This window comes from Melozone crissalis, unplaced genomic scaffold, assembly GCF_028551555.1.
Source record: "Melozone crissalis strain CALT ecotype California unplaced genomic scaffold, PUWL_Pcris_2 ptg000002l_1, whole genome shotgun sequence".
In the NCBI taxonomy this organism is placed as follows: Eukaryota; Metazoa; Chordata; class Aves; order Passeriformes; family Passerellidae; genus Melozone; species Melozone crissalis.
Genome location: NW_026535780.1, coordinates 20570822 through 20703709, shown reverse-complemented (window position 1 = coordinate 20703709; position 132888 = coordinate 20570822). Strand labels below are relative to the sequence as shown.

Here is a 132888-nt window from a genome sequence, read left to right as displayed (position 1 = left end):
AACTGGGATGTGGGGGACAGTCACTGGGATCCCTCATCTCTAGCAACAAGAGCAGAAAGTGATCTGACAATTCTCTACACTCACATGGCCAAGGATATAATCTTCCTCTCTCTCATTTTCTGAATAATCCTGGCTTAATTCCAATATCAAAGTCAAGGAAAAATCCATGTGTGCTAACGATAGTGTTTCCTGTCGAGTTCCATGCCACAGTGAACAGGCACATGCAGTTATTGTTACCTGAACTACTAAAAGTATTCAACCAAAAATCTTTGTTTAAGGAGAACACTAACAAAATTAGTTTAATGGCAGTCATTTAAGTCCTGGACAAAGAATAATACATTAATGTGTGTGCTAATAAATACTGGGCCACTTTAAAACATTTTCCCTATTTTTCATGCTTTAAACATCTCAGTCTTTAATTATGAAGTAGATGAAAAGCTATCCCAAAGGACATTGCAGTGAAAGGGTTTCATCTTCGTTTGCTGCTGCATTTTTAATTTTTGGTATGTTTCTCTGTAGATGAATTGCTGGTAAACCTTTGTTTATTTATTGTTATTGTTGTTCTCTTTATTTATTGTTATTTTTGTTCTCTTTCAGTTCCCAGTTTCAGGCACAAATGGGGTTGTACAAGGTGGCATGCTAAAAGCAGTGGGAGACAAAGGTCTCAGTGATTTACAGAGAGTGAGAACCACTGCAAGCTTCCTTGGCTTTGTGCTGCAGGACTGGGCTGGAGTGACTGTCCTGCAGAGAGGAAGGAAACAGCAATTCTTCCTTATCCACTGGCACCTTTGCCAACCATGGGCAAATGCCACTGCACTCAATGAGAATGGCTGCTCATCTGATATTCCCAAGCCTCCTGGGCTTTTACCTGGGATTCAGGTACACTCCCATGAAACAGATGGATCTATCAATACACTTTACATACACCATCAAGTAAAAGCCAGATGTTACTGACTTCCAAATACTTCAGCTTCCAACTGCATGCACACTTGTGAGTGAAACAGTGTCTTATGCAACCTTTTGATACCTATCTTTTGTTAGGTGTCCTAGTTCAGAGAAAATTTGGGAGAGAATCCCCAAAGGGGCTCCTCTAGAAAAGCAGATTCAATCGGCCCCTCTCCACAACCGGTCCGGGAGAAAAAATTCTTCTCTCCCCCCTTCACTCTCTGGAACAAATCTTAAAGGTGCAAAACTTATTATTCAGCATAAACAGAACAAGACAATTGGGAATAAAAGCATCATATCGTCAACCCAGGACATTAGGTTAGTCTCATCTCTTTTCAGACAGCTGATTAAAATAGGACTTCTACAGAAAGTAGTTCAGAATAAGGAATAGCTTCAGCTAATCAACTTCATCCCTCTCCTTGCTGTAGGTTACTGACTGTTTCTGATCAGGAACCTCTCTATAGCTGTGCCACATTCTTTGAACATACAAACACATGAATACAGAACTTGAGGCCAAGTTTTCAAGTCTTTAGTGCATCTTAACTGTCCAACATCAACTTTGGGATCAAAATAAGACCTTTAGACCTTAAGAAGCCTTTGCTATTAATCTAACAAGTTCCTTCAAAAATCCTGTTCTCTGGGGGACAATGTACTCTCCTCGGAATTTTGTCTCTAGTTTTTCAGCACCCATTGTAAAACTTCCCTATTGCCATGAGAAGAGATTACTTACTTGGCCACCCTTGCACAGGAGTGTAAGCCTACACAAACGTAGTTTGGTCCCATGTTGTTGTCTGGTGTGACACACAGTATCAAATGCAAATACTGTGAATATTTGAATGGAATTCGCAAAGTGTGTGCTTTTAAGATAAGTGAAAGCCAAGTCCTTCTACTGCTGCTTTGGATGCAAATGTATTTGTAATGAACTCCTGCTTTTGTCTGTATCCCTTATCTTGCACCTGTTATCATCCTTGTTGTAAAAAGCTTAGGGGAAAGCTTGCCAAATGATATGCCCCATCTGTGCTACCTGGATAAACACTGTTAGCAAGAAATATGCAAAATGAAAAGCCACAAGTTCTTGACAGACAGGTACCAGCACTTTCTCTCTGGCTAGCAAGGACAGGGTCTTTGTGTTATTTCAACAAGTTGCCAGCCTTTTCTTTGAAATTCTTGTGAAGTTGTTGGGAGGGAGATGAGAGAAAGAAAGAAAGAAAGAGAGGAAGCTGAAGGTGTGCAAACTTGTTTGGGGCATGCAGATGAAGTCAACTGCAAATATAACAATGATTTCACCAAGTGAATGTTTCTTCACCAGAAGATAAATTGACCTAAATGTTGCGTCTGCTGTGTTGAAAGCAGGTCTATTTGTTGTGTACACTACTTTTGTTTATATCTCTTTTCCTGGACCCCTGCAAGCCAGACTAGCACTCAGAAGGAGGGAAGGTGAGTAATGAGAAACTGCATCACTAGGACTAATCCCTGACAAACCTGGAAAGAAGTGACAGCAGATACAGGATGGTGAGAGAGGCCTCAGGCATTTGGGCAAGGCAACAACAGTAAAGAGAACAACTTGTTCCAGACCTTATCGTGTTCTACTGAGGTCTCCCCACTTCCCCATGTTTTCTTTTTTCTGAAAATATAAATACAGGAGGGACCATTATTGAGTAATTAAAGCACAAAGTTGGCAGCTGGGCTTCTGAAGTCCTGTCACTGAGCTCCTGTGGCTACACATGCACTGTCTGCAATGGTCACCTCGAGAGAGGTGGCCATTCATGGTCCTAGGCCAGCTCATTTTAACTGACTTGCATCTTTAGTGTTCACATCTCAGGGCCTCTTTGGTGCACAGGGCACATCACTACTGCATATTAATGGGGTACAGGGTGGTATGAGAGCTGTCCCATTTGGGAAAGATTCTCCAGGCCTGTGTCCAGCTTTGCTAACTGAGGCAGAAGAGATGAGACCAGCAGCACTTGCTGTGGCTGGGTACAGACAGCTCCCTCTTCTACTGTTCTTCTGCCTTGTGCTCCCTGTGCAGGCATGCTGGGGCTTGTTACTTTTGTGTGTTAGAATGAGGTAAAGGGTAGAACTTGGCATCAAGAGTGACCTGCAAGGGAATTTACCCAATGCCATTTCACCAAAAGAGACAGAATTAGGACCCACATTCCTTTGGTTGCTTTTCATGTGGGGTCTGTGTCTGCAAGAGCTAGGAAGGATCCCTCACCTGATCTGCACGAGCCTTGTTAGTCAGCAAGGATAATTCATAAACTGGTTACCCTGGCAGAGTCCAAGATGACAGCATGTTTTGGCATTTGGATACATTCCACCAGACACAAGCCAGGAACTTCTGATGTCTTCTGCTGTTTAAAAAACTGGTGGCCTGAGGGGATCCCTTTTTATTATGGTCAGTTCAGCCTAACCCCTGACCTGTCCAAGAACTTTAACCAGGCTCCAAACTCTTTCAGGGTTGGGTGTGCTGCCAGGCAGCTGGGCAAAACATTACAGGTCTGCTGGCAGTGCTACAGCAACCAATGCACCCTTGCTGCCTCCAAGGCCCTTGTAACAGCTTGTAAAAGGGCTCAGAGAAAACTTTCTGTGCAGAAAAGACACTCCTAGGATGTTGCAGACCAGGCAGTGTGCCAGTTTCCAGGGATAAGACAATGCTTTGGGAAGCTCACCTGTAACCGATGACTGGCAGCAACATGTTCAAAACTTGTAGAGCTGCAAGGACACAGATTCATTGCATCTTGACTTTTGCTCTCTGTCCCAGTGGCAGTCTCCTTCCCCACTCCTGATATGAAACTAACCTCTCCTCCTCTCTCCTGTGTACATCCCAGACCCTCATGGCAGGTGTTGGCAGTCCAGTGGAACAGGCTGCAGAGTCAGCTGCCTAGCAGGAGACTGCCCCAAATCCTGCAAGCTTCTTTTTGAAAAAAAATTCTTTTTGAAACCCATTGTGCAAGGGTGCAGGGTTGCTAACCCAACTAAAACACCCTTAAATGATCTGACAATTTTATACCATGTAGGCCATAAGGAGCAATTGTAGGGACAGTACTGCAGAATACAGTGTAAAGACACATGCCTAGGCTCCTGAGACTGTGCAGCATTTGTTCTATCTGTATTCATTTTTAAATGGTTGCTGAGGGAATATGAGGTTTCCTGGGTCTGGTTCCTGAGGTGAGTAAGGGATGCTGATGTGCCAGAGGTCCTGTGGCAGCCAGCTGTACCAAGATAATGCCACATGCAGAACCAGGAACTTGGGTGTTCAAAGTATTTTTTCTGACAAAAACTTGGGCACTTCCAGCTCCTCAGATCAACAACTTGGGCCTGACTGTCCAGTCAAACTGCTTTCTGCCTAGTCTTTGTCTCAGGTATAAATTCTGGAACATCCCCTTCTGAAACTCAGCGCGGTTCCTCAGAAGTCATACAGAGTGCTTCCACCCTGTCACATTGTTCTGCTCCATCTCACAGTGGGATCCTACTCTTTCAACCATCCACATGAGCATTCTTACAGATGGTGTTCTTACTCCCAAAGAGAATCCCTCTCAGCTCTGCTTGGACAAAGTAATTTGTCAGATCCAGGGACTTAGGAGAGGGGACACACTTGGGCAGAAGCCAGGAGGATCTTCTGCAGAGGGCTTCAGGGCACAAGTATACATAGGAATCTTGATACTGAAATTTGCAGTGGTAAGTAGAAACAATCACTCCCAAAAATGTTCCTTATCAGCCAGCCATAGTAACTAGCAGGGTACAGCATTTGCTGGAAAGAATGAGGTGCCTAGCTACTGCCCTGCTTTTCACTTCCCCACATTTTTCTGGTGATGTGGAATCTCAAAGCATTTCTAAAACACCTTTTAGAAATCAACTCTTTTCAAATCCACAAACACTCCAGTTCTGAGCATTATAAATGGCCATGCTAATTAAATGCAGCTAAAATAGTGAAAAGAGTTGCAGGGCAGACAAGATCAATGACAAAACACCCTGAGAGAGCACAGAAGGGGGGAAAGTACTGTAGAAAGGTGATTTATGGTGATTCTCTGGTTGCTGAAGCAGAACAATTATTGAGAATCTTAAGGAGAAAGGAGCTTTAGGTTGGAAGATTGACGACTGAAAACCATGGGGAAGTAATCCTTTCAGCACCAGCATGGCAGAGCTTCGGTTCTGGGAGGCAGGTCAATGTAGGTCAGCGCTGGCTCTGGAAATGCTGAGCTGGGGAACCTCTCTGGTTGCTTTCTTACACCATGTTGTCTCCTCCTCACCCCCTCTTTGACAAAGGGAAGCCACTGCATTTTGGTGTTGTCATTTCACATTCAGCTCCACAATCTAATTCTTAGCCAAAGGCTGCAGCCCTAGGCAGCCTGATGCAAGGGTAAAATAAATTGCTCCAACATGGTGATTCATACTTCAGCCTAAAGTCAGGAAGTTCTTAAATATAGGTAGCATTGGGCTTTGTCCCCTGTAAGGGGTCCTTTTGTCATCTTTTACCTCAGATAAGCCACTATCACCTTTTAACGCAAAGACATTTCAAGGTCCATCTTATACAAATATGCATTTGTGAGTTACTTTGTGGCCTCCAATAACTTAGTGGGGGAAAAAAAGTGAGAATAAACTTTTATTCAAAGTGACATTGTTATACTTTCCTATAGAAAGTTGTTCCTGCCCAGGGCAGGGGGTTGGAACTAGATAATATTTAAGGTCCGTCCCAACCCAAGCTGATCTATGATTCTGTGACTGTATAATCTGAAAACATTGTATGCAAAGCCTGTATCTCCATATTCTACACAATAATAATATTCCAGCCTGACCAGTAAACCCATTGCTACAGATGATGAGAACTGGAAAGAGTCAGCATGTTGATTTTTGAACCTCTTAAATTTCTTTTGGATTAATATAATTGCATATTTGAACAATTGTACTGTTATGTTTGGACAGTTATTTTATGACTATCACAGGGTGTAATTAGACATAGTTGTCTCACTTTAAAGATATCATTGTCTTTGTTTCAGGAGGTTTAGATGGCAATTATTGCAATTGGATGGTGTTCCAATAGCCAGTCTCAAGGAAACTCCTATGGTGAGTCAACCATCAGAAAAACACATCAAGTGTGGTGTTATAATGTCACATAACAGTAAGTCAGTGTCTTTTGCTCATGTTTTAATGACAACCATTTCAAGTAGTCCAGGTTTTCAAAAAGTGTTTCTTATTTACACATAATGATCTGGGTTGCAAAGACACTCTTGGAAGATAAAGCTAATAAAATAAGCAGCTAGTTATTACAAACTCCTTAGCTTAATTTTATTGTGTGGAAAATAGCAGTTTTCTTGCATGAGGAAGACTCTGCTGTGGCTTGTAAAGTTCCCAGGTGCCCCTGCAGCTTCCACATTGCTCCAGTCAAAGGGGTCAATCAGACAGTTGCTGCACTTTCACTGTTGCTGACCTGTGCACCTCTCTGTATTTCACAGGTTGGCTTTATTCAAAAAGTTATATATAGCTGCAAAGCATTTGTCATTAATCTGGCACCATTTGGATGTCAAGTATTAATCATTAATCTCATAAACTTTTACATGCTGGGTATGCATTCTCACTTCGTTTTCTGGATAGCAAAATAATGTTTGCAAACAAAATGCAAGCTCACTTTTTTCCTCTGTTTCAGAGAAGCATTTCAGAAATCTCCTGTTGTGCTTCTTTCCATCAGAGAGTAAAGCAAACCTGCCCAGCTCAGTGAGCTACTGCACTGCCCCTTGCTCACTGTGACTAACGCAGTTACACCAGAAGGAGGTTTAAAATAATTTTGTTAGCATTTGGAGCATGAGGGTTGTCTTCAGCCAGACCTCAGACTGTGCTTTCCACAACATTTGGATCACTGAAATACCCTTATATAAGCCTAATTGGCACAATTAGAAGAATGACTCTTTGCAGATGTGTGTTGCTGTAGCAACCTGGGGGGAGGGCAGCCAAAGTGCCCTCCATATTTAGCAAAATAATATTAATCATAATAGATAGGTGCACTTTATCCTTTTTGTAAGGCACTTGCTCAGGAGGTAAGTGCCTTAACATGTCCCAACAAGGATCACTGTAATGGAGTGTAAATAATTTGATGCCAAGCTAAAATTCTCTCAGTAGTAACCAAAATGACATCGAAACAGAAACATAGTCAAATGTTGATCAAATCTTTCAGAATACAGGCAGAAGGCTTAGCTGTTCAATGCTTTGATTCCATTGCTGTTGGAGCACTGGGGGAAGAAAAGCACCAAAGGCATCCATGGTGGCAGGAAGGGGCCTGTGTTGCTGAGCTCATCTCAAGTCTTCCTGCTGAAGACCCCAGAGATTCAGTTGGAGCACTCTTGAAATCCACCTGCCACCTCCTTTGTGTGAGAGTCACTCCATGTTGCTGGCAGTGGATGTGGATGTGTATAAAAGTGTCAGTGGTGCTGGCAGCACCGTGAAACCATGGCAGATCTCCTGCTTCTCATGTGGAAAGAGTGGGAACAGCTGCTTTGCAGAGTGGATCCAAATGGTTTGTTCCTGACTCTGCCTTGCCTGTCCCAGTAAAATTGCACATCTCATCCAAGCATCACAGTCTCTTTGAAGTGTCAAAGGGACCATGTGAATTACCCAAGACGCACGACTTAGGGCTTGTTTTCATAAACTCTTTTGATTTGAAGCCAATGATAAGTCTGGTATGATTGTTTGCTCATAGTTATTAATTTAACACAGTTTTAAATTTTGTCTTTATGTCTTTGCACCTTGAACAGTCACATTTTGTTGCTACAGAGTACAAGAAAAACCTGAACTCAGCTCTGACTGGGACTGAATAATGGGATTTCCATTTCTAAGATGAAGAAGCAAGTGACTAGCATGAATAAACAAGCAAATCTGAAAAAAAACCAAACATCTTGTGGATGAACATGGAAAATAGAGATTAAAAGGTATCTCAAGAAGTTATCTATACCATCCCACTCTTTACAGATGGATATATTTTATCTCTGTCATTACTGACTAAGTTTTATCTGATCTCTTTTAAAAAGATTTACAATCCCCAGGCAATCTTGCCTAATGCATCACTACCCTTATTTTTAGAAAGTTTTTCCTAATGTCTAACCAAAGCCTATTTCTGCTGCAATGGAATGTCTTATTAATCTGTAATATCTTTACTTTTGAAGACTGCTCTCACATTGCTGTTAGGTTTCTCTTCAATAGAACAAGCACCCCTGTTTATCCAGTCTTCCCATGTAATTTGTGTTTTTCTAGAACTCTGATCATGCACATTGGTCTACTCTGTAGCTTGATGAATGCTTTATCTCTCCCAAGCATGGTTGCCCAAGCCAGGCTTGCCGAGTTCCCACTGATCTTTGCCAGTACTGGGGAAAGTGGAGGAATCACTTCATGTGCTTTATGGCCTCTATTTATATTTGTACCTCTCACTATGTAGTTTGCTTTTTTTTGATAGAGTATGCAACATCCAGAATATTTCATCAAGGCTGTTCCCTATTCATTTGCTCTGTGTTTTTGGCAGAGGATTATTCTTGACCAGACAGAAAATATTGGATTTCCTAGTCTTAAATAACCTCTTATTTTTTTCAGCTATGTAATTAACTGGTGTGAAATTGCTTGGTTGAATGCTAAGCTTATATTTCTTCCATCTTACTTTCAATTTTTTTTAAATTTTATCATGCTGGTTTATGCCTGGGATCTATAAATCTCCAGCTTTGCTCTAGTTATAGTCCCAGAGCCCAGGTACATTATGTTCCTGTGCAGCCTCCCCTTACCCTGTTCCAGGTACGGTATTATGATTATAGCTGTTTGACCTGTTGCACCATTGGAAGTTCAGCTTGTCCTGATAATAGTGCAGTTATGTTTACTGTCCTTGCAGCTCTGGCCATTACATCTCATTACACCATTTTAATAACTCAAACACTGACATCTGAGTGATATTACGTTCCAAAATTCAGATCCAGAGAAAAAGGGTTCTTTCAACTTCAGTCTTTTATTTATCTGTTCTCTTGAACTGCCTGTTTTCTCACAACACATTCCACACTCTGTCACAACCACTCCTTGTGTTTTTCCAAAAACCCTGGAAGACACTGTAAGGCCCTGCTTCAGCCAGAAATTTTTTCATTAAAAAATATTTCTTACACTTCAGCACTTTCACTACAGCAGGATGAAAGGTGTATCTTTAAAATATGTTTGGTATCATGCCTTGAAGCACTGGCATAGGTGAGACAAATGGTTTGTATCATATCAGCTGTTGGGGCTGAGCCCTGGGAAATACCAGGTGCTAGGAGGGCATCATTCTCAAGTTGTCACTTGCTGTCATACTGTCACTCATGTTTTGGTGTATTTGTTTAAGAATTTAATACTAATTTACTTTCTCTATGTTTTGGACCTCCCACCTGCTGAATTGTCAGCTGGAAGAATATCCCAGGAGCAGCTCTACTTCACCTTACCCAAGAACCTTTCCAGCAACTTACAGCCATTGGAAAAGTTCTTAGGCAGCCAAGAGGAGAAAGGGTTAAATGCAAACAGCTCTCTTGCATCATCCCAGTGGAGTGCCTGGCTGCCCGACCACATCCTACACATGAGGAACTCAGGCAGAGTTACATAGTCTGCCCAAAGCCATGCAACAGGTTTGCAACTAAATCTGGAGCTCCAGCTCTCTCACTGCAGTGGTTGCACAACATGACCTTGCTAGCAAGTTTTAATAAAACCTTTGCTGTCACCTGGGGAGTTATATTGTTATGTAGGGAAGCTAAACCTATCTGTGAACATTACCTCTTCCAAGCTGGAAGGGCACGTGGAAGGGACAATCTGTCCCTTGCCTGAAGGCTTCATTAGCACAAATCTTGAAGAGACTAAGACCTCATAAATTCATTATTGTCCATTATTATATTGAAATGCTATCTGAAAAAATAGTTGTAATACCAGATCCTAGCTGCAGAGATTCAGTAGGCACGGAAGATGCTCACACCTGGCTCCTGTGAAATGCTTAACCCCACAGACAAGACCTCCCACGTTATTTATTCATTCAGCCACCCTCAGCTGGCACAGAGTGCTGGTCTTCTTGTGTGTGAGCTACAGAAACATGCATATATGCTGTAATGCACTGCATAAATAGATTGTGAAATACACAAAGACACATATATATTTGTATATATCCCATGTTAAAATGGAGTTGGAATGTGCAAGCTAAGGACACTGTGAAGTATGGACTGCTTTGTTACAAATGTAGTGCCTGAGACCTGGGTGCAGGAAAGTTCATGTCTTTTTTATGCACCATGATCACCTCAGCCTCCATTGCAATAGACATTATTTTTTCTGCTCTCAGAAGCCTTTGGCCTTTTTTTTTTTTTTAATTGGGACTGGTCTGAGCTATGGTGAGGAGCATTGGGCTCAGTATTTGTAAGAAGCATCTATGAAAAGAGTTACAATGCAGCAATGCAGAATTATGGTGTGTGGCTTTGTACCCTGAAAAGACTCAGAAACCTTTCAAAAATAATGGTAATTTACACTTAGATGTAATCTTATAGTTGAACTCCAAGCACATCTAGGCATATGATATGATTCATATTACTTGGTGCTAAACTGATGTTGCTAATTCTTTTGTAACTTGTCACAACAAAACAAAGATAGTGAGCTCTATTTTAGGAAGCACATGAATCAGTGGAAGAGCCAAAAGGAAACAAATGGATCACTGGTGAGACTAAAAATGCCTCAGAGATGTGAGCAGTGTGTCTGCTGACTCTGAGGTTGTGCAGAAAAAATTCAAGGAAGGGTTTTTAGCATGGCTAGCCACACAAAAAAACCCACATTTTGAGCTGACAATTTAAGGAGGAAGTGATCTTTCACACTGTCCATCTTCCTATGTGATTTAAACAAAAGATATAATACCGACAGACACTGCTTATTCTCTCACTGAATATTATCTGACAGTCTTTAAAAGGTAAATCCAGCTGAGTAAATTAAATTATATGACCAAGGCAAGTTCCTCCAAAACAACCTGTATTAACTGATAAAGCAGACTTGCCTATACATTGACTGTGTGCTGATCATCCTAACATCACCATTGAAATGAAGAACAAAAAAAAAAAAAAAGAAGGGTTAATAACCATGGTAATGACCCATCAACATCTGAAGCGTGCAAGAATTTAATAAATGTAACAAATGCATGATCAATGCCACAGTCAAAAATTCACAGGTCATTTCCCTTTTGGATGTTAAGAACACTTTGCCTGGCTGTGTTAGGTGGGAGGTTTGCTTCTGGAAAGGCTCTCTAATCACATGGCAAAGAAGAGAACAGCAGAAGAGTACTCCTGGCTGTACCCAGAGGTACAATAGAGTCTTTTATTACTGAGTGCTGAAGGAGAGGACAGGTTCAGGCAAGAACAGTGGAAATGCACTGGACTTCTAGTACAAGAGACAAATATGAGAGAGGACAGACAATCCCAATAGAAAATATTTGATGAATGCCTCTGGGCTCAGGAGAGAAATCATTCCCACAATGACAAGAAGAGGCATCTGGCTCTGGCTCTCTGCTGGCTGCCATTGTGGTACAGCACTCCCTACTGTGATGCCCAACACGCTTTAGCCCAAGCTAACAATTCAAATGCTGCCACTGAGGGTGCTCTAGAAAAAAACAGAGTTATTCAGACCACTGAAATCTGTACTGACTTCTGAGAGGATTTTTATTTTGACAAGAAGAAAAGTGCAGCTAAAGCTTACCATTATTTTTTCAATCTGGCTATGATTTATAATGGCTTCCTGCCAATGGCAATTTGAAGGCAGAGTTGTACCTGGTTTTGCTCTCAAACAATACAAAAAGCAGGATTTGTGTTTTGACAGTTTTGAAGGAAAATGAGTTTTTCCTAAAATGCACTCTGCTGAAAAGGGCAACAGATTGCCTTAAAACAGATTGTGTTAAGATAATAGTTATTCTGAAAATGGAATCCCTCAACTTTTTCAGTCTGTCTTAGAGGATCATATCCAGTAATTTCTGCCTCCTTGGATCTTGCTCAGCCAAATCATGAGTGTTCTAGTCATGTCTAAATTGGATTCTTGAATTTGCTGAATTCATGCTGTAGAAATACAGTAACAGGTCTCTAACACCTGTTTTGCATAAAAGTCTGGAAAGGACTGCTTTCACTCAAATTGTAATTTGCTGTTTGGGAAAATAGCATTAGAAACTTGTGACTTATAGCAGAAACAATCAATCTATCATCTTGAAGCCAATGTTGCAGAAATCTTTGCACTAAATAAAGTCAGGGGAAGAAGACCAGTAAAGTCAGTGCCTGTTTTAGTTGAGACTGATGTTTAAATCCACTTCAAAAATGGGACTGACATTTGTACAAGCATACAAATGTCAGACTGTGCTTTTTTAGGCTTGGATCTGTTTAGATTGTTCATGCTCTAAACAGCAGGTTTGAAGTGTTTGTACCTAAATTTGGACAGAAGAGTTTGGGCTCTTTTGAACAGTAGCTAGTATCTTCTCCATAGGAAAAACAAATAAAGAATCCAAACCAACACAACAGTATTTCATTGTGGTTAATCATAAACTTGAGATATTTTTTTAATTAGAAACCTTGGCAGTTTCTGCATAATGCATTCAGTTGGACAGATCAGGATCTATCTGACAGCTGTGATGTTGCAGTATCACACAGAATCTCTTCCCATACAGCACAGGACTTTCTGCCACAGCCAGATGGAAGCTGTAGGGCAAAAGGTTTCAGACTTCATCTTAAGCAGGGTTAAGTTCAGGACATCAGTTTATAGCTTACCATTAAACAGAAACTTCCATTTTGGTAGCTGTGCTAGACTGACCTCAAAACAATGGCACACATCAGCAAAGGTGACTGGTGTGGAGGTTCCTGTACTGATATGCCAGGTTTTTTCTGTGTGGGAACAATGGGTGTGTTTATGTAAATCAGAGTGATATCAAGCTGGTTTTTACACATTGTTTGGAAAGAATTCTTATTTATCTTTTTCTGGAGGATATATCTTGTCCAAAGTTTAGAGGGAGATTATTTTTTTAGTATGTGCAAGCTCTGTTTGGTGTGGTTCTCCCTCCTGCTACTCAGTATTTCTAATGCAAAGCCAGATCTGCATTCCCACATACCCCTGAAACAGGCAGGGCTGTGGAGCAGGGCCTCTCCCAGAGGCACAACACATGGCAGTGCTTTGTTGTAGGCTCAATGCACTCATTGTAACTCACAGGTCCTGTGGTGGGAAGGTCACTCTTTACTCCATGGCTAGACACACATTGTGCCTGCTAAATGCTGCTGTAGTATTTCATCGCAGTGGCAACCCAGACAATGGGTCATGCCTTGCATTAATGGGTAGGATCTTGAAAAATCAATATAATTCAAATAACAGGGGACTGCTGCCCAGCCATTTACTGTTCCCAGGTCTCACAGAGCAGCAATGGCTGTGCCATTAAGCTGCCACTGAGCACACAGAAAGTACAGTGTGCTTGCTGCTAACTCATACCAATAAATCCAGAATCATGCACGGGTACGTGTTACTGCAAATATGAACGGTTCCCTTCCTCCAGACATCTCTTCAGAATATTTTTTCTAATACAAATATAAACATCAAATTCCTCAAAGGAAGGCCAGTTTCTGAGTAAATTTTTGTGTCCAAGCAACTGTATCTCTTTTGCTGAGGGCCTGCTCTAACAACCATTAGAATCAATAGAAAGGCTAATTTATTTTAAAGGCTTTGGATAAAGCACCTAAGGCCACAACCTGCCCTACTGCAGCCACCTGAAAATTTATTGTTGACCTCAGTGAGTGCAGGATTAAATACCTGGGCTCTTGCTCAGCAGATATTTGAGTCCACACACACAATTCATTTCATTATAAACCATTCATATGCTTAAGTACTTGTCAGATATGGAACAAAAGTGTGATGGTTGCCAGGCTGAGAAAGAGAGTAGCTTTCAGAACTGCCTTTCTCCTGCCAACAGCAATGATATTTGAGAGAAAGAATAAGCAAGTTCATTGTTTCCACCATTTTGTTATAAGAGAGAATTAAGAAATAAGTGAAATGAAAATGGAAGAATTCGAGAGCAACACTACAGGAAGAAGAGAGCTTATATTCCTTCAATTACTTCGCAGGGGACTTTCAAAAATATAAACAGTGACTTTTTATCGTCATTAGGAGTCTGTGTCTCAAATAAAACCCAAGCTTTCCTAGGGCTTGCCTACACTGGAAAAATACATTATGTTAATTGATTAACATTTAATGTTTAATATAACAGTCAGTACAAACAAAGACAAAGGCTTTGACATTCTTTGTTGTTGTTGACCCAAGGTAACCCAGCTGCCAAACATGACAGTTCTTGTCTACACTAAGAGGTTTGTATCACCTTAATTAACGTGTTCTAACACAATGTAATTTTGCAATACAGACTAGTCCTTTGGGGCATTTATTCTGTACATTTAATTTTCTGTCTCGCCTATCTTGAATTTGCAGATATGTGCTGCTTCTCCCCTCCCCCTTCCTGCAGCAACTATCACTGAAAACTGAAGAGACTTTGTAAGCATTCTCATTTCTTGCTCAACTTATAAACTGAAACTCAATCAAATATACTATTTGTTTATGTCCCTTGTCCCTTGATTAGTGCTGATGTTATAAAAAGAAAGTTGATCTTTTAGTTCAGAAATGGCTAGTTCTGCATGGAAAAGTATCATCAAATGCTAGCTAATTGAAGCTTTTGCAAAAATATTGCAGATTGTACAGCTAGGCAGCCTCTTGGTGAACTCACACCACCTATTCCCAGCCACAGGAAGGCCCTTTGCAGCATTTTTCCAAAGTCTACTTTACTTTGTTTTACATAGAGAAGCTTTGTCCTTACCAGAAAATGAAGGGGAAAAAAAAAGAGAAAGCAAAAAAGTAGACAAAAAAGATATCATTAAACATTGAGGTTAAAAGATCAAGTTTATCTGGACTCTAGCAACCAACACACTTGTGCACACATAGTATTTTATTACAAAATGCTATTATTTTGTAATAAACCAAGTTCCACAGCACAACTGAAACTGTGAAATATCCTAAATTGGTAGGACATGTTGCATGTAAAATGCTGTTTGCCAACATATCACTGATTCATTTCAGCATCTTCTGAAGGACACAGATCTCTGCCCATCCAGCACTCACTGCAGTCTGAAGTGACTACTAACTTTCTGATATACCCAGTTATATTAAGTGGCTGAAGGTGTGCAGCACAACCATACCAGCTCTCCTGGACTGTAATTTCACTGTCTGGAAATTCCTTTCTGAGAAAAGAGCAGCTAAAACGAAAAGTGCTGCATTTACATTCATTGCCTCTTCTATCTTCTTCCTAAAAAGATGGAGTAAGTGATCTAGTGCATGAGTTCTCTAGGGCTTCACAGCCCAGCTAAGGTGCTTCAGCCTAATAAATGTTGAGAGATGTAACTCTTCTCCTATACTCTGCTCCCCTAAGACCCCACTTGGAGTCCTGGATCTAATCCTCAGGAAGGACATGGACCTCACTACAAGAGAGATATGAAGTTCCTGGAGGTCTAGCAGAAAGCTACAAAGGTGGTCAAGGGGCTGGAGCATCCTTCTTACTAAGAAAGGCTGAGAATTGGCCTGTTCAGCCCCAAAAGGAGGCACCTGAGAGGGGACCTCACCAATGTCCATCAGTCTTTGAAGGGAGGGTGACAAGAGGATGGACCAGGCTCTTCATGGTGGTGCCCAGCAATTGTACAAGAGGCAACGGGCAGAAACTGATGCACAGAAGTTCCACCTGAACATGAGGAAAAACTTCTTAACTCTGTGGGTGACTGAGCATGGGAACAGGTTGCCCAGAGAGGTGGTGGAGTCTCCCTATCTGGAGATATCAGGAACTCTCTGCACACAATCCTGTGCCATGTGCTCTGGGATGGCCCTGCCTGAGCAGGGAGATGGGACCGGATGACCCTCGGTGCTCACTTCCAACCTCTCCTGTTCTGTAATTCTGTGACCTGTTGGAGCAAGTTCAGAGGAGTGACACCAAGATGAGTGGAGGGCTGGATCACCTCTCCTGTGAAGAAGAGGCAATCCCTGACAGAGTTGGGATTGTTTCGCCGTGAGAAGGCTCCAGGGAGACCATGAAGTTTTCCACGGTGAGGGTGGTGAGGCACTAGAACAGGTTTCCCAGAGGAGCTGTGGCTGCCCCATCCCTGGGAGCGCTCAAGGCCAGGTTGCAGGGGCCTGTGGGCAGGCCGGTGTGGCGGAGCTGTCCCGGTCCAGGGTCCGGTAACGCCGCCACGGCCCCGCTCCGGCCCGCCCGATCCGCCGCAGTCCTCGGGGGCGGGGCGGAGCCGCTGGGCCCCGCCCCCTGCGCTCCCCGCCCTCCCGTCACGTGCGTTAGCGACAGGCGGCGGCGGCGCCCATTGGCGGAGGGGCGGGGGGGCGTGGCCGGCGGCCGGTCCGTCAGCTGCGCCGGGCCCTGACAACAAAGGGCTCCGCGGAGGCGGCGGGGCTGGGGCAGTGTGGTGTCGGTGAGTTCGGTGCGCGGTGGGCTGCGGGCACCGGGCGCGCTGCCGGTGGCCCGGGTGCGATGGGCTCCCACCGTCTGAGCGGTGGAGAGCAGCAGCGGCGGAGCCCCCGTTTTCCCGTGCGCCCATCCCGGCTTCTCTCCGCTGGGACGGCGCCGGGGCTGGGGGCTTTTGGTGGTTTCCCGGCTGTGGAGCAGTCGGCGGTCTCGGCCGCCCGCCTCCCGGGCAGCCTCGGCGCGGGGCCGGGGAGGTGCGCAGCCGCCGCGGCTGTGCCGGCTCAGCCCGCGCCGCCGGCCCGGCCGTGTGGAGCCTCCTGGCGGCGGCCGCGGGGCTGCGAGCGGGGGGCGCGGGGCATCGGCGGCTGGCTCCGGCTCGGGGCTGCTGTGGGACCGACTGGGGGGTCGGTTGTGTGCTTCTTTGGTTGTGTTTTCTTTTTGCTTAGCGCATACCTCATCTCCTTTGCTAGGTTAGAAACAAACAAAAACCCATAAAAAAGGAAAAAATACTTTTTTAATTGCAGCGATACTGTATTGTTGACATTCATTCGGTGTGTTATCTGTAACAGCCTCTTAATCATTACTGTCGCTGAGTCAGTTGTTCCCAGGCTTGTGTTTTCCTGCCGCTGACAGCTCCTGACTAAGAACCCGAAAGCCTCTCTCGTCTCTGTCCTGTTTTCCTCCCCGGACGATGGCCCTTGATAGCAGCCTGACTTCTCTTGTGCTGCCTGGCTTGCACAATAGCACACGAGCTATTTTAAAGGCGCTTGTCCAAAAGGATGTCAAAGCATCAACCACTTTCTAAATGTGCCGTGGTTTTAAGCCCAGCTGGAGATGAAACCAGGACAAAATGATTCAGATGTTTCTTTGGATCCTCCTTGGGGTGGGGGAAGGGAAAAATGGGACAAACTGCTTTTGATCTACAGAAAGTCATTTGTGGGTCAAAAGCTGAGGTTTGTTTAGCTCACATTCTCAGAAACAGGGATCTCTCTCTTACTTGCTAGAGGGTAATTATTTTACGTTGCTGTGATGCCTTGGGAGCCTTACTAGAGGAGTGTGAGCTCTCATCTTGCTCCACTCTGCACAGAACAAAAAGGAAGCCTCTGCCTGAAGGTACCTCCAGGCTTGATCTAGGAAAGAGACAACGCACGTGTGTGGGAGTACAGGGAAAGCCAGTGCTGATCACCAGTCACACAATGGCTTACTAGTTAGCCTAAAGAAAAAACAAACTCATTTTTTCATAGGCCTGGTGCCAGGAGAGAGTTAGGGAAGGATGTGGAAGGTGACTGGAAAACTACAGACTTAAACTTCCACTTAGAATTCATTTCCTTATCCATAGTAAGCTCTGCCTATAACTGAAGCACTCAAACCTTCTCAAGAAGGTGCTTGGGAACACTGTAGGCATTTGGCATTTCCTTAGGTAACCCATCCAGGGCTTAGAGACCTTAATGGTTAAATGTGTTTCCTGCTAGTAACCACTGAAAGTTGAACTTTACTGCAGTTACAGCCACTTCTGCTTGCTCTGGGTATAGAAGAAGACAATAAATGTTTGCCTCTTTCTTCACATAATTGACTACTGTTGTAATTTTTTCTTTCCCTCTGTTAAGCTTTACCACTTTTAAAGTTTTGTTGATTTTCTTTAGCCTTGTGGTAATTTTTGTAGCTCTCTTTAGGAGAGACCTAATGTTTCATTTTCAAGTGTGGTCCTTAAAAATAGACCTGTATCACTATTGCAGCTGAGCCTGTTGTTTCTAGCCTTGTGTTTTCCTGCAGTCAGTCATTTCTCTTGAGCATAACTTCTTGAGTTTCACTGTACCTTTTCATATTGCTCCTGAAGACTACTTTAAATTCTGCTCCTCTCCTCCTGTGCTGTCTGAACAAGGAGGAAGCTGCATAAATGTGTACAGGAGCAGTGCTGCATGGAGCAAGTGCTTGTCCTTCCCTTGAACAAGTGGGTGATGGGGTCTGGTTTCCTGGGGTAAGATGACACAGGAGACCAAACAGCTCTTTGGTGTGGCCTTAGAGTTCTAGAGTAAAGCAAGGTATACTGATCTATATATAAATAATATTCTTCATGAGTTGTATCTTTTAGTATCTAGGTTTGTCCATTGTCATGTGTCTTGCTCCCTTTCTGAATGCAGGCAGTCATACTGTCTTACATGGATATATTCTTTCCTATTTAATAATCAAATAGGTATTTAATCAGTAATAATTCTGACCTGCTGTGATGATTCAAATTTTGCTATGGGCAAAAATAACTTGTTGTTAAGTTGGTGAATATTTTTCCTCATGGTTTTTGCTTTTTTACTTGCTTTAATGGCTTCTATTTATTGGCTCATACATAAATATCAAAGGCAGTTCTGGGGTGTTTAAACATTCAATTTCTTGGTACTAATGGGATTTTTCATCTTCACTGCCAAATGCAGAGGTCAGGCTTACAGTGACCAATTACATGTAGATTTAGGGGAGTGAATTGAGAAATAAGCACTGGGTTTAGTTAAACACATCCAATACTTTTCCATGTTCCTTAGATTTAGGATACCTGACTAGTTGGGTGGTTGCTGTGAACACGATCTCGCTGGTAACTCTGTGGTGTACTTTGAACCTGAAGACAGGATGTGCCTTGCTACTGTGTTAACTTGCAGTCAGGGTGGAACAGAGAAGCAGCACTGCTTTGGGCTTCCCGGGTAGCCCTCACCGGGGCTCCTCTGTGTCAGCAGGGGAGGTGAGTTGTCTGGAGCAGAAAACCTGCCCTTGCCCTTGGTGTCTCTCTGACATGGAGGGAGCTGGGGGAGTGTAGACACAAGAGTCCTATACACCTCCTCCCTTAGGAGAAGGGGGGACTGACACCTACACAGACCTTTTTTGGGGGAAGAGGTCTGAGACAAAGGCACTCAGCTCCCAGGAGAGACCTAGGATTGCGGTTTCTGTTTGTATCTAGCTGGGAGGGGGTGGCAGATGCCACTGAAGCTGCCTCTCTTCAGGGAAAAATGTCCACTGGTACCTCAGACTGCACTAACAAGGGGCTTCTAATTTGTTTCTCTAGGGATGTTACCTGTGGCTTTGTCATTAAGATGCTTGTCATCATTTTTTCCAGGTTTCACGTAAACTGTTTACAAGTCATGCTTTCGCATGTCCTGTACCTAAGCTGATAAAGCATCTATGCACTTTAATCTCAAGTCTGTGCCACTCTGCTAGTAGTGTGAGCTGTGCCTTGAACCTTGGATATAAAGACCTACCAGCCAAAGTCTTGTTCCTGCCTTAGTAATGTTCCAGAGGTTAAATAACATGCTCATGGGAGAGATTGATAGCTTGTCCAGCCAAGAGCCAGAGTTCAGTGAGAAGGAAGATGACGAGTGGATTCTGGTTGACTTTATAGGTAAGATGTCTGTCAGACATGAGTTCTGCCTTTGTCTTGCTCTGGCTCTTGCTTGTCTTACTTCCATGTGAACAAACCAGCATATTGGGGAAACTTTATATCAGCAAAACCAGTGTGGGATTAGAGTGTAGGGCGTCTTCCAAACAAATATTACGTGCTGTGTAAATTGGTGAGAAGAATGATGTCAGGTTTATAAGCCTGACACAGGCTTCAGCAGAACCGCTTGTACAAATAAAACCTATTTGACTTATTTCGCAATTATATAGCTTTACTGATAATGTTGTTTCACATGTCTAACGTGGCTTGTCTGGGAGCTCCCTTTTCCCCTCCCCTGCTTTTAAAAAGTAAAAATTTGTGTATGTGCTAACAGGGCTCTTTTTTAAATTTTTCTCTTTTTTTTATTATTATTTCATATCCCGTTTCTGGCTGTGTGCAACTGTGTTGTTTTTGACCTTCTGCTATCACCATCATCCATGGTTCCTCTCCACTGATGACTGCTCCCCTGCAGCAGACACTTGCACTAATTGCTCCGTGGAGGAAGCAGACCTCATTGAAGCATCGGCCACGGACAGCTCGCCCGTCTTCTCTTGTTTATCATCTCCTCTGGAACACTTGCCGGAGGCCAGCGAGTCCTGCTTCATCCAGTTTGAGTCATGTCCTATGGAGGAGAGCTGGTTTATTACCCCTCCCCCATGTTTTACTGCAGGTGGATTAACCACTATCAAAGTGGAGACCAGTCCCATGGAGAACCTCCTGATAGAGCATCCCAGCATGTCTGTGTATGCTGTCCACAACACCTGTCACAGCCTTAATGAGGCTGCATGTGGGGATGAGGAGTTTCACAGCCCAGGTAGCCCCAGGTATGTCTGAATTCTCTTGTCAATGAGCTCTGGTGCTGAAAATATCTGGTTTCTCCTTGATCAGCTTAGACACTTAATACTGAATTTTCCAGCTTATTTCAGGGGAGGTGAATGAAGCATGAGTACCACACAAGGTGTGTAGAGTGGTCAGGTGCCTGCCTGCTGAGAAAAGTGTTGTACAAGATGGCAGTGTTGGCAAACAGCTGGGTATGCATTTTGGCACTGCAGTGAATATTCATGGAGCCTTGTTACTCCCTTGCAGAGTATGTTCCAGTCCTGTGTAGACTGGTGGCAGTTGACTGTATAGCCAGTAATGTAGATATGAAAGCACTTTGCCCCCTTCACAGCTATGTGTGTTTTTCATAACTGCTAGTCAGTATTCTTTCAGTCACCTTGTGAAACACAGAACTTTAATGATCCTGACAGGGAAGTAGCTTTGGGTTTAGGTGAGAGGCTTCTATGTTTTGTTTTTTTTATTCCTCAACCTAGTGATAAGGACAGGATTAAATTTGCCCGCAAGTGGCTTGTGGAGCAAAAGTAAACTGAAAGATTCCACAAAGCTTAGTCCCCTCAATGTGAAAAATCTGTGCTGCAACCTTCTACTTTTAGCAAAGTAAGTGCTTTTGGGTCCTGAAAATCTATCCATGGGGTTTATTGTAGAGGCATGTTTGCCATGCCCTGCCATTCTTTGTTGTTGGTGTATGCAGCTGTACCAGTACAGTGAACATGGCTGTATGCAAATAGAGGATTCCTTTGCCATTATGACCCCGTGTGTTCATTGGGTTTGAAATAATTGGGTGTTTTGTGAATCCCAGTTAGTAACAAAGACTGACTTTTTATACTATCTAGCTCTTAAGTTTAGAAACAGTAGTACTAAAGAAAAAAAAATCACAGTATACTGAGCTTTGATATACAGGAAGAAATTAGTGTAGTGCTTGAGTTGCTGTAGGTAGATGCCTATTGACTTGTCCAGTCAGCCCCTTGCCATATTTAAGTTTTTACCTCAAAGAAACAGGTGACTTTGAAATGACATACTGCTGTATAATGTTGAAATATAGTGCTGATACTATTGATCTTGGTGTGGGATTTGTATAATTATTTGGGGAGGACAGTTTATGATGTTAAGCATCAGGGTCTAGTTTAAGTTAAATTGGAGGAAACTATGAGCAGACAGCACCTTTAAAATGAAAGTCTGAAGGAATCTGCAAGAGTGCTGTAGGCTGCAGGACATGCCCTAGCACTTTATCAAAAATACAATTTTCAGTGAATAGTAACACTCAAAAGTTGGATACTGACTTTTCAGTCACTTGACCTGGGGATCCTGATGTAAATTCAGCCAGAGAGGGATCCTGTCTTGTGTTACACAGCACAGTTAAGCTGCTTCAGTGCCTGGGGAAGCTAGAGGTGTGCTCTTCAGCTAGTGTGTAATTAAGTTTCTTCACACTGAACTCTGTGCTGTTGCTTTATCAGAGGATCCAGGCTCTTGTACAGGATATTTTGTGTGATAACTGGGGTGAGACTTAGGTCTAAAGCTGAGGTAGACTGCAGAATTTGGGAACATTGGTTACACTAATACTAGAGTAAGTTTCAAAAGCTGTTATGAAGTCTCTAGTGGTTTAATGGTTGGCCATTTAATATTGTAGGGCCAAGAAAAGCTGCTTAAGGCACACTGGCACAGTAAGTACTACTGTTTTGGAACAGTGCTTTTTGTTTGATCAGGCTGCTAGCAACACTGCTTCCTCTAGAGCCTTGTCTGCCAAAGCAATACTGGTTTTAGGACTAACCTTTGTGCCAAATGATTACTTGATCAAGCCTAACTACATCTGCTTTAACAAGCCAAAATGCTAAGTGCAGAAAAATTACTGAAATGATTGGGTTGGGTGTCTGAAGCCTTTAATGTTTGTTGTGAGCTGTGGTTGTGTAGCACGATGAGCAGGACACTCCTGCTTTCTGGCAAAGTAGACACTGGAAGCACAGCAGCAAGTGCATGTAGTGATGGTCTGGCTTAAGACACAGCCCCTCTAAAACTGCATTTTGACAATGTGATGGAGTCTCATCAACCCTGTTCTCTCAGTGCATGGAGCTCACTAGTACCAGCCTACCAAATGCACCTAAGGTACTGAAAGGCTGCATTTTGGAAGAACATGTGGATGTTTAGCTCATTCAAACCACCTCTGCTATCCCAGTGTCACTTTGATGACAAATAAAGTGTTGGTTTGCAAAGCATTGCTGGAAGAGTATTTGATAAGAGGGGGGGAAAAAAGCTAAAGTATTTTCAGCCAGCAAGTTTAAACCAGTTTTTCTCCTTTTGTGGAGGAAATCTCTTTTTTCATTTTAAATTCCTTTCAAAGCAAAAGGATGTTGTATAAACTTCCCTATTTGTCAGATTAGTCATATTTTTATATAACAAAACCACAGCAGTTTGTATTAACAGTTGCTGCCCTTTGCTAGTTAAGGGTATACTTAGGAAATACAGGTTGCAATAACTGTGGTGTGGCTTTCTGCTTCTGTAATAGCTTTCCCTAGAAAGGCTTCACTTGCAGTTCCACCTCCAGCACTGTTGGATGCACTAAGGGATTGCTCCACAAGGAAAATAGTAGTCCCATATTTGCAGGTACCCTCATGTAAATTAAACTGGTGTAATCTGCAAAGAATGTCTTTACAAGGCACTGTGAATTGATCTGTGCTTGTTACTCACTTTTTGTTTGGTATTTCAAGTGCTAGGTATAGGATAATAACCTGTGAAAAATAGGGGAAGATCAGCATGTCACATATGACTGTTCTGCAGTCTCTACTCTTCAGTCATTCATATCAAACTACCCAAGGATCCAAAAGCAAGATTGGGATATTTGAAATAAGAAAAAAGTAGAAGGGAGGGAGTATTCCCTTGATGACAAGGAGTATTTCCCTCCAGTGTGCAGTGGGAGGAGGCAGAAGAGTTTACTTCATGTCAGGCACCTGCAGCCTCCCAGAGTAAGGCTACAAAGGGTACCGTGGGCATGGCAGACCTGACTTGTGTCTACAGAGACATCATACAATAATTGCTAGTTAAGCTCTTCCAGAAGAGACTTTATATGACAAAGTCATGCTAATGTTGAAAGACAGATTTCCCAAGAGACCTCTTGCTCATGCCTGGGCAAGTTCCTGGTCTTGCAGCCATCTTTCCTGGGCACCACTGACCAGTTGGCAGCTGGTTGTTGGGCCCTGAGTGGGGAGAGAGAAGGCAAGAAACTCTGCTGCCACTGGTCTCACACCAGTTCTAGCACTCAGATTAGGGTTTTGCTTTATTTTTAAAAGGGCTAGGCTATTTTTAACTTTACTTTGGAAGTTTCAGGAAATGCCAGTGATTGTTCTGTCAAGTAGGGAAGTCCTTCTTCAGTCGCTGCTTGCATAGGCTGCTGGTTTGTTTTTCACTAGTGCATGATGAAGCAAGGGTTTGCCAAAACTGCTGACTCACTGCTCATGACATTTAGGGGGCTGGTTGAGGAAAAATCTGTCTGAGTTATTTTTCATGTGTGTCACAACTGTTCTACCTTTCCATTCCTCTGCATGAACATTGTTTGTTTGGATTTACTTGTGTGGCTGGCAATTGAAATGCACTTTTGTTAGTGTGCTTCTGTTTTCAGGCTGAACCACCAGTGTTCAAGATGATTTTAAACCAAACTTTGCCTAGTGGAAAACTCTCAAGTCTTCTAAAGCTGGAGCAGTGTGACACACATTGCCTTACATGTCTGATCTCTATTGCATCTTGGGCTTAGGGAGGTGGTGTGGGGAAGAAAGAGCACAGTAGAGCAAGAGCCAAAAGTCCTAAGGCTGTTGTGGGGCCCCCACACAGAAAGTGATTTAGCAGCACTACATGTTACTTACCGGTGTGGTAAGTGGCTTGACCTTACCTCAGCCCAATTCTCTGTACAGTAGAATGAGGGTTCCCTTTTGCAGTGCTGGATGCTGATATCCCTGTTCTCCCCTTTGTTTTGCTTGTCCTTCCAATGCGCCTCAGTGGTGACTGATACCTGCTTGTTACATTTCTAGACAGGAGGCCCGAAATGAAACAGGACAGCGTGTTCACTGCTATGTCACGGCTCTTGCTACTAGTTCAACTTTTCTGGAAAAAAGCAAGAGCTTTCGTCCTACCCACTGGATAAAAGAACATAATGAAAGACACTGTCTCAACAGGAACAGTCTCCGTCGCCAAAACCTCGCCAGGGATTGCCACTCTCGGCAAATCAAGCACAACGGACTGTTTGTTCACCAGCCTTGCCAGCGTCAGTTCAATTACTGATGGCTCTTGTGGTTTTAATCTATGGCCTAATTGTTTCTTAGGTTGCTTTTGTTTTCATGTGTAGGTAAGTGTGGTCAATCTGAAGCTGATTGTCAATCCCTCGAACACAATCATAACTAGTGTTGCATTATTTTCAAAAGACACATAAATCTCCGAACATCTTGCATCAAGTTCTAAATGTTGATGTTAAATATCAATGTCTTGGAAGCCTATCAGTATGATAGTTTGTGTGCTGTTTTATAAACTTTGATGTATAGATGGGTTCTTAGTTGGTATTTTAAAGAAATTTAACTGAGATGGAAATCAGTTACATTTTGCATTAATCAAAACGAAGTTAGAAAATTTGAGGTTAGCCATGTGCTTTAATGACCAGTACTTGACAGCTTGTGTATCTGTCTGTATTCAGCATATATGATTACTTTCTGACAAGGAAATTCTACAGCTGCCAGTGGATATTACATAGCTGTGCTGAGCTGTTTCAAGAAGGACATCTCATCTAAATTCCTAGAACTTACTTGTGTTAGTGGGGGCTGTGTAGGTGTGCTGGGTACTTGGTATGGATATTGAAAGAGGGTTAAATGTCCCACCAACATTGTTGCAGTACAATATGGCACCAGTGTTACAGATGTAGTACCTCACAGTGGAGTGGGAAGAAAAGTGAACCCTTGGGTAACATGCAGATGCACAACACAGAACTGAACTGGGCTTTACCAGATAAAGTTTGAGTTTCTCTAACTATTTCTGTCTTTGAAGCATGTATCTCCCCTACCCTATCTCATTTAATCTCTAGTCTAGTTAAAGGAGAAAGATGGTGGATTGACCATTCTTTTAACCTATCAGTAGCTGACTGCTCTTCAAAGAAGTCAGACTGATAGACAGCTATTTCTGAGCTACAAATGGCTATTAGATTGTCTCATATTCACAGATTGAGAGTAGCTCAGAAGTCACTAGAAGGAAGCTTTTATTCAAAGTTCTCCTAATTTTCTCTCTTTTTCTCTATGAAAATGAAATCCAAGTTAATGGGGACTGGAAATGAAGGGCAGTGTGAGGTAGGGGGAATTGGATGCTGAGCTAAATACAGTGATAACAGTATATAAAAATTGACCAATCAGCTGTGGTTGTTCTCCTAGCCCACTGGAGGCAGAAGGACTTAATAGCAATTCCATGGGCCAACAGGAAAGAAAAGCCATTCAAAACTATCAAGTAGTTTTCTTAAGAGCACTGAGCAAGATGTTTTGGGAGTTGGCAGGCAGTGCCAACTACAACTACAGGTAAAGTTCACCTGTTAACAAAAACTGTGTTACACAGCAGCCAGTGGTATGCTGGACCCTGCTAGATCAGTCTGGGAAGTGGATTGAATGGGAATGGACGTAAGGAAGCAGAAATCTTCAGTGAGAGAAGGGGGGGGGCAACCAAAAGTAAGTTTTATCTTCCTTTCTGCCAGTGCTTAATGTGATTTGCTGTTTTCCCTTGTGTTTAGTGCCTAGGGCATTACAGTGTTAACATTACACTCAGCTGTGTCTTCCAGTAGTCCTTACACAGAAATTGGTACAAGGAGTCATGTGAGGAGTCCTTGAAATAAGACAAGGTCGATAATGTGAATTGTTCCAGACTTAAGAAGTATTTAAATTCAGCCAGATGCTTCAATTTCACTGAAGCAAAGCCCCAGCAATTCAAATTGACCTTGATGTAGTGGTACTGTTGCGTGTTCTGCAGCTGAAATTGTTGTGGAACCTACTTAGCATACAGGGAACAGCATTCATAGCCTATGTTTCGCTGCAGATGTCCTGCTTCACTGCAATTAGGATTGTCACAAAGGGATGTTGAAAATAATTAAATGTACAAAAGCAAGAGGTGCTTTCCTGGATACGCTAGTTTTTGGGGTTTTGTTGTTTGGTGATTTTTTTTTTTTGACAAGTTGAATTCACATGGACACTGAAAGAAAACAAAATTGATCAACACCATGATTTTCCAAAAGAGATATTTTGTTACTGCTGTTTTAGCAGTATGTGCCCATGTCCATACAACAATTCTCATGTGGTCCAAATACTTTGGTTTATCTGCAAATAGCTGTAGTTTCACCAGTCTCTTATCTGTTCACAAGTACTCTTACTTGCCTCAGATTATCTACCTACCTTTATCACTCCAACTTTTTGTCTAGCTTAAACTTCCTTATCCTTGCTGCCAACTTTCTAGCTCAGGAAAATTCTTTGCTTTCCTGTATTAGTTTTCTTTATATAAAAGTAACTTCTTTCCTTCAGCTTTAATTTTCTTAAAGTGCAATGAAGGAAGATGTAGTCTCCACCTCCCTGTGTTGGAAGGAGTGAGTAATCCCTTAACTCCTAATGGGGAGGTGGAGCTGAGAGTATAAGGCTCCCAGGCATTAAAATGAGAGCCTTGGTCTGTTCTTCTCAGTAGGCAAGTAAATGCAACTTTAGACTGCTCCTAGAATTGGGAGATACTGATCTTTTTATACTGCATTACTAGATGACTTTCTGGTGATGAAAACCTATATCTTTCAGGATATAAACTATTTTGTTGCACAAAGCTGTGCTTCTCAATTTGTAATATTGGAACCATATTATTGTGTGAGATAGTACTACATCAATGGCTTTTTGTTAATTTGTTTTACGTATTTATGTTGGTCTAGCCCTGTTTTGTGCCTGGAGCTATTGGGCAATTAGATTTGTTTTGGTTTACTGTTTTAATAGTGAGCTGTGTGGCTTTTTATATGGTTTTTTGAATTGTATTAAAGTGTGTGTTTTTTCTTGTAAAAGTGGAGGCCTTGCACTGTCTCATACTGATTGATATTCATGAATCTTGCGAAATTGTATTTTCATATGTATTGGTCAATGGACAGATTTGCATTTTAAACTGTGCCTTCTACACAGCAAACTTGAAGATTCAAAAGGGACATTTCAGTTGGGATTAATACTGTACATCAGTCTATGCATATATGGCAGCTTCTCTCCAGAGCCACTTCTCTATTTGTAGCAGTCCTTTTGATATGGAAGAATCTGTGGCTCTTATTTTTAATAGATTAACACAAGCTGAAAACAGACAAAATACAGCACTTTGCCAAAAAAGGTAGCATTGCTTAACCAGTGTGTATTTACTAAAGTGATCTTCTGTATTTTGTTTTCATGGTGCCTTCTGCGCACTGTGGGGAAACGTGATCTTAACTCTCAATAAAAAATGGCCTATTAAAAGTTGTCAGTCTGTTCCTTAATGTTATAGGTTAATGAAAATCCAAATGTCTGAGCATCTTGTGCAGGTGGCAGGTCCAATGTGTGTCTCACTGCTAGCTCTAGTACAGCAGTTGCTCTGGGCCTTGGCTTGCATTGCTGATCCAGTGACATCCAAGCAGTGTTGCACATCTCTGCTGACTGCTGCCTTTCCTGACCAACATGCAGGAACTCTGTAGGTGAGCAGGACAGAGATAAAACCTACATGAAATGTGCATTGTGGGGGGGATTTTTTTCTGTAACTTAGCTGAACCTTTCTTGTTTCAGCTCATACCCCACTGCCTATCATTGCCCTGCCATGCACCACCATGAAAAAATCTGTGTGGAAAGCTGCTGGTATAGGTATCCTATGAGGGGGCAGAGACCCTGTGCAGATGCCTAGGGATGGGGTTAGGGAAGGCAAAGTAAAGCCACTTGCAGCTGAACTTGGCAAGGGATGTGGAGGGGTCCAGAATCCATGTGACAAAGGACATGGAGAAGGCTGAGGTACTCCATGTCTTTGCCTTGGTGTCTGCTGGAAGACCACCCTTTGGGACTGCAGGCCCCTGGCACATGTGGGAAATGTGAAAGCAATGAAGATCAACCCTTGGATGAGAAGTCTCAAGGTAAGAAAGGCTTGAAGAAATGCACCATACAGATGCACCTGTAAGTGGTGAAGGAGCTGGCTCAGAAACTCAGAGCTTGCTGGGCTGCAGCAGGCAGGGTGTTGACAGCAGGGAGGAGGAGGTGATGTTACACCTCCACCCTGGGCCAGGGAGACACATCTGAATGGCATGTCCAGTGCTGAGCTCCCACTAGGAGAGGGCATGGATGTGCTAGAGGGTATCCAGCAAGAGGCCAGGGCATAATAGGATTGAGGACAGAAATAACCAGGAGAGGATGAGAGCTGGATTTGTTTAGGCTGGGGAAGAAAAGTCAGAGGGGATCTTGTCAAGGTATATAAATAACTGAAGGGGGCAATAAAGGCAACAGAGCCAGATTCTTTTCTGGTGGTGCCTAGTGAAAGGACAAAAGGCAGTGTGTGCAAGCTGAAACGCGGGAAATCCTTGGATGTAAGAAATGGGCTCAGTGATCTCCATGTTGTTATGGCTTTTTCTGAAACTATATGAATAAGTGGGGATTTTTGCCACCAGTCATTGGGGATCCTTGATCTCTGCGGCTTTCCAATTTATGGAGATTGGCCTTGAAATGACATCAGCCAGCTCTCTCAGCACATTGGATACAGGCTTCCATGGATTTGTATGAACTGAGTTGTTAGAAGTAGTTCCTGATTTAATTCTCACCCACCAAACAATCAGGGTGACAAAGTGATCTATTTAACTGACAGCAGTGAAAAGGTATTTGTGCAACAAGGCATCCATATTCCCAGAGCAAGAAGTGAGTAAAATCTCTCCCTTTGAAATGTAGATTTTGTCCTGTACATCTATCAAAGCAGCAAGTCTATGCTGAGAGCTGTACAGTATTCTTCAGGAGAAGGTTTGATCAATTATGCTTGTATTATTGTATCTATGCAGATAACATAACATAGTTAAGCTGATAGTATTCCTTTTGGGGGTGCTTATTTCAGACCCGATGCAACTTTTAAAATTTAGCTTGGACAGTCTCCAAAACACCATGAACTAGTGTCTTTTGTAACTTCTCTGTGCTGAAGCAAAAATGTTTGCATGAAGGGTTGCATTAGTGTAACTATTGGCTTAAGTTCTCACTTTACACTCTAGATTTCTGTCTATATAAATCCTTGTATGTCTCTGATACAGTGCCTTCATTGGTGTTAAATGTCAGAGAGAACCATAATTACTACTCTGGTACCTCATCAAGTAATTTGGTATCTGCTTTCTTTGTTCCATTGACTTCTGGTGCATGTTTATAGCCACAAAATATCGTGACTGTTATTGAGTGATACTTGCAAGGAAGGTTTGGAACATGTAGGAATGACTCATCAAAAGAACATGCTGATGCTGCTGTGGCACTGTTGTTCCCATGGTGTGGTCATGATAAATCAGTCTTAGTGTAAATGAGACTGAACTGAGACTTAACAGGATACCTTTTACAGCCAGGTTTTTGTTGATGAAAATACTGTTCTGGAGTTACTGCTGTATAACTGATACTTCAGAAGAGTCTTGACTTGTTCAAAAGTTCTGTGGGCAGACTGATAGCTGAACACTCAAATAGCTTAATAAGGCAAGTTAACTATTGCAATTTCATGAGTAACCTAGGGAAAAGGAATAATAACAACAACAATAACAAAAAAAACCCCCAACAAATAGATAAGAGTAACAAAACTAGGGTAGTGTCCAGGAGCAGGCTTCAGATCTCAGCTTGCAGACATGGGCTGTGCCATAGGTCTATACTTTTTCCTCTATAGATTTCAAATTGTGTCCAAGCAAGGGGACTTAGGCAATATAATAAAAAAATACCATTATGCACAAGAATAAATCTATCAGAGTGCTAAAAGTATTGTAGATTCCCTGAAATGAGGCTGTACAGAGAATCAGCAGCAGAGAGAGGTGGAAAAGGGAAGGGAGGCCTCAGGCTTTTGGGATATGTGGTTATCATCCAAGAGCTGTCAATTTTTGCAAGGTAAACAAAGGAGATGAGATCTTGATCAAGAAAGGGAGGACTGACATGGGCAGAAGCATCCCCTTGTCTACTCCTAGCAGTGAATTTCAGTTCTAGCTCTTCTATCTATGGGACTGAGGAATGATTGATGGGCCAGAGCCAGTGGTCTGAGATACAGTAAGGCCAAGTGCTGGATCCTTCATTGGATCACAATAACCCTGTGCAGTGCTGCAGGCTTGGGGAAGAGTGGCTGAAAAGTGGCCTGTGAGAAAAGGACCTGGGGATGCAGGTTGACATGTTTGGATGGTTACAGGCTCTTTGGGAGGGTTAGACATGCCAGAAGAGGTAGGGGTTGGCACTGTATGTAATGGAAGGGTTGGAATGTGTGGAGCTCACAGCTGGCAATGGCACAGTTGAGGGACTCTGGATAAGAATCAAGGGGCAAACAAACAATGTGGATGTCATTGTGGGAGTCTACTATAGAGCTGTCAGGCAGGACAATGACATCAACAAATTATTCTTTGAAGAGCTAAGGGACACTTCCAAATCAACTGCTCTTGTCCTTATGGGGAAATTCAACCTGACAGAAATTAACTGGGAGCGTCACACAGCTGGTACAACCTGGGCCTAAAAGATGTGGACAACAATTTTATGGAACAGGTACTGGGGGAGCTGATTCAGAAAGGTGCCCTCCTGGATCTGCTGTTTGTCATCAGAGTGGATCTTGTGAGCAATGTGGTGACTGATGCCATCTTGGCCACAGCAACTACAAAGTGATTGAATTTAAAGTCTTTGTTGACAGGAGGAAAAGTGCAGCAAAACCTCAACTCTGGACATAAGGAGAGCAGACTTTAGGCTGCTCAAGGACCTAGTTAGAAAAGTCCCCTGGGAAATGTTTCAGTAGTGCTGGGGTCTGTCAGTGCTGGTCACTTTTTAAACATCAGCTCCTAAGGGCACAGGAGCAGCAATTCCCCAGTGTCAGAAGTCAAGCAGAAGGCTGGCTTGGTGAACAGGGATCCTCTTTTGGGTCTAAGGCAAAAAAGGAAGGTGTGTGCCCTGCGGAAGCAAGGTCAGGTGACCTGGAGGAATAAGAGATGCAGCTTGCCACTGTAGGGAGAAAATTCATGCAGCTAAACATCAGCTGGATTGGAAGCTGACCAGAAAAGTGGGAGACAGTAAGAAGTTTTTTCAAATACATTAATGGCAAAAGGCAGCATAGAAATAACATCACCTGTTACAGGATGTGGATGGGCACCTCACAAACAGGGACATGGACAAGGCAGAGGTGCTTAATGCATTCTTTGCCTCTGTCTTCAACACAGATGATGGACCAAGGGGGTCTCAGTGCTCTGAGCTGGAGGACCATGGCTGGGAGAATGAGCAAATCCCAGCTGACCCTGAACTTGTGCAGGATCTACTCCTCCAGCTGGATCCCTAAAAATCTATAGGGCCTGATGGGATTCATCCAAGAATCCTCAAAGAACTAGCTGATGTCATCACAAAATCTCTCTTGATGATTTTTGAACTGGGAATCTAGAGAGGTCCCAGCTGACTGAAGGCTGATGAACATTGGTCTGATTTCAAGAAGGGCAAGAAGGAGAACCCTGGAAAATACAGACCTGTCTGTTCCACTTTAGTGCTGGTAAAATAATGGAAAAGATTATTCTGGGAGGTATTAAAAAACACCTTGAGGTCAACACAGTCATTGGTCACAGCCAGCACAGCTTCATGAGGAGAAAGTTTTGCTTATCAAACCTGACTTCAAACCTGACTTCCTTCTGTAACAGAGTAACCCACCTTGCTGATCTAGGAAAGCCTTTTTGGACTTCAGCAAAGCTTCTGATACTCTTTCTCTCAGGATCCTTCTGGACAAAATGTCCAGCACACAGCTGGATAAACACATCATGTGATGGGTGAGCAGCTGGCTCAGGGGTCAGGCACAAAGGGTGACAGTGAGTGGGGTGACACCAGGCTGGGGACCTGTAACTTGTGGGGTTCTGCAGGGCCCCATCCTCAGCCCAGTTCTCTTCAACACCTTTATTAACAACCCGGACACAGTGCTTAAAGAAATCCCAAGTAAGTTTATCGAGGACAGCAAACTGGGAGGAGCTGTTGACTCTCTTGAGGTCAGGGAGGCCCTGAAGAGAGAAGTCAACAAGAGAGATGGGCAATCACCACAGTATGTAGTTTAACAAGGACAAGTGCCAGATTCTGCATGTGGGGTGGAGCAACCCAGTGTAAGGACAGCCTGGGGAACGAGAAGCTGGAGAGCAGCACCACAGAAAGGGACCTGGGGGTCCTGCTCAGTGGAAAGGTGAATGTGAGTCAGCAGTTGGCAGCCAGGAGGGCCAACCCTGTCCTGGGGGCATCAGGCACAGCAGCACCAGCCAGGCAAGGGAGGGGATTGTCCTGCTCTGCTCTGAGCTGGGGCAGCCTCACCTCCAGTGCTGGGGGCAGTTTTGGGCACCACAACTCAAAGAAGACATTAAACTATTAGAGAGTGTCCAAAGGAGGGCCACGAGGATGGTGGAGGGTCTGTAGGAGAAGCCTTATTAGGAGTAGCTGAGGTAGGTTTGTTCAGCCTGGAGGAGACTGAGGGGAGACCTCAACATCCTCATGAGGGGAGGCAGAGGGGTGGGACTGACCTCTTCACCCTCATGACCAGTGGAGGACCCAAGGGAACAGTATGAAGCTGAGCCAGGAGCTTTAGGCTGGATATCAGAAAAATTCTGGTTCTTCACCCAGAGGATAGAGAACATTGAAATAGACTCCTCAGGGAAGTGGTCACAGCACCAAGCCTGACACAGATCAAGAATTGTTTAGACAATGCTCTCAGGCACTCGGTGTGATTCTTGGGGTGCCCTGGGCAGGGCCAGTAGTGGGACTTGATGATGTGGATGATTTCTACTCAGCATAATCTACGATTCTATGACAGCAGCTGAACATCAACCACCACTACAGGTGCTCCTTCTCGCTGCAGAGACATTATCCCTACTGGGGTATGAGTGTGGGCTCTGCTCAGGAGATTAGGTGTAAGAATTGTGTAAGACCTTTAAAGGTGTTTCATCTTTGGTGTGTCACAGCAGGAGTTTTAATCTTTATGTACAGGAAAGGCTATGGGTCTCTGACATGAATATGAGTTCTCATGGATACAAATAAAGTGCCTTCTGCGTAAAAGGGCTTTCAGAACAAGAGAATGGTTTTTTCCAAGCTCCCTTCTGATAAGAAAGGTGCATGATCTCAAAAAGAAAGAGGCTACTAATAAGAGCCAGAAGGACATAGTTCATTGGTTTGCTTTCTAACTGCTGTGAAGTGACAGCATCTACTTTCTGAATGTGTGTTTTAAAGGCTGGTGACTCTGATTCCCCACCTCCTTTAAAAGTGTGCCTTCAAAAATTTAATTAAAAGAGGAAATCCTTGTATCATGCTATACTGTTCAAGGCTTGACACTGTAAATTGTAAGGGAGCTAGTAACTTATTCTTGATCTCTACTTGAGTTTTCTTCCTCTATTATTAAAATAATTCTTAGTTAATAACTCTTAGTTAAAACTCTTGGTTTGGATGTCTTAAGCTGATTTGATTGTCATACAAGCTGCTTATCAATAGATGGTCTTTGCCTATGCTCTCTGTTGCTGGTATTTGCCTTAGAAAGTGATATTCATTTGCTTATGACTAAAGGTTTACTCTGCTATGTTTTAGCTAACAGGTTCTTAATAACAGTAATATGAGCTCTCTCCCCACCAAATCAGAAAAAAAAGCAAACCACAAAATGAGTTCATCTTGTAGGGCCCTAAAAATACTCCTTAATGCATATTAAACTGCATCATGCCTTGTTTAAAAATAAAAAGGTTGTGAATATCTCTCACTGGAGATATTCAAGAGCTGTCTGAATGCAACACTGTGCCATGTGCTCTGGGATGGCCCTGCTTGAGCAGGGAGGTTGGGCCACATGACCCACTGTGCTCCCTTCCAACATTGTTAATTCTGTGATTCTGTGAAAAGGTCTCTGAATGAAATGAGCAGGAAAGCAGAACATTGTATGTTCTAATAGAAAACAAGAGGTTTTTAAACCTCAGAGTTTCAAGCTGTCTCAGCCTCTTCAACATAAAAAAATACCTTTATGGAAGGGTGTAACTTCCTGCTAAAGTATTTCTCTTTAGGAGGTATGAAGCTTTAATGGTGCTTTGTTTAGGCTATGTAGCTGAAACCATAAATAACCTTAAAACTCCTCTTAAAAACAGTGAAGTTCATCCACAGAAGAGCAGGCCTTTCCCTTAACTGCCTTACAGAACAGCTTTGACAAAATGGCTGTGACTGAGAAGGACAAAGCCTGACAGCACAAGCAGATGACCATAGCAATACACTTACTGCAAGGTAGGAGGAATATGGGACATGATATTCCATGTTATTTTTGTGTCCAGATCACGGTGGAGCTGTGTACAAATGTTCTAATGAAATCCTGCTTCTTTCCTTGGGAATACCTAAATGGATTCAGAAAGTCCCTGGCAGAAGAGCAGTATTGAGCACACAGTAATTGGATTGATCCTCATAGTTTAAGATCTGTGCATTTTAGATCATTTGTAGATTCCAGGGTCCTTCAAATAAATCCATAGAAGGATAACCAAGAAACACAACCTCAGGTGTTTTAACTTGTAAGGAAGGCCTTAACACCTTCTCTGGAATATACCTACAAGTGGTAATTGGAAAAAAAGGAAAAAAAAAAAAGAAACCCACTAGATATCTAAAAGGACTTGCCGGATCCCAACACAAACACTGCTTGGCAGTAGTATATTTCTAGAAGCTTAAAAAATCTTCTTTTACATTCATCCTCCCTAAGGAGGCATCCTCACAGCGGTGAAACAGGATGTATTATGTGTCAATCCACTTGGAAATGCCCCATTGTGGACTAACCCACTTCAGCTTTATTGCCACATCAAAAGGTCAGTGTGTTAGCTCACATTAAAATCATAATTTCATTGTCTGCTGCAGGATTCAATTGCACATTAGCTTCTGGGGTTTTGGTTTGGTTTGGTTTGGTTGGTTGTTTTGTGGGATTTTTTCACTGATGAAAATTTATGGGAAATGTTGCTGGCAGGATGAGGAATGCTCATGGGACCTGGTGCATATTCCACTACTGAATCAAAACCACAACAATGTGGCAGGCGACCTGCAGCAGCTCACATCAAAAGGTCTAGAAAAATGAGCAGCATAATCAGTACAGTCTTTCTGCTGAGACCTCTTCGTGGCCAACCTGACCCATTCAATTTTTAGCTACTATTCCCTTTACAGTATTCTCCTTTCACAGTTTGCCATGGAATTCATTCCTGATGTACCAAACCCACTTTGCTGTGTGGAGCCTGTTTGCCAACAAACCCTAATCAAGCATCTCTGAGGGTAGAGGACTTTTAGGGGAAAATTGTAATTTGTCTCTCTTCTCTTGCTAGCTGAAGTTTCAGTTGTTTCAAACAAACTAGCTATGGTAGTATTTCAACTTCAACAGTCAGCTAAAGGCAGGAGGTCAAGTTTGCCCGAATTCAGGGGACCACCTTTCCTCTGTAGTCAGTGGAGTAGGAGATGAACTTCCAGACAGCAGGATGCATCTTGCTGGCAGATTTCAGTGGAAGTCAACTAAAAGAGATACCTGCATGCCGACTGCGGGCATCTTGAACATGGGTTAGATTTCTTACAATGAGCTGATGCAATACATTCAGTTGACAAAAGACTGCTTAAATGACAGTGTTTTGGGCTCTTTTTGCATTCATTTTGAGCCACAACTAGCAGATTTTCTTCATGACAAGGTCTAGAACAGACATTTTGCAGAGCTAGGGTGGCTAGCTGGCTGCAACGCCCATCTTGCACATGTCAGTGCTTTACTTCAAGTTTGCAGGTATTGTTGGCCCCACTTCATCAGGTACTGTAAGGACACACAGCTGAGAGATGGTCCTCGGTGCCCAAAACTTGGGACCTGTTAAACTGCTGTCAGTGACCCTACTGTGACACCTCTGCCTTGGTGGGCTGCACTGCTTTTTCTCTTGCCCCCTTTAAAATGGCAAAGCTACCAGAGGAGAAGCACCTGGTTATTGTGTTTAATTATTATAATACATACTTGGAGGCAAAACCTACTCTTACTCTTCAATAATGTTACACTTGGGAAAAGAAAAATAAGAACAAAAAAAGAAGATGATGTGGATTTACTTGAAGGCAGACATGGCTTCTCTTTATGCTGTTTTGCAGGACATGTGTTGAGCACTAAGAGAAAGTGCCAGTTGTTCCTTATTAGCAAAATGGCCGCGGGTGCCCTGCATTGGGTGTTTTAAAGAAAAGTGTCTGCTTACAGCATTGCTAGGTATGTGGTGTTGTGGGGTTTCATTGCTTTTGGGATAGTGTGGTTTTTTGGGGGGGTTGTTTTGGAATGTGTATTAAGAAAACTCCAAGCAACCACTGAGCGATGTTAACAGGTGGTGTGCTGGTGCTGAGAGCAAGCTACAGCATCATCTGCTGGAGAAGGGGATTGCAGGGTGGGTGCTCCTGCAGTGGGCCCTGCTGCCTCTGGACACGGTGGGACTCTGAGGGGGGCCTGGCAGGAAGGTGTGGAAAGCTGCTCTGCAGGGAATAGAGCTTGTCCATGTGATGTCATGGAGGCTGTGCTTGGGGGAGGCCTGTCCAGCTGGCACAGAATCACGGAAATAATTAGGTTGGAAAAGACCTCTGGGATCATCGAGTCCAGCCTCTGAACAAACACCAGCATGTCAACTAGACTGCGGCACTAAGTGCCACATCCAGTCTTTCCTTAAACACCTCCAGGGATGGTGACTCCACCACCTCCCTGGACAGTCCATTCTAATGTCTAATCACCTTTTCTGTGAAGAAATTCTCTGTAATGTCCAACCCCAACCTCCCCTAGTGCAGCCTAAGACTCTATTCTCTTGACCTGTCCCTTGTTACCCAGGAGAAGAGGATGTTCCCTGCTTGGTTATAACCTCCTTTCAGGGGGCTGTAGGGAGCGATGAGGGCATTCCTGAGCCTCCTCTCTACCCCGCCATACATCGTGCAGCGGGGTGTATGACAGCCTGCGGCTGCCGGCGGCCACCCCCGTGCACGGTGCGGGGTGTCGGGGCGGTACCGGCCCAGCAGGGCGGTGCGGCGGGGTCCCGGCGGGGCTGTGGGGATCCCGGCAGGCCGGTGCGGCGGCGCTGACAGCCGCGGCGGCGGCGGGCGGGGCGGGGCCGTGTTTACATCCCGGGCCGCGCACGCTGCCGCCGCTCCGCGCGCTCCCATTGGCGGCTCCGCCGGCGGCCCCGCCCCGGGGCGGGCACGCTGAGCCCCGCTGGGCGCGCGGGGCCGCCGGCGGAGCCGCCGCTGTCTCGGCGGGGCCCGGGGCCCGATGGAGCGGACCAGAGCGGGGTGATGGTGCCGGGGGTGCCCCCCGCCAGCGGGGCAGGGCGGCGGAGAGGTGCCGGGGCAGAGGCCGAGGGCAGCGGGCGGCGGCAGCGATGGCAACGCTGCTCCCGGCGCTGCCTGTCGCTCTGCCGGCGAAGCCGGAGCAGCCGGGCCGTTCCGGGGTGTTCCGGGGGGGCGCGGGGGTCGGCGCGGCCCCACCGCACAGGGGCGGCGCTGGGGCGAGCGGGGCGCGGGCGGCGGACGGGCGGGGAAGCCGCCTGCCGCCCTCGCACATGCGCAGCGCGGGCCCGGCCGCGCTATATAGCGGGTTGGCGCCGGCGCCAGCTGAGCAGCGCGGCCCGGGCGGCAGCGGCGGAGGTGAGTGGGGTCCCGCCGGGGAGCATGGGGGCTGGCTGGGGGGTCATGATAATAATGATAGTAATAATAATGATGATGTTGTTAATAATGATGATGTTAATGATGGCATCAGTGATGATGGTAGCGATGATAATGGGAGCGGTGGCCGTGTTGAGGATGGTGGTGGTGATGATAGTAGTGGTGGTGGCGGGACCGGCAGACACGGTGCCGGTGGTGGGGGGGTGTGAAGGGGGCACTGGCAGCGGTGACCGGGAACGGTGAGGCGGGAGAGGTGGCCGGGAGCCGTGACCGGGAGCGGTGAGGCGGGCTGCCTGCCCGCCCGCCCGGGCAGCATTTTGGAGGGAGAGTTGTTGAGGAGAGCCTGGGGGGAGATGTCCCCGGGGGCTGCCCCATCCGCAGGGAGGGGAGAGTAGCGATGGCCCGGACGGGCATCCCCGGAGGGAGCGGTGCGGTGGGCCGGGGTGCCGGCGGGATCCCGCCATCGGCTGCCCCCCGCCCCAGCGCGGAGAGCCCCGCGGGAGGCGGGCTGCCCGGTTTTGGAGGGAGCCCGGCGCGCTGGGGGCGGGGATGCCGGCCGAGCAGCTTGGCGGGCTGACCCCGACCGCCCGCCTGCGCCGCACCCCAGCGGGACCCGGCTCCCCGCCCTGGCCCTTGGAGCGGGGTGCCTGTGGGGACATCCCCTCACAGCCCCGGTCCCTGCACGGGGGGTGTCCCGCCGAGGGGTGTCCCGGCGGGGGGTGGGTGTCCCCGCGTGTGAGGCGCCGTCCCGGCAGCCCCTTCCTTCCCCCTCAGGTTTTGGAGGGAGCCGCGCTCTCAGCCAGGCGGGAGCGCGGAGGGGGGGGCGGGGGAGCGGTCCTGCCCCTCCCGCGTCCCCTCAGCACCCTCGGGAGCGGGTGGGTGTCGGATCGGCCCTTCGGGAGGGGAAGGCGGGAGCCGGCGGTGTCCCCAGCCCAGCCTGACCCCGGCACAGGCCGCCGCCGCCTCTCCGCTCGCTGGAAATTGGCGCGGAACCGGCGCGGCGGGAGCGCGGGCGGCGGCGCCCGGCCCATCGCGGCCCCGCCATCCCGGCAGGTGTGGGGGGCATCGCCCCTGAGGGAGCGGCAGCGTCCAAACAGTGTCTGTGTGGGTGCCCGGAATGGAGGGTGCGGGGGACTAGAGGGGTCACAGCCCCAGGGACCCCCCACATCCTCTTGTGTGGGAAATGTCCTTTTACAATTTCCCTGCCCCCACCCCCAGGCAGCCTGAGCTAAACTGCTGGCATACCTGGGCACCCTGCAGCAGGACATGGAGCTGTGTGTGCTTACATACCACAGTCATGCTCTGCTTGGGCATTCCTCAGGCCAGGGGAATACTTGTGCCCTTCTGTTTGAGCTGTGTGAACCATGCTGCTCTTTGTGATGAGTTCATGACACAAAGTAGGGAACTTGGTTCTAATTTTGTGAGGACGCACTAACTGAGCTTGTCTTATTACTTTGATCCAGGTAGAGATCTCATAGCCCAGAGAAGATGTCAAGGCGCAGGTAAGCTGTTAGCATTGTACTAAGAGTATCTGTACTAATCTAACAACTGCTGCTCTCCTAACATCTCATGTCTTTTTACTCTTTGCAGTAGCCGTTTGCAGGCCAAACAGCAGCAGCCACTGTCCTGTCCAGAAGAGGCTCCACAAGAACTGCAAGCACTAGATTATCTCCAGACCAGAAAAAGGAGAACAGCAGAGGTGAGCGATTTGAGCAACTTGGAAAGTTGGATGATACTGAAAGCTCTCCAGTGCATTTGGATGGGACAGTCTTTATTTTGCCATGTTACAAAGCGCAAGGCAGGGGTAGCAAGAGATTTTCTGAGCTGTAGGAGGGTGTGCTGGTCACTGTCAGTGTATTGATGTGTCTCTCTTTTCAGCAGGAGATTAAGAAAAGAGAAGATGGAAAAGTTGCAAAAAAACATCAATACGAAATTAAGGTAATTCAATTGTGAATACCATTTCAAACTAGGTAAGGGAGTCTGGTTTGTGTTGGTAGGTGTGAAATCACGCATTCCACACCAGAAAGTATTGAATAGGGAAAGTTTGTATTTTTAGATATTAGAAACTATGGGAGCTTAGCACCTTTTTGTCTGCTTTACACGACTTGATTGCAGATAAAAGATCCTTCAATGTAAAAACCACTGCAGAGTAAGATTAGGTGAAAAAAAGAGAATGACCCCTGATATTTCAGAACAATTCCATATACAGAGCAGGTTAGGCCTAGAGGCAAGTCTAAACAAGATTACTGCCCTTGTTTTAACTTTAAGTGTGGTTTCATGGCCATTTAGTTGAGATTCATAACCATGCAGGCCATCTTTAGTTTCATTTAACAGTTCTTTTGATTATTTAAATCAATTTTGGAATGTGTTTTCACTAACACAGTAAGCTCTTAAAACTGACAGGCCTTATGGCTTTCTGTTGTAAAGCAGACTAGTAAAATATTATAACTTTCTATTGCAAATAATATTGTTTGTAAAGTGAATGAGACTAACAGCTATGGTGAAGCAAAACTCTTATGATTGTGAAGTTGTCTTTGTAAATCTTGAGTAGGGAAAAATGCTGCATAAGTATTTCAGCTGTACCTGGGGTGAAACTTAAGTGTTAAGTGTTTCAACTTTGCTGAAAGGGGGAAATCCTGTGTCCCTGTCTCTTCTTCCTTGGAGGGCTGTGCAGTCCATCTCCAGCCTTGCTCCATTCCTTGAACAAAGCAGTAGGCAGGTTCATCTTGCTAATTTGGCGTTAGAAAATCAGTTAAAGTTCTGCCAGGTTAGTGAATTAAGTCAACCCAGCAGAGGGTCTGGCAAGCATTGGAGTGGAACTTGGGCAGTGAGGCTCGCAGGAGAGAAGGAGGAGTAGGACCTCCCTTTTCTGTTGGTTGTGTTCGTTCAGGTCAGTTCTGCTGGGGTGTGTAACTTCACTCTTGGGGTACTTCAGTCTGGCTATAAATAGGTTTGGATATACTGAGGAATCCTGTGTAGCTTACCTTGCAAGTCAGCTGTATGGGAAAAGCTTCTGTGTTCAGGGACAAGTGTTGCCATTCTTTGTGACTGGGATTCCCTCTCAACTCCGCAGGGAATAATTTAGCTTGTGTGACACCATTTTGAAGGCTGTCAGCCATTACAGCTTTGCATGTGCTCCAGGGATTTGATACCCCCTTACTCATTGGTTACTTACAACCAAATAAGCATTAGTGAAACAAGTTACAGTTAACCAAAGTAATCTAGAATTGCTTCTCTAAGGCTTTCTGCAGGAATACCTTTGCAGTCTTCTCATTTGGAGTCACTGCATCCCATATTTGGCATTGGCAAGCTGAGAGAGAGTTCACAGCTGCTGCTTGCTCAGTGGGTATCTAGCTCTGGAGCTGAGATGGGTGGCTCCTCTCTGGAGCACTAAACTGGAAGATAACAAGTTGCTGAATTTCCACTGAGAGACAGTAAAACCTCCACCCCCTCCTTTCTTTTCCTCTGAATAGATAAGTAGATTGGACTAGTAACCTAATGTCCTGTGTTTCAGTAGCAATTAATATCTTTGCCTTTTGTACTTTAACTGAGCTTTTCAAGCAATGGATAGGCTACTTGTGGGTTCATAAACTAAAGATGGTCATCTTCCTCAAAGCTGAGTTCCCACATGCATCCAATTTATTTATATATGTTCCATCTTAGCTATGGAAGGTTTTGTTGGCATTTAATTTTCTTCTTTCTTGGTTTCAGTACTTGAATCAATGCTGAGATCTAGAAAGACTAATGTACATTACATATATTGTTGCTGTTACTGTAATCTACTTATTGCCTTTCTTGCTCTCATAGTAAACACAGCATTTAAAAGACACCTTGTTTATTTTGCAGAGTTGTTGGCCCCCCACAATAACAGGAGGCATCTCACCTTGCATAATTATTGAAACACCTCACAAAGAATCAGTAACCACTGACTTCTCAAGATTCAAAAAATACAGATTCAGGAACCTCTTCATAAATCCATCTCCTTTGCCAGAACTCAAGTAAGTTTAACAGAGGCAGTAATTGTTAATGTGTGAACTACTCTAATAAAATCTTGTTATATGTGCTTATATAATACATACCTCTACTTGTCTCCTCATCTCACAAAAGATTTTATGTACAAGCAAAAGAGAGAAATTCTTGAGTTTGGTTGTTTGAATATTTTTTTCCTGATCTTATAAACACACCAGACAGTTTTCACATTTCAGAGCTGTCCTTTTATAACTTTACAGTGGACACTCTAAGGGTTAAGGCACTCTAAAGGTTAAGGGTTAAACTAAACTTCTTTCAGTGCTATTGGAACTGTGGCTAAAAAATATTTAACCAAATTTGCTTAAAGAACTTTAAGTGTTCAAATAAACTTGTGGCAATACCACCGTGCAGGTAGCCTGCTAGTGCAATGCAATGTGCTTGGTGCAGTCACAGTTCAGACAGAGAGATAGCTTTGATCAGGCTGTGCTAGAGAAGTACCCAGCTGCTGTTTGTATCAGCCTGGGCTTTGATGAAAGAGGTGGTAAATTTACTGCAATGTGCTGAGGAAAACTTCTGCCAAGGTCAATGAGAAGAGAAGCAGAACAGGTAGCATTACTTTAGGAGAACCTTTCTATAGCTATACCTTGGTGGTTTTTTGTGCTGGCCCAAACTGGATCAGAACTTCAAGATGCTGCCAGGTGATGCTTTACCTCAAAGACCTGTTCAGATACAGAGTTCCATGCAAGGTGCTTAATCCTGTTGTTGACAGGCATCTGGTGAAGCTGAACTCCATCCTTTCTGATTAGCTGAATTAGAGGATAATTTACTTCTCCTGCCTTCTCCATCCTTCCCTAACTGCTGTAAGAAGATCATAATTCATTTCTCAATGCCTGCCTGCTTAAATGGGAAGAGTTGTGTATTAAACAAGCAAATATCTCCCCAGCTTCTAACTTATGAGGGCAACACAATGAAACTGACCTGGGTTAAAATTTGTAGGCAATACCAGTGATCAGCTCTGTCTCTCACCTTCTGCTTGAGGAAAGGTAAATAACTCCAAAAATTTCAGTAGGAAATCGTGATTTCATTGGTTAGCATGCTTTTCCTCTTAGTACCTGCAGGATGAGAAGAGCATCTAAGAAAAAGCCCATATGGATTGATAGTAACAATTACAAATAAAGCCATATTGATGATATAGGCATCATCTTCCCAAACAGACTGGAGCACTAATAATTTATAAGTTAACAATAAAGAAGAACATATTTTTTTCTCTTAATAGCTTGCTTCTGAGCTGTGAAGTAAGCTAGGAAATAAAGGGATGGATGAGTGAGTTTTAAACACTATCTCTAATTTTTCTCAAGCTAAGCTTATGTATGCTTTATGTTTCCTGAGGAGGAGTATATTGTTCTTTTTTAGGGGGAGGGTTTGGTTTTATCTTGCTCTCTGAACAGCCACTGAAGTAGGCACAATAGGGAACTCTAGTTGCACATGCAGCTTTGAGAGGCACATGTTCAGTTTTACTGCCTGTTCTGTAGAACTGGGCTTGTTGGTGATCTTGTCAAGCTGCTGTTGTGGTGATGTAAAATGTTCCAAATGTTCCTGCAGTTTTCCAATTGCCATAAGGATCTTATAGTATGGGATTTTTCTTTTTGAATGTCTGTAAATAATAAATAATGTGTTTGTTTGGTTTTTTTTTTTTTTTTTTTAATTGTGCATATACTTACTAATGCTTTGTGTAACTTTATTCCATAGCTGGGGCAATTCCAAAGATGTCTGGCTCAACATCCTGACGAAGGAAAACCGATATGCTCACTGCAAACACTTCACATCACTACATTCTAGTTTGCAGCCTCACATGAGATCCATACTGCTAGACTGGCTCTTAGAGGTGTGTATCTTTAGTTACTTTATCATGTGTTATGCCCGTGAAGTAGGCAGGTAAAAGCACAGCTTTTACATAAAGATCTCAGAAACATGTGCAGTTGTAAAAAATGGCAGAACTGTTTTGCAGCAGAACAAGTGACTGCTTTTGATGCTCTTGGTGGGCTACACCTGGGCCTTCCCAGGCAGGAGGTACTGAACTTCCTCTCCCCCCAGGACAGTAAGCAGCAGTATTTTAACTTTTGCTCATGGCACCCTGCATCCTGCAAGAGAGAGAAATCTGGTTTTGAGACATTTGTATTGAAATTATGGATCTCTAACTTATGGGGTAGACTGTATCTAAGCCATGAGAAAACTGCATCTGTTGAGGATTTATGACCTGACCATATCAAGAGCTCTTGAGTGTCAGCCCATGATGCTATTTTCTGATTTCATAGCAAATTTTCAATTTTATCATAGGAAGAGAGCAGAATATGTCAATGGCTGACAGTTAAAGGTTCTTGATACAGACAGGTTCTTATGTGAAAAGGTTACAAATATATTAGCAAGGAATTTCAAGAAAAATGAAAGCTTTTTTTAATACACTCTGAAGAAAACTATTCCAGTTGTATGCTTCACTAGTTCCTCTAATGTGGAATTTACATGACACCATTAAATTAATTTGTTGCTTTTTTTAAAATCTTGAACTAGGAAATCATCCAACTTCCAAACAATCATCAGGGGCATTGCTTTTGTCCAGCTCAGTGGTTCTATATGCCACAGCAGATTTAAATCCCAGCAACTTTGAGACCTCTTCAGTAGTTCCTAACAGTCTTCTGTGACATTATAACAGATGCTGCTTAACATGGCCAAGTGTTATTATGTTGGGAAATTACACTTCTATAGAAATTCTGCCATTTATTTATGGGCAGGCCTGGTCTATGCAGTTTTAGCTCTGAATCTTCTTTAGAGCAGTTGTTAATAGTATCAGAGTAATGCATCATTTATCAGGTTTAAAAGAGTGGGGCTGTGCTATTTCTGCCAATCAGTTGCATTTTTGGTGGTCAGGAAGGGCTTTTATTTGCAAATGAGCTTCCAACCTTATCTTGAGAAATAGCTTGTAGTAGCAAGATTATATTCTGATGTTGTATCCAAGTAAAATAATGAAGTGGCTGGGATCTATTTCTTGGATGTTCTTTTCTGCTCTTGTTCTTCACTGCAAGTAGATTGTAAGTAATTAATGGATATCTAATTGCTTTCTAGTTGTGAAAGGGGGATGGAGTTGCAGGAGAGCTGGATATGTGTTAGCCCCTCCCAGTTCAATTAGAGATTAGATGAAAAGTAGGGCTCTCCCTAAGATCTCCAGGTCTGGGCACTCTCCTTTCTTTTTTTGTTGAACTGGCATTTGAAACACTTTGATACAATACGAGTATTAAAAGTTCTCCCTGCCAGGGAAACCAGCAATGGGATGGAGCAGATGGCGGCTCCTGCAGTTTTGTTCCTGCTTAGTGAGGCTGCTGGTGTGCCTGAGGGGCTGCAGGCAGTGCTCCTGGCCTGCCAGCACAGCCCACTCCAGCAGGAACTTCCAGGCTCCTTTGCTGTAGAGCCCAAGGTTTTGATTTTTTAGTGGCTCTGCCCTGGGACAGACCTACTGGGAATTCAGCGGGGATTTGACTTCAGCTTGAGGCTTGGGAGTATTCTTAATCAAGATAATTAATGTGTGTGTGTGTAGGTGCTGCTGTTTTGTTGGGGTTTTTTCCTCCACGGGCTTTCTTCTTCCAGTGGAAAAATGGTTGCTATTTAATTTGGAAAAAATATTTCTTGGAAGTGTTTTAGTACCTCATAGGCAATTCACATTTAGGTGGGAGCATGGGAAATACCTTTTCCAATCCCATGCTAACCACTGCATCACACCATACCTTGGTATGTGAAGCTTTGTGTGTGCAAAAGATGAACCTGCATTTTGCTGTTAAAGCTTGAATACTCCTGTGTGTGTACACAGAGTTTTTTAACAGAACTTTTGGGTTTTTTCCCCTGTTGTAGGTGTGTGAGGTGTATGCACTCCACCGGGAAACCTTCTACCTAGCTCAAGACTTCTTTGATAGATTCATGTTGACACAAAAGAACATTAACAAGAGCATGCTTCAGCTCATAGGAATTACCTCATTATTTATTGCTTCCAAACTTGAGGTAAGAAGCTCTGTTACAGGGAGGAGGATATTGAATTTGGAGTAACTAAAAAGACAGTTATAACAATTATTTTATGTCTGAATCTTTTGAACTTGATGGTGTATGTACAACACTGAAGGTCAGAAGGGGAGATTTTTTCTCTTCCTTCAGTTGTGCATTTGTCAATCTCTCAGAAAGTAGTTTTTGTCCTCCCGTTCTCCAGCAGTAGGGAAGAGACCACATAAGCTTAAAAGGCATGCAAATGTGCTAGAAGTAGTTTTGTTTTGTCTTTTTTTCCAAACAAACTGCAGTTGGCAGACAGTCTCAGGAGTGGGTGTGGGACTTGAACAAAACCAAGCCTAAGTCTCAAACTGCCTGTCCATCAGGCTGATGCCCTTACAACATCCTCCATTTAGTGGAGTGTGAGTCCTGAGTGCAGCGATGGTGATACTTCACATTGTGTGCTACATCCATGGGCCAAGAGCTTTTGGGTGATGCATAGTGGGCTAGACTGACAGGAGAACTTGGGTTTGTTATCTTGGCACCCCCAGATCTCACTGTGGTTCCCAAAGCAAGGTTGTACATATGAGCAGTCATTCCTGTCCTAAAGAATCTCATGGGGCCATCATGGTCACAGAGCCAGCTGGTAGGGCAGCACTTTTGCTGGCAAGTTCTCTTCTACTTACCAAACTATGCTTGGCCCCAGCTGGCATGACTGGCTTAGCAAATTTCCTTGACCATCTCTGCACCCTGGATTTTGACAGTTGCAGTAGCTGGTTATGGGATTTTCTCTCTTCTTTTTTTTAGCTTTTCTCTTTGTTTTTTTAAGTTTTTTTAATTTATGCAATTACATCAGCACTGACAATGCAGGTAATTTGTACCAGTCAGCCATCTGTAGGAGAATTGGGATGATGTATGTTTTTACAGCATTGGAATGGCTGAGTAGAAAGATCTAAAAATGAAAGGGTGTTCTGATTTGCTTGGTCAGCATTTATTTCCCCAGAAGCTCAAAGGGTTGCAATAATCCATTGCATTGTACAACAGATACTAGAACCCAAGTAGGTTGTGTGTCATCTCCTTATCCTGTAAGCTTCATGTCAGTTCATATAATGAAAAAAACACTGTTATAGCGTAAGAAAAGTTAAAATGTCAATGTGGACAGAAAAGTATTTCCCAGTATCTTCTCAACCTTTCTTAGAACTGTAAGATACACTCATCTTCATTTTCCCTCCCTTTAAAGGAAATCTACGCTCCTAAAATACAGGAATTTGCTTATGTCACTGATGGTGCTTGCAGTGAGGAAGATATTGTAAGAATGGAACTTATTATGTTAAAGGTAATAATTTGCTGTGTTTGTAAATGCTGGGTGAAAGACTCTCCAGCTGAGCTTTCTGTTTTAATGTCACTTACTTGCTTAGGAAAAGGAACCTGTCCCTGTTTGTGCACAGTAGCGGAGCCTTTGTTGTGTGTGTGTGGACCTCTGACACCCTAGCTGGGATGCAATCTCTGACTGGTAGAAAAGGGCAGGTTTCTCATGCTTGTGTGAATTTAAAAGCTCTCAACAGTGCAGGCAGCCACAGGCAGGCTGGAAAGCTGTCACTGTCATGTACTGCACTTGCCAACATCCCCTGCTGTCCAGGGGCTTCTGGGGAGACAGGCAAAAGCTTCGCTCTGCTTGGTGCTCCTCGTGTTGGAAAGGATCTATCTTTACCAGCACAGGACTCTATATATTTACTCTTCCTTAATAGATAAGAGCTGCAGGTTCACACAGCTAGCCCAACAGCTTGAGGAAATAATATTAATTTCCCAGCTTCTGAATGAAGAAGACATGTAAAATCCAACTGCACAGGTGAAAGGATACAGATTTGTGCTGATCCTAATACAGCCTTTTCAAAAAGCAGTAAGAATGCAACTCAAAAAGAATACTTATACTTAAAACTGTAAATATTTTTTGGTGTCTTTTAAGGATATGTGCAATAATCTCAGGAGAGGTATAGGAAGAAATGGAGCACAAAACTGTCCTTGAGTGGGTTATGGCACTTAACTGTTTGTTAAATATTTGCAGGCTTTAAAATGGGAACTCTGTCCAGTGACAATTGTCTCTTGGCTGAACCTCTATCTTCAAGTGGATGCTCTGAAGGATGTTCCAAAAGTACTGCTACCTCAGTATTCTCAGGAAAAATTCATTCAAATAGCCCAGGTAAGTAGTAAAACATTGGAAAATGGTTCTTGGGGCAGTGACAAGTGCTACTGAACATTACACCCTGAAAGCCACTTTGTCCTAAGTGTTCCCTTGTTTCTCCCTCACCTGTTACTTTGTTAAGGAGCGTGCAGGTTTGACTCCACCAAAGTAATTCAGTTTTGAGGACAACTACCCCTGTGTTTCTCATCTCCCTGCTTTCACATACTTTAAGACTTTTCTGTGTGCTGGAAAAATAAAAAAATCCATTTTATTTCTTTAATCACTCCAGCATTCTGTAAACTGTAGTGACAGCTCTGAGAGGAAGGTGGATCATTTCGGGCTCAAGGCTGTTTTTTAATTGCCCTTAACAGTGTGTCTGTGTAATTGCCAAGACAGTAGCCTGGGGAGTGTTTTGACTATTTTGGAAGAGCTGTGGTTCTGTTGGTATGGGCATGTGTTGTGCCCAGCCTCAGAGAGGTAGCTCAGTGGTGTAAATGCTGCACTAGGTAGTATTTAAATTTAAGACACCTTCCTGGAGCTCAGCCCTGTTGTGGCTGTAGGAGGACTGCTGTGTGCACAGCCCTCTCTGAGAAAGGATCATGCCAGAGTATCAGCTTGTTAACATTTGTTACTCTTCATGTCCTCAGCTTTTAGACCTGTGTATTCTGGATGTGAATTCTTTGGACTTCCAGTACAGAACACTAGCTGCTGCAGCACTCTGCCACTATACCTCAATTGAAATAGTTAAGAAAGCTTCAGGTAAGATGCCTCTGCAGAGCTTGGCCTTGTGGGGCAGGGAATTCCAGGAGATGTCACAGACCCAAATTTGCTTAAGATGGTTTACCAAGCTGCAAAGACCAAAACCTACATGGACTCTAATATTTGTTCTGTGTGCTTCTTTTCCTTCTAATTTCACTTCCTACCACTATTTCAGATGTTACAAAGACTCAGAAGAAGGAAACCCCAGCAGTGCAGCTTTTGCTAAGGAATTGAAACATTTATTGTTCATGCTTTTGGGCTAGTATTTGCTCAATGGCTTCCAAGTGTTTGGGGAATCATTAGCTTAATATTTAGCCACTTTTTCTTCTGAAATGTAGTTTTCAAGTAGTCATGCATGTCTGTCAGCAACACCCAGTGTGTTTTTATAGCATGACCCACAATCTTGTGTTCAAGCCACAAGTCACTTCAGCCTCCCCTGGAAAGCAACCCTTGTGACCTCCATTCACCCTCCAGCCACCACCCTTTTAAGTAAAAGCATAAGGAAATGTTGGCTGTTTCTGGGAGGATGTTTCTGAATTTTTATCTGCAGTATTATTTATTGTGTTTTTTAACTCATGGTCATATGGGAACACTGTGCTACTCCCTCATGATTTCTAAATATATTCTGGTGTTCTACCTTTCAGGCTTAGATTGGGACAGCATTTCAGAGTGTGTACAATGGATGGTTCCTTTTGTCAATGTGGCAAAAAAGGTCCCTGTGAAGCTGAAGAACTTCAAGAAGGTTGCAGCGGAAGATCGACACAATATCCAGACCCACACAAATTATCTGGACATGCTGGTAAGTGGTTTGTGGATGTGCAGTTTGGGCAACTGAGAGTTCATTACACATCCCTTGTCCCGGCTCACCTCAGTGAGGGAGTGCCCACCAGCAGTGCTGCTGTAAACAACACGTGCTTTACCCTAACACTCCCAGCACACATGTGCATTACCAGTACAGGGGAGCTGTTTGTGACTTTGTTATGCGATGTCACTTCGCTTTTCTCAGTACCCTGACTCTAGAGCACTTGAACGGTGTGAGTGGTGTGAGGAAGCACTGCTGCCTCTTCCTGCCACAAAAAAGGAGACCTTGTCACAGGTATTAATTGCTGTTTTCTTTCCCCAATATGCAGGAAGAAGTGAACAGTGCAGTAGTGTCTACTGCCCCAGGGCAGTTATCACCTGTGTCAACAGGAGGAATAATAACCCCTCCCAAAAGCACAGAGAAGAAATGAAATACAGTCAATTATCACAAATGGATTCAGAAACAGGACTTGGTGCTTCAGAACAAGACCACACTAAAGGTGACTCATGCTCTTTACTGCTATTAAAGACTTGGGCAGTAAAAGACACAGCAGATGGAAACTGAGACCAGCATCCTCCTACAAAAAGACTTGACAAAAAGAGCTCAGCTGAGCATTGCACCCTGCTACCACAAGAGCCTGGACCACTTTGGTCCATTCTGACAAGACTTAATGGTGGGAACTGAATTCTTAACTTATGACTTTCAAGAACATCCTTAAATAGGGCTGGGTGGCAAGATTTGTCCACTCAAGCTTATATATATAAATTAAAGCAAATTACTTGCTTTAATTTGGGTTAGATGAGCAGGAGACTATTGACAGCTTGTATGTATTACCTCTTCTTGACCCTTTTTCTTTACCTGGGAAGGTCAGAGTTCCTTGTGTCAGTCAGTCAGTCCCCTCAGGTGCAGTATTACAGGGACCCTTGGGTAAGCAGTTCACATCTCTGAAACCACTCTGTGTGTGCAGGACACTGCAGGCAGCCTTGTACCAAACCCCAGCTCCACAGGAGCGTGATGTATTTAACGCCCTTTAGGCCCGCCATGAACTTCAGTTTTAGTGCATCACTGACCTCAGGTAAGAGTACCAGCAGAGAAGCTGCTGCTGCAGTAACCCTAACTGGAAGAAGTACAGTCCCCAGCCAGCCACTTGCACCACGAAAGAAAAGCATGAGAACTGGAGAAGGTGTGGAACAAAGGGAGCCACAGGTACTCTGCAACCACTCGCATCATAGGAACAGTATTTTAAACTGGAGCTGTATGGCAGCAGTGTTTATGAACAGCATTAACTACTGTTTTCCTCGGAATACTCACTACCTCTGAGTCACTTCTGTGATGAAGGGCAGTACTGGGAAAGAAGGGTATCATTCCTCTTCCCTCTTTCATGATGCTCCAATCCGTGCTGCACACCCAGGGACCAGTGTTACATTACACTGAGCAGCCCACAAAGCTGCACTAGAGCATCAAGCGCCACCCACATCCACTTTACACTCACGACAACTTTGCAAACTTGAATTCATGTCTTCTCAAACAAGCCATTGTGGAACTAGCTGCAGTTGCTTCCAGCCTTCTGTACAGTTTGTAAAAATAAGGGGTTTATTGTAAGATTTCATCTATTTCTAAGAAAGATACTAGACTGTAAATGTTGTACAAAAATTTAATTGAATTTTTAAAAATAATAAAGTCTTGAAAGATTTTTTTTCACTTTTATACATTTTTAATCATCTTCCAGCATTAGCCTAAAAGTAAAGTTTTGCCATTGCTTGAAGAAACTTCTTTTTCCTTCTCTGAGCAGCAAGCTGTAGGACTTCCTCAGGATTGCTGGCATTCAGCTCTGTCTGGCCAATGGCTTTTATCTTGAAACAAAAGAGGAGACACAAGCAGCATGAGGCCTTCCAGTAGAGCTGTTTCATTTCAAGGCACTTGCAGCACTAGTTCCATGGGTGATTTATTTCTGTATTAATTTCCTGTATGCCCCATCACCCCACATCTTCAGCCACAACTTGACATAAGCACCCAGATTCTGAAAGAATTGTGTGATGGAATTAACTGGAACAGAAACCACCTTTTCAGAGGTGATTTCAGGGAGGGAAAGACTCTAAAGAAGTCCCAGCACCCTGGGTTAACTCACTGCTATCTGCCGCTTGTCTGTCTCGCCTCTTTTGTGGTGGAGATCTGAGGATGAGTCAAGAAAAGTCACTTAAGTAGGTAATGGACTTTTTCTCAGCTGTCAACATCCAGCATGTGTGGTATTCCAGTAAAAGGATACATGTCAAGTATTCCAAGATGGTGACATCCCAGATGTATTCATAGTAAGAATCCATGGCATCGTGACTGAAAGACAAGGCAGGTTAACTGACAGAGTCACATACTGTGTTTAGGCATCTATAAACTCTGTTGTACCATTTACCTGTTCTGTTCCTGCAGTGCCTTAAAAGCAGTTTTATAGTCTACTTCTCTGAGGAACTGGCACAAAATAGCTACCTGTAAGGAAAGACTCGGTGATTCTGACAGCCTCAATTCCCCACAAACAAACCCTCCACACAATGCCTTGTTCATGCCACTCCTTTTCTAGACCTAATCTAGACCTTGTTACCAGGGCAAGCAAGTTCTGAGCACCTGAACACACATCATTCTCACACAGCAGTGGCAACAGCTACAAGAAAAGGGGATTGACTCAGATCAGAAAGGAATGACTTGGCTTCCAGGTTTCCAAGTGCATTTAAGAGCTTTGGAGCCCAGTACAAGCTTTGTTACTTCTTGGAGAATGACTGACCCCATGGATCAGCAACAGAACCTGAGTTATGAAAAACAGGGCCAGGTTCCCAACACCACCCCATGGATACCTCCTCTCTTAAAAAAAAAAAGTCTATATTATCAGAGAAAAGTAGAACAAAATACCCCCAGACTACTTCTACTTTTTACATTTCCAAGTATGTCTTATATTTACTAATTTTAGTCCTCTAAATGAAGCAAACATAACAAAGCCTACTCTACTGCAGATTGTATTTCCAAGGGAAGTTGAATTTAGTATTTTTTAAATTTATCCCCTATATAAATATTTATAAGCAAATGTTTAAGTTAATGCCATGTTTCACCTCTTACCTGGGTGTGACAATTGAGTAAAGAGCAACACTTGATCATTCTTTTTATCACCTACAGAAAGGTTTAAAACAGAACACGTTCTGAAATGCAGGTTTTGGAACACAAACTGCAGTTTTTATTATTATTTTCAAGGGACCACCTAAGTAGCTATCTACGTTCTTCTGCCCCCTAGAAACTCCCAGGCTTCAGCACATCCCTATTTGTCACTATAGAGATTCCCAGCACAGTAGGAGCCAGATGTTTTCAGCAGCTGGAGCTCAGGTGAGCACTGCTGGTGAGGCAGGGCTGCTGCACTGTCCTGAGCCCCTCTGGCCCCAGCCCTGCCCAGCACGGTGTGGCTCTGCAGGGATGAGCTGGGGATGGTCACACCACACACTGATTTTGCTCTGGGCTTTTCCATTTGCTTTCCACAGCCCTGGTGTCCCACAGTGCTTTCCCAGCACACAGCTCTGCAGGCTCTATGAACTAACAGAAAAGCCTTCTGTGATTCATTCAGCAAAGGAGAAGGCTCAGATTTCCTCTGGCTTTCAAGCAACAAGCCGAAAAAGAAAAGGACTGATGAGGACATCTGTTCCCAAATGCATCAAGATACAACACCTCACATGCTACAGGAAAGTGTGTGGGCTGGACACTTGTCTCTACATAGAATCAGGATGCTGTCTGAATCCAAAGAGATTTCTGCAAGTCCCACTTTAGCTCACCTGGTCTGTGTACACATCTGGTGGCACCATCTTATTGAAGAAGTCCGAGCATACAGCTCCTGCCTGCAGGTAATAGTGAAGGGCTGCTGAATACTGATTAGTGGCTGCCAAGGGAAAAAAGCCAAATAAGGTCCCAAAAGTAAATGCAGCAGTTATTTAATACTCAGATCAACTGTTTATAGAATTATTCAGGTACATATCTCATAGCTGAATTCTACTTGTCTTCAGTGAGCTGAGCACACACAGGTAGTGAAGGAGAGAACAGCACCCTCATGGCTCAGCACTACTTCACTCCCAGGACGCCCTTCCTGAGCTGCAGAGAAGGCAGCAGCCTCCAGGCTCTGTGGCAGGAGCAGAACAGAAATACAGCCCACTGCCACTGCTCCAACCACTGCTCTTTCAAACACCAGCTCTGAGGCTCCCTACATAAATGTCCTCCTCCTGGGATGCTGCTGCACTTTGTACAGGCAATAAACACTGGAAAATAGGTTTATAACCCTGAATCACTCTCCCACATGTAACATGACAGCACTGAGCACTGCATTAAGACTGCTCCTCTTACCCCCAGAGTTATAAAGCTGTAGCTATTCCTCATTTACAAACCCATTGATACTTCCCTATATAAAATACAGATCCTCTCCACTCTGCTCATCTTGTGCTGCACTGAAGCTGATCTCCACATTTAAAAGCAACCACTGTTCACAAGTTTCCATTCACTTATAAAACACTGAAGTGCCATGGTTTTGCACAGTTACACCAGTCAAGGACCAACTGCACTAGAAGAGGGAAGTTAAGGGTAACTCAAAGTTTCCCTTCCCCTAAATGCAAGTCTGCCTGACCTATCAGAAGCTCAGGCTATCTATGGGCTTAGACACCTTCCCAGACAAACCCACCTACACCACTGCATCTGAAGATTTGAACCTCATATATCACTTAAACTTCTTTTCATGAAAGGTAATACAAGGAGGGTTATGTCAAACAAATCTCAGAGCAGCAAGGTTCCTCTACACATGTTAAACACAGACATTGATTTCACTTACCAAAATAAATATCTGCCTGAATAATTAACCAGAAGTGGTTGTTTGCATTGATAGTCAAGGCATAGCTGACCAGCTCTTTTACCGTGATAGCCACAGCTTCAAAGTCCACTGATTGAAGACTAAAAGAAAAAAAGAAAGAAAAATAATTCCTAACTTACTGCTTTGTTTTTTTAACCACTAACTTGATTTCACCTCTAGCTGAGGTCCAAAGCACCTTGCCCTAAGTGTGAAGCATAACTAACTCCAGAAAGGATTTCATGTTGACTAAGACTGCTGTTGTTACAATACAGTAAATCTGACTGAACAAATATAGCCTTCACAGGCTTGAACAAAATGCCAGAACTAAACCAGATTCTGACATCCCACCCCACAGAGCCTCTAAATTTCAGTAGAGAAATAAAGTTCAATACAGTCAGAATAAATCAATACATACCATTTGCTACTTCCTATTTTGGCTATTATTCAAACACATCTCAAAAAATATTAGTGATTTCACAATAAAGTATTATATGGTTCAGATAAAGTGAACATATAGTTCAATAAAGCACACAGATTAAAAGCCATATGTTTTCTTCTTCTCTTTCTTGTTTCCCCTATCTCCATCAGGACCATCAAACTAGGAACAAAACTCTCCATGTCCTCAAACCAACCTTCCCAGAGACAGAATGGGGGCAGTGATGCCTTTACATGGAGAAACTCCAGTAACAGTAAGTGGGACCAAACCCATCACATACAGTATTTTGAAAAAAGTGTTCTTAATCATTATCTTACTTGGGGATGGATGAGGGCCAGATAGAAATGTGTTCTGCTGCAATATCATTCACAATGTCTTCCTAAGAGAAGAAAGATGGTGTGAAAAATCAGGACAAGAAACATTTCAAGAAAACCAAGAAAGACTTTGATGATATATACTAACCCGAACATTATGAAGCTTGACAAACAGGGACAATATTGTAGTTAGAACCAATGGTTCCTGTAGGGGAAAATAAATATTCCATGAACTGACAAAACTCCACTTTCTTCCCTAAGCTTCAAAACTTTGTAAGAAGTCAAGCAATCATTATAGTTTCCTATTGAAATAGGACAATATTTTGTTAAGAGATCTGCAACACAAGGATACTGCAAGAATGTTTCTGTAGAAAGTTTTTAACTACTTCAGATTTTCCTGAATAACTCCTTGGATATAAACTTTACTTTTGTTTTACACATCTCTTTATGTTGTTTCTGTGATTACTACCTAACCTTAAACTTAAGCTAGGTTTACTACAACTTTCTATGCATTTACAAACCCAGAAGCTATAAACAATTTCCCTCCTTCTTACTTCTGCTGCTTAGTATGATGCATGTAGCAGCTTCTGTCTCCCTCCAAAAGGAAAGCTTTGCTTCGTGACAGCTGCAATAAAATACACTCCCAATGTAAACAGATCTCCATCAGAATTCAGGGTAATTTTTTTACAAGCTATTCCACACTGCTGTATGCCAGGTATAGCAAACTCTGACGTTTTACAGCCATACAAAGCACCCATATAACTGTTAGATTTTTTGGAATTTAACACAAAAGCTCCAGAAAAATACATCACCAACAGGATGTTTTGGTTGCAAACATATTTTCAACACCACTGTGACTTACCCGAAGCTTTTTGATGAAGGACAACAATTCACTCCTAAATGAGGGACATAAATACCCATGTAAGTAATCATCCACAATAAAGAATATATGCACACTTAAAACACAAGTCAGTAGAGCAAATTCTTCACCTGCTAAAACACCCCTTCACCTCTAAGTTTACAAATAAAGGGCATGTAAATGAAAATGACCAGCCCATTCACTTTTAATACAGTTACTAGCAAATTTTACACTAAAAATAGGTTAAGTATGTTCTTCTATCAAACTATAAAAGGCATGAAAATCACAGAAGTCAACCACTGACTCTAAAGGGGAAATCAATTGAACTGTACTGCAATTCCCTAAGCTAGGTTTGTAGCAATGACCTACACACTTACAGAAGAGGGTACACAGTGATCACTTATAATGTATTTCAGTTTCCTAGTAATGAACATCAGAAATTGTCACCATAGGACAATCCAGACAAGGACAACCTTTGGAAAAGTTTTCACTACTTCTTTTCCATAATAACAACAGGGTCACTGCCCTTTACTTGCCCTTTTTGTTTGAATCAGAGGGATGAGGAAAGGTTCAGTAACCTGGAATACAGCTGTGCTCCTTTTCCTTGCCAGAGTGCACAACTGGAAGCTGCAGCACGTTGGTACCCCCTACACCTGCCCCAGAGCAGCGTAGGCAAACACAGCTGGCCTTTGGCACACCTTAACCTGATTAGCTCAAGGAAGGCAAAGACAAAGGTTTGACAGAGGCACCTCTCCCAAGGCTTTAATGTGGAGAGCTGTTCAATACAGTCACACAAACCAAACTATACCGTATTAGACAACTTATACTTAGGCTCAGACTTCAGAACAGACCAGCACTGGACAAATCAGAGTGTCCTGAATCAGTCATCTGAGGCTAAGGCTGCTAAGGTGTCTGAGAGAGAAGACTCTCGACCAGAGTAATTTGATTTTCTTACTCTGCAGAGTTTAGCTGAATTAGAATTTCATTTCAAGACTCAGTAACATTTAGCTTTAGACCCAGATACAAATCTAAGTATAGATACCCATGCTGTGAGCTATGTGCTTGATACAGCTATAAAAGTACAAAACTGAAACACAATAATTCTATTTGCTGCAAAGCAGACACCTCCAGCCATCAGCTCTACTGCCCTCTAGATGCATTGACTTTACTGGTTATAATGGGAGCACAGCCATATATGCTTCAGTTTCTGCAGGGAGAGCTGCCTCCCACACACTCCTCTTCTGCCTCTGAAAAGGAAAGCCAGCACATCCCTACTAAAACCCAGCTCCCACAGTGGACAGGATTTTTACTCAGATCTTTAGCTGCTGCCCTCACTCTGATAGTGGAATCCAGACAATTTCTGACAAGAACATGGGATCAAACAAACCATTCAAGCCATCTTCAAAAAGAATTTTAGAACCATACCTGTACATAATACCCAATGTAGACTCCCTGTGTTTTATCAAACTCACTCTTCCATCATTGCCACGTTTATGCTGGTTGGATACACTGCAGATTTGTACAACAACTTCCCAGAGATCTTTAGCTGTGCGTCTGCTTTCTTTGGGACCTGGCAGTTCCTTGCACGTGGCAGCCAGCAACTGGCCCAGCTATGCAATGCAACAGAAAAAGCACAGCAACTAAGGCTCCTCTGCATATCATCTACAGCAAAGGAATTACTGCCTTTAAAATGGCAAAGCAAGTGATTTTAAATTACAAACTACAAAGGAACGTGACTAAATTTTGCAGCAGAAAACACTGATGAAGAAGCTGGAAAACAGGAATTAAACAGAGCATTTTTCCATTTATTAGCTTCCTTGGTGTCTATTTCATTATTAAAAGCTCCAGAAAACAAACATATATTACATAAAACCTAACCCCCATAAAATATGGTTTAATAAAGACTGGCTCTTTAGAACTCATTTGACTTCCATATAGTAATTAATCTTAACTGAAACTGGCACAATGTTATACAAAAAAGCTGAACCTCAGAACAGAAATTAGAAGTATCATAGGTAAGCAGAGCAGGGTAAAAATGAACCTGTCCTGTGATACAACCTGCCTTCTGCTCCATGGCCTAACTGTGAAGTAGAAACATTGGAGCAAAACAATTTTGGAAACAAAGTTTCAAAGAAGGCAGGGCTTGAATGTCTCCAAAAATTCAACACCAGTGTTGGGTAAAAAACAGAACTCTTACAGTGCATTTGGAACACAAGTATCTCAGGAACAGAAAAGAAGCCAGACCTGAAAACAGAGATCTGCACACTTCTCATACCTCCTACATCAAGCTAGGCTGAATTCCAGCTGAGAGGAGAGTCCTTTAGGAAGTGCTACAGCGTTTCAATCATGGATCATAACCACACACCCCTGACGGAACCAACCTTAGCTGGCAGCCAACAAGGGCCAAGATTTCGTGTGTTCCTGCAGCACAGCTTCCATGTTTTTTGTCAAGTGCTAAACATGCTTGTTGCTTAGCCCTATGTTTTACCACATACTCAATTCATTAGAGCCACAAAGCCCCACACTCTTAAGCAGAAGGGTACTTGCTTTGAAAAGTACAAAATACTTCAACAAAAAAAAAAAGTCAACTACAGTCTGAGAAAGCCTTGAGAGTGAGCACTTGTTACCTTCACATAAGGATTAGTCTGAACCAGAGGTAATGGAACTTGCATGGTCAAATACTCGTTCTCACACCAGTTTAACAGGAAGGCAACACATTCTTCAGCTATAACTTGTCGAAGAGGAATATCTAAAAGGAAAGGGATTCTTTGTTTAGCTTTTTATTTTTGAGAAAACAGTGTTGTAAATGGTGTTGTATGAAAATAAGCATATCCCATTCCCTCTAATCAGCTGTTTTTGCTCCACTGCCATCACAGGAAGATATGATGCTTAGCCCAATGGGAGACCTCACCTCTGGAAATTAGAAGCAACAAGGGTTTCACCTAATGACAACAGTACAATGCTACTCTCTTATTGTGAAAGCAGGAGGAATCTTTAACAACTGGCAAAACCCTCTGGCAGAAGTGCAGACATCTTAATCCTGTTCAAGTCCTTTAAGTGGCACTGAATAGAAACTGTCAATGTTTAGCAACAGGTAGGCATCATGCTCACTTCCAAATCCTAAAAACTAATAAAACTTCTGAAGACTTACTAAAACCAGCATCAAAGTTAATCTGTGGTTAATCTGTGGTTAATCTGCAATACAAAGTTGCTTTATTTTGCTGTGGATTTTTTTCCCCTTCTCTCAAGGTTTGTGCTTTACTGCATCCTCAGAAAGACAGTAATGTACTAACCAGGCACTCTCATTTCCAAATATCCTCGGACTCTGCTTATAAGATCAGAAGGAGGACGCTCTCCAGAAGCACCAGCTCCAGCTTCGTGAGTGTAAATGTCCAACAGCAGCATTTCATTGAGCATGACCTGACGGAGCTTTGGAGAGAACTCTGTCACAAGCTCCAAGCAAGCAGCAAAAAGCTGTTTTGCATGGACAAAATCCTGCAATAAAAATGATATGTGTTAATGATTCCTAATAAATTCATAAGGGGAAACACTACAAGCTAAAGTGCAATCAGCTCTATCTTGGCTGAGCCAGCCTCAGCATCCATTAGCATCAACATTGCTCAAGCATCTCACAGTGTCTACTTATGAGTCCTTTGGACTTGCTATTAAGCTTAGGAGTTCCAGATCTTCTGAATACAAAACAAGGAGTTTAAGCAAAAACATGCTAGAACCAACTACTGGTATGCTTGGTACAATTTTGTTTTAGCTGCAGTTTAGCAAATTTGTCAATTACAAGGAAAACAGAACAGCATTTCCAATAAATTTCTTATGTAATACACTTATTCAAAAGAATTGCACTTCATATCAGTAAATCAAATCACCACTGGATGTAGATGCCACATGATCTAGAACAACATAATCAAAACTTTATATGAATGAAATTATCTCCAGGCCCAACTCATTGGAAAGCCATTATCTTTGCTCTGCTGATGAAACTCTGAGAGACAGAAATCCTTATCCATTACACAACACACGGAGCTTGTCACAATATCTCCCTCACCACCCAATTTTTCAGTTCTTTTTCTAAAAAAGGGCTTTCAAATTTTCCATTTCATTAAGATTCAATTGTCCAAACCAACCAGTAAGCTCAGATGGCTTGCTTACCTTAATGGCACAGCAGTGCAATCCCTTGGCCATCAGGATGTAGACCAAATCCCTAGTCAGACTGTCTTTGATTCCTAAAATAACACTGCCGTAAACATTTGGTACTTCCCACTGGGAGAGAAATGCATAGGATATTTGCACAGAAACAAGTTTTAGAATTCACATCACTGTTTAAAACAACATAAACAAACCCCAAATATTGAAAATTACTGCCAACTCCTGTCTTTACATCTCATCACAAGTAATGTATGGTTCATTTAGAAATATGACAAAAAACGCCCGATAACCCTTTGTTCACACTCTGAATATGCAGTAATTAAAGGGAGGAGCTAAAAAGAGACAAGAAATCTTGAAGTAAAGTCCTCCTCTCTCCTGCTCCCACCTTCTAATGACAGAAATTTAAGCTGACACAATATTGCTATCTAGTCAGAACACTAAAAGCACAAGCTACAAAAACATCTTTTCTCATAAGGAAAGCTTGTGATACAGCCAGTGATTCCTTAAAACAAAGGTTACAGGTTTTTTGTAACACTCTTCACATAGAATGTATGTTAAGATATGTATCGTCATTCTTATAAACCCACCACTATGCAGAGAGGGAAAAGATAAATCACCCTGAGGATCTATGAATAAATGTTTCTTGTTCACTGCAGTATGATACCTAACCAGTCCTTGAATTACAGTCTCTTGTGAGCACATGAGCTAAGTTACCTTATTAGAAATTGTCCAGAATTGGCGTTCTGAGGTCATACCGTGCAACTCAATCAAGATCTGGCGAATCCTCCAAGGATCCACTGACAGTATGAGCTGATGCTCAAGCTGGCCAATATTGACGCTTGCTGAAGCTGGAAGAAAAGCAACCAGGTCTCCAGCACATTTCTTCTCAATGTAGATACTTCCAATTCTTTAGTATATAACACTTCAATCAGAACATAGTAAGAACAGCAGATATATCATGCTTCCATAGGTCCAGACATCCTTTTGTGTCCTCTGACAATCACCTTGTGCTACCTTCACCCTGACCTAAAGGGCTGCTTGCAATCCCCTTCCTCACTCCAGCAGCTCTGACCACTCTTGCTATAGCAGAGCAAAGATTCAAGATCAGAAAAGGTAAGGCCTTTCCAGCTCCAGCCACCATCTGGCTCCTCTTGTTACCTTTGACTTGTGCAGCTGCACAGCCAGCCAGCTGTATTGGGGAATTTACCTGGTTTACTTTGGTAGGTTAAAAATTTCATTCAGATGGCATTCCTGCTCCAGCTTACCACACAGTCACATCATCATTAATGTATGTAAGTCCAGAGGCAGGGTTCCCTTTCTGGAATAGCTGCCATAGCCACATTTTGTTCAAACTAATGCCATGCTCTCTCACTCTGTCACCAAGGACACATTCATTTGAGCTTATGTATTACACTCACTTGAGAAACAAGCAAGTAGCAGCCAATTCTTGAACAAGCAGGACATGCACCAACCAATAACAGGAAGTACTCTCTCTAAAAACATTATAAACTTTTTTGAGAACAGACCTGCACTTTGTAACCTCAAGGTTCTCATCATGGAAATAGGACACTGTCTGTAGTTAATGAAAATGCTGTGAAAGTTACCTGGGATATCATAAAAAGAAGTGACAGGTTTTGTGCACAGATTGATTCGAGGAGATCTCTTCCGCATTTGGTCAATGAGCAGCTTCCGTTCATCGTCTTTCAGCAGCTTTATGAAAAGCTCATGAGACGAAATCATGAAGACAAACTGAAGATCTTCCATGCCCAAACACAAGTTTCTAAGCAAATAAAAATGTTAGTACATACGCAGGAAAAAGTGCTTATTTTTCCAGTTGTAAGTTTTTGAAATTTTTATTGTGTTGTATTACATTGCTTACAAAGTGCAAATTCATCTTATCTTAATATGGGTACATACTTGAGAAACGCTGCCATTCTTCTCTTCAATTCTTCAGAAGCACTTTCCAAGTTTATTGACCCTGAACAAACCTGGAAAAGAAAGCAGAAAATAACTAAGAAGCCTCCTTGCACATTTATAATATTTAGTTATAGCCAGTGTTACTGACCAGCTTTCTGTCTCACAAGAAGTAACAGCCAGTAAACCTCTATCTCAGGTGAAGCAACAAGTTATGGAATAGTTTTGGTTGGAAGAGACCTTAAAGATCATCCAGTTCTAAAAGCCCTGCCATGGTCAGGGACACCTTTCACTAGACCAGGTTGCTCAAAGCTCTGCCCAGCCTGGCCTTGAACACTTCCAGGGATGGGGCATCCACAGCTTCTCTGGGCAACCTGTTCAAGTGCCCCACCACCCTCACTGTAAAGGATTTCTTCCTAACATTTCATCTGCCATTTTGAGTAGGAACCTATTACCCTTGTCCTGTCCCACAACAAAATGCAAAACAGCTTTCTTCTAGTCCCCTTTAGGAACCTGAAGGTTCTCAAGGATGCCCTTGGAGCCTTTCTTCTCCACCCTGAACAATTCCAACTCTTTTGGCTTGTCTGTTGTTTTTACTTTGTAGAGCAATTTTTGAATCTGCTCAAGTGCTGTTAGGTGGGAACCAAGTAAAGCATTGCTGGGTGGTTACCCTAATTAATCTAGAATCAAACCAGTATTTCTGTTGTGGTCTGTGTAACCCTGTCATGACTCAGTTACTCTAATTGTAGAGAAGAGACCAGCTCTCAAGGGTTTCTTGTAAGCCAAAGAAAGTAAGGTAAGATTTGACTGACAAAGCTTGATACAGAAATCTCAGTACAACTGTGTGAAATAAGACTGTCTCTGAAGTAAACCTGATAGAAGCTACTGCCATCACACATGGATCAGTTTCCTTCAACCTGTACACAAGATAGGATGCTTCAGACAACTGTCATCTTCTGTCAGACATAATCCACATTCCTTTTTCTTGCTTCTCTGGTATACAGAAGCACTGACACTGGGTGCCACACAAGATCATTTAGCACATGAGTTTAAAAAAGTATTTCTAAGTGCAAAATTATAAGATTCACTAGGACCTGGGGGTTTTTTTAAAACCAGAAGTTGAAAAATAACTAGACAGTTGAATTTATCAGCTTGCAATAATTTTTTTAGAAATACATTCCAGTTACAATATGAGCAGCTGATGTAAGCTTTTACTTGCTCTGCAGTAGAGAGCACTGTCAATTAGTTTTTGCCACATGACTGAAGAGACAAGCAAAAGAACTAGGCTCAAATTAATAAAATACATTAAAATAACAGCAAAGCAATAAAACTATTAAGTTTAGCTTAAGCAACATTCAGTTTCCTAAAAAGCTTCACTAAAGGTAACAGTGCAGGTCTCACACATAACAGTAACTCAGGATCACTTCATCATATGCTAACTCCTACATCAAAGCTAATAACGGAAAAGTGGTCCCCGCTTCCACAGGTACTTTTTCTACTCATTCTCTCTGTCTTGGAGAATTTGATTCTTTGTTCCACTAGAACAAATATTCAGCAATATCACTACATAATTTAACAATGTCAGGAACAGCAGCAATTTCAAATACAACCTGAAGCAACAGCTCTCCACTAGATCCTCCCTGACAGATGGAAACAGAGCTGTGAACAACAGATGCAGAACTGATCACTGAGTGGAGCTGCCCTAACTGCAAATAAGTTGAAAAATGTTTGACCTTTCTCTGCTTCAGAAAGCAGAGCATCCCTTGCAATAATAACAGTTATGTGGGGAAAGAAATCTCTCACTAAATATCATTTTCACTTCCAATTTTAGGTTAATGTTTTACCTCAAGAAGGAAGTCTATTTTCTCTTTGCTGGGTTTCAGGAACAGTTGACAAAACTGAATATCAATGATTCGCCCTTGTAACACATCGCAGACTGTATTGCACACGCAGACTTTGAAACACACTTCATCCAGAGCCTCATTTCTGCAAGAACACAAAACTGAAGGTCACAGGACAGCTGTGACACACAAAGAGTGGTGTCACAAGAGGTGGACAAAAATTTTTTAAAGAATCAGTCAAGTGATAAAATCAACTGTTAACATGCATTATATTTTTTCCATCTATGGCCACAGGGAGATACAACCAAGGAGCTGTGGTGTGATGTAAAAGGTAGTTCAGACTACTGCTAACAGAAACGAAGGCTGAAGTTTCATGGATGTAAGTAGTTTGTTGTGCAAAGATTTTACATACTTTCCACAAAAAATATAACCAATGAAAATTACTCTTCATCATCACTGAACATTGATTATAATCTGATTATAATCTGATGTCTCACCCTTGCTGAGCTTTTTGGAAGAGTTCTCTCAGCACTGATTGTCTGAACTGTTCAGGTAAACTGAGGGTTAGGTTATCTTCAAGGAATATCTTCACTAAGTCCTGTAACAAAAACAGTTAAAATAGTTAATGCATAATGCAATAGAACCAGACAGAAAATTATTTTATCTGGTAAAAATGAGGAAACTAAGAAAAGCATCTCACATCCATATTTAATACTAAAATTAATTGATCAAAAAGGAATCAAGTAACAAAAGAAGTTCTTTATTATCAGAAAAATCAAAGAAAAAAACAAAAAAACCCAAAACAAACTTGCACATCTAAGTAGCAACAGTCTCTGAAACCCAAGGAATTAGAACCCGAGAATTAGCTGAAAGAATAATTCTCAATGCCCAAAGAATTATATGAAAAGCTCTTATGTCAGCTGGCAGGAATTATTTACCATTGTATGGAATCCAAGATATTTTAATCCAATATGTACCAGATTATGTTATATTCCTAAACACATAGAACTTAAACCAGTATGTAAATGGTTAAATTGCCATTTAACATTTCTTAAAATCCATACCAGTTCAAACTGAATCCTCCACAAAGAATGATAAACCCCCCCTCAAATATACATGGGTTTGTTTAGGCATTCTACCTGGTATTTGCCAGATTTCATACAGCTGTGGATTTTACTGTAAGGAGTTGCCTGTTGAGATGCATCATCAGAAGATGAGGTGAGAACTTCACAAGCTTGACAATACCCAGCTAACCGTGCTTCATCTATGGTAAAATGAAGTGATGATGAGCCATTCTGAAAAGTAAGAGTTACAGCAGATCTTAGTAGCCAAAGCATTATGAAATATATGCTTAATTCAAAACAGAGACTCACAATTTCCAACAGCAAAAGAACAAAAGAATGTACATGCACACACTTCATTTAAATAAAAACTGGAATTCTGAAGTTTTGAAAATATGAATATGAAACAAAATAAAAAAGGAAGCAAACCATTCTTAAAAAAAAAGATGTACTTTTTTAAAAGGTTAGAACATAGAGAATCTGATTTCCAAGGGAAAGTTAGGTTAAAAAAAAAAAAACAAAAAACCAAAGAAGTGCTGTATGGTTACCTTCCTCAAAAACATGTCATCACCATGGACACAGGATGTACTGTTCAGTCAAGTTACCATTAGCACTGGAGCTGTCATTTCTACATTTTTTGCATCAATACAATTTGTGTAAAAGACTATTCATTACAAAAGGTAGCACAAAGCAGCAATATACTGCAACCAATCAATATAATTTCAAACCAGGCACAACGTGAAAAAAGATTACTCTCAAAACTTCAGGAAGTTTCTTTAAAAACTCTGTGTACCATTAAGAGTTATTAAACTGCTAAAGAAGGAAGCAATAATTTAGACAAGGCACTTTTTTAGAAAAGAGTTGAATTTACATGCTAAAAGAACACTTCTTACCTTTGCAATCAACTCCTTTGTTTTGAAAAACTTTTCCTTAGCCTTTTCATGAACAGCTGCATTTGTAGATCCTTGTTGGAAATAGATTGCACCCAAATCATAGCAAACCTGCAAACAGCACTCATATCAAACACACAGCCTTGGACATCATGTTCCAAGTCAAGATGAAGTATTTCAGCTCAAATGCTGCATGTACTTTAAACTACTCCTACTTTTATCTAATTTACCAACATACACTGCACACCTGACCCCACATACTTCAACTGCCTCCCCTTTAACTGCAATCTCATCTGCACAAGCATTACAAAATAAAGAATGATTTCCCCATAATCATTGAAAACAATGCAATAAGCTGTCCTTGTCTTATAATGGGTTATTTCAGGGGACTGAGAGGCCAAAACTGAGAGGTTAGTGAGAAGTAACAACAGTTACAATTATTAAAAAAAGTTCTATTAATGTAAAAATGAAGCCAGTATTATTTCATTGTATTACAAAAGAAACCAAGAGACAAAAAAACCAAACCCAAAATAACACAAGGAACATTAATAGAAAAAAACTGTGATTTACCTCAAAATTATTACTAAACACTTTTTCTAAAGAAACAGATATAAACTGAAAGCCTTAGCACAAAACGTGAACTACCTGGCACTGTATCTCCTCTGCACTGATTTTCAGTCCAGCTGTAGAACTCTCTGTTTCTCCATTCACCATCCCAGGTTCCATGGCCAATAAATCCAGAGTTCTTATAGTATGGACATAAAGATCTTTGTTTAATTTAAGTGCCCCTTCCAGGACCAGAATGGAATCAGCAGCCTGCTCCTTCAACTGTAATAGTTCAAATGCATTAAAAGAATTAACCTCTTGGTCTTGAGTTCAACTCTGGGTTTCAGTTAATGCTACATTTTAAACAGCTCAGTAAAAGAACAGTTTTTTAAAAAGTCCTTCAAAAATTCTACACAATGTAGAATTGGCTTTTGTATTTCTTGTGCAATAAAGAAATTCATATTTACATGCAAATTTGAGTAAAAATATGAGGGAAAAGAGTCTCACCACTTTCAAAATATTTTCAGTTAGTTCCTTTTCTTGCTGAATATGATTCATACTGCAAGTTAGATACAAGAGGTCAAGCATTCAGTTATAAGGCAGATCTGCACAGTACTTCATGTTCTAAATCACAATAATTCATTCATGCTTGGTTTTCTTAACTACATTTTGAACATCATAATGCAGGACCACTGACTGCTCTTATCTATCTCTATCTGAAATACAGAACTTCATAATGAAAAGATAGTTTTGTATGAGAATGTGGTCCAATAAAACAAAAAGTTGCAAAGTTATCATTGCCTTTTTTAAGATTGAATTGCTAATACCAATTCAATAGCAAAACAATAATGAAGAAAGCTTCCACAGCCTCAAGTCTCATGAAGCTTCAACATTTAAATCTTCTCAAACATGTCAGAAGCAGAGGCATGTTCACATGTTTATGTAAAAATTAAAAGTATTTTTCAATTATTTTCCCACACAGATTTTTTTTTTATTCAGGATCAGACTCTGATACATATAGGAAAATATAACATCTATAGTAAAATAAGGAGGAGGAAGAAGAGCATGTTTAATCAACATATTTAACAGACTCTGTCGAACAAATATGGTCTAATGCTTAAGTGTAAAATTAACATACAACATATGAAAAGCACCATTTAGATACCTCCAAATTTTGGCGATAACTGTAACATAAAAGTCAAGGACAAGTTGTTACTAAAGCCTCACAGCTTCTAGAAGGCAAAATGCAAAATTGATTTTAAATTACAAATTATTGCCTAATGAAGCAAATACTTCATTATTTCTAAGGTTGTCACACACAATGCTTCCAAATGGTGTAAGAAAACAACAATATTAGGCAAGCTACTGAAAGTCAGGGATGCAAAAGAATGCAAGAAATGTACCCCAGCTAAACTAGAGCATAAGCATTCTGTCAAGGGAAATTGTCACCTCTCTTCCTCTCTTGATTTTTCATGCCATGACAAAGTCACAGAGATTATAACATTGACAGAGTGGAACAACAGACAAGTATATGTATCAAGCATGTCTGACAGGAAAGTGAGAATATACTTGAAATAAATCCAAGTTTTCCATGTAACAACTAGACATTTTAGAAACTGTATGTTATTAACATTATTTAATCCACTTAGAAATTACATTTCTGATTATAAAATACCTGTGACACCCAAATTAATGATATCTGTAACTTACACATTTAACTGAGGTGGACCAGGTTTCACTTGCTTTACAGGAAAACTACTTTGAACGATGGTCCTTATGGCCCTACACAGGGGAAAAAAATTAAGCAAAGAATGGTATTAGCCTCAGAAATGTAATAAGCAGATTACAGGCCTCTTGATAATAGCAGTTTGCCATTTCAGAAACATTATACCATTAGAATACATCCTTTACTCAAGAGCACATCTAGCAGCTAAGAAATGCTTGTACGTCCATAAAAAGCTGAAAGATGAAGATTTTTATATTTATAAGGAAAGAGTTCAAATCATTATCTTGACTATTTTTTTAGAGAAGAAAACCAGCTCTAGAATAGATTTTCAGACTCTGCTCCTTCACTACAACCTAGCAACAGATCACAACACTTAGTACTTTAGGGTTCTTTCTCCATCTACATACAATTATACAGATAGAGGAAAGCACTGCTTTGTTCCATAATGATTTTATATTATTGCCATGTAGTAGTTTACCATCTGTTGTAGAGTAGTATTGCCATTGCAGTGGTTGGGGGTAAGCTGGACAGATCTACATCCACATGCTTAGTTCCTGGGGGAACTTTGCTGATACACAGAAGTTCATTCAATAGCATGTTCAATACAGGAACAGACAAGCTATTAAAAAATAAAAGACAGAATCAGATATTTCATAGGGTAAATCTATTTATGGAATGTTAAACAATGTACACTACTATTCAGTACTGGCTGCTGAATACCATTAAGCACTACTCAGTACTTAGCATCACAGGGATGTTTATTCAGCATTTGAGATCAGGTATGTAAAGCAGTTACCAGTATTAGCTGCATGAATTAAGCCCAAGAGGATGGGCCCAAGCAGCAGTTCAGCCACCCAGACAGCTGAACTGCTACTCTGCACCACTGCATTACCCACACAGGCACCTTACCAGAATAATCCAGCCACCTGTAACAGCATGACTCAGCTAGTAAGAGGTTCTTTCAAAGCAGCCCCAGATCATACTCCCTTGAAGGTAAGCAACCCCATTTCCATCACAAATGAAATTTCACTCACAGAAAGTGAAGACTAGGAACTTTTTGAATAGTGGTAAGTACAAGATACATTGGCTGGGACAGGACTCTCCTTAAAAAAATGAGAAGACATGCAGGCCAGACTGCACTGCTCCAAGCTTTTGTGGTATAATTTAACACAACTAAAATATTATTACTAATTTAGACCTTTTTTGAAATTAGATCAGCTACTGCCAAAGTACCTTTGATCTTGTGAAAAATTTGTATGCTTTGCAACAAGTACTGAAAACAACCAGTGAAACTACACTTTTAGCAGCTAAAGCCAGGATTTCTGTTTAACAAATTTTAGGTCGTGTTCTATCAGAAGCATTTTACAAGCAGTGACTGAGGCAACTGGGGGTGTTTAGGCAGAAGACAAGGCTCAGAGGGGACCTTATCACTCTGTCCAACTCCCTAAGAGGAGGTTGTAGCAAGTGGGTGGCCAGTCTCTTCTCCCAGGCAAGTGACAGAATGAAAGGAAATGGTCTTAAGTTGTGCCAGGGAAGGTTTAGATTGAATTTTATGGAATTGATTAAATTTTATGGAAAGTTTTTCACCAAATGGGTGGTCAGCCATTGGAACAGGCTGTCCAGGGAAGTGACTGAGTCACCATCATACCCTGAAGGTATTTAAATTATATGCAGATGTGGCACTTAGGGACATGGCTTAGTGGCAGGTTTGGCAGTGTCAAATTAACAGCTGGCCTCAATGATCTTAAAGCTCCTTTCCAGCCTAAATGATTCTACAATTCCATGTGAGTTAGAACCAGGGCGATTATTGTCCCCTTAAGATTTTACAATAAATTACAGATAAAGGGGGCAGGAGACCTGTGTGAATGAATAAGGAACTTCTGCCATTACTTAAGTGCAAACAGGAAGCCAAGTGTAAACAAGAGTCACCTGGACACAATCCTCTGCCATGTGTTTTGGGATGACCCTGCTCTAGCAGGGAGGATGGATCAGATGACCCACTGTGGTTCTTTCCAACCATACCCATCCTGTGATTCTGTGAGTGCAGCTCCCTAACGTGCACAGCACTGCCAAAGTGAAGTAGTTCTCGACTGTTCTAGCTCATCAGACCATCTTTCAGCTGAAATTTCCAAAGGAAAGATGCAAAGCTGGGGTCTGTCTACTTCAACCACAGTCATTTCACAGATACATGGAGCTATTCACATCAACAACAGTGGAGCGAGACTTCCAATTTCAAGCATGTCAGAATGAGGAAACTTATGGTAGTTTTGTCACTGAAGAAAACATAACCTCAAATTCATCTTTATGAAGCTTACATGTACATATCTTAATGTCTAAGACATGCTGGTTTTCCTCTCTAGACACTGTTGATTTGTTCAGACACACTGACTTTATCAAAACTCTTTTATAACTTACAGCTAAAATAAAACTAAATTTCAATTATCACACCCAAAAGGGAGCAAGAGAGACTTCCATTTTTTAAAATAAGTATCTCAAGCCACATCAATTTAGTAAACTTAGCATGAAGACTATACCTTTTCTCTAATACATCCAAATCCCACTTCAGATGAGCAGCAACTTTGAGAGCAAGAAGTTTTAGAATGCGGTTTCTTTTGTTATCAGGTGGTGGCTGGACTTGGTTCTGTTCATTCACTGATGGTTTTGAAGCTTGTTCCAAGAACTGAACAATCAGCTGCACAGGTGGCGGGTCTGCAAGAAAACACAGCCACTCCTCAAATTCTTTATAAGCCCAGAAATTAATTTTTTTTCCCTAGCTATGAACACGGTTCTTTTATCCTTGGTGTTTATAGTGCTGACATTGTTATTTGGTAGATTCTAATCCCAAATGGTGTCCTGCATGTGCTGACTCAAAACAGACTATCAACATATCTTTGCTAAATGTTAAAATTCACTTGACCATGGTAGCCACACTCTCACACTTTTATTTATTTTTCACTATTTTGTATTAATTATGTTTTGATACTTGCATCTACTGAAAATAAATGCTGCCTAAAGAAATTACAAGATACAAAAACTATACATCTACTTGTAATTATCCTCTGCACATAAAGTATATTTACAAGCAATTGCTGGTACTTCTGAATACATTTACAAAATACTTTCCGATTGGTTAAAAAACAGCATCAAAAAAGCACCCAATCTCTCCCTTCCAATAAAACAGCCAATACCTTTCAGCTCTTTTGAAAAAAGAGGCCAAACCTTAGCTATTACAATCTCATTGAACTCTGTGAAACATAAAGCAAGTATTATCAAATTACTTAATTCATTAAGTATAAAATCTAAGCATAGATCTAAGATAGATTACGCTTAAATTGACTTTTTGTAGAGGTAACACTAGCCCATGTTTTCCTGTTTCCTCCACCTCCTCGCAGAATTCAGGTGCTGGAAAAGATGACTACCACTTACGGCGGTCAAAAGATCAGGTAATTTTAAATACGGCCATTTTCTTATAACATATCAGACGAGAATTCTATTTATTCCAGGTCCAGAGAGCAATTTCAGCACTGAACCCGTCGGAGGACTTCAGCTCCTGCCACTAACAGGACCCCAATGGCAGAAAACCAGCTGCCAGCTGCAATGATGCACGAGCAGCGCTTCCCACCGAATAAACAAACTACAACACTTCCGCACACAACATTCACACACGCGAAAGGAAAAGCGATCTACCAGACAAGAACGACAGTGAAATGAAGTTATTAAATAGGAAAGATAAAGTGAAATGAGAAAACTCGCGTTACTGCCGGCGGTAAATGCCGCCGCACGGCCGCGGGCAGTGCCCGGCTCCCTGTGCCCCGCGCTCCCCAGCACCGCCGCAGAGCCCCCGTTGCCGCCCCTCTGCCCCCGGAACGAGCCTGCCGCAGGAGGGGCCGGGGAGCGGGGCCGGGCCCGAGGGGAGGCGGCGGCCAGCAGGGCACGCACCGGGAGAGGGCTTCTGCAGGTGCTGCTCCAGCAGCGCCTCCTCCAGCACGAACTCGAACCACGACGTCTGCGGCGGCGTGCATGGCCGGCTGGAGGTGGCTGCCTCCCGGTCCGCCGCCTCCGCGCTCATGCCGACCGCTCGGCAGGGACCCGCACAAACCCCGCAGCCACCGCCGGCCGCACAAGATGGCCGCCGGCCGCGCCCCCTCGGAGGCGGCCCGTGAGGGCCCCGCCCGCCGCGGCGCGGGGAGCGCGGCCCCGTGGGGCGGCCCTGCGGAGCGGGCCTATCGGCAGAGCAGCCTGGCTCCCTTATTCCATCGGTGGTTTTCTTTCCCAAGTCACTAGTTCGGTGCATATCCCCCTGCCTGTCCCCGCAGCCGTCCCTCTGCCTTTGCGTCCATCGCCGTCCTGTCCCCGCAGTGCTCCCTGTGAGCCCTCAGGCCGATAGATGGCTCACCCTCCATGCTCCTGCCCATGAGCCTCATGAAAGAATAAAGAAATTGGGACCTTGGTCCGTGGAGGCAGATTTAAATCATGGAATCATAGAATGTTAAGGGGTTGGAATGGACCTTAAGGATCATCGAGACCCAACTTCTCCTGCCGTGGACAGACACCGCCCACCAGAGGTTGCTCAGAGCCCCGTCCAACCTGGCCTTGAACACTTCCAGGGTTGGGACATCCACAATCTCCCTGGGCAACTTGTTCCAGGATTTCACCTCCCTCACAGCTGATAGGAAAGATGGGTGCTAATGTCTTTACAGATTATTCGATCAGAAGATGATTTAGGAGATTTAGGAGAAATGGGTGTTACTGTCCTTGAAATGTGTCTCTAGGAGCATCAAGCTGTGTGGGTTTGTTAGAGAACCCAGGCGTTTTGACCAGACATTTTGAATTCCTGAACTTCAGAGTATTAGGAGAAATGCATCTGTGCAAAGTCTATTGCAGAGCCCAAATGGTCTGAACTTTTGGTGGATCCGCAGAACCTAGACAGTCTGAACTTCCCAACTTTAGGGTAAAATGACAATACATGTTTTTGGGGCAATATGTGGTACGTGGTCTGGGAAGGCTGTACCTTCCTAGTACCTCAGCCAGTGGGGAAACAAAGAGGGCAACATTGCGGTCGGGAGTTTAGGATGAAAGGAGGCTGCATCCTCCAAAACCTCAAGAGTGACCCCGTGGGGGATTGTCCCAGTGACTCTCCCCCTTTATTAGAATAAAATTGCAGGACTCCTCTGCCTCCTTTATGGACATTAGCTTTTCATAGCATGGCTTTTACGCATACAGTTAAGAATATTTTCCTAACAGTTAACCTAAATTTCCCCTCTTTCCATTTGTATCCACTCCTCCTTGTGCTATCACTACAGTTCCTGACAAAGAATCCCTCTCCATCTTTTCTGTAGGCTCACTTCAGATACTGAAAGGCTGCTATGAGGTCTCCACACAACCTTCTCTTCTCCAGGATGAACAGCTCCAACTTTCTCAGCCTATGTTCACAGTGGGGATGCTCCAGTCCTCTTATCAACTTCATGGCCCTCCTCTGGACTTGCTCCATGTCCGTGTTAGCAGCAACAGCTTCCAGTGTTATTAAGGTGTCAGTATTTGCATGACAGTCCATGTGCAACTGTGCCACTCTCTCAACTGCAACTAGCCAGGATCTGGTTCTGAAGCTTTTCAGGTATCCCTGCTCTTAGAACATCTATGTCCTGGGGAGAACAGGTTGACCAGCAGAAGCTTTTATCCATTTCAGTAAATTAGCTGGGTCTCTCTAATATTTTACCAAGAGAAGAGTTCACAAAGGCTGTACAGGAGGTTTACAATATAGATACATGATTACATACAATAATATTACAGTACTACAAAAATTTTTCACCCAGAGGGTGGTTGGGCAGTGGAATGGGCTACCCAGAGAAGTGGTTTCAGCACCAAGCCTGGCAGTTCAAGAAGTGTTTGGACCATACTTTTCAGGCAAATAACATGACTCTTGGGGCTGTGAGCTGAGAGCTCATGTGTAGCTCTCAGCTATAAGCCTTCTGCATCTTGCTATAAGTGACCCAAGGAGATAGAGGATAGAGATAGAGGTTCTTCTTTCTCACCTGCCATGAGGAAAGAAGTCCATTACATGTCCTGAGTTCAATGCAATTTATCTTCTGTCGTGCATTTACTTTGTATGTTCAGTTTTTTGAGGGAAAAAATTAAGTACTGCTTCAGCTTTCCTGAGTTATTTAGTGCATCCAAATGTAAAATGTTCAGTTTCAGAATATGAATTACAAAATAACCCTCAGGGAGATCATAATCTGTTAGCATGATTTGTAGCACATTGTTCAAATTGGTCTCTTTTGGAAGAGACAGTTTACCAATAATTATGCTAAGTTTTATTTGATCCCAAATTCAGAAGAGGCAACTTAATAAAAGAGCAATAAAAATGTATATCCACTTCTTTCACTTAAAATGTTGTAAGAATTCAACACTTGGAAGAGTCACCTTACTGAAGTTCTGTGGCTCAGCAGTTTTAATTTGCAGCAATCACATATTAATATCCCTTGGTATAAGAAATGTTGTAGTTTCTTACCACACTACATGTTTTTAGAAAGGAGAAAAAATTTACATTAAACAATATGTGGCTATATGCTAATATAGGCACCCTATTTATTTTTTATGACTCCATAAGAACAATCAGTGCCCAGCCATGTGAGGTTTGGGCATGAAGGAGTGGCTCATGGTGACTCCTTCTCCAAATCTTTCTAATAAATACTACTAATTTAGTGTCATTTACACAAATAATTTTATTAAATGACTGCAAATTGTTCACATGGTACTTTTGTTCAGTTTATTTTTGATCTAAACTATTTGTTCTAATAGTATCAAAATCTTCCCTCTAGGTACAAAACTAATTTACATTTGCACTCTTTATACCAAGTAAAATGATGAAGAGTGATGAAAGATCTAATTTTAAAACATCAATAATAAATCAAAGCAAGTGTCAAGACTATTGTAAAAAAACAAATGTTGAGTATCATGGTAATTAAAAAATCCCACTGAGTTGAAAACAGTTAAAAACCCCTTGGTGCTTCAGAGCTTACAAGGACTCTGTAAGCACCTATTAACATTCACACATCACCCCATGCATTGGGAGCTGCCCAAGAGGGGAGCTCCAGCTTCAGAGAGTTAAGAGAGAAAGGGAAGAACAAGGTGATTTGCCCATGGTCACAGAGGTGAGTGTTCAAGTCAATGTCAGATTTCAGAAGCTTCTGATTCCCTTTTTTCCATTCTAAAACCAGTTGTTTTTTGGAGAGCAGGAGGAGACAAAGGAGTGGAGGCTAGGTTTCCCATGCTTTCTCTTTTGAGGATCCCAACTTTTACAATGATTGTCCTGATTGAAAGAATTCAGTTCCAACGTTTGCCTGGATGTCCTTCTGTCTTGTCTTCACACTTGCTATCAGCTCTTCTGTTTTCCAGCTCCACACTTTGAAGAAGAGTTCCATGTGAAAAGCAAAGCTGGACATAAAAGTTTACTGAAAATAAACTTTTCCCAGGTCTTACAGCTGCCTTTAAGAGTGTCAAATTGTCACAAAGTCATGTTCACGGATGGGATCTTGCTACTCTTTTCCCCTTGGTACAGGTAGTTAGAAAAAGGGTCAGACAGGAAAAGTCCCATGGAGTTGGGCAGCCTGTGAGTGAGGTGGTGTGTGTCATGTCATGGAAGAGCAGAGTTTAGGAGGATATAATAAAAGCTGACAAGAAACCAGAAATCGTAAATGTTTTATATTTAACATTGGTAATAATTATTTCACAGTCTAAAATTAATTCCATTTAAAAAGAATGCCCTATGCATTGTTATCTGCCTGATAGGTTTCACATTAATACTAGGGAGAAAATAATTCAAGTTCTTGCATCCACGATAATTCTAGTAAGTCAGTGTGGTCTACATAAATAAAAAAGGATATTATAATACTATTCTATAGCTATTCTACATTCCAAAGTTTTCAAGAAAATTCATGCTTTAAACGTCTTTGCACTTATATAATGAAATAATTTTGTAGAGTGCATATAAAAAGATTATTCAGATTATCACTCCTGGGAAAAGTGAGTATATCATGCTATTGTAGCCAAAAACTTGCATCATGTAAGTTACTTGATGTAACTTATATATAAAAAAGGGCAATTTTAAAAGTAGTGTCCATATGTCATGACAATGTGTCAAGTTCGTTGAACTCTGGTTATAAATTTTCATTTGAGACTGAATAGAGTTCTTTAAGCTTCTCAAACTTTGACCCCCACTCTTGGAGGCAATCATAATTCAGATCTTCATCCCCACTGATGGAATCTAATGAGCTAAGGCTCCCTGCTAGAGAGCATTGCCCTTCCAAGCAGTAAAAATGAATAGTGTCAGCTGGAAGACTCTTTAGATCATTGTCTGCATCCCGTACGATTTGAGAAACATATTCCTTGAAGTCTGGGATGCTGGTAACAGCTGATATTGATTGCTTTTGATGTGCATGTTTGGGGAGTGAGTCTCTTTTTGGGCCAGTTGGTGTCCTGGAGTGTGGAGCAGCTGCTCGCAAGGAGGAGTGGGGAGTTTTATGGAGAGGTTTCTTCAGTTCATCTATATTGTAAGCATTCTGGAAACAAAGAGAATGCAAATATCAGAGAGAAACAACTCAAAAGGAAACTGACTGAAAAAATGTTTTACAACACAAAACAAGACAAGACTGAATTCTTTGAGTTTTCTACAAGCTGAAGAAGGGAGTGCCTAGTTCAGTGCCTAGTTCATTCCCTTTGTGTAATGGTAATTTTCTGCTAAATCAACCATGAGGTGTCCAAAGCCCACCCTTGAAAGTGGGCGCACACGACCAGCATCATTAAAGGTACAGACGGGGCTGAAATAGAAGCCTCCCACTTAAGAGGATTTCAGGTAAAAAAAGAAGAAGAAAAAAGCCAATTTGATAAGAAGTTAACTAAAAGGTCTGGGAAAGGAAAGTGAGGAGATGTTGGATTTGCAAAGCTGGATTGAAGCTGCATCATACCTGGTCATGTTCTCCACCTCCTTCTTCATTATAATTGAAGACATTTTCTCTAACATCCTCCCAGCTTTCACGCTCTTCAGGAATGTGGTAAATTCCTCCTTTCCGAAACCCTGAACTTCCCCACTGACTCCACACTGTGTAGGAAACCAAGAGTGCTGGAAGAAATAAAGACACATACTTGTTATATGAGGTATGACAAGGTATGTTGCATGATAAACAAGTAGTTATATAATTCCTGAGATATTAAATCAACTCTTAATTTGACAACTAAATTTGCAGGTAAGAAATGAGTATTATTAATATACAAACAACTAAAATTCATGAATGTAAAGAATAATCTATGTATATTACATCATAAACTTCATTAAAAGGGTATTTTACTTACCTAAAGGAATCCATTTAAATAGAAGGCATTTTGGCCAATCTCTGGCCTTTCACCAATCCTGAGTAAATAAGATACCCAAAGTAAGTAAACCACTGTTTTAATGAAGGTTACAAGTGTAATATAATCCTGGGGTCTTTGCTATTATGAGATGTCTGTGCAGTTTATCAACACAGTTTTATGGTATTATTAATTTATGGTGTTACTAATTTTTCAGCCAAAGTGTAGCTGAAAAAGGACACATTGTGAGCATCTCTCTGTGCCCATGCTTTTAATGAGGCTTGCCTTTTAAGACCATGAACTTTCTAGATCTCTCTTCTTTCCTAATATGTGAAGAGCATATGTAGCTGTAGGTTCTACCTACTATAAAAAGGGCTCAGGGCAGGTGGGGGTTTCACATGGATGTGGCTGCACACAGAGTTGGACACAAAGATGGATAGCTCTTACTTAAGAAGGATTGAAAGTAAGTGACTGGAAAAGTCCTATATTTGCTAGAACTGTCCTCAAAGCAAGTAAACTGTAACTATGTGCTGATGTCTGTCTCTTAGCTTCTTCAAATAGTGATCTCCAGAAAAGGCAAAATACTGATCACAAGACTCAAAGGTAAAGCAGACTTAATTCAGTGGAACAAGGTACAAGATTAAAAATAAGGAAAAAGAGTACATGATCTCCTACCTAGGAAGACAAGGAGGCACATGCTGATTGCCAGAATAGAGCCAGAGCTTAGTCCAACAGGTCTTGCAGCCTTCACCTGGCTAATTTCACACCATCTTCCCTTGTAACCTTCAGGGCACTGGCAGATAGTCTTGTCTTGGGACTGAGCCACACAGGTACCCCCATTCCTACAGGTCCAGTGTCCACAAGGGGATGAGGTACAGTGTCTGAGCCCTGTAAGGGTGTCAGTCACTTCTACTTTCCCAGCTGGGCACCTGAACAACCAAAGCAGATGGTATCTTATAGGCAAGCAAAGCATCTGGAGCTGTATGTTGTTTTGTGCAAAGTTTGTTAATGTTTCTTAAAGTAAAGTTTAATTATTCTCAAGCAAACCACAAATCCACATTGCAAGTTTGAAATACATGGAGAGTCTAACTTAGTGAGCTAGTAGACTTATGAAAACATGAACACACGTTCTGGTTTCCTGATTGAGAAGATATGCAGAAGAGCTTCACTCTTTCCTTAAATGAAGGAGCCATCATTTTCTGACTAACCCTTTTTCTCAATCCATGTTCTAATCAAAGACCCTGAAAGAAAATGGACAGCTGAGATCAATAGGCAGAGAGCTAGTGAGCATGTGGTATAAGTTTAGTAATGTTCCTTTGGACCCTGGGGAGAAATATCGTTGACCTTGGAATGACTCGTCTTGTCTTTTAAGATTTATTTCTTCTTGCATGTAATTGGAGAGGCCCTGGAGGTATAGTGTGAGGTCACAGATTTCTTTCTGCAATCTTAAGAAAAAATTGTACTGAAAAAATGGCAAAGACTTCATATTGTTCTTTCAGAAGCAGTCCGAAGAATGGAGTGTCCCCAAGCACACTTAGAACAATCTCACAGCCTCTTCTAGCAAAGAATCATCAGACTTCACAAGTGCCAAATTTCATCTGAATTCCAAGAATTCAAGTGACTCTTCCTCTCAGTCCTGTGTGTATTTATGTTTGGGTTTTTTAAACAGAAATGCCTGTATTTTGGTTTGCATATTTTAATAAATATTTTGAAATTTTTCTTGAAATAGCAGATTTTCTCCAAGAAACTTACTGTGTAGGATAACAGCTGTTGGGCTTCGGCTCTGGCCCTGGGAAGCCAATTCTAGAATCCAGTTTTGTGACAATCTAATTTTGAAAGTCTCATTGTTTCATACAAATTATGATTAATTTCAACTTCTTTACAAGAAATATATGTAAATATGTATTTGCAATATACATATATATTTATAAAAATATATATATTTTATATACATGTATGTATATATACACTATAAGTGTATATATACACTATATTGGTATTTTCATACAGAGGACAGACCAAAGCTTTTGCAATCCACCTTTTATTAAAGGCCATTTAATTTTCTCACTGGCCTTCTGGTGATCTTTTCACCATGGAAAAAAAGGTGGAGTAATTAGTAATTTTTCTGCATATCAGACTTGCATGGAAAGGCAAGTCTAGTCCATGACAGGATATGAGATGGAAAGAAGAATTTGTTCTCATAATGTCTCTCTCTGGCCAGCAGCTACAGGGAATTTCACTATTAGAAACAAGTTGCCTGGTCAAAGGTGGAAAGAAAGAGCTTCCCAGCCACCCCTGGATGAAAACAAAAGCTTCATGTACCGGCACTCGTATTTTCTCCAAAGGTCTACACAAAGGAAGGGGCTGTAACAGGGCTGGCTGCTGCAGGCACTGGAGTGGCAGCCCATGGTGACCCCTTGCCGCCTCAGAATCAGTCCGAACTCTGTGCTCCTGCCCTCCACGAGGAGCGGCTGTCCGTCCAGCCGGACATCGCGCATACAGCCTGCAACAAAGCACAGGAGCAGCACAGGAGCACATTCCGTTTGCTTCTTCCCCACCTCAAGCCTTGCCCCCAGCACATAAGTGGGAGAACTTAAAGCATTGAAGAAAACTTAAAACATTGTTTAAAAATATCCTTATACTCCTCAGGTTTATTTTAGGAGAGAGACAGAAAATATGTCTACTGTGCTCTGGTCAATCTACAGATTGACAATACCTCTGCAGGAGAGCTGCACTGTACCAATACCACAGTTCAGCAGAATGGTGCTATGAATCAGAACAGCTCCACTAAATTAACCTAGATTTAAGATATAATTTTAAAAGTGGGGCTGAATAAAAAGCAACAGAATGGGAAAAGCTGTCTTCTTGTTGAACAATAATCTGTCTCAGCACGCAACCCCAGGAAATGAAGAGAGCACCACAAATTGCCTTGTAATTCTTTCTCCTCCTGACCAAAGTTGTGTTGCCTGTTCTTTAGATCCTTGCAAGACAAAAACAGGAGATCACACCATGAGTACACTGCTTGAGGCATAAGAAACCCTGATCTGGTAGAAGTGCCTCTGCCAGAGGTCTTGGAACGAGATGATCTTTAGGACCTCTTCCAACCTATTCTGTGATTCTATGAAACAAAAAACTGAAGTGCTATTTTTTTAATATTTACAGGAAATCTCATGCTTTCAATAGAACCAGATACAATGGCACATAGGGTTGAACACTGAATTCCCCAGTAAAGGAAGGGTATAGTAGTCCATACAGGAATTGTTACCTGGGTTGTAGACTATCCAATACACTCAAAGATGCCACTTTCAGGCTTTAATTCCCCCCTATTAGGAATCCATCATATCACTTACCTTGGAAATCATTCTCTGAATGACTGGGAAGGCGGTTTCCTAGCACGATGCTTGCCCAATCCATTTCAAACCATCTATTCACACCCAAGACAGAGGTGACTTCCTGATCCCCTCCACCACTGTTAACACGTAGGGTAAATTCATTGTTGTAGCGCTCCATGGTCAGAAGAACCCACTGGCCATTGTTTATACGTAATGTTCTCATTCTCAAAGAGTGGGTTTTGTCCCCCAAACTGAAGTTAACACTGAAGAAACCCTCAACCACCTAGAAGAAGATGATAAAGACCTTTAATAACAGAATTGCACTTCTAAATGTTATTACACAGTCCTGCCTCAAGAAATGGACGTCAGTTTTTAAAATGGAAATGGCATTCTTGTTTTTAAGTGCTTTATTCCCAGATAAAAGTTACCACAAGAAAACTACAGGTGGAGGAATTATCAACTTTTTTTTTTACAGGCCACTATTCTAACTCACATGAACTCTTTATAATCAGTCTTCTTCCTATTGATAGCTACCTCTAAGTCTTCCCAGCTGACCCTCCTGTTTCAATTAGAATAATTAGCCTCTCTCTGGCTAGTATAGTCCACACAGCTTTTTTCAACGGCAACAAAAATGTAGAGGCAAGTTTGACAGACAGGGAAAGAGAGAAGCCAAGGGAAAAAGCAAGCAGGACAAGCAGAACAATGTTCTTCATCCACATGTATCACATGGACATTTTATGAGCAGTGCAAACTAGAATTTATTGCAAAAAGTAATGCTGAGAAGGACAACACAAATGAGAGCAGTTACCCTCATATGGAAAATTCTTGCTCTTTTTACATGACAGAACAAGTGTCTTTAACCAGAAACTGCATGTTTTTCTCTCGCTGTGGTACTCCATGACAAACTGAGAGCCTCAGGCAGAGCAGCTCTGCTCACCTCCAGTCGGATGTGGCCGTTGCCGTCGGCAGAGGCCAGGCTGAGCAGGGTGCTGTGGGAGATGCGGGTGCGCACCAGCAGCTGCACCCGCGTGCTGCGCGTGCTGCGGGTGCTCCTTGGCTCGTAATGGATCCAGCTGTCCCTTCCGAAAGCCCACTCTGGAAGAACTGAGCACAGCACGCAAAATCAAAGTGAAAACCTCAGAAATGGCTGCTCCCTCAGATTTCTGCTCTTGGAGAATTTACTAGCTCTGAATGTCAGAGTTTTAGAACTTAAGGAATTTTGGTAATACGATGAAGCATCATGAAAAGCAACCTCTGTCCCACTTCAAAGGGAATTAAGAGAAAACCAACAAATTAAGGATTCAGAATTTAGGTAGGAAAGGGACAATTAGATACTGTCTCTTGCAGTCTGCCTGTTACAAGCTATATCTACCCAATCACTCCTACACTGTGCCCAAATCACTTTGTTTTTTTTTTTAAATCTGAAGCATATTTTCCAGTAAAGTAGCTTATGTTGATCTGAAAAATGGAAAAACCAAACAACTCCCAGAAAAACCAACCAAAGAAAAGAATCAAATATTTCCTTCAGTAGTTTATTCCCATGGTTAAAACCCCCCACTGTTAGAAAATATGCACTTTACTTCCCATTTCACTTGGCACAAGAGAAAGCCTTAGGGAAGGCACAGGACTTTTTTAACTACAAAGGGAGATTAAGTTAGTGTTTACCATTTTAACTAGGGAAAATGTACTGAAATTATTTGTTTCCCTATCTCTCTGAGGAACCCAGGGTCCAGCACAGAGTTTGATGAAGTTGCACTGCATACTTCTGTGGAAATCAAACACCAGTAAACTACCCAGGCCCTGATGCTCTTGCAGAGCAGGCACCTATTTCCGTCTCATTAGCTGACAGCAATTCTAGATCTGTTTTGGGCCAAGCTTAGTAGAAAAAAAGAAATTTCTTTTCACCAGATAAAGAGATAGTTCAAGTTAGTTAACAGACAGGACAGACACTGGGTCACCAACAGCTCATCAGATGTCAGTGCTGTGCAAGTAGAAATCCAAAGAGTACCCAGCTCATCCTGGGGCATTTAGTTTAGTTCTCAGGACACGAAATATCAAATGATCAAGAGACTTAATTTCTGAACTCTCTTTTCCTTTCACTGTTTGTCTTCTCTCTTTCCTTTCTCAAAGCATGTTCTCTTTTCTCCTCTAGGTTTCCCCCCACATCATTTCTCTTAACCCAGTTCTTTCTTGTTCACTGTCTCTGCAGCTACAGGTTCTAGCTGATGAGCAGGCATGGGTTTTCCTGGGATGCTGCAGTGACTCCTGTCCTCAGCTGTCTGCTCCTTGCTGTGAGAATGTCACAGTCATTCATAAAGCACCAGCTGGACACCAGCATTTTGCAGTCCAATATATTAGAAGAAGCTGGTGCCAATCAAAGTTTTTCTGTTACATCAGGATATGACTTACAGATTTTGAACAATTGTTTTCTGAGCCCTTGGTTTGTCCCATAGTAATGAGGGGTAGAACCAACACAGCAGCTGGGCTTGTGAAGCAGTATTTAAAAACAGTGCAAAACAGAGTAGGATTTGAATCCAGGCAGACGTTTATAAACCAGTATGTCTGTCTGTAATACAAATAGCTTAACTATATTAACCAATTTTTTGGTCATTATGAACACCTTAAACAGTGAATGCTCCAGGCCTAGACCATGACAGTTACAATTCCAGTCTTCCCCCTCATTGGACAGACAGGGCTTCCACTGAGTAATTTACAGTCAAACTTTTTAAGTCTTGTGTGGCAGATGGAGAAAGAGAGGGTCTGGCTGCCTGCATAGGGTATTATTGTTCTGTATACAAGAAGGAAAATTAAGTGCATTGAGCTGAAAGGATATGTGTAATGCACTATTGTCCTGTTCATGAATTCCAACATATTGATCCAACACTAGCTTGTAAGCACTCCTTTCCAGCTGCTCTCTGCTCCTCATCCTCACCTGTAGCTCAAACTACAGGACTGAGTGGGACAATTCTCTTCCAACAAAACCCCCCAGAGTTACAAGGCACCGGTGCTCTTTACAGATTGTTATGATCAACCACATTGTTTGTACCTTGTACCTTGAGGCAGGTGAAGTCCCAATAAACATCTGTCACTCACTTCTGATTCCTGCTTGGCTGATGAAGGTTTTAAGATAGAGGGGACAAAGGCAACTTCAAGTGTATATCCCCTGTACCCGAAACATGGATGTGGACTACTAGGAGTTAAATAATTTATTTCCCAAGTTTTTGAATTGTGCTAAAATTTCCCACTTTCTTACAACATCTCAGAGGTTTTCATTATCCACCACGGGAAACTTTTGTTCTCTGATACATATTTCATGCTGGTTTTGTACATTTGATGCAGGCATTTGCAGGCATTTGATGCAGGCAGCCTGATATTATGCCCCCACATACACCAACAGCTGTGGTCTAGGGGAATTGCTCAACTTGCAATTCATTCTAATGACAGATGTAAATGCAATTATCACCATTTCACAAATGGGAAATGGGGTCTGAAGATAACAAGAGGGTTATGCCCACAGGTTTCATATGTTCATTAAACTTAATTTTGGAATCAGCGTGAGCAGCGGGAAAAGGCACAATGCAGAATCTTTCCCTTTTCACCACTGGGAAATAGGATGGTGATAAAAATGACAACACAACCTGTCTGACCATTTCCCTACCCTGCAAAATAAAGCAGCTCTAAACATAACCCTCATCTGCGACATTAATTAACAAGAATTAGTAGGATCTTTACATCTTTGAAGATCTAAATCATTCCCAGAGTACAGCATGGTGTTGTTATTCTATTCCGTTCAAAGTCATGGCAGTATGACTTTGAACACTAGAACAGAGGGTCTGATGCTGCTCCCACAGATCCTCACCACAAATTTCTCCCTAGAACTTGCAGTACCTTTTTCACATGCTAATCCAGCATATCCTGGGGAACAGTCACAGTGGAAGAAATCCCAGCCACCAACACACTTGCCATGGGTGCCACAGGAGGCCATCCCACCACTCTGACACATTTCATCCATAAGGACACAGCCTGGAGCACTGTTCAGGGACTCTGCAGGGTGCTCTAAATCATAGACCTGGAAAAGGTGAAAGAAAACCATCACAGCAGGTGCTTACAATTAGCAGCAGTAAAGCCAAAAGTGATCTCTGTGGCCCTACCTTACTGTCAACGATGACGTTGCGTATGCAGCCCACAAACCCTCTGAAGTGCCTTTGGGAGTCACGGTTAGGCAAGGTCTGCTTAACTCCCCCCAGCTGCAGGGGCTGATGGCCACTGAAGAGCTTTCCCATGCTGGAGAGGAGGGAGGGAGAGAAAGAATTAGTGCCATGCAAAATACAGCAGCCTAGCTGATTTCACCACCCCACCCTCACCTTTTTCTGTAGCTCTTTTGACTAGCTGTGTTTCATGGTTTTTGGTTTTTTTTTTTTTTTGTTGTTGTTGGTGGTGGTGGTGGGTTTTTTTGTTGGTGGTGGTTTTTTTTGGTTGGTTGGTTTTGGTTTTTTGTTTGGTTGGTTTTGTTTGTTTGTTGTTTGTTTTTTGTTTACCTCTGAGATCCCACAATCTCTCCAGAGGCTTCACAGGCAGACAGATCCATTTGGGAAATCTTCTTAGTGACACTGCCACTGTCTCTAACTGAGACATTCATACAGTTGTCAAGAATCAGCTTCACTTCCTAGAAAAAGGCATTATTTAAAACAATTATATCCAGAGACATGCATATATTTTAATTCCATATTTTCTTTCACTTCTCAGAAGATAGAACAGTAACTAGCAATTACAGTGCGGGAAACTTTGTTAAAATAATAAAATACTCCACATATTAATCTGGAAAGTTATTGCACATGGCATGTAACTAAAAGAAAGATCTAACTCTGCCATGACCATGACAAGTCATTGGCCTAGTGGAGGGAGCATAGGACATTCTTGGAGTTTTCTGCAAGATCAGAACACAGAGAGATAACCTAACAGAGCAGAAGGTCTGTCAGGCTGCATCCCATATCCTGACCTGCCCTTTGGCTTGTCTTATGTGGGAGAGAAGGGGGAGCCTAGCAGATGCCTTCAGCAGTGTTGTATCAGCAAGATATTCCTGTACACAAAAGTGCATCTACCTCCTATGTGCTACACATCTAAAGTCCCTTGCTGGGGGAGGGCTTCTCACTCAGATAAAGTACAAATATTTCACCCAATCACGTCAGGAAGCATTTAGCCTCTGGATTATCACAACTCTGCTGTCTAAGTAGCAGACAAGATAACTAAAGAAAGGAAATATCATGGCCAGTTTCATAACTGGATCAGACTTCTCCAGGCCTTGTTTTGCTTCACTGCTTCAAGACTAAGAGGATGTTCGAACTGACAAACTTCTACCCCTGCCATTTTGGAGATGATGGAAAATTGATTGATTGAGTTCCACAGAAGGGAGGAAGGATTTGGAAGGAATAACTAGGTACATGAATTAATGCTTACATAGGACTGCCTGTGCCATATTTACACTTGCCTTTCCATCATTTATAATTTTAATATTGTGCCAGCGGCGATCTGCAACATTAACTTTTTGTGACAGCTGCAGGAAAAGCTCACCAGAGCTGTGGCTCACAGTCAGCGATGGGACACCACCAGAGAGTTCTGCAAAGGAAAGACTCTTATTGGATATGCAGTAACCATGTTCCTATTCAAATGAAATTGAAATTACTGTTGCAGTTAGATCTTAGTTGGAGAAGATTTTTAGACAGCTTAAAAAAAGTCCAGCTTCTAACAGTGACACAATAGGCATACTGGCAAACTATTGTGCATTCTCCTTATTCTCCAGGAGTAACTTTCTGAGCCTTTTTTAAAATAAAATACCAAACCTATGAACTAAGTAGAATCTCACCTTCACATAAACACAAATACTCTATAAGGTGCTAACCTAAGGCAAGGAAGTTTTCCTGTTCTCCAGGCTGCCCTTGTGCCGCTGGTCCATGGTACAACAGAAGGCCATCAGCAACTTCAGTGATAAACTCTAAGGAGATGCGGCTCTCAAAGCAGGGCTGAAGAGGAGGGAACCAGGCGTAACCGTGGCCTCTGAAGCTGTGTTTTGTCTGCTGGCAGTCTGGTCCATGAAAATTTGCAGCACATTTGCATCTATTTAATAAAAAAATAAAAGCAAATATCCACCATGCAAACAGAAAATGCAAAGGTCTCTTCGGAGAACAGGACTCTCCACATTAAACACAGGACTCCATGTTCCCTAGGCCATAGTGCAGGTAAAACATTAGCAAAACTTCAACAAATGTTTTGACTTGTTTGTACAAACACAATATAAATTTAGTCTAAATTATAATATGTCTATGCAAGGATATTCTGTGAGTAAATGATGGACCTGTTGTAATACATAAAGCTCATGAAAACCTCTTACATCTTCAGCACAAAAAAAGAAAAACATGTTTTTCACTAGGCTTAGTTATCAGCTTGTCTGAAGACTTTGTAATGCTGACAGGAAAAGCAAAGGAAAATCAGAATCACAGAATGCCAGGTGGAATGGGCCTCAAGTATAATTTGGTCCAACTTTTCTTGGCAAAAGAATGATCTAGACAAGATGGCCTAGCATCTTGGTAGAGTCCATTGCTGGGTAAACCACCACCTCCCTGGGGAGATTAATACAATGGTTGATTATTCTCACTGGGAAAGAATTTCAGCTTGTGTCCAATTGGAGTCTCTGCAGGAAGGGTGTGGGGAGGAAATATCACCCAGAAAAAGTGGGATGTGGCAGTCATAAATCTTGACCTCTTCGTATTTATTGCAAGATACTTGCTAGTTTATTTCTTTTACACTATCAAACAAGAGACACTTGGAGTTCTTTCCTTAATAATCTGTAGAAAAAAGTAGCCACAGTATGACAGTAACAGAACCTCTAAGTGGGAAACCAAAGAAACAACATAAATGGGCAGAGGGACAGGAAGGGAGATCAGCTGGGATCCTATTTCTGAGTTTCTGTTTCCTTTTGATTGCTAGTACCTTTGAGAGCAGAATGATCGGGGTTGGATGCAGGAAAAGATGACACCCAAAACTACTGAAAATGGAGCAAAAGCAAAGAAACCTCAGAGTTGAACAAATGATAGGTGACAGAGCCTGCCTAGAGTTTCTGGGCAGCAAAATTTCCCTGTCTGATTATACCTGAGTAGCAATAAGAACTTTAGCATGACAAGAGCTTCTGCAGCTTCAGTCTGAGTCCTGTCACCCCTACTAAGGGTGCTATGAAGACATTGGCCAATGTTTCTGCTTTCCTATATTGGGATGATTATTTTTAAGCAAAACATGCTGGAAGCCACATTCTGGAATGGGATCAGGCTAATTCTGAGCTAGTACAGTCCTATAATTTTTTTCATCTTTATACTATATTATCTATGAGATCTCATTTTTGGAGAAACAAATAAGGCAAGAAATGTGGGGAAGAGGTTATTAAGTGACATAAGAGATGTGATTAAAACATTTAACAACATTAAAGTGTTTAAGGCAGGCTGCACAAACTAAGAGCATTTTGCAGGGTGGCATTAATGGAACTGGTGCAGCCTGGAATGTTCCCAAGGTTTTCCTGGAGACTATGCTGAACATAAAATATATGTACCTATTATATGTACCTGAGAATAGAGGTTCTTTTGCAAGACCTGTGTGTGAAGCATAACAAAGCTTAGATTTGCCACAGTGGGAAGCCATGCAGTGAGGGTTCCTGCAGCTTTGACTCATCCTCCTTACAGTCTGCTCTACATGCACTGTGTTTGTACACCTTATGGAGCTTTACCCACCTGTAGCCCAAATCAGTATCCACACATGTGCCACCATTGAGACAAGGGTTTGTCTGGTATGAGGAGCAGGAAAGATGAGGATTCTCCCGAGCAGCACAGCCACACACAGCATGGCTCAGGACTGTCACAGACACCAGTGAAACACTTCCAGCTGTGGTTATGGTTGGTACATGGTTCTGTTCATGCTTACTGACGCATCCGCTGCTGTGAGTGCACTCTGCAGTCACACACTCATCAATGCCAGTCTGGGTGATATTTATGTCCAGAATGCTTTCCAGCTGAAGAAGAATAATTAGTTGCATTCATCTGACTTTTCCACTGAGCTCACCAATGACAGCAATGAAAAGCCCAAGTCTTATTTATTTGCAAAACTGGTTGCTATGCCAATTCCTTCCCATGTCTACCTCACCCTATACAGGCGAAGGCAGCTCAGTCTGGCATCTGTTAAGGCCAAAGCCTTGGTGTAAGTCAATTATAGCATGAATAAGCATTTAAAGAGCAAAAATACTGTCAATATTCATTAGACTGAGTGGATAATTTTTTTATCACTAATGGTTCTGATGCATTATTTACACAGCATCTAAACTATATTTTTAATCTGAATTTCTGACTTAAACATACTGGGAATTGGCACTGGATAGTGAAGAAATATCTTTCCTGGCAAGTATGAGTTGGTACAACTCTGCACCAATATGTTTCCAACAGAGCAAATAATTTAACTCTTTTCAATGGTGGTTTTGGTTTGGGGTTTTTTTTGTTTGTTTTGGGGTTTTTTTTGTTTGTTTGTGGTGGGGTTTTTTTGTTTTGTTTGTTTGTTTTTGGGTTTTTTTTGCTAGAGGGAAAGGAAATTTACAACATTTTAAACACATATTTCCTACCTGGTTTTGTACTGGAGAGTGGCTCTTTTATTACTTTGCTCTTTTAAGTCTAGAACATTTAAATGTTTGACTGGCTTGGGAGTTCTAACTAGAGAACTAAAAACTGGAGAACTAAAAGCATCATGTAGAAAGGCAACAGCCAAACACATTCTTTATACAGTGTTTTACAGTCTTTTTAATAGGAAAAACATGTTCACAGTCCTAAAAGCGTATTGTGCTTAGGTGACTTAATATGTATTTGGAGTCTGGCTTTCAGAACATTAGTATTTGAAACTTTTAGTATAAGTGCAAAAGGATTGTTTGATTTTACTGATTTAAGCTATCTATTTAAAACTATCACACACTACTCCCCCAATCATTCTAATTGTTCACATTCACTGGGCATTACCTGAATAGACCCAATGAGAAGATGCTGTGGTTTCATACACAGGATGGATACTTACCCAGGCTCTGGAAGCCGCTACATTGCCATTAAGTTTTTCTGCTTTATAATAAGGTGGGCCATAAACTGCAAACCAAACATCAACTCCTCGGATTGGACTCGGGCTATTCAGTACACTGAAAATGTGAACATTTTCCAGTTGAACTGAAATAATTTCTGAAAGCAGCTTCTTCATCTGGTAGTATTTACTTTGTTTTTCAGGGGACTGGGATATGAACTCCTCTGGTGTGATACCTGTAACAGCAGTTGAAAATTTGACACCTGTTTCTTGTAACTGTTGTAGCAATAGAAGAAAGGAGCAGCACAGAATAAATCATAAGGTTGCAGAAAATGGACTCAACTGCAAATTTAGGAGTATTGTAATTTTTAGGCTCTGAAATTTTCCGTGATTGCTTCTGCTAAACTTGTGTCTTCTGAAACTTTTTAGACTTTTATTAATTTCCAGTTTTTTAAAATCATTTTTTAGAATCAGAAACATGTTTAAGAAGATTTTACTTTTCCACAAAGGTTAAAAGAATTTGGTGATTTTTGGGCAGACACTTGTTCAAATAAAGTTTTTCTTCTGAAATATAAGTTGCTGCGTATTTTAAAAGTTGGTCTAGAAATCAGACAACTTTTCCTTGCTGTCTTTTTTCTCCATAGGTGTTCCTTCACATGCAGCATCAGAGGACCATGCAAAGATGCATTTTCAAATCCTAACCTAGAAAACTATTAATTCTAATCCCATGTCTAAGAGCATTCCCAGCAGAATTCAAAGTATCAGAGCAGTAACACTGCAGACCTAGACCGTACTTGAGCACATTGCTTACCTGTTATTCGCACAGAACCAGCGTTACGGAGGGCGTCATCCTTGATTTCCTTCACTATGACCTTTACAGTGGAGATAACATCTGGCCAGACTCCATCAATGACTCTAACTCTTATGTTGTATGTTCCTGGGGGGGTTCCTTCTTTAATAGTCAGCAAACCTGAGTTATCATTAAGGATAAAGTACCTGTAATAAGAGTTAAGCCAAGGAACAAGCTATGAGAAGTTCAAAAGCTAAGTTCTAATTATCATCACTGGTGGTTTTTCTGAGCCACTTTCTATTTTTCAAAGATAGCAGATGTTATCAAAGATAGCAGATGTGTTCTCTCATGAAAGGACAGAGCAGAACAGAACTTTTTTACACTGTCTCCTGTGGCTCCTAATGACTCTTCACCAGTGTATAATGAAGGTTTTGTCCTGCTGCTGTGCTGTATTAACTGTGTAGGAAGACTAAAGCTGCAATAGCCATAACTTTGGAAATAGTGCAAACTCTAGTGTAGATAACATTCACTGAGAGTGACACCTCAGTCAAAACCTCTGAATGGCACATGTACATCTCAGCTCCAGTCACAATTCAGACACTCCCAAGTCTATACATCTAGTATTAAAAAGGTCTTGAAACCAATGGTGACATGGAAACACCAGGAGCTTGGATGAAGGAATTTAGAAGTTAGTAGGTATGTTTCCTGTAGCAGCTCACTGATACAGATTGTGGGAATGACTGTGAACAGGAATTCAGAATTCTGGCCCATGAGGCAATGGGCAGCAGACTGGTTAGGAATGCAGTGTTATTTACTGCAGCCTCACACTCAGAAGGGCTTTTGGAGATCTGCACACTGAAGTGTCTAACCAACAAAATTATTTTGTACTCATGTTTTCAAAAAAGAGTCAGTGTAAAAACTTGCTGTGATTTTGTATGTGCTCTATTTTCCCAGAAAAATTTATGCAACTCCCATTTTTCTCTCCAAATACCTTGATGTCTTCCCTTCAAATTGGTAGATTTTGCGATCCCAGTCATCAGCATCAGGGGCACTGACCTGGCCCAGTACAGTTGTTGGGAGAATACCTGGAACAACACAGCACACAGGTGCACAGTCAGAGCTCTCACATGTACCAGAACAGACAGGTTCTGGTCTAAGCACATGTGTCATAAGCCTAAGACCTCTACAAAAACAGTTGTGGTAGTTCTCGAGAGGCATGTACTGGTTTGCAAATGCCACATGGTGCCCTGCTTGTCACATGTTTGCTGTATGACTACATAGATTTAATTCTACAGGTGACTGCAATGAAAAGCAATGGGAATGAAAAAAAGAAAAGCCACCGCTGAGAATTTTCACTACTTTATCTGCATTATTCAACCAACTTACAAAGTGGTTTAGACAGGGATTGGTGTTTGGCAGGACAAAGAACCAAAATTCAGACTGGGTTATAAAAGGCAAAAGCAGTAGCAATTACAGCAAGATAGAAATTACAGCAAGATAGAAATTACAGCAAGATAGAGAGGATGTCCAAAATACAGTGGTCAGGCTTATTTTGAGTAGATGGTGAGACTGGGGTGAGATGGAAAGCAGCATGTATTCTGTTTGTTTTGCATCCTCTCAGCAAAACCAACAAATTAGTATTTTCTGGATTTACAAAACTTACTTCTGAAGGAAAGGTTCCTCCTTACTTCTGAAGGAAATAGTTTTCTGAATTCATAAACCTACTGAGTAAAGAATCAAGGATACACAAAAAGGATAAATGCAGGAGTTCACCATATGACAAGGAGCAGCACAGACCCTGACAAACGAGGAACTGAATGCAAGGAGAGGAAACTGTACCTCTCTGGCAGCTGTGGCAACACTCACTGGATATTTTGCAGGAGACAATATACATGATGCCCTGGTGTTTGATTCCCACAGGATATGAATGTAACATACAATGTCATAGTAGCCTTTTGATTCTGCCTGTCCTCTATATTTTTAATAATCAAAGATCTGAGGTCTTGAATAGTCCCTCTCAGAAATTAACCGATGTACCGATGAAAGTAACAACTAATATGGAATTCAGGCTTGAATGAAAATGTTTGGTATTTAAGCTACAGACAGAGTTTCTCAGCAAATAGAAACAGACTTGGTTTCAATTTAACAAGAAGCTGAACTGGAGTAATTATGCAACAGGCAGTACAAGGCTTCAGTACAAATAAACAGCATCTACTCAGAAGTAGTTCCTAATGTGCCACAACAGATAATCTATTTAATGTGCTATCAAACCATAGGACACAGAGCAGAGTAGAAGAGGAAGGAATGCCCTGAGCCAACATGCAAGCATCCAAAAATATTTTTACTTGTGTGCTTTATTTTCCTGATGGGCTTATTATAGGGGCACCAGATCACAAGAATACTGCTGCCTAATTGCCAAAGCAAGAAGGGAAAGAAGGCTTCTCTCACACTGCATGCAGCCAGCATTCACAGAAAACTCCCCCATAACAGCATCTTTCAGCTGAAGACTTAGATGAATGTTTCAGCAGTTTACATATGAGTTCAGTATAAGTGTATTCATTAAAATTCAATGCAGTCTGGAGAAGGAAAAAGGTTTGAGGAGAAAAAAGTTCTCAGCATTCAGACTCATAATTTCTCAGCAACATTATGAACTTTGGTGATTTTTTCTCCCCTGATATGTTAATGCTGCTGAAAAACTGTATCTGAAACCAAGAGACCATTACTCAAGTTTGACAGAAAAGTGCCAAGAAAAGCAGCCAGTTATGCTCCTTCTTCAAGGCTGGCTCACTTTCTTCTACAAATCAAGTGGTAGAAGAAATCAAGCACCAGAGACCTGTGCCCCACATACCTACTGCTCTCTGTTGGGGTTTAAGCAAACTTCAGTAGCACCTCTACTAACAGCTAATGTGGAACAGGATACAGTCCTCCTGTAAAACTTAAAGCTGCCTCTTTTGGCCTTGTGCCACACTTGGAAGCAAACATCAGGGAGTGATTTACCATCGTAGCTGTAAATGAGACACTCCATGTAGCCAGCAGAATGCGGGTGGTCATTTTGGTCCCCGATGTTGATGGTCAGCGTGTTGGTGGAGCTCATGGGCGGGACCCCGCTGTCTGTGATCAGGATGGGCAGGTAGAACGCCTTGTGCACCTCCCTGTCAAAGGCACGCAGGGCGGTGAGCACGGCGCTGCCGTTGTGGAGGTCCTGCAGGCTGAAGCTGGTCAGGCTATCCAGATCACCGAGGAGGCGAAAGGAGAAAGGGGCTCCGTTCGCAGCAGTGTCCCGGTCCTTGGCATACAGCAGTGTGGAGGTCTCATTCATTTGGACAACCTGTGGAGAAACTGTGTTTTCCCAGACCACTGGGTTATAATGTGCCTCGAACTCTGGCCCATTGTCATTTACATCCTGCAGAGCCACCAAAACAGTGGCACTGCCGGTCAGAGGGGGCTGTCCCATATCAGTGGCAATCACCATGAGTTGGTACTGAGCCGCCATCTCATAATCCAGCAATCCTGCAACCATCAGCCACCCATCACTAGCCAAAGAGAACTGGCCACCTGGATCAGACTTGTTTAGCAGGTGGAAAGAAAACCTCCCATTCAGGCCAGAATCCAAGTCCACAGCAGAAACCTGAATAATTTTGGTGCCAACTGGTACATCTTCCCCAAGTGCAGCCACTTCATAGAACTGTGGATAGAAGAGAGGGGCATGATCATTTGAGTCCTCCACATAGATCACACAGTGAGCAATGCTGAAGAAATCCATGTCCTCTGCTTTCACAGTCAAATTGAATACCCTCTCATGAGGTTTCTCAAAGTCGACCCGTTTGCGTAGTCGGATAAACCCACAGTTGTTGACTTCATCTGTCTCTATGGAGAACTTGCGGTCATTGTCCCCATCAACAATGCTGAATGTCACCATGGCATTTTCTCCCTCATCTCTGTCCACAGCAGACACCACTGCCACCTCAGTGTTAATACTCGCATTCTCAGAGACAAATGCTGTGTAGATCCTTTGCAGGAAGACTGGAGCATGATCATTCACGTCAGTCACCAAAATAGTGGCAGTGCCTGTCCCAGTGAGCCCTCCTCCATCTCTGGCCTCAACCACCACTAGGTATTTGTCTTCCTTCTCACGGTCCAAGGACCCAAGCACCGTAGAGATGGTGCCACTAACTGAATCAATTGAGAACAAGTTCAAATTAATTTCATTTTTGACGTTCTGAATGATACTGTATGTTAGCACAGCATTTATACCAGCCTTGGGGTCATCGAGGTCCACTGCTGTCATTTCCATGATAGGAGTGTCAGCTGGAGAGCCCTCAGGGATGTGGCCTGTGAAACAGCCATCCGACACACAGAGGAAAAGGGGCGCGTTGTCGTTCACATCCCTCACTTCTATGATCACGTCTGCAAAGCCAGTCAGGCCCTCTCCGCCCTCATCTGTGGCGAGAACAAGGAAGCGCCACGTGGATCGCTTCTCCCGGTCCAGCCTGGTGTGTGCGCTGATCTCACCTGTGCTCTCGTCGATGCTGAATTCGCTGCCGGCTCCCTGCCCGTGCAGGGAGTAGCTAATGGCAGCTTGATCTGCTGCTTGGTCGGGATCTGTTGCAGAAACCTGGAACAAGCCAGAGCAGGCAAGTGTTTATGTTAAAAAAAAGGGAAATCACACTTCTCTCATTGATGGCAGCTGCTAGAGTGCAGGCTAAATGAACAGTGTGAATTTTAACAGCAAGCATCTATTGGCTTGAGTACTTCAAGTACTCTTTCAATAAATATCATGTACAGCCCAGAGGAACAAAACCAGGACATTTCCACTGACTAATATATTCTGCTTCCCTGTTTATTTTGGAAAGAGAAAAAACTGTAGGAAGATTTAAGTGAAAATAATAACAATTCTGCTGAGAAAATATTTCTTGTGAAATTTTTGGAGCTGGAATACAAAGGCAAGCAGAGGCTGATTCTCTCTGAGTTTACAGACTGCTGTGAAAACAGGCCATACATCCAAGCTGATTATCAGCATAGGCCAGAGAGAGTTCCCGGCTCCTGATTTGCATCCAGGGATTGTTTAGGAGATTGCTAGTTGGACCTACCAAGAGCTGCTCTAACAACAAAACAATGAAGATGATTGAGCTGGAGTCAAAGAACAATCCCTGGTAATGTTTATTTGGTAGCAAAAATTTAACCATTACATGCATAAAGTACACATGCCAAGCATTCTGTGCTTATGGAGTTACTCAAAATGTGCCAAATCTTCTTTGTAAAGGAAATTATCCCATTTTCCAATAATTAGAAATCAGTTTGAAAAAGACCCTAAGATCAAAACCAGCTGCTATTTATGTAGGTGAGGAGAGCAAGTCCACCACGAAAAATTACCAGGTTTACTTTATTCTATTATTTACAGAAAGTTGCTAGCTAAATCCTAATACCAGGTCTCACCCACCCTATATGCACTATCTTTTTGGATTTGTGTGAATGGATGGGATTGACTGAACACAAAGCCAGGTTTTGCCCTGCTTTGTGGAAACTGCTTTACCTTTAGGACAAGTACTGGCAGATCAGTGAGCTCCTCCAAGACACTGCCCTGGTATTCATTCTGAGTGAAGACTGGTGCTTCATCATTCTTATTGACAACATTGATGATGATAAGAGTGTGGTTTTCCCATTTTCCATCAGAAGCTACAAGCCGGAGCTCATAATGTTTTTCTTGTTCATAATCCAGAGGCTGAGCAATGAAGACAGTTCCAATCTCAGGTTCCACATCAAAAACCCCTTTCACATTTCCTGAAGTGATCTGATACCTTAGTTTGGCATTTGCACCTATAAGAGAAAGAAACAATTGGCCCCTGTTCTCTCTATGAAATGTTCAATCCAGCTATGCACAATGGACATGTATCCAAGAGAAACCTTATTTTCCAAGACTGATGTGGGTGTATGTGTGTGAGATAAAACATAAAAACATATATAGAATGATCTGTATATGAAATTTGAAGATTTTGTGTGTAGTAGATAGGAGGCTAGGTTTGCATTTATATTTACAAGTATAATTTACAGACACAGACAAGCACTTGTTGATTGATAATGGAGAGATTGTGTGCCTCTAAATTATTGTGCATTCATTTGCCAATAATAAAAATGTAACATACTCTGAAAATACAAGAAGCTATTCTTACTCAATGTTTCCTAAGCCTCTCACTTCAAATGCCAGTATTCCTTAACTTTTTTAAAACCACTGGGTGGTGCTAGAACAAAACAGAAGTCCTCTATTTTGAGCAAGAATTCATCTTCAAACATTCCACCTGTGCACCAACAGCTCTTTGTTTGCTGCAAAACTTTTAGGAACAACAACAAATAGTTTAGTGCTTCCTGTTTACTTATTTGGAAAGGTAAAAAAAAAATTGCATTCCAGTATACAAAGTAATTTCCTAAATTAAATAGGTGAGCTGCTAGGAGCAAAAAGAACATTCAGCTTTTTAAGTTGTGAGTCAGCTGTGGATGACAAGACTAGAGCATTATGGATGGCTAGAAAGTGAAAAGGCCTTGCAGCACTGTCACTGAAAGAACAGCCAGCTCTCCCCTGCTCCCAGCAACACCTCCCTCTGGCTCTCATCCGGGCTCTGTCACCAGCTTGCCTTCTTTTAACCAACAGATTTGTTTCTCTTGAGCAAGTTGAGCTGGACCAGCTCACAAAAGTAACCAAAATGCAAAGACAGGGACTGACTGTTGTCAGCATGTTGTACGTGCTGTTGGACTGGCTCTGTCCATCTGGTCTTACCACACAGTAGGGGCAGCTTCACACCATCAGAGCTGGTGTCAAGGTGAGCTCAAATTGAAGGTCTGACTTTTCCTTTCTTCCTGACTTCATTTCTGACCATGCCATCCCACATTTTCCACTGTTTGTCAGTTCCTTCCACAAGCATATTTAAAAATCTAACTAACACACCAAAAAACACAACTTGATTTTTTTACAATAGTGGGAAATAGAACTGACTCCTAGGGAGATCTTGAAAGCACAGGAGTCAGCAAAAAGCAAGCATGTGCTCTGGAAAGAGTGAGCACAAAGTTACAGCAGTGTTGTGATTCCAGCTGATTTCATTCTGCCCCAAAGACATTGCCAGATAACTTAATCTTTGCACTACAAACCTGAGCACCTAATTAAAGACAGCACTCATAGGCACCCAGAACTTCTCTCCCCACTTTTACAAATGTTTGAAACATGGAATTGTCTCCTGAGTGCAGAGATCTGTTTGTCCATGTAGGAAGTAGCCCTACACACAAACACACATTAACATGAAAAGAATTTAAAAGGACATGCAAGGGCCACTCACCCTCATCTTCATCATCTGCTGTTGCTGTCACAACAGGACTCCCCACCTCCCTGTCCTCATCCATGCTGACCTCATACACTGACTGAGGAAATGCCGGGGCGTTGTCGTTGACATCGCTGACAAAAATCCTCACGTAGGCTGTGTCTGAGGACACGCAGGAGGAACACAGAGGAGAAATGGCAGAGGTGGAATACACTGCTTTATTCCAAACAGCTCACACACCTGCCAAGCCTATGAAAGTTAAAAAGCCCAATACAGAATTCCTTCTTAGTTTTACCTGTGTTGGGCTGCCCATGAACACCAGGTCTAGCAGATTCTGATAAGTCCTGAGACTGAACTTCAATCAAGTAAGAGGCTCTTTTCTCTCTGTCAAAAGATGCCTGGGTGTAAATAATTCCTGTCTCAGGTTCAATGGTGAAGAACTGATAATCCTCATTAGCATCTTTTAATATTAAGTAGTGAACCTAAAAAGGAAGTTATTAAAAGAGGTTACATTTTCAATTTTCAGTTGCATGTCTAAGTGCTGTGACCTCCCCCTTCCTCAGTAGCCTCCTATTTGTGTCTGCAAAGTAGCAACATTCTGAGGAAAGACAGATCGCCTGAAAAAATTTTTTCTAAATTTTTTGTTTATTTTTATATAAAAAGTACAGAATTCTCAAACAGAAGAACATCTGTACCAGTAACATCAAGGCACATCAAGCCCAATACTAATCTCCAACAGTGGCCAGTAGGAGCAGTTAAGAAAGATCATGAATAACAGAAGGAGAGAGGATGTATGGACTGGTATTTTCCCTGGTGTCCCCTCAGCTTCTAGTAATTCACTGTGCTTCTGATTAAAAAAAACAAAAAAAACCCAAAAACAAAACAAAAAACAACTGAACAAACAAAAAACAACTGAACAAACAAAAACCCAAAAACCCCAAAACAACAACAAAAAATCCCACAAAGCAAAAACAAACAAACAAACAAGCTAATTATTTGGGTCCTGTTCAGTGAGACTGAATAAATGAAAATCTCCACCAATGAAAGCTATTCATGTTTTTCCCTTTAATAAAAGTCATTCTCTGAAAAAGCACCAGTTCCATCCCCACTCCCACGTTATGCCCAGAGCAGCACCAACTGTTCTACCACACAGGTTGCTCTTCAGAAGCTACAAAATGACAATTCCAGAACAGCAGAGTTCCCTGAGTCTCCACTAGCTAGAGTTTCTTCACAGAAGAGATAGCAGGATTTTTAGAAATGGCTCAGGAAAATACAAAGAAAATGAGCAATTCCCTTCAGAATTCTGCTTTTTCCTAGGCTTGGGTCATTATTACTATGATGGTCAAATGCTGGTTTGACCAATGATGGTGTTTAATCGACCATACTTAAAAGGCTGTGAATAACTGACAATAATCACTGATGGTCAATTAAAAAATGAGCTAAAGAGGCAAGAGTTTGAAAACATGTCCTGCAGCCACAGCCACTTGTCTTGTCATGGGAGCAGCCCAGAGAATCATGCAGCAGTGCTTTGTCGTGGTTGCTGGATCAGGATGAGCTGCAGGACCCTGAGGTCACTTCTGGCATCTTCTCTCCTGCATCCCGTGAGAGGCACACCAGCCATGAGACACACAAATGCTTGACAAGTGCTGTAAGAACTGCTGGTGGCTCATTACCCTGCACATTCTCACTAATTACAGTACCACAGCTTGAGTATGGTGAGGAAAGGAACTGGATTAAGGTCAAACCTCTCCATGCAGGCCAGAATCCAAGTCCATAGCTAACACCTGAACCACGGACGTGCCAACATCTGCTCCTTCTGGCACAGACGCCTCGTAGTTAGAGGACATGAAGAATGGAACATTGTCATTGACATCTGGAAAAGGAGGTGATGAGGGTCATGGTAAGAAAATATTTTAAAACTTTTTTGTTTACTGTGTTTTTTTGGTATTTTCCCCACAGTTGTATTTTGCTTGGAGGAAGAACTTATAATGATTATAGTAATAAGCAATCCTGCTCTGGGTTTTCCCATTCTCATGGTAGCAGTCAGGAGATATTTTATAGGCACTGGGCAGTTTCTGGGAAACAGTGGCCTAATGCCAGCTGAGATAGTGGCTAATGGTTTGACCAGAGATATACTAAGTCTGTAAATGCCAGGACCAGGAGGGCTTTCATCCACAGCTAAATTGCTGAAAAAGGATTTTTTCTTGTGAGCAGAATAAAGTTTCTGCCAAATTCTGGTATCAATAACTGCACTACAGGAAAAACCTTTTGGGACAGGATCCATAACCTACAATGAGGCTCAGACCTTGCTCTACAGCCTGGAGGGGTTTTGCATTGGTGGATTGTGAAAGACAGGACAATGCTGTGATAAACTGAAGCAGGAAAGTTGGATTCCCTTTCAAATTACTACCCCATTTTCATTTCCATGGTGGTGGGCAAGACAAATGTTTTTGCTGGAGACTTCATTTATTCATATTTTCATTTGAATGCCTGCCTAACAAAAGTAACTCTACTAATCCTGCAAAAACAGGGATTAATATCAGATTTATAGTTTTATGTGGATCTACTGGAACAGAGACTTATGAAAAGATCCTACTATAAGGAGGTTTGGATCAAATTTTTGAAAATTGCATTTATCATAAGGATAAATTTCGTGCCGGTAATCTCAGTATGCAATGGAAAATACTGAATGTAACAAAAACCCCTAAACAGATATCCAACACAAACCTGGCCTATCTGAGCTGTTTCGCTTTCTATAGCACAGAGTATTTTCAGTAACACTCATCTCTTTTCAATAGCTTGGGAACAAGTACTAGATTTTTCCTTCTTTCGAACGAAAATCTTTCTAAGTACCTTTACAGAACTCCAGTGCTGCCTAAACATTCAAACAGCTCATTTTTGCACTATCACATCTCCACATTTGATGGCTGTACTTAGGAATTGCCTCAGACAGACTTCTTTAATGACTGCAGAACTATTTACAGTACAGAAAAATACAAAGTATTCTGAGGTGGCTTGGCATTTCATGGATATTACCTTAATTCATGGCATTATACTAAAAATAATATTTTTCTGAACAGCAGCAAAGCTTACCTGTAATATTCACACAAACAGTGGCAAAGGAAGCTAAAGGAGTCATTGCTACGTTTTGTGCCCGGACTGTCAGGGTGAAAAACTTAGTAGTCTCAAAGTCAAGTGGTTCAGCGACTAGAAGAGAAGCAGATCCATCAGCTCTGTTTGGCTTCAGATAGAAACGAACTGGCATGTTAGTCTCTGGAACTTGACCCTCCTCCAGGTTATACGTGACCCTGGGATCACCAAGAGGGGATGTGGCTTTGATGGTCTGGAGAAGAAAAGAGCCACCACATACATTCATGAAGCACGGGGTTGCAAGTGTTGGGTGATGAGTTTGATGGCAGAAACATGAACACATGTATGTTCTCCAAGAACATACTCGCCTGTATGACTCGGGTAACAGACAAAATAGAAACATTTACAGAGCTGAGTTTTATTTTACAATATCTAGGTTTGGTGCAGGTGTTAAATCAACAAGAAATTTATCTGCCTGTAAATGTTCCAAGTCAGAACTGCAGCACAGCTATAGGAAATCCTTCCCCTCTGCTCCTTCCAAAGCAAAACTGATCCATAAGGAGACCATTTCTCCACTGAATTGTACATTTTACTCAGCAAGTTACAGAAGAAAAACTCAAACCCTAAATTGTTTCCAAGTGCTTCAATATTACATGCAGGAGGAGGAAGGCAGGAATTATGTGGCAATATACAGAAGACTAAGTCTTCTTTCCCTAAAGACCAAGTCTCTACTGGTTAAAAAGGAATTGGTTTGAGTTAGAAGAGTCCAAAGCAAACTATGTCACTCCACGCTCTTGTGCTAAACTGAGAAAACCTTTAAGAAAGACACAAGCAGATAGCACAGCCCACTGAGGATGAGGATGGAGGAGTGAGGAGCTGGCTCTTGGAGGGAACACACAAGAATTTCCTTCTCTGGCAGCACATAAGTCTTGCTCCTGTGGAAGCACACCTTGAGGGCATTAATGTAAGAATTCACTGGGCAAACTGCTGCCAGCTGAAATGCCCCCCTGTTCTGTGACAGGTACGCCTGGCAAACTTTAATGGGTACAGAGCAGTGAAGGCTCATAAGGGCACAGGGCAATGCAGCCAGGCTGCAGAGCAGGCATCTGTGAACTCCTGACTTAGAGCACAACAGAGGAAGAAGTGGAAATGAAGAGGGAGAGAAGCAATCAAGCTTTTAACCTACCACAATCTTGGTGTCACGAATGGTGTTTTCGGGGATGGTGACCCAGTAAGAGCTCTGTTCCCACTGTGGGGGCTGGCTCAGTGCACTGGTGACAGTCACCGTCAGCTCCACCGTGCTGCTCCTGTTCCCGCCGTCTGTGGCTACAATATAGCAGCTGATGCGCATTGTCTGGGAAACAGAGGCACAGGATGCTTGAAAATATTGCAATTAACCCTCTGCAATGGATTTGAGGGGCTGGACTCTCACATTACCTGGGGTAGTGGGCAATTCACGTACAACCAGCCTGTGCTGGGGTTGATCTGGAAGTATTCCAGCTGATGCTCTAGCATTGAGTATGTGACAGCAGCATTCACACCCTGGTCACTGTCGTGAGCTGCAACTCGGAGGAAACTCGTCCCCACCGGAGTGTCTTCGCTGAGGAAGTCTTTGAAAAGACAAAGATCCTGTCAGCAGGTCTGCTCTGGTTTAGCAGGCTGTATTTGTAAAGAAATACCCCTGTAAAACATCATTGTTCCCTTCATGGGAGATTAAATGTTTCTGTACTGAAGCAGGTTATAAAGTACTGTCACCAACAGCGTCTATAGTTCTCTTTCAGCTTCCCCTTCCCTCTCCCCTGCCACGCTGGGTTGTTAAGTGAGCTGCTGGTGGTGCAGATTTACTGACACTGCTGCTGCCAGCACTGGTGCCACTCCAGGGTGGTGCTGGCAACCCCACAGCAGCTCACATGCCCACTGCTTTGGATCACAGCCCAGCCTGCTGGGCTCAGCTAATGATAAAAGCAGGTTGGTATCAAAGGGAATTCTGTGTGAATTGAATTAGTCTTGAATATGAGTGGTGCCAGCAGCACTGCCAGTGGGAGGCACTAGGTAATTGCAAAGCACAAAGACTCAGGTCACAGAAAAAATGCCTCCAGCCCCACAGTGTTTTGGAAAAACTGCACAGGGCAAGGGCAAGGATCATTTTATGTATGTCTCTTTCCTTAAGTTTCACTCCCTGTTCCCAGAAATCCACCTGTGTCAAAGGTCGTGTCTTTCTGTCTGTAGTTCTAGAGAGACCAATCCTTCTTTGAACCTGCTCACGCAATTATCATCTAAAAATCTGCTGGCAAAGTCATGCATTTGAAGAGCCCACTGCACAGAAGAATAATTAATTTTGTCTTCCTAAGGCCTGATTTCTGGAAGGGACACCAACAAAATGATGGGAAATCATGAGCAGTCATTTCCTGCTCCCCTCCACTCTGTGAAGCACAGTTTCATATGAAACCATCACATCCCTGCTGTCTGTGTCTCTTCCACACTCATCTTTACATTGCACTGATTTTTGGTCCAGCTCTTCCCTCTATCCTCAGCCATCCAGTGCCAATTCCTCTTTCAAGTAGCTACGTGTGCTTGCCTGATTGTGTTTTTGAGCTGTTTCCCTGTACTAAGGCTCCACTAGCTCAGGGTATCAAAGCTGACTGTGGGAAGGCTGTTGCTGTTGGGTTTAGGCAACCCAGTCAGTCTGTTAATTTGTGTCTTGTTCAGAAACTATTTCATATCTTTGATGTCCTTTATATGTGTGTCCTCTAGCATTTTTGATGTGAGATAATCAGAACTGCCTATGGAGCAGTCATGTTTTCTGTTTCGGTCTTCTCCTTTAATGCCTACAGTGTGTAGTAGTGGAGCAGTACAACTTTAAACAGCAGCAACCACTTGCTCTATGAGCAGTAATTTGAGATTTAATTTGCTTCACTTGTCCCTGTGCCATTTAATTGTCCTGGGATTCTTGTCTTTGGTATGTCAGTGACAGACAAGTAACAGAGAAATCTCACAAGAGATTTACCAGCACTAAGACAGATTAATGAAAATTGAATTAACTGCCATAAATCACTGTAAAATTCTCCTTTTTTGTGTTTAGGCTTGTGTGTGTGTATGTATTTATGCTGTCTTTAACAGCCAAATTCAGTTAAATTTCATTGTAATAAAAAACACAAAGGGTGGTAGTCTCTCATTTCAGGTGCTTTGCTTGCTTCTGACACAACTTTAGTGTTTACTGTACCATCCCTACTACAGTTTAGAATTTCTTTAATGTCTGTTTCGCAGACAGATGATAAGATGCATGGCTAAATCAGGAATTTAACCAACATCCTAGTGCTGAGAGTAAAGAACCAGCAGTTGCCAGGATGAATAGAAACCTATGACTAATGGCCTTTGATCTTGTTAGGGAAAAAGCTATTTTTAATTCTGTGACGTTCAAGCATTGATTACTTATGTAGAGACACTGGGAAAGTGCTAGGCATAAGGTGACCTCGTTATCTGCAGGTTTGCCATCTCAAACAGCTGCCTTTCTTCAGAACCTTTGCCAGTACCCTCTGTTCATGAAAAAAGAAAAAAACCCTGCCTGTTTCTCAAAGTGCTGAAGCCACCATAATCACAAATGCAACCTCTCAGCTTCACAGCTTTTGAAAAAGAATCCTGGGCAGTTTCACCTGAAGGACACGTGTGATGGTGGAATAAAAGGTTCATCTTTGCACAAACATTACCTCTACATCAGGGATTGTCTGCTCCGCTCAAAAATATTTCTCTCCAGAAAGAACATTCCTACTCAACTTCTCAGTGCTGCTTTGGCCAGGTTTGCAGTCTTACCAGAAGACACTGGTAAGACTGTAGAAATGGCTATTCCAAATCTACACATTTTAATGAATTTGGCACTTAGAATTAGTCACTACAAGATACTTTAAAAGGTGCAACACAATTTGCCTTCTGTCCTTGTACATAACTTTGAGATGTGGATGTACATTTATCATATTTCCCAGCAGGTCACTTATTGTTAAACTCCTAAAATATAAACATCCAACTTATTTTTGAATCCTTCTAAAATGCTGGCATCTGTGATGTTAAAGACAATTTTCTTATAAGCCATCTTCATTTTAATAGGGCATTGGTCACTGCTTTGCCCTCCATGACATTTCCACACAAGTAACAAAAAACTCCAAAATGAAGCTGTTGGCAGATGCATCAGCAACAATTTTTTTTCCATTTTCAAGCAATTATGCAAGGAAGGACCTGTTCCAGTCCAACAGCTAGAGATTATACTCATGACTTGTGGATGACATTAAATGTAATAATGAAATGCAGGATTCTACTGGAGAAGCATCAAGTCAAATTAAACAAAAGACTGATGTAAAGCATATCATGTGGGGATGAAAAAGGGAATGTCACCAGGTCAAATGGGAAAAGCTAGCTCAGCAGGACAGACACAGCAGGCATTGGCTCCCAGCCAAAGGCAGCCTAGAAACCAAGGATTCTGTGCTGTTTGACAAGACATAAATGCCACTTCAGTCTATTCAGAGATACCATGCTACAGAGACACAGATGTCAATTGTACTTGTGGTCAGGGTTGATGATTTCTGAGCCAGGATGTCATGTTTTGTTTTGGGACATCAAATAAAAATTTTGCATGGAAAAAAGCTGGGCAGAGAAAAGCTGCAGAGAGAAGGGATCAGACCTGCCTCATCTGTAGGAGTGAGTATGTAAATGTTTTTAAGAGAACTGCAGTGACTAAAGAGCATTGGTTAATTCTGCTCATTCCTACTGATGATGGGTTAAACAGTAACTGGCCTAGTGGGCAACAAAGGAAGATTGGTCACGTAACAGACTGACTGCTGTTACAAGGAATAACCTCCTAGCCAATTCCCGTGGCAGCACTGGGACAAGCAGTTGGTAGCACTCACACTGGTAGCGGCTGTTCTCAAACGTGGGCTCGTTGTCGTTGAGGTCGGCGATGAGCACGGTGAGCTGGCACACGCCGATCAGCGGCTCCCGCGCCCGGTCCGTGGCCGTGACAGACAGAGTGTGCTCCCGCTGCTGCTCCCGGTCGAAACTCTGCGTGGTGGTGATGACTCCTGCCAACACAGACACTCCTGTGCTGCCGTCACAGCCTCAGGACTGGGTCTGCAGAGAGCAACCTGCACAACTCCTGCACAAAAGGAAGCTCTGGCTGTGTGCAGCACAGCCGTGAGGCTCGATCCTCACCGACCCTGCAAGGCATTCTTGCACTAGACCAGCTCCAGTTCTCTTGTCTACTCTCCTCACATGCCACATTTTCCTGTTGCCCTGATAAAAAGGTCAGTCTGAGTATCTTGTTATCTCATGGTTCACGGAGCACAGGACTTTCTCCTTCTCATTGAAGAGCCTCTCTAGGTTTAGTCCAAGTAACTGAATCAGCTCATTATTACTTGAGGAAGAGTCACAGCACAGAAGACACAAGCGACATGACCAAACTAACCTCTGCTACAGGAGTTGGAGGCTGTCTCATTGAACAGATTAAAATTGGGTAAAATCATATAGTGGATAAACCAAACCATTTTCTCCAAATTCTCAGGTTTTCCTCCCTACTAATCAAGTCTCTCCCTGTCTCAGCTATTTTCTTCTGGTTAGCAGATTTCAAACTGACCTTCTTGAGGCCACTTCTAGACCTATTTTTCTCGCTATGCTCGGAGTTCTTAGCTCTGTTGTAGTCCTTTCCAATCTCCTGCACAGTCCTGGAGATAACAATATCCCGTTTTCCTATTTTGACTATAGAAACATCAACAACTACATAATATCTTCATTTGAAATAAATCGTATAGAAATACATCATTGCCCTGTTCTGGTATGAGGGTTTTGCCTGCAGTGCACTGGATTTCCTATTTGTGCATAAAATGAGAAATAAATTGTGGCCACATCATAGGGAAGAATAAACTTAACCTGCAAAAATCACACTTTCTGCTCTGCATTCTTATAGCTACCCTTGATCCAAATAAGAAGGTAAATGATACAGAATACATTTTTATCTTCTTATTGAACTGGGATGGTTTCCCTATTTAATTTGCATTTGGAACCCTCAATATAAGAAGGATGTGGATCTGTGAATCCAGAAGAGGGACATGAAGATGATCAGAGAGTTGGAAACCTCTCCTGTGAAGACAGACTGAGCTGGGATTTTTCAGCCTGGAGAAGAGAAGGTTCCAGGGAGACCTTACAGCACCTTCCAGCACCTAAAGGTGGCTTACACAACATCTGGAGAGGGTCTGTGGGCGTGTAGTGATATGAAAAATGGTAATGGCTTTAAAATGAGGGAGAACAGGTTTAGATCAGGAAGAAATTCTTTACTGTGAGGGTGGTGCGACACTGCCTAACACAAGTTGCCCAGGGAAGCTGTGGAAGTGTTCAAGGCCAGGTTGGATGAGGCATTGGGCAACCTGGTCTAGTGGAAGATGTCCCTGCTCACAGCAGGGGTGTTGGAAATAAATAATCCTTTAGCTCTTTTCCAACCCAAACCATTCTATGCTACTATGATTTGAATCACTTCAACCTTCATAAAATCTAATCTAATCTAATCTAATCCTATCTAATCGATGTGCATGGGTATTTACATACCCTGAGCATTTTCCAGTGTTTATCCTATAAACTGTCACAGCTAACCCTGCAGTTACATGGTTAAGCATGAGCCCACATGAACATACTGATACAGAGGCATTTTTATTACAATACAACATACAATTTTCATTTTTTCTCAGTAAGCTAAAGCTACTGACCTGTGTCTGGATCAATGCTGAAGCCAAGGGAAGCTCCATCTCGGTGCATGAGCCCATACTTCACCTCTCCATTGATGCCAAGGTCTGCATCATAGGCTTCCACCTGCAGCACACGCGTGCCTGGAGGCTGGTTCTCCAGAACCCAGGTGCTGTCACTGTAGTAAGCGCACTAAAAACACACCCAAACATCCGACCCTAAATATTACACAGAGTCACGTGAATCTGCTGCACAGTGTCAATATTTCTTCCAGCAGGTCTGGGAAAAACTTGGAAGGAAATCACTACTATTACCTATGCACACAAAGAAATCAATCTCTAAGGGAGAGGAAGGGAAAAGGAGGATGAAGATTTTACACTTCCTCTAGGAAGAAAGCTGTCTTCTGTTCACTTACAAGTTCCTTCTGCTCTGCACACACAGACCCTTCAGCAGCCCTTCTGCACACACAGCCCACCAGCAGCCACCAGTAGCAATAGAGACTATTACCCCAGTTATAGTTCAGATGGGAAAAGAGTATCTGCAGAAAGACATCTCACCTCTCTAAAGACAGGCTTGTTGTTATTAACGTCATTAATTCCTACAATAACCTCAGCAAAACTGCTCAGAGGAGTGGGTCCCCCCGAGGCATTGTCATCTATGGCAGTGACATTCAGGGTGTACTGTGGCCCTTTCAGGCTGGGTGGTGGGTTTCTGCGGAGTTTAATGATACCTGAATTTGGAAGCATAAAGTGTCATGTTAATTTACTCTGTAAACACACAAAATCAAGTGACCATCACATTTCTCTGAACAGTTACTGTATTTTGGTAGCAAAGCACAGTAACTGTTATGTTAGTCTGCACAGGCTTGGACGAGGATCCCAAGTTTTGGGTGATAGTTAAAGAACAACCATCATATCAAAGAACTAATGCTCACTGATACAAAGCTTTTCCATCTGCAGATTATATAAATACGGAGCTTTCTTATGGTTCTTGAGACACAGGTGGGGCAGAGTCAATAGAGATTAGACAGTAAATACCTGAGTTCTAAACCCTCTTTCCTTACCTTTCTGGCTATCCAGCTCAAAGTTGCCCTCCTCATTGCCCCCTGTAATCAGATAGAGCAGCCCGTCCCCATCAGGGTCCTCTGCCCGAACAGTCGCCACCAAGGTGCCGGGACCAGCATCTTCCGAAAGGAACGTCCTGTAACTGATGGACACAAGGGAGCAATGGCAGCACACAAGTGTCAGAATAACCATCACCCTCTTAACCATCAGCAACAGTATGAACTCACTATGAATGGCTTTTTAAAGCTTTGGGCATGCAATCATGGAATCTTAAATTGGTTCAAGATATGACTTAGGTCTTCTTTGTTCAACATTTGGTACTTATTTTGGGATTGTAATCCTGTACCTTTGGTATACCTAATTTTGAAGGATCCTTTGGAGTATAACAATGTGCACCATAATAAGTTGTACTGTAAAACAGGATCATCTATCTATTAAAGTTGAGAAAAAGGACTAGTATCTGCCATGCAGTGTTTCTTATGCCCCTATATATTAATGGAAAGCATCAGATACTACAGAGATGAATGTAAAATAGTATTTAATTTTATAAATAAATATATGTATGTTTTGTATTTAAGATATGTTCAGACTTCAAAATTGTGCAAAGAATAGAAATTGTCTCGATTGAGGACAGGAAAGAAAAGGAAGTCTTAAAGAAGCAGGAGCTCATGAAATTAGCTTACAATAAAATCTTTTGGTGCTAAAATTAAATTTTAGTAGTAGTTTGCTAACTACCATATTTATTTGTCACCTATTTATACATGGATAATCACTTTGAGACCTAGGAGTCAACACAGTCAGAATCATTCCCTGTATAGACAGGTCTTTGATTCATTCTGTTCTCTCTCTATAAAGTCAATATACTGGTATCACAAATGATGTATTTTTTAATATACACTCTAGAAGTGAAAGTCCAACTCCTAAAGCCTTTCTATATAGAAATCACCCTTCAATTTCACTGGTGTTTACAGGTGCACAAAGGTTACATGTCAGACCAGCACCATTTAGGAGCAGGGCAGGGGCTGAGGGTGCCTTACAGGGCCTGGGAGAAGACGGGAGCCTCGTCATTGACGTTGGCCATGCGGATGCGCACGGACGCCGTCCCCGTGCGAGGGGGGTGTCCTCTGTCCACAGCGATCACCACAAACTCGTACATGTGGTTGGCTCGCTCAAAGTTCAGCCTCTGGTTAGAATTGATGATCCCGTGACGTGTGATGGAAAAATCAGTGCTCTGGATGAAGTAAGAGATCTCAGAGTTGGAGCCAGAGTCGCAGTCGGTTGCAAGCACTGTTAGAGAACACAATTAACAGAACAGTCATACTGCAAAGGAGGTTTGGTTATGCTGTTTACCACCAAGCCAACTCTGGTTTTTTGTCAGTTTTTGAGAACAGGCATCACCTAAATCTGTTTCATCCATAAAAGGTTTTTTTTGTAGTTTTGTTTTTGTTTTGTTGTTGTTGTTTTTTGTGGTTAGAATCTGGGAACTTAGGAGGAGGCTGGGAGCGAAAAATCAAAACAACTCTTCCCTCTGCTCCAACCCAGCCTGAGTGATCTCAGTCAGGTGAATTTGCTGGAGCTGTGATCCCAGCACTGCACAAAATGCTTTGCACAAATAGCAGTCAACACTGGTAATTAGCACACAATCAGTATGCACGTTGGTTAACATTATCAATCATAAACAGGTTCCTCACTCTTTCCAGGAATGCTATGTTCAAATTCAATTAGCTCCCAGCCAGTTACATACTTTTTAATTACCTGGTGCTTCAAGGTACGAAGAGTGATTAAACATTCCCTCCCAGTGTTTATTCAGTACACTGAGCGTCCCATCTGCTCAGGAGCAGCAAACCAGCACAACGAAGCATCAAAAGTGATTTTTAAGAGCAGAAGCTCACCTCTCCAATTACCTTGCAGTTTTTCTAGCCTAACAGCGAGGCTTCACATCATTCCCACACTGGTAATAAACAAACTCCTTATTCTACCAGTAGGATCCAGATGCAGCCACCGTGGCAGCACACAGCCTTGTGCAACCAGAACAGTGACTGCAGCGTGTGGACACCCCAGCAAACAGCTGCAGCACCATCCACAGAGGGGTGGCAGAAACAACCTGCCTCTATCAGAATACTAACTCAAAATAGGAAAAGAGCAGAGAATGATTTCAAAAGTACACTGAAGAACTGCTCTACTTAGTTGCAAAAAATTTCAACTGCATATGCCTATGGAAAGTTACTCATCTTTGTTTACAAAGATATTTAGAGTGGTTCTAACATCTTATTCAAAATCTCTCCAAATCCTGCTGTGAATAAATGTTTATGTTACAGACTACAAAATCAAGGGTTTTAGTGTTAATCACTCTTTTGCTGCACTGACAGACAAAACTCAAAAACTAAAAAGACAGTGATTTAAAACTGTCAAATATAGTGGCTAAGTATTGTTTTTAGAAAGGCATGCAGAATGTGAAAAACTTCTTTGATTTGAAAAATTCAGATTTAATCTACAGCCATTAATGAGGCATTTAACCACTCACAGAAATACATTCTATGTGCTTAACGATACGCTTCTTTTCCCCCAGATGTTTTCTGGCAAATAGGGAATGTGGCATTTGTACATGACAGAAAAATGCCTTACTTCCCAATAGCACCTGGGAATCCCATTCCTCTCCATTTTGTTCCATCCTGGAAACTGGTGTGCCTTGCAAAGGATATTTTAAGGATCATATGCCAGGCACAAGCAGCTCTGTGCTGGCTTTGCACGTGCTCTGAACTAGCTTAGTGCGAGATAACTCTGGCTCAAAAGCTGACTGAGCTGCCAGCTACAGCTCCAAGCATTGTCCTGCTGGCACAGTGATGCAGCTGAAGGTTTGTGGGTCATTCTGAGGCTGCAACATCCCATCCCTCAAGGAGCTACAGTGAGGGTAAGAGCTCTTTGTCTTTTTTCTTGAGACACTTGCCTTGGCAGTCAGAGTTGGTGGCCCAGGTCTCATCCTGCACAAGGCACAGCTCCCTTGCAGCCACCAACAACCCTGCTCAGCCTTCCACAGCAAGTGAGTCTTCACACACCCATTTCCACTGACTGCCACTATACTTCCACCTCACATTTTCTTTTCTAAGATGCTCTTTCTCTTGAAACGTACCCCATGTGGCAAGACAACAACGTGGGATGCAATTGCACAGCTTTGACATTCTGCTTGCTTTGGACATGGGGCATATGTGTTTTTCCCCACAAGTGGAATTCTGATGAGCTTTAATTCTGATGTCCTCTGGACAGAATAATATTAATCTCTTTAAGGAGAATCACATGCTTAGGAATTTTAGGATTTGGTTAGTCTGATAAATTTCTTTCTTCCCAAGAGTAATTAAATCTAAAAATTAAGTCTGACAAGCTCTGAACTCTCTTTGCAAATGTTTAGAGAAAACAGGCCCTGCAGCCCCCTTACACAAAGGAAGCTAAACTTCTTATCACCTCTGCAACCTGCAGAGTTCAGCTCCAGCTTTGGGAAGTTTACATTTTCATCTTTTTGCTAAGTCTTGCCTTGGCACATACTCATTTCTCAGAGTCCATACCCCCTGAAGTCTTTTATCAGCATACCATTTTAGCCTCTAAAAATGTCACCTGTGCACTCAGGGTTTATATGCAAGTGACACATGGCCATGTTAAAAACAAACATGGGATGATGACTGGTAAGCCACAACCATAAATTTAAGTTCACAGACTTTCAAACTATTTTTCCTTTAACACTTTGAAAATCAGTTATACAGCATTAATGCCTATTTGACAAAGCAAGCTGCCCATTAAAAAAAGCCCAGGTTTTCTTCTTAACACATTAAGGAAAGTAAAACTAATTGTAGCTGCTTCTGGCACACAAAAAGATTACCAAGATGAGTTAAAAGACAGCTACAACATTTAAAGGAAATAAAGTAATTTCGTATCAGCTGCTTCAACTGCCCTTGGATAGCACAGGATCTCTCCTTGGGCACAGCACAGTGATCCTCACCTGAAGACACTCACAGCTCTACTTCCAGGATAGCTAAGAGTCATCCCCAGACTGCCAGGAAAGCTGCCATCCACACCTTACCAAGGCAGTGCCTGTGGAAGAGAGCACTTCCTCACGGCCAGACCATGGAAAGGTAACAAACTAGCAGGCCTGTGGCAGGACTGAAGTGAGAGGTGACAGGATGGTCCCCACCTTGCAGAAGAGACGTGCCAACGGGAATGGTTTCGGGAACATTGTCTCTGCTGTAAATGGAGCGCTGGAACTCAGGGGAACAGTCATTTTCATCGGTGATATGGACCATGACCTGAGGAAAAAGGACACACTGAGAGTGGATTTTAGCTCTTACACTGCTAAAGGAGCACCATTTTCTGGACACTGCAGTGGCACTCAGTGCTTTTGCTGCTGTCCCATCCTTACACCTCTGATGCTATTCTTCTCACCCTACTCCTGGAACACAGAGAAGTGTTTTCTCCTCCACTCCCAAGACGGGAGGCAAAGCCAAAGAGTACTAACAAGAGGTTTTTGCAGAGCCCAGATGTGAACCCAGGTCAGAGCCCAGATCTCTGCCTGTCCTACAAGGCTCCCTGCTGCCCAGCATCCTCACTGGGCTATCCACCTGTGTAACTGGTCCTGGAGCAAGGGCTGGCAGACCATGGAGTGAAGAGATTCCAGTACCTCAGTCACACTGCTGAGAGTGCTCTCAACTTCCATGGCTTTCAGAAGGAGGTGGTAGAGGTGGTGCTCGCTCTCGTAGTCCACGGGGTGGGTCAGGCTGAGCTCTCCACTCTCTTGCCTCACCCGGAACAGCCCAGAGGGGTTGGTCAGGAGAGTGTAGGAAAGAGGCTGGCTCTGGAAAGAAACAGCCTCAACAACTGCTACTCTGCAAAGAACGAGAGAACAACCTTTGCTTCAAAACAATACCAACAAAAGCTGTCTCCTCAGCAGCTAGAGGAGGATGGGATGAGGAAAGGTGTCTTGCTCACTCTGTCAATGTTTGGCTCAGTTTTGTATCCAGACTGGAAACCACTTTTGCTACAGGGAGCTCATCTACCTTCTCTTCTCTCACCAAACTTATTCACCGATATAGTAGTGCTGAAATAAAAACCCATTTCAACCCCCACGAACACTAAAACATCTTTTCCTTCCCTATTGTAGCCTTTGAAATGACAGCACTTATTCCTGAATAACTGAGAAACTGGTTTACCCCCAGTTTCTCAGTTATTCAGGAATAAGTGACCTACTACACTTCTGAGTTTCTCTGTAGTTGTATATTTAGAAAAGAAATGGGTTTAGACATGGATGGGAAACCCATGGAGCACAGGGCTTTCCAGATCCTGCTGTCCACCTTGGCAGGATATCAAAGGAATATTTACCTCCCTACTGTGACTTGTGTTTTGAAGCTCCACCTCTCACACCAGTCTTTCACCAGCATAATACACTTTTAGCTCATCTCACTGAAAGCTCCTGTGAAGTAGAGAAATTTCCCTCCTCCTTCTCATACAGTCTCTCTTAAGGATTAGTGGCACATCTCCAGCAATTTTTTCCTAGGTCATCAGTTTATTTTGAGGTTTCCTGCTCCTTAGAGGCCGTATGGCACTGTTCCACCTGCTCCTTAGAGGCCTTAAAGCCCATTCTGCTCTCAAATAGCTGAACAGTGACAATAAACCCAGAGCCAGCTTGAGAGCATCTCCCCACTGTGGCTTGGCTTTGCCACTCTCCGTGCAACAGCAGAGCCCCTTGGAGACTGAGCTTTACCTATTTGCACTTCATACTGCTGCTGTTATCTCAAAAGTATGGCAATGACTTGTCTTTCTAGAAATTTAAATACAAGTCAAACAGGACACAAACAACTCCAGATCTGGTTAATTAAAAGACTATTTTTCAAGCATTTGTTTAAGTCACTAGGAGATGCATAGCCAGTAGTTTGGCTGTTCTAATTCACGATGCAATGCACTAAAACCCCAAAAGCATTAAAATAATTCCAGCATCCCAGAGTACATGTGACACATGGAGACCCATGTCACACTGGAGAAACATCAAAAGAGGCATAATTTCTTTTAGAAAACACAACATTATTTTTAAAGTGTGATAGACAAATGCATATGCATGGCCCTAGGAAGCAAATCACAACACTTTCACCCTGTTGTGCTCTGTGAAGCTCCTCTCAGACTGCAGGGAGGGAGTCACCCAACCAAGCACAACTCACTTTTCTCCTGCTGGAGTGTTTTCAGGGACAAACACGCTGTAGGACATGTTAGTGAACTGCGGAGGGCGGGAGCCGGCCAGGATGGAAACGGAGGCGTAGGGGCTTCGGTTGCCCTGCTCATCAGAGGCTTCCACAGTCACCACGTACTCCTTGTTCCACGTCAGAGGCAGACCAGTGGTCATGATCATGCCAGTGTCCTTATCCACTCGGAATCGCTCGTCACCACCTACCAACACAGGCACAAAGCTGCTATGAGACATGCCCCACAGCAAGGACATTGGCACCTTCACCGTTTCAAAGTAAGCCATCCTCAACTCATCCACCTCTGTCCTTGGATGCACTACTTTTTACCTTTCCAGTTGTTCACCTTATCTTTCACACACACTGTTTTGCTGACCAGCAGTGTAAAAGAGACAAGAACAAGTAAGAAATTGAGCCTTAAGCTAACAATAAAGCTGCCATCAATTTCAAAATAAGCAAAGAAAATGGCAAGAAGAAAGATTCCCATCCACGTAACTTTTACTTACAGCACTTCCAGCTTCTGTTTGCTGTACTTGTTGTATCTTTAAGGATTCCCCACGGGAAAAATTTACCCGTGAAATTGTAAACTCGGTAAGAAACATCTGCAACTAAAGAGAATTTCACCTTTTGTTTTCAGACTGGCCCTACCTGCAGTGAGAGTGTAGGTTATGGCAGCAGAGGCGTTCTCAGGGCTGCTGCAACGCGCCGTGAGCTGGTAGACGAGCGCGCCTTTGCGCGCATCGGGGTCGACGCGCGCCAGGTACGGGTACGGGTACATGGCCCAGGACAGCAGCTCCTCCTCTGGGGCAAGGAGGGTCACGTGGCACAGGTACCAGTCATCATCTGCAAAACACACACGCACTTCCACACAGCTTGGTCTCCAGCTTAACGCTAAGATCTTATCCATCAGTATCTGTAAACAAACTGAGAAGGAAGCTTCCACTGCAAAGGACATGTAGAGATTTAATCACACTATTTTTTACCTCTAGGGAGACCTATATTCAAGCCTTTTTAATTCACAGCAAGTCACTAACAGATGCTAAAGTTATGTATGGGCTCCTTGAAGAAATTTTCCTAAGCACATTTGTGTTCTAAAAGTGGCCTTAAGATTTGACTACAAATTAAAAAGAATATATTATGGAATGTAGAGAATAAAGTTGAATAAAAAGAGAAACTACATGTAGAAAGGGGGTATGTAGAAAGGTACATAGGAGAAATGTACATTTTCTGCCTGTTAAAATATGATCACATACTTCAACAAACTGCATTGAGGTTGCAGGTCTGTTAAGGGCTGCACCACTACACAATGAAACACCCACCCAGGTGTGTGTGTGTCTCATACAGGAAACCCTTCAACTCTGCCTTCAAGAAGGCCATTTCACAAAGGATGGAAGAAGGAGCACATGGACAAAACCAGCACCAAAAGCCAGAAATTCCAAACAATTTTAGGTGTGTGTCTCAGGGATGTGATACTAAATAAAAGGCTACCCACAGACAGACATTCCCTGACACACCAGACCTGCACTTACAAGCAGCCTTACCCTGCAGTAAAAATACATGTTAGACAAATATCCCAGAGATAATCATTCCCAGGAAGGAAAAAACCTAACTGAACTTTTGCGGGGTTTTATAGTATTTAAAATCATTTAAGACATGGTTTCCTTAGTTTTCTTAGATTACATGGTTTCTGGTTTTCTCATGTACCAGCACTGATTACAGGAGAACATTGGTTCACTTTTTTTTCTCTGTATTGCTGTGTAGGACAAGGCACAACCCACAGCATGAGATAGTAGCTCATAAGAGCAGCTGGAGCAGTCACTATTTTGTCCACACCCAAGAAGGAGGGTTGGCAAATACATGTCCTAATTCAGCCTGTTACAGACAGTGTTATTTTGCTAGTAAAGGGATGAAAACTTGTAGGCATGAGCATTTAAAGATATTTTTGTTCATTTATTGGTCTAATTCAGGCAGTTCTAATTCCTGCAGAGATTGAATGTCTAGTCAAGTATTTTTCCCATACAGCGAAACTTGGAGAATTATTTTTAAAATTGTAATTATACAGATTTTTCTTAATATTGCTCCATGTAGGTGATCCAATTTCTAAGTGCCAATAAATAATGAGGTCCTAAACCTGCTGCAGGTATTGTAAAACCCACCAAAAGTCAGCAGTAAAACAGAGATTTATGTTTTAAAAAAGACAGACAAGGGAACAAATTTCACTGAGTTCAGGACAGCATGTCGGGGAAAAATATTTGTGTTGCTCAAATTAACCATAATTTTCTGTACTTTTACAAACATTTCACCTTAACTCTCTATGAAAGGTGTATCTAAATAGAAACATAGAAGAATTTAGGTTGGAAAATACTCTAAGATCATCAAGTCCAACCATTAACCTAATACTGCCAACTTCACAACTAAACCTGGGATTCACCATCCCTGGAAATGTTGAAAAATCATGTGCACATGGAATTGAGGACATGATTCAATGGTAAAGATGGTGCTGGTGCTAGGTTGACAGTCAGACTTGACCATCCTAAAGGTCTTTTTGAACCTTAAGAATTCTACAATTCCATGAAACCCATGTCCCTAAATGCCACATCCACATGTCTTTCAAACACCTCCAGGACGGTGACTCCACCACTTCCCTGGACAGCCTGTTCTAATGCTTGGCAACCCTCTCTGTGAGAAATTTTTCCCCTAATATTGACTCTAACCCTCCCCTGGCACAACCTGGGGCCATTTCCTCTTGTGCTACCACTCGTTACTTGGGAGAGGAGACCGAGCCCCTCCTGGCTACAGCCTCCTTTCAGGCATTGCAGAGAGCAATAAGGGTCACCCCTGAGCCTCCTGTGCTCCAGGCTAAACACCCCCAGCTCCCTCAGCCTCTCCTCACAGGACTTGTGCTCCAGACCCTTCCCCAGCTCTGTTTCCCTTCTCTGGACACGCTCCAGTCCCTCAACGTCCTTCCTGAACTGAGGGCCCAGAACTGGACACAGCACTCGAGGTGTGGCCTCACCATTGCCGAGTACAGAGGGACAATCCCTGCCCTGGTCCTGCTGGCCACACTATTGCTGACACAGGCCAGGATGTCATTGGCCTTCTTGGGCTCCTGAGCACTGCTGGCTCATGTTCAGCCCTGTGACACTCAGCAAAGCCTCAGATCACAGACTGAAGGGATGGGTGAGGGTGGCAGGACCTCTGGAGCTCTGGAGGGCATCTGGTCCAACCACTCAGCTCAGGCTGGGCTAGCCAGAGCTGGCTGCCCAGAAAAACGTCCACAAGGCTTCTGAATATCTCCAAGGAAGGAGACTCCAAAACCTCCCCGGGCAATCCAGTGAACTGAAGTTCTAGGGGCTGGATTTCAAGAAAGACATGGACCAGCTGGCAAGTGTCCAGAGAAAAGCCAAGAGCATAACCAGAAAGAATGCCCTTCAAGAGAGGGGAAAAGACCTGGACATTTTCAGGAGACTGCAAGAGACATGCAAACATTGATATAAGAGGCTTAAGGACTAAGGTATGAAGTCAGTCAGCTGTTCTGTAACCTGCAAACCAAAAAATAACTAGTTCCTATTCTGAAGGATAAGACTGGCATTAGATGTTGGGCACAGATTCCCTCAGCATGTTTTTAATTATAAGGACAATGGAGCCCTTGACAGTGGCCAGAGGGGTGAGACAGCCTCCACCACTGAGTCTTTAAGACCTGACCAGACAAATATCTGCTGGCAATCACTTTGTTGTGACCAAACCTGCCCCTAGGCAGGGGCAGAGAACCAGCAAGACTGTTAAATCCTTTCCATCACACAATAATCTCCCGGCCCTTCAGTTTCTGCATCTCATTGATTTTTGAGGCATATATGTCCACATGTCACTCATTCCCCTGCAGCTTCAAGGAACTTCTAACATAAACATTCTTTGGACTTTGTGTTTTATCTTTGCTGTTTGCTTAAGGGTAAGAAGTGAGAAAAGGAGTGAATGGCAGTCTACAAACATCCAGCATCACACATGAAAGGAAAAACATGGGATGAAGCCAAACCTGGAGGCTGTAGTACAGCAGCAGGGGTAATAAACTTCGGCTATAGGGTGGAATATCTTTCTGCAGCTGAGACCTGGCTCACTCCTTCAGGCCCTCAGCATTAATTTCAGATTTTCAGACTTAAAGCTGTTTTCTCCATGCAAGTAACAAAATTTAAATTGAAGCAACCTGCAAGCATGCTGACAAAACAGTCCAGGTTATATCTATATAGATCAGAGCTCTAATTCTAGCAAGGCATAAATGGAAGAAAATATAGTTACAAAGAGCAGATTTTATCAATTCAAGTCCAAAACCCTAAAAAAGCAGTGTTGAACATGGTCTGGAGACTGATAGGAGGTCAGTCAAACAGCACTGATTAACCCTAATTTCCCCTATCATGCAGAAAGAGCTGTTCAGAAGCAGCACTATGAGTAGGGACATTTCTGTTCTGGTCACTCCCCTTTGCACACACACCAGGTGTGAGAAACCCAAGGATTTTAAGGTGTTTCAGACACGTGGCAATCAGATACTGTGTAAAATTATCACACTGCCTTGAAACAAGTCAGTGAAACAAAACCAGCCTTGACAAAGTAGAGTTTTTCCCCAGAAATGCATTGGGTTTTCAACTGTCATAGCTGCAAAGGCATTAACAGATCAAGCCTCTGAAATCAATAGTGGTTTATTTTTTTCCTGACACAACCACGGCATCCTATTAAATCAGAATGCAACATCACCCAGTGATGTTGCAGTTCACCCAATTTTGTCAATATGAATTATCCACTGTAAGGAAGGAAATAATCAGGAAACCAGACTAACAACAGGATGGCCTGGCCTCTGCACCACACATTGGAAAGAGTCTTGGTAAGATCAGTCTGGAAGAGAACACTATGGAGTGATGATTTTCTGGAGATACTGGTGTATCCCCAAGGCTCCAGCTTTACCTCCTGCTTACATCTAAAAAAGACATGTAAACAAAAGGGATGCCAATCAATCACCAGTTAAGAGCACCGTAAGTAAAATGTTAGGATGTAGCAAGTGCAGGAGTGGGGGGAATGAAGAGATGCTAAGCTTGTGTCTTGGAGGGCTAAACATTACTCAGCAGATCAGAGCACATACACCCACACCTTCCTTGGAAAATAATATGAAAGCAAAGAAAGAACTGGAAAGGGTTTGGAAACTGCAAGTGGCTATTCTTGCAAGCCTGTATCAATTTCGTTCCTTTGATAATTTCGTTTCCTCCCTCACCAGAAGAAGAGAGGAGAGGAGAGGAGAGGAGAGGAGAGGAGAGGAGAGGAGAGGAGAGGAGAGGAGAGGAGAGAAGAGAAGAGAAGAGAAGAGAAGAGAAGAGAAGAGAAGAGAAGTGAAGAGAAGAGAAGAGGGGTCTTTTCCTAAGATTAGAATTAGAGCTGCACTGACTGATGTGGGTTTGAGGGGACTAATGCTGGAAAATTAAAAACTAAAAAGTGTGCATAAAAAATGGCAGTTTATGTTGTATTTCTATGCCCTCAGGCAAAAAGAATCATTTGAATTGAAAAGAGAGAGTATGGTATGTGAAGAAGAGTCTGCAGTGCCCAGGCTGGAACAGAACCCCAAGGTGGGGTGCTGGAAAGCCCCCACTGTGCTGTCAGGCCACAGCACGAGTCCTCAGTGCAGCGCAGGACATCAGGAGCTTTGGCTCATCACTGAACCATGGCCAGGAAATCTACACCTGAGAAATGGTTAAATGCTAAACCTCCCTTTCATCTTCAGGACAATAGGCATAATCTACTTGGGCATATTTCAACTTAAACCAAAATTTCTTGTGGCAGCACTTGGTCTTTAACCAGAGTTCATCATCACTTTCTGAATTGCTTTTCTCCCCCTGCATTTTAATGATATCATTAGTGATATTTCCACAGTCATGCTGTCCACTGTGCCACTCTATCCTGCCCAAGGGGCTTTCAAATCTGGTGGGAAATTATTCCTACAAGCTCAAACATCAGCAGCTGGCCAGAAAATGAGCACCCCCAATAAAGGTATGAGATAAAGGAGAAGAGAAAGCAGCTTGAACTTGGACTTGAGGACTAACCCAGTCAGCAGCACCTATGATGCTCATGCCTCTGCCCCAGCTACAGCATGTGCTGTCACTCCCCCAGGAGAAGTGCAGGGGCATCAAGAAACTGTCACAGTGGGGGACAGCCTTCACAACACAGATCTCACCCTCAAAAATGAAGGCTTACTTTTATGAATTTCTTTTCCCCAGCTCCCTTAAGAAAGTTGTATGGGACCACCTTTAATGCAGCTAGTCTGCTGTCATGAACAGGATGGGTCAGCTCCAACTGAAACATTGATGAGAGATTCCTGGGTGTGATGCTTTCAATAATTGACAATTTGGTGTCTCACAAGTACTCCTAAGGTTTGGGTGCAGTGCCCAGGAGTAACACATTCCTTTGCAACATCCTAGGGCACCGACTGGACTCATGTTGGACCAAGCAGTGAGTACTGCGTCCTGAAGGCAAGGTAATGCCCTCACCATCAGTTCTGGAAATAGGACTCTTTATTCCCTTGGAAGTTCACAAACCCCTGCAGCAGCCTGGGATAAAGAGCCCACAGCCCCAGCACACCTGGGCAAAGGGACTGTGCCAATTGCCTCAGCTGAAGCTGTGCTAATTTCCATTTTCTCTCCTCAGTTAACCACAACCAGCAAGCTTGAAAAAGCAGCCTGTAGAGATCATCTTGCATTATATCTGTTACATATTTCTTAACAGACACCAGCACTGGGACACATTTTCTATGTACACACATCCTCACCCAGCTTAGGAGGCAAGGTCTTGCTTTCCTCAGGGCTGCCTCTGGACTCACCCAGTGGGACCATCAGGCTGAAAGGCAACTGCAGGTGCCACTGCACACATGCACAGCAAAGGAAAACCTTCAGCCCATTTTTCCCTTTCTGTGTGAGTGCACAGCTGCAGTGGGTACCTCCATCCCATGGGGTGTCTGAGAACCACAGCCTTTGTCAGGCACCAAAGATCATTTCTTCAGGCAATGACTGCACACCATGGGAAGAGCTGCAGGCAGTTATAGGAACAGGCCTTCAAAATCCATTGGATTTTTACTGCCATCACATCATCTTGCCTGTGGTGTCCTCCTCTAGTTTTTCAAATCTGTTTTAATTTTGTTGTCTGTTTCCAGAGGAAAGCTCTGAGCACTCTCAGACCTGTGATTACAGAAGTAGCATTTCTGCCTCAACCCTTAAATCCACTGCATCTGCCAAGAGCTGCTTGTTACCACACAATCAGGAGAATTAGAAACACAGTGCCACAGAAAAGGTAGGAAGCACAACAATTCACAGGATCTCAAAAGCTTCCATATAGCAGAGTTCCACATAAAACAAGTTTTTATTACAGTTTGCCATGTTGACAGCTGACTAATCCTCAGTAAAAATGTTATTAAATACTATAAAAAATTTATTATTTGCAGGCACATCAGTAGATGAGGAAGTCAGATCACACCAACACAGTAAGAGGAGCTGAGGAGTCAACAGCACAGAGGGCATTTGGGGGCTTTTTTATGGCTTTTAAAGGAGGAAAGTGCAGTAAGACACAGCTACAACCATGTCTTCTTGTCATCCTACCCAGCACATTGCTCTTCCTCATTGAAGTAGCACTTATTAAGTTTAAAGTATTTTGTGTGGGACATAAAAAAAAATTTTTTTCCTGAGAGGCTGTAGCAGAGTCTGGGTTAGGAATCACTTTGCTTTGATGTTCAGTTTTCCTGTGGAAAAACTACAGGCATTTATCAGCTATCTTTTAACATAGTTAAGTCTCTTCTCCCTGAAGGTTTTTCAAGCATTTTAAAAATAAAAAGATGCTTGCTGAAGCTTCATGCAGTAAGAGCTATTCCTATGACCATACTTAAAAGTCTATTAACTTCTTTCCAAACACTTAATGAAGTTCATGCCACCAGCAAAACACAATCATTTTAAGACAGCAAATGTGTTTGATATGTACAAAGAGATGCCAAAAAGCTTTGCAATATTGGCTTTACCCCTTTACCCCCCTGGGTGCAGTTGTGAGGAGCAGCTCAGACCCAGCAGCACTCAGGGGGGGTTTGGAGCAGCACCCCCAAAGGAGCTCTCTGCTGGCTGCTCTCTGTGCCCTCAGAAATGAGGAGGTGAAGTTGCTAGGTTACCTTCCAGTTCTCCTTTTATTCTAGATTTCTAAACAGATCCTCTTGCACAGGCATGGCCCTTGACACCTTGCTGCTTCTCTCTCCCAGATCAGTGTCTATGCCACATGGGGTTTCCACCCATAGGAACCAATGGCTCCTTACTTTGTTATCATCCAGCACTGCTTTTAGGGCATTCCATCAGCAACATTCATGGCAGAAACAGAATTCCAAGTCCTTTCCATCAGCCTGTTTGGTCAGGTCAGGTTTTTAAAGGCTTTTCCTAAACTTTCTGCTTTAACATTTCCTTAACCTTTGGGCAGTTTCCAGCATCAGGCCAACCTCAGAGGCTGCAGCAGCCAAGGTGTGACTGCTGTGGCAAGGAGTCCCCAGGGCCTGCCCCAAGCAGCAGCTGTGAAGGCACTCTGCTCTCTGGGGAGGGCAGAGCTTTGCAAGCCCTCTGGGGACACACAGCAGGAGGAAACTCAATTCCCCTTCAGCCACGGTCCCAAAGAGAGGGCTTTGTGCACATTCTCCATGGGGAGCTAAGGGAGCTAACATGAATACCCTGCCTGAGCAAACGTGGCAGGTGTGAATTTTGGCCCTCCCATGTGTAAGGCAGGTGTGTAAAGGCAGCCCCAGGTCAGCTGGCTCCTGCCAGTAAATGAGCACTGCTGGGCCCTGCACAGTGCTCCTGGAGCGTGAGACAGCACCAGGAGCATGCAGGGCTGTTTCTGGCATGGTGCAGCTTTGATCTGGGTCTAAAACCAGATTTTTAAAAGTCTTCCTGCTGTTGAAATGTAATGAAACTCAGAAATACTAAATCATAGTCTGTATAAAAGGATTCAAGATGCTAATCTTAAGAATAAAGGGCTGAATGTTCTATTTTAAGGTTTCCCACTGCTTTTCTCTCAAATTTGTTATGATAGAGGTTTTCTCATGGTTTAAATAGCTTGTGTAACTTACAAGAATTCTTGTAACATAAGCTTTACATTTACCTCTCCAGTTCTAAGCTTTTTGTAGGTTTCTCAAAATTAATGACTTTGTCAGACATTCTTAAGACTAATTTATAGCCTCTGGATCATTATGGATGTTTACTTTTTTTTTTTTCCTTTTTTTTTAACAGCAAGGTTTTCCTAAAGATATTTGCAGGCATGGTAAAGTAATAACCTTCATCCCAGAGCTTGCTCTTTCATCCAGTGAGCCCTGGCCATTAAAGTGGTTTCATGGGTTAAGTGAGGCAAGCTTTTTCTGTTGGTACCTGAATTTGGAGGCACACTAATGGCATCCACAGATGGTTTTAATCAGTCTGATACCAGGAGGAAACACCCTCCCTGACCCCCAGGAAAAAGAAAAAAAAAAAAAAGGCAGCATATAATGTGACCTCAATAGCTGATCAAGTCAAGTTTGTGTTTCTGGAGTGAGACTTATTTTCTAAAAATGCTGGGAGGTGCCAGGAAGCAGTGGGACATTTCTGGCTCTGTTAAAAACAAAACAAAACAAAACAAAACAAAAAAAAAAAAAAAAAAACAAAAAAACCCCAAACCTAACCTATGTCTTGGTTTGAAATCACAGCCAGCAACATACATTAATTACTTGTCACCTTTTACAAAAGCTGTATTACATGGATTGAAAGGTTTCTCTTACCAGCAGGCATCCTGGTGGAAGTTTCCTAAGAAAGTAGAAGGGACTCAAAGCACATATTCTTTCCATGTGCAGTATTTACAGGAATGTCAAGATCTGACAGGAGCCTTTTTAAAATGCAGTTTGCTCCCAGTGAGTCCTTAGAGCTCAGCACTGCTCATATTCTACCAGAAGACACTGCACTGAAGTAACTGCACTACGCTACAGCCTCCTCAGTCACATTTAACATCCATCTCCTTGGAATTCACTTACAGTAGTAAACAGTTGCTATCCCACCTGAAAGAGAGCAGGGAATGAGGTATCCATCTCCCCTCCAAAGCCAGGAAAATACTGAACAGCCTTGCAACTGTTTTACTCACTTCAGTCTAAAACTACCTGCTGCTGTTCACCCCTCTCTGATGTCCTGAGGCATCCCAGAATTAAGGGGCAGCTAACACTGACCCTTTAACCCTTCAGTGCACTGCAGACACATGGCAGGGGAAGAGATTTGTCTTGCCATGCTTTTGCTGAGTTCCTCCTGTTGCCAAACAAAATTACCCTCTGCAGATAATGGAGTGACTTCCTACACAGTTGTTTTCAGTTAGAGAGCATGTGGGGTGTATCTGCAGTGCGAGTGTGTGCAGGAACATGGACATCTCCCACTGGGGCTCACTACTCCAAGCCAAGGCAGTGTGCACTCTGTAAGCCCTTTGTGACAGGCTCTGAAGTTTAAAGAAACAAAAAACGAAACCAAACAAACAAAACAAAACAAACCAAAAAACAAAGCCAAACCAAAAACCAAACCACCAGAAAAGCCTTCAAACCAAACCAGAGAACTAAAAGTCTTCTAGAGTTGGAGAACAGGGGTATGAAGCATGATAGACAAAGTCCTAAACCTCAGACTTCCACACAGCGTGCACCAGTACCCATTGCCAGCATCAGAGAGGGCAGCTGAGGGGGCAGAAGAGGAAACAGCATCTGCACATCCCACCCTGTGTAAGTTGGAAGGAGAAGGATGAAAACCTGTGTAGGTACTTGTAGGTGTGCATGAACAGAGGCAGACATGGGAGAGAAAGGGAGCTTCAACTCTTCCTTACCACCCCCAGCTTTCCATGCTCTGGCCACACACTGTTCTGATGGTGCAGTCAGTGTTTCCAGGATGTGAAATGTACCAAAAGAAAATCTGGATGAGAAATGTTGGGTCTGCAACTTGTACCTTTGTATTGATGCCTTAAGACTTAGCTTTCATATTCTTCAGATTCTGTACTGCTTTATTGTATAACTGTGAACTTCATATAAAATGTTAGCAAGTTCTCCTCACAGCTGAGTTAGACAAAACAATCCTTTTCCAGCCTGAGAACGAAGGACACCATTGCAGCTTTGGTAAACAATTCACCATTGTTTACCAAGAAGTGTAAACAATGGTGACTTGAAGAAAGCAATCTAGGAGGATGGGACTTCTTGTTTAAACTCCAGGTCCAATCCATAACCATCCATGCACAGAGCCCAGAACAGCAAAGGTTTGACAGACAGATGGAGGCTGTCAGATTCCCAAAGAAGATGCAAAGTGCTCTGTGGAGGTAAATAAGACAAGCCACAGAAGTTGTGCCAACACCTTTACCATGTTTCACAGTCCACATACCACGTGTATATTCAGTGGGAGAACAGCTGTGTTTTCACAGTGCCTGCTATAGGGTCCCCACACACAGATGGCAGCCCCCTCCCTATCACTGCTGAGCACTGGGAAGATTCAGAAGGCTTCTGTACTCTGCACTCAGCTTTATTTCAGTAATTCAACTACACACAGAAATACCTTGTCTTGCTAGGACTGCTGTTGCAGGAAACTGTGCTCTAAGTTACTATCTGACCTACAGCTTGATTTTTTAAAAGCTTGTTTTTTAAAAAGCTGTTCTTTTCTTGAAAAAAAAAAGGCAAATGCATCCAAAACCCCAAGACACACACTTCCCTGGAGAAGCAGCACCTGTGAAATGCCTAAGTCCATTCATGTTTTTTACATAAGAGATGGCAATTAATAAAGGTCTGATAGCTTTGTTTTTCAATTAAAGAGGTTATTAAAAGTTTGGCACATGTTCCATAATATTGATTGCTTTGTGAGTGATTTTTAATTACATTTAGTAAGAGACATGAGGAGAAATGAGGAGCAGACCAAAGTCAATTCTGTTTGACTTTTGACAGTTCACCAGGTCTCATCAGATTAAAAAAATGGATGCTCAAATCATTTCACCATTTCACCATACTTGTGTAAAATAAGCAGACAGAAAAACATCCCAAGTTTGTTGCTGTACAAAGTTATGAGAGAGTTTTGATTTTCAAAGTAGCTTAAAGGAGTGCCTAAATGACCTTGTCCCACTTGATCATTGAATTCCTTTCTCCCTGAGGCTCATCTGTTGTCAATACATTATTAGCACACAGACAGTGGTAAAAACATGATGTGCACCACCAGATTGGAGAGGACAACACAATCATATGCTGAACACTGTTCACAAGGTTATTTGCTTTCATTTTAAATTAGCAAGACAGCCAAGCTGTGTGTCCCCTTTCCAGCTCCATCTTTAGCTTGAATGAGAAGTTCTACTTTAAACATCAGGTGATTTGTTTAAAGTTAGTAACTGGAAATACTGTGCAGAGTTATTCTAATGTTAAATGTCTGTCACTTGCACAACACATCCCATTTCTGCAAGAGTAACTTTCTCAGGCAGCAGCTCTGGACTCGCAGACTGCACACAGCAGTCTGGTGAAAATCACAGTCTCCAGCATGCTGCAACACATTTGTTTTCCTCCCAGCTCTATGTTTCACATTTCCTGAGCACTAGACTGTATAATTCATTGATGTAAATTGGTAAATATTCCCTCCTTTGGTTGCAAGCATCGAAGAAAAAAAGCAAACAATACAAAATAAACCCAAGCAAATGATAACCAGTTGCATTTTTAGCGACCTGAACTGCACTTACAAACACACTCTAAATCTTACTCCAAGATGAAAGTAACACATACATTAATTAGGATGGCTCTTGCAACCATAACACAGCTCAAGCCTAATGTGATTTAAGAAGTTTATCAAGTCTAGCCATTTTCTTTGCTGTCCTACTAGGAAAACCTAGTACACAACAGAATATGAACTCTTGACATACAGTATCTCCCTTTAGTTCTCTACACCAACTCCTAGGATTCCTGGTTCAGAATTTTTCCCTTTTTCTTGTCCTAGGCTCGTTGACATCTCTTTTGTAACGAGTCCTTTCCCTTCCCGTGCGCGGCTCTCCAGCGCTGTGGCTGACTCCCAGCACCATTCCGTGCGGTTCAGGGTGGCACGTCTATGAGTGCCCACACCCGGGACAGCGTCACCTCTTCCTTCCCAGTTCCTTCCAGCAGAACCAGAGCGCAGGAGAGGCTCCCTGCTGGCTGCCCCCACTATGAAACCAGCCGTCTGTTGTGGCGTGGCCCCTTCTTTACCGGGCCCTGAGCCGACGCCTCTGGTCCCACAAAAGTAAACCTACTGTGACAACAATTCCTTACAAGACAGCATAACCAAAACACCATTCCCTTCATTTCCAGCTGCTCCTTCAAAGGCAAGAGGCCGAAGCACTGCGGGCGGTACCGGGGAAGAGCCGGCACATTCCCACGCCACCCTCCGAGCTCCCGCAGCCGCCTGAGGCTCTGCGCGCCCCACGAGGGCAGCATCACCGCGGCTTCATCCCCTCGGATGGCAAATGCCCGGCACGGCCGTACCTGGTCAGCATCCCCCTCCTTCGGGGCAGCCCTTCATGCCCATCCGTTCCTTCTGCGGCCATCCCGACCCACTCCCGGCGGCGGGAACCGACCCCATCCCGGCCACCCTCGCCGTCCCCTCCCGGAGCGCTACCTCCTCCGCCGCCGCGGTGCACCTTGACCAGCACCTCCGCCCGGCCGCCCGCTCGCAGCTCCCGCCGCAGGTAGAGCCGCCCCGACGTCCTGTCGATCCCCACGGGGGCGGCACCGGGAGAGGCCAGCTCGAACCAGCCGCCCGCCGCCCGCTCCCGGCTCCTCGGGACGGTGAAGACGGTGTCGCCCACCCGCGCCCCGGGGGCCAGGCGGGCCGTGTAGCGCCGGGCCCCGGCCCCCGGCGGCTGCAGCGAGCGCGGCTCCCGCCGCCGGCCCGCCGCCCCCCGCCCGCGCACGGCCAGGCGCAGGCACCGCGCGGGGCTGCGCAGCGGCCGCGGCCGCCCGTGGTCCAGAGCCGCCACGCAGAGGCGGAGCCGGCGCAGCCCCAGCAGCGAGCCCACGGTGAGCACCTGCCCGCTGCGGGGCACCACGAAGAGCAGGCGGCTGCCGGCGCCCGGCGGCCAGGGCCGGTAGGTGAGGCGCGCGTTGGCGCCCTCGTCGCGGTCCGAGGCGCGCAGCCGGGCCACCTCCGTGCCCAGCGGCACCAGCTCGTCCACCTCCAGCGGCCGCGCCGGCGGCAGCCGGGGCCGGTGGTCGTTGCGGTCCAGGACCCGGACCCGCAGCAGCGCCTCCCGGGGGGACCGTCCCGCCCGCCGCCGCAGCCGGAGCCCGTACTCGGGCTGCGCCTCCCGGTCCAGGGGCTCGGCGGTGCGGAGCAGCAGCAGCCCCCCGCCGCCGCCCGGCCGCCGCTGCAGGGAGAAGCGGGAGGCGCCGTCGCCTTCCAGCGCCCACTCCCCGGCCGGCCCCCCGGGGCCCAGCAGCCTCCGCAGCGGCACCCGCAAACCCCGCACCCGCGTCCCCGCCGGGCTGTTCTCGGGCACCTGCCCGGAGAAGCGCAGCAGGAGGGGGCAGCCACCGCACTCCAGCCCCGCCGCCCCGGCGAGCAGCAGCAGCAGGAGCGAGAGCAGCCCGCAGCCGCTCCGCCGCGCCCTGCCCATCCCGCCGAGCGGAGCGCAGCGCAGCCCAGCTCTGCGCCGCTCCCGCCGCGGGCACACACGGCACGGGCAGCCCGGGCCCGTCCCGCAGCCACGCACGGCCGTGGGCGGGGACGGACCGAGCCCGCCCCGCCTGGTCGAGCAGGGAGCCCGGCCGTGGCAAAGCGCGCAACGCTGAAGTGCAAATTGCTCACTTTCTCCTATTCTGTGGCAAAGCGCACAATGTTGCTTGGCGAATGCCTCATCTTCCCCCATTCCACATTGCCCGTGAGGGTCATCTGTGAATGATCTTTCCCTGTCCCTCTTTCGACTCGTGAACTTTTTGTTGTATTTTCTCTCCTCCGTCCAGTTGCAGAGGGGAGTGACAAAGTAGCTTTGGTGGGTGCCTGGCATTCAACGGAGGTCAAACCACCACATGCATCCAGCTGCTCCCTCCAGGTCTTCTGCGAGCTGAGCAGACACAGGATGAACTACACTTCCTGGGGGAGTGACTTGGGGGAAAATGGGCGATCTCTCCCCCCCTCCTGAGGCTGTATGAAAAAAATCCACTCAGCCAAGCCAGAAGAACCACCATAAAAGAAAGAGAGTAAAAAGCCACTATTGCATAAAGGAGAGAGGACCTTGGGACACTTGAATCATAAGAGTAGTTGTCATTCAGCAGACATGCTCCTCTGTCATAAGCTGGGTTTGTCTTGGAAGCACAGCCTCTCAGAAGTGCACATTCAGGTTGCTGCTCCTTCAGGAAAGATGCAATATTTTTGGGAAAATAACAATATTTTGGGACAATAACAGTGTGTGCTGTTGTTGAGAGCAAGACTGAAATGGTCCTTCTGAACATACTGAGCAAACACATCAGTCCCACTAAATATGCAGAAAACAATCTGGGCCTGGAACTCATCGCTCTGGTTAGTCTGTGATCAATGGAAGTGTCAATACAAGCCAGACCACTGCAGTGTCAACCACTGCTCATCAAACCAAACAGTACTCATTTTCTCATCACTCCAAGCAGCAGCATCTTCCTGTTAATAAACAAGAGTATCTCCCTTCACACAGTAATGGTAACAGCTGAGGAACAGCCTTTTGTGCAGTCTCCACATCCAGCTGGTCAAACTGTGTTAGGTGTTGTTCCATCAGAAATGCTCCCTCTTCCTGCTTCGAGCAGGCTCGCTAGTTTTACCAGAAGGTTGTTAGGAAGGCAGGGGTGTTTGTTGCCAGCTGTGTTGTAACTTCAGAGGTGACATATCTAGGCTGGAGGTGAAGCTCTGCTCAAGAAAGCCAGAATCCATTTCACTCATCTTTAGTCAAATATTACAGGCAACAGTCAAAGGTGACAACCAACTGCTAGACCTGCACCTGTGGCACCTGGGGAATTAGCAGTTTTAAGGAGAGGTAATTGTTGGGAGATCACATCCCATTATTACAAGCTGTCAACCTTTATTTTTTACCCCCTCAAGGATGACAGCTTCTAAAATGTGGCACAATGCAAGATTTCAGACTGGGAAGGCAAAAAGTAAAACCAGTTTTATAGAATGGTTTACGAGTAACAACATGAAAGTAACCATCCAGAGCCATACCTGGTCAATGTGCTGTAGCAAGCTTTGAGTGTGCTAAGGTTGCTCTTTGTGCCCTAATTCCTTCCTTCACAAAGACACTAGAAGCTCATTAATTTAAAACACTTAATGAGCTAGCCAGACCATGCAAACAAGCGTTCAGTTTAGGACAAGCTTAGCTCTGTATGGAGACACAGCACAGCATTCCCTCTTCTGAAGTGTGTTTCATCCTTACACAACTTTCAACAAGCAAATTAAATCCTCTCAAAATAAAGTTCCTGGTTTTAGCCTACATTACAGGACACACTACCTTTTCTATTCTCTTCTGTTCAAGCACTTAGAAACATGCAGTTTTCCCTACAACCTGTGAAGATATAAACTACATTTTAGTCACAGTATTTCCTCCCACTTATGAGCCCGTGTATTTCTATGACATTAACACAGCATTTTGGTGATGGAAATTCAAGCTTCTCTTGCATGTCACTCCCATTACCAGAATTTAGAGCACACCTCACAGAGCAGAACTAGAGCCAAGCTCACCTTGTGGATACTCACTAGCACAACTGTGTTATTTTTGACATCCAGTCACACAAAACCTGTGTGACAACAAAACAAATGTATGGATATTTGCGGCCACAGGTCCTACCCTACCATTTAAAGAGATGCAAACACACTTGAGTGTAGCTGTGTTTTCTAAAGGAACTTGTCTCTTCCTGCAAAACTGAAGCAGAATCCACATAGACTGATCCAGTGTTAATCCAAAAGGACTTCTCAATAAAGATAGCGGAGATGGCTCTTGGCTTCAATAGGAAACAACATAGAAAAGAAATAAATACAAATAAATAAA

General features: G+C 42.9%; 4 protein-coding genes and 1 pseudogene across 9 annotated transcripts; 2 read left to right on the top strand and 3 right to left on the bottom strand.

Moving 5' to 3' along the window:
• The first annotated feature begins 16353 nt into the window (after positions 1-16353).
• Positions 16354-28144, top strand: TP53INP1 (tumor protein p53 inducible nuclear protein 1). 4 transcript variants are annotated; one of them, XM_054281323.1, is made up of 4 exons: positions 16354-16436; positions 19527-19808; positions 20317-20668; positions 24701-28144. In XM_054281323.1, exons 2-4 carry the CDS (start codon positions 19697-19699, stop codon positions 24948-24950), a joined length of 714 nt encoding a protein of 237 aa, XP_054137298.1. In that variant the 5' UTR covers positions 16354-16436; positions 19527-19696; the 3' UTR covers positions 24951-28144. The 4 variants fall into 4 exon arrangements, with proteins under 4 accessions (XP_054137298.1, XP_054137414.1, XP_054137350.1 ...); XM_054281439.1 differs by lacking the exon at positions 16354-16436 and adding an exon at positions 22312-22345 and having other exon boundaries at positions 16852-19808; positions 20320-20668; positions 24701-24804; XM_054281375.1 differs by lacking the exon at positions 16354-16436 and having other exon boundaries at positions 16852-19808; positions 20320-20668.
• A 10324-nt stretch (positions 28145-38468) lies between these two features.
• CCNE2 (cyclin E2) lies at positions 38469-51894 on the top strand. Of its 3 annotated transcripts, none has more exons than XM_054286251.1 (12): positions 38469-38512; positions 39994-40032; positions 40121-40229; positions 40412-40468; positions 42377-42528; positions 44249-44384; positions 46400-46546; positions 47766-47861; positions 48591-48725; positions 49355-49466; positions 50111-50265; positions 50597-51894. In XM_054286251.1, the coding sequence occupies exons 2-12, from the start codon at positions 40019-40021 to the stop codon at positions 50696-50698; spliced, it is 1215 nt and encodes a 404-aa protein (XP_054142226.1). In that variant the 5' UTR covers positions 38469-38512; positions 39994-40018; the 3' UTR covers positions 50699-51894. The 3 variants fall into 3 exon arrangements, with proteins under 3 accessions (XP_054142226.1, XP_054142073.1, XP_054142150.1); XM_054286098.1 differs by having other exon boundaries at positions 40409-40468; XM_054286175.1 differs by lacking the exon at positions 38469-38512 and having other exon boundaries at positions 39983-40032; positions 40409-40468.
• Positions 51895-51944: 50 nt separating this feature from the next.
• INTS8 (integrator complex subunit 8) lies at positions 51945-72998 on the bottom strand. Its single transcript, XM_054286444.1, has 27 exons — positions 72817-72998; positions 71412-71586; positions 69356-69496; positions 68862-68933; positions 67659-67710; positions 67251-67433; positions 66609-66716; positions 65794-65949; positions 65152-65252; positions 64658-64799; positions 62817-62887; positions 62504-62679; positions 61614-61747; positions 60903-61013; positions 60032-60233; positions 59366-59487; positions 58164-58348; positions 56742-56775; positions 56028-56084; positions 55883-55944; positions 55112-55230; positions 54072-54175; positions 53371-53421; positions 52676-52749; positions 52535-52599; positions 52397-52440; positions 51945-52121 (listed from the first exon to the last, which is right to left on the bottom strand). Exons 1-27 carry the CDS (start codon positions 72944-72946, stop codon positions 52005-52007), a joined length of 2988 nt encoding a protein of 995 aa, XP_054142419.1. The 5' UTR covers positions 72947-72998; the 3' UTR covers positions 51945-52004.
• A 2698-nt stretch (positions 72999-75696) lies between these two features.
• LOC128940730 (neural-cadherin-like) lies at positions 75697-116791 on the bottom strand. The gene is made up of 32 exons (XM_054282413.1): positions 116485-116791; positions 115816-116041; positions 114285-114489; positions 113802-113913; positions 110656-110905; positions 109618-109760; positions 109112-109284; positions 108578-108746; positions 106733-106903; positions 103272-103444; positions 103021-103188; positions 101838-102087; positions 100490-100617; positions 99040-99226; positions 98763-98906; positions 96971-97254; positions 94435-96052; positions 92429-92522; positions 91459-91643; positions 90651-90883; positions 89330-89607; positions 87454-87668; positions 87043-87170; positions 86093-86220; positions 85706-85838; positions 85443-85623; positions 82492-82658; positions 81573-81837; positions 80545-80725; positions 78898-79151; positions 77841-77995; positions 75697-77435 (listed from the first exon to the last, which is right to left on the bottom strand). The coding sequence occupies exons 1-32, from the start codon at positions 116789-116791 to the stop codon at positions 77034-77036; spliced, it is 7707 nt and encodes a 2568-aa protein (XP_054138388.1). The 3' UTR covers positions 75697-77033.
• Positions 116792-118397: 1606 nt separating this feature from the next.
• Positions 118398-129316, bottom strand: LOC128932673 (uncharacterized; annotated as a pseudogene).
• Positions 129317-132888: the final 3572 nt, after the last annotated feature.

Excerpts from the sequence above, each read along its gene's own strand:
- TP53INP1 (XM_054281323.1), top strand. The coding sequence starts at position 19,697 with ATGTTCCAGAGGTTAAATAACATGCTCATGGGAGAGATTGATAGCTTG. Across the intron at positions 19,809-20,316 it reads GATTCTGGTTGACTTTATAG|CAGACACTTGCACTAATTGC; the intron begins GTAAGATGTCTG and ends GCTCCCCTGCAG. Across the intron at positions 20,669-24,700 it reads CACAGCCCAGGTAGCCCCAG|ACAGGAGGCCCGAAATGAAA; the intron begins GTATGTCTGAAT and ends TTACATTTCTAG.
- CCNE2 (XM_054286098.1), top strand. Across the intron at positions 40,230-40,408 it reads GAAAAAGGAGAACAGCAGAG|CAGGAGATTAAGAAAAGAGA; the intron begins GTGAGCGATTTG and ends CTCTCTTTTCAG. Across the intron at positions 48,726-49,354 it reads AATTCATTCAAATAGCCCAG|CTTTTAGACCTGTGTATTCT; the intron begins GTAAGTAGTAAA and ends TCATGTCCTCAG.
- INTS8 (XM_054286444.1), bottom strand. The coding sequence starts at position 72,946 with ATGAGCGCGGAGGCGGCGGACCGGGAGGCAGCCACCTCCAGCCGGCCA. Across the intron at positions 64,800-65,151 it reads TTCCAAAAAGCTCAGCAAGG|AAATGAGGCTCTGGATGAAG; the intron begins GTGAGACATCAG and ends GTGTTCTTGCAG. Across the intron at positions 60,234-60,902 it reads TGCACTGCTGTGCCATTAAG|GATTTTGTCCATGCAAAACA; the intron begins GTAAGCAAGCCA and ends TTTTTATTGCAG.
- LOC128940730 (XM_054282413.1), bottom strand. The coding sequence starts at position 116,791 with ATGTCCTTTGCAGTGGAAGCTTCCTTCTCAGTTTGTTTACAGATACTG. Across the intron at positions 116,042-116,484 it reads AACCTACACTCTCACTGCAG|GTGGTGACGAGCGATTCCGA; the intron begins GTAGGGCCAGTC and ends CTGTGTTGGTAG. Across the intron at positions 109,761-110,655 it reads CCCGTCTTCTCCCAGGCCCT|TTACAGGACGTTCCTTTCGG; the intron begins GTAAGGCACCCT and ends TGTGTCCATCAG.